This window comes from Musca domestica, unplaced genomic scaffold (genome assembly GCF_030504385.1).
Source record: "Musca domestica strain aabys unplaced genomic scaffold, Musca_domestica.polishedcontigs.V.1.1 32, whole genome shotgun sequence".
NCBI classification, from domain to species: Eukaryota; Metazoa; Arthropoda; class Insecta; order Diptera; family Muscidae; genus Musca; species Musca domestica.
Window position 1 is genome coordinate 7,724,930 of NW_026712311.1, and position 144,179 is coordinate 7,869,108.

The 144,179-nt window shown below is 37.8% G+C and overlaps 1 protein-coding gene and 1 long non-coding RNA gene across 2 annotated transcripts; one reads left to right on the plus strand and one right to left on the minus strand.

Annotated features, from left to right (window-relative positions):
* The first annotated feature begins 12,468 nt into the window (after positions 1-12,468).
* LOC109614540 (uncharacterized) lies at positions 12,469-111,693 on the plus strand. Its single transcript, XR_002195602.2, has 3 exons — positions 12,469-12,536; positions 29,245-29,282; positions 111,662-111,693. It is a non-coding gene; the product is annotated as an uncharacterized LOC109614540 (long non-coding RNA).
* Positions 55,306-81,819, minus strand: LOC101887937 (apolipophorins). The gene is made up of 18 exons (XM_005177378.4): positions 81,674-81,819; positions 78,743-78,916; positions 78,029-78,672; positions 77,803-77,962; positions 77,484-77,727; positions 74,521-77,415; positions 71,903-74,438; positions 70,286-71,835; positions 68,232-68,381; positions 67,551-68,169; positions 66,899-67,486; positions 59,313-60,993; positions 58,438-58,607; positions 58,246-58,335; positions 57,603-58,168; positions 57,335-57,535; positions 56,573-57,263; positions 55,306-55,450 (listed from the first exon to the last, which is right to left on the minus strand). The coding sequence occupies exons 2-18, from the start codon at positions 78,819-78,821 to the stop codon at positions 55,391-55,393; spliced, it is 12,924 nt and encodes a 4,307-aa protein (XP_005177435.1). The 5' UTR covers positions 78,822-78,916; positions 81,674-81,819; the 3' UTR covers positions 55,306-55,390.
* Positions 111,694-144,179: the final 32,486 nt, after the last annotated feature.

Consider the following 144,179-nt stretch of genomic DNA (forward strand, 5'->3'; position numbering starts at 1 on the left):
TCCTTGAGCATTCATGGATTTTTTTTTTAATGTTAAGGACTTTCTGGTAAAAAATTGACGTTTTATAAAAAAGAGGATCTCGTCTAGGAAATCAGGGATTTTAAAAGAAAAAAATTGAAATACATTCTTATGTAACGTATTTCTTGGATTTTCTGGATAAAAAAACTTAAGGAAATTATTTCAAGGAATTTTAGGATTTTAATTTTTTCAAGAAATCATACCAAAGAATTGAGGATTTGACAAAATCGTATTTAAGGATTTCTGAGAAAAGGGTTCAATGTTATATATAGACCAAAATATTTTAAGGAAAGTCTTAGATGTTTGAAGAATATTAATGCCTGCTGCAATTTCCTTTCATACTCATATGGCAAGTATAAATATACCTAAACAAATTGTCACATATATCTTATGGATGGAAGACCTTTTGAAGTCTGTAACATTTACAAGATCCCTCAGAGTTCTTTAATACCGCGGAGAACTTATGTTTCCCATTCCACTTGCTCTAATACTATTTTAATTATCAACAAATTAAAAATTTGTCAACAAATTGTTGACATTTCGATTGAAATTGGATTTGTCGTTTTTATTAATTAAAGAGTTCAGTGAACTTTTTTCGGTTTTTGTTTTGGGCAATAAACTTAATTTTTAACGGTCGAATTTCGTGTTAGAGAAACACAAAAGCAACACGACGCTGTATCGTTTTGAGCACAACATTTTAAATATGCATTTAGACTTCCATTTCATTGTTTTTTTTTTGAGGGGGAGTGACTTATCCCTCCCTGCCCTTAATTGCTGTTCAGTGTTTTTTTTTTCCTGTCTCCCACAAGGGGAGCATGAGTTATGGCGGCCACTATCTATTGATTGTATTAATTACTTTGTTAAATTCAAATAAAATTGCATTCATAATTCCATTTGTGTTGGTTCAATGGGAATTCAAGTCATTTTGCTTGATTTGCCCGCCTGTCTGCCTGGAGGAGATATGAATTAAACTAATTATTAATTTAAACATTGCATGACACGGAATGTTTACAAGCGTCGCCTCCAAAAAAAAAAGAAGAAAAAAAAGCATAATGTATTAGCATTCATTTTTTGTTGCTCTTTAATTTACAAACAATTCAATTCAATTTGCTAGGGAAAAAACATGACACAAAATCCAACAAACTCTTCCATAGATACACTCTCACACACACACATCCGTATCTCTGTTGTAAGCCCTTGTCAGTCTGTCATATGCTACGGAATACAATGACCTGGATTTTGAGAATTTCACACCTTTGGCTTTAAGTACCTCCCACATCCATTCGCCATAACCATATCTTTATCTATGTATAGACATCAATAGTGCGTGTTCTCCACCATATGCTGTAGTACTATAGTTAACAACAGCAACAACAACAACAGCAGTAGCAAAAACTTGCTTACACCAGACGCCGACACAATTACTTGTGACACCTCTTAATGAGCGTTGAGCCTGATTTCATCAGCAGCAGGCAGGCAGGCACCGCGAGTAGCAGCGGGAACAGCATAAAGCTTGGAACATTTAAAAATAGTTTATTACCGACTTATTTCCCCAGTTATGTGTCACATTTTTGCCAAGGGTCGTGGAAGGGGGAAGAGGGTTGAAGGGCAGGAAAAGTTTTTTCCCTTCTCTGCCATCACTTCTTATATCGTGTATCTCTTATTGTGCGTTACAGTAGAATCCGGATAAAATACTCTTTTATTGTAGAAAACCGCAAAAAAAATTTATAAAAAGTAGATGTGTAGTCGAATCATCCGGGTTCTGCTGTATTTACAATGTAAATGTACTATAACAACCATTCCGTTCAACTTGTAGTTACAATCTTTTGCACAGTGGTTGGACTGAGTTCGTATAATATATGATATTGGTATCTTCAGAGATTTCTGAGCTATCACGAAAATCTTTAGTTGCGGTTTCTAAACATTCCCTTAGATGATTTCTCAACATCAAAAGCGAAATCCTGGGTTTGATCTTTATATTCGATTCTTATTGGAAATAACGGAAAATAACTGTTATTTGTTTCTGTCATCCCTCCGTCATATGGTTTCAGAGGGTATATATAATTTGATACAGCCAAAACGTACATCATCGGCTTTAGACCCCAGACTTTGGACCAAATTCGTTTCAGGACATTTGGAGTCGATTTAGAGATGTCCGCCCGTCTGTCTGTCGGCTGCGCACTTGTTACATCGTAATATTATGGTCAAACTTAGATCGAGTTCGGAGATGGGCATTATCGGTCCACTCTTTCTGGTACCTCCCCCACAAAATGTCAAAATTTTTAAAGAAAATAATTTACCTATTTTGCCCCACCTCTGCGAATCCTTATATTTGCATCAGTACTAGGTCAGCTGCCAAAATGGACAATATCGGACCACCCGATCAAGTACCCTCCCCACAAAAGGGCATCATTTTCAAAGAAAATAATTTACCTCATAAAAAAAGAGACGATCATTCAATTTTGTGCAAATTTTGTAAATCCCAATATTTTTGCCAGTGCTAGGTCAGGTGCTAAAATATACAATATCGGTCCACTCCATCAAGTAATTCCCCACAAAGGGTCAAAATTTCGAATAATTATAAGACTTATAAAATGTGAAATAATAGTTCGATTGCCTTCAAATTTCACACATCCCAATATTTTTGTTAACAAAAGGCCAGGGTTGAAGATGGGTTATATCGACATACTCCTTCTGGTACCTCCCCCACAAAGGGTCAAAATTTTGAATAACCATGAAGCTTGTGAAACGCAAAATGAGTATACGATTCTCTTTTAATTGCTCACATCCCAATACTTTTACTTAAGGAAGATCTCGAGTGAAGATGGATGGTATATATCGGACCACTCCTTCTGCTACCTCACCCACAAAGGGTAATAATTTTGAATAAATATAAATATAACGTTTATAAAATTTGAACTAAGAGTCCGATTATATTCAAGTTTCGCACATTTCAATATTTCCACCAACACAAGATCTGGCATGACGAACGGACCACTCTTTCTAGTACTTCCCCACAAAGGGTAAAAATTTGGAATAAACATTAAGCACATAAAACTCGAAATGAGCTTCCGATTACTTTCAGACTCGGAACATCTGTATACTTCTAGCATCACACTTTTTCCTGAAATCTATTCAACTTGAAATCATAAAATTTGATACAGATGTCACTGTCGGTGTATGTGGGTAATGGGTGAAGGGACAGAGTTGGATTCCCGAAATGTAATATAGAGGTCTTTGTAGGTATTTGGGATTGAGATATGGAGATAGTTGTGGAAATGTGTGCTACAATTGTACGAAAAGTACTAAAAAATACTACATTTTTTATTTGGGTGAAGGGATAGAACTAAATCCTGACCGAGAGGTCTTTGTTGGTATCCGAGGTTAAGGTATGGGTATTGTTTTGAAATTGCGTACTATGAACCTACAAAAAGTGGAAAATGCCACGAAATATGGGTTTAGGTTTTAAATATTGAGGTGGCTAGTTGCCAATGAAAAGAAGTTGGAAAAGATTTGGCCAGAAAAAAATTTTGAGTTGGACTTTTCGTTGATGAAGTAACGGGTACTTGCCGGTTATTCTTAATTATAATTCGTTATTTTTTTCCATTTATCCTGAGGTTTCCCGAATTTTCCTCCATATACAAGAGATGATCTATGAAATTTTATATTGTCAGCTTGTCACCGTCACTAACTCCTATCTCGCTGTCCATATTTGGTTCAAAAAATTTATTATAACTCTTTAGCCAAACTGCGGCCTTGTATACTCACTGTAGTGCTGTCGGTCTTAGAGACTCGCGTATGACTCTGACCATTTGGAGTGTGTGCGTTGGCCCACACATATGGACGTACGCACGTTCACTTGTATTCCCAAAACAAATCATTCACTTCGTGTCTTGGCGACAATTCACGCACACGAACACACACATCCTCAATCTAGCGCTCATTGAGGCAGCACTTGACGTTGAACTATGGACAACGAGGGGGTTGTGTTAAGGTTAGGGAGAAATAGGACATTTTATGAAAGAGGAAATTTTCAATAAAAAATATATGTCGGAGGTGATTTAAAGCTGTAGAATTGTAATTGTATTTTTGAATTGCAATTTGCCCGTACCAATGGAAAACTTCGGTCGATTATATCTGGCACCTCACGCATATTTCAACATTTTTTAAAAATCATGGCATATCTCATATAAAGTGAAGGAAGTAGTCGATATAGTCTAAATCTGGCACGTCGCAACATTTATATCATATTTATTTAGGTCCTCTACGAAATGGAGAATATTGGCCAATTTCAACAATTCAACAATTTGAATAATCATAACAGAAATCAAGGTTAGGTTAGGTTAAAGGACGCACAGTTTCCGTTTGTTAACCGCTCCACTCGGAGGCCTACAGGTCCATTGTGTTCATCCTAGAAGGGATAGTAAGAAAAAAGGAAGAAATGGTTGATGGAAGAGGGTGAAGATAGAAGATAGAGTCATAGAGTGTAATCTACGGCTAAGGAATTTGCCGTATCGTCTTTAGCCAATTGAATCTTCTGGCTAATTGAAGAATTACTGTAGGGTCAGTGTTAGAAAAAGAAGACAGATCATGTGCCACTAGTTCCTCCACCAGCCTGTGTCTCACATTAATGAGTGCTGGGCAGTGGCAGAGCAAGGGTTCGACTGTCTCAATTTCTTCTTCATCTTGACAGATCCTACAGTAGACAATGTCATCGCTGTCCCATTTCGAGGTCATTGCTCTCACCTAACAGTGACCTGTGATGATACTCACCACAAGTTTTAAATCAAGTTTCGACAATGACAGTAGCGACTTTGTTCTCTTCTCCGAGAGTGTGGGCCAGATTCTTTTGGAGATGGTGTAACCCATTTCGTCCAGCCATTTTTGTTGGATTCTCTCAGTGCAGTGTCTGTGAATAATCTGTAGGAAGTGGCACAGTGGTGGTTTAACCGAGTTATCTACTTCAATGGTAGTTGATTCGGACCCTAGCCTGGCCAATTCGTCTGCAGTCTCGTTGCCTGGAAATGTTATAATGACCAGGAATCCAACAGAGCTTGATGGACAACCCAGTGTTTTCCAAGGCTCTTCTGCAGTTCAAAACAACTCTAGGCTTAATGGTATAGGAATTTAAGACCTTCAGTGCCGTCTCACTATCGACGTATATAGTCACCGGACCGCTAACCTTAGTATTCCTCGTGACCAGCAGGTCTGTGGCTTCTTTGACCGCAAAAATTTTTGCCTAGAATACGCTACAGTCGTTTCCAAGCTTGTAGGATTCACGAACATTAAGGGTATCACAGAAGACATCAGCTCCCGTTCCACAATCCATCTTTGAACCGTAGGTATAAACAGCTATGCCGCGGAAAGGTGGGTTGTTATGGGCCCAGGCGTCTCTGTTAGGTATGTGTATGTCTGGTGAGTCAAAGCTCAACCGTGGTGATATATAGTCACTTGTACCACCCTCACATTCCTTACACGTCTTAGAATCGCAGAGAATGACTGCGTCATTCGTTTAGTTCTCTGAGTCGAAGAGCACTCCTGAATGCCTGTTGCTCTACACGTATGCTCAGTGGACTTAAGCACAGTAGGGTGTCCAGTGCTGCTTGCGGTGTGCTCCTGAAGGCACCCGTTATTAGTCAACTAGAAGTCAAACTATATTTAAATAATCGAACATTGGCCGAGGTTATACGTCTGTCGGCAAAACCGACTGATCATTTTTAACTTGTTTAATCTGTATTAGATGATTTGAGATACTTCGGTCCGCTATTTATGGTACCTCCGCAATATATGGTACCATATCTCATAAAATGTGAAAGAAGTCCAAATCTGACACTATTTATATTAGACTTAGGTCAGACCGGTAATATTGGTCCCCTCCTTCGGAACTTCTCCCATAAAGTGTCAACAGTTTGAACAAGCATAGCGCTAGGCTGAGGGTATACATCTGTCGGCAAAATCGACTAATACTTTTTAACTTGTGTTTACAGAGTCCTATATCTTAAGCTAAAGGTATATCATCTCAAGAAGACCCCTTGAAGTTTCCCGAATTTAAATACCTCTTCCTTTTTCCATCAAATTGTCAATTGCTCGCCGTATGGCTCACATTAAATTACTCTGCACTTTCGGTTGTCTGTTATTTGTCAGATTTTGTTTCTAATTTATTTCATGTTTTTGTTGCTGCTGCTGTTGTTGTTATTTATGTTTGGGGTTATGCCATTCTCGTATAACTGACATCGTATGTACACCGCGGGTACATAAGTTTTCTGCTATGTTCCACGCAGAATGTCTGAGGCAGACAAATGAATTAATTCACCCAAAAAAAAATCAAAAAAAATGAAAGAAACATTTTTGTGAACAACTCAGATACACACACACACACATACAAAATGACTCAGAGCAAAAAAAAAAAAAAAAAATCAAGCACTACTTTAAAGGCAGTGATTAACCGCTTAATTGTTTCAATTACGTCATAATTGAATGTTGTCTTTCAATCTCGACAATAGAAGTTTTTAACTCTATATGGTGGTGACCGCAACGAGTACACGTTGTTTATGGTTGGGTAGGAGACTAAAATGGGGTTAAAGTGATTTGGAAAGAATTGAAAAATTATTGGATTGGAAACATTGGTATCCGATAGGATTAGAAATAATGGCCTTAGATCGGATTAAAAAAAAAAAAACTTTCTCATATCTACACCCTACAGCGCAAGGTTGTCAGGGTATTATGTCTTTTTTTTTTTGTGGCATAGTTCCATTTGATAATCTGCATAAAATCACATTCTAAGGCGATTTATGCATGTCCTTCCATTTCTTCGCCTGACCATGTATTTTTCTAGACAAAGTACAGGTCGCATTTATTGCCCGAACGAGATGAAATTTTGCACAAGTCAATTATTTGAGACAATAATTGAATATGGAGTATAATCCGATAAAATTTAGATATAGCTCCCATATTTGCCTTCGTCCGATTTCCCTTTTATTGTGCACCAAACGTGTAACATCAGCCCAATTTTTCACAACATTTCGAACATGGTATCTCACGAATAAATGGTCCAATGTTGTCTTTCAAAGCTTACATTAAAGCGGGCCAGTCGGTATAGACATCAGCCTTAGCTTAACCCTAGAGAAAGTAGTCTAAAGGCGTTAAATCGCACGATATATGCGGCCAATTTGCCGGTTCCGAACGTCAAATTAAATGCTCACAGAACTCACGCCTCTCTCGAATAAGTCCATTGCTACGCCTACTCTTTCAATTTGACCACAAAAGTTAGATAAAATCTCAAGGTAGCCCTCACCATTTCCAGTTACGTTGCGATTCGCAGCATTTTTATACCCTCCACCTTGGAAAGGAGGGTATATTAACTTTGTCATTCTGTTTGTAACATCCTCAAATATTCGTCTTAGACCCCATAAAGTGTATATATTCATAATCTGCATAAAATTCTAAGTAGATTTAACATTATCCGTCTGTCTGTCTATCCGTCTGTCTGTTGAAATCACGATACAGCCCACATTATTTGACGTAGAGCGCCAAAATTTTGCAGAGCTGTTTACATTGTGTCTAAGATGGTTGGTATTCGGTATTCGATATTCGGTATTTTGATGATTTATGCCACATTTTTTCACGGATTTGTCTGAAAACTGGTATTTGTAGGTCATAACGGGTCCCTGAGCCTGTGGCAAAACATTGCATGTATAGGTCCACGTTGTGGTATAGCCCCCATATAAAGGTACCTCCCGATATTCGGTATTTTAGTTTTTATGCCACATTTTTTCACGGATTTGTCTAAAAATTGGTATTTGTGGGTCATAATGGTAACCAGCTCCGGTGGCGAAACATTGCATGTATGGGTCCACGTTGTGGTATAGTCCCCATATAACGGTACCTCCCGATATTCGGTAATTTTATGATTTTTGCAACATTTTTTCACGGATTTGTCTGAAAATTGGTATTTGTTGTATAGCCCCCATATAACGGTACCTCCCGATATTCGGCATTTTGATAGTTTTTGCCACATTTTTTCACTGATTTGTCTAAAAATTGGTATTTGTGGGTCATAATGGGTCCTAGTTCGTGTGGCGAAACATTGTAATTATAGGTCCACGTTTTGGTGTAGCCCCCATATAACGGTACCTTCCGATATTCGGCATTTTAATGGTTTTTGCCACATTTCTTCTACTGTTTCTTTTACCCTAAGGTGGAGGGTATTAAAAGTTTGGCCCGGCCGAACTTAATGTTTTTTTTACTTGTTTAAAGAAGAACCGTCCCGCCATCGACTTAATCTCCGCACCAAACCTTGACTTTTTCTAGATGCATCGGTAGCTTATTTGTACCCTCCACCATACATAGTATGGAGGGTATATTAAGTTTGCATTCCGAAATAATAATATTAGATCCAACAAACAAGGTATATATATTCATCGTAGTGTGTCCGTCCGCCTGCTGTAAGCATGCTACAGTCAACACGAATTCAGATAGGAAGCTAAAATTTTGCACAAATCTGTCATTTGTGTGCAGGCAGGTCAAGTTCGAAGATGTGCCATATCGGTCCACGATACCCCATATAACGGTACCCCTCCATATTCGGTAATTTGATGATTATAGCCACATTTTTCAATGGAATTGTCTGAGATTCTACACAAGGATTTCTTTATGAGTACATTACCCATGTAACGGTACCCCCAGATATTCGGTATTTTCATAATTTTTGCGACATTATTCACAGGAATTGTTTCAAATTTCTTATATAAAGTTCGGAGTAGTTACTACAGCCTATGACACAAATTACTTATGCAGGACCACGTCTTCGTATAGCTCCCATATAACGGTTTTCATTTGAGCGGTATTTTCCGACGGAATTTTTTTTTGTTGAAAATTTTAAAGTTTCCTCCAAGTGGTGTGGAGGCCCGGCCGAACTTAACTGTTTTTTACTTGTTCTTCTTTTATTTTACTAAATTCTTAATAGGGATTTTATTGAATTACTGTCCTCTATCTTTATCCTATCCCCATAACTTAAACAAATAAATTCTAATCCAATACAAATAAGCCCTTTTCTAGAGTGCAATCGAACATCAGACGTTAATTTGTGCAAAATCTCTTATTTACAAACCGATTAACAACGTAACTCTGTTGTCGATTTACGTCACAAGCAAACTAGTAATTACGTGCAATGCTAGCAGATCCCCTTTACAATGTTGTAATTGCCGGGCCATTTCGTTTTATGTTGTTGACCAAAAATCCAAATGAATTGCGTCGTCAAAATTTTAACTTTGATAAATAACTTCCAACACAGGTGGACGGCTATACCCTCTACACTCTTGCATCTATTTCATTGTCTGAACACCACCAAAACAATTGATTCTTTAGAGCCCCCTAGGTTAACATCATTCCTGCAACACTCTCTGTGGATGCATTCAATGCTCATTTCGAATAGAATTCGCTTGAAACCACAAAATAAAACATTTGCACTCATTTTTGCAAAGATCCGTCGTGCAACCCCACCCTACCACCAATGCCCTCAATAAACGCTGTTAAAAGCGACAATAAATGTTAACTGTTTTACATATAGATTAGTATGGAAGGGGGGGGGGGGTGCTAACAGTTGTCGGTCAGTGAATGATGATGGGTACTTGGAATCTGGAAGATCTTATCGGTACAATCGGTCAGTGAATGAGGATGGGTATAAATATGTGTTTCAATCTGGAAGATCTTATCGGTACATGGATTATTTTATTTTTTATAGAAACTACGAAGTATATTGAGAATTACTTATATAGTCTGTAACGACTCAAGTCCCTCCGTTAGCAGAGGTTAGCTCTCGAGGCCAGAGTTCGTCACAGAAATTTATTATACCCTCAGCCATATGGCTAGAGGGGGTATACAGGGTGAGATAAAAAAAACTGCAACAAGTCAAACGCCATAATATTTACATTTTTTTGAATAAAAGCAAACAATGTCGGAAATAGCATCAAATTTTAGGATAAGTTTAGATTTATTAGAATTGGTCACCTTTCGGACGAATTATGGCCTCCAAACTGCCAATGAATCCGTCATCCAAAATACTCCAGACACAATAGTCCAAAGGATTGGTATCCGGAGATTTTGGTGACCATTGTGCTCTGGAAATGAAGCGAGGAACCTCATTTTGTAACCATTCTTGGGAGGCGCGTGCTGAGTGCAATGGTGCTGGGTCCTGTTGTAATGTCCAAGGTCTGCGGCCAACATTTTTGCGTGCCCAAGGCTAAAATACACCCTCCAGAATATTTTCGCGATAATATTTGGCATTTTTTCTGATGCTAAGGTCGATTAATACGAGCGGAGACCGACCATCGGCTGTTATGGCGGCCCACACCATCATCATGGCCGGCGCTTGAGTTCTGGTGCCCAACCGAAGGTGCACATTTTCAGCTGACCTCTTTGGCAAGTAAACACGATCATTTTGTTTGTTTACAAACTGCCAATGTTTTCTCATCGGAAAAAACAAAATTCGGCAGTTCACCACATTCGACCAAGCAAAACTACTTTTTAACTCTTTTTAGACTATTTTCTTTCCGTTGCGGTTTAAGTCCTTGCACTTTTTGGAATTTCAATGGCTTTACCCCGAGCTCATTTTTCAATATTTGCCTAATGAAATATTGCGATATGTTCAGCTCACGAGCAATGTTTCGGCCACTGCAACGCGGGTTTCGATCAAGTCGCTTCTTTACTTTTCGATCCATTTCTGCTGATGTTGTTGTTTTCTTCCGTCCACTACCTTGACGTCAGGCTACGCTACCAGTATCACGGTAACGTGCGATGGTACATTTAAATGCTGGAGTGCTCTAACGATAGCCAATTGTGGTTTTCAAGCCAAATATAAAGAAATCACACTATCACGCTTGAATTTCATCACGAATAACTTTTTTTCTGGAAAATTCTCCACAAAATGCTTTTGTATGCTTGTAAACAATATAATGAGCTGCCGGTGGAATAATTTTAACAGCTGCCGGACGAGTGGCTTAGAAATGGTAGCAGTCTGAAATTAGTTGCAGTTTTTTTATCTCAACCTGTATATCATTTGATGCGGCCAAAAGATGCTTCATCGAAATAATGGTATTAGGCCGTCTTTGAATTAAATCCGTTTCAGGATATTTAGAGTCGACCTGGAGATGTCCGTTCCTCCATCTGTCAGTTTGCCTGGCTGGGGCGCACGATAACTCTCGAAGGGAGTACCCGATTTGATTCATACTTGAAACTTGATACATATATTGTAAAACTTAGATCGACCTCGGAGATGGGCTATATAGGTTCACCCCTGGTACCTCCCCCCCACAAAATGTCAAAATTTCGAAAGAAAATAATTTTCTGCACATAGAGAGGATGTATAATCCGATATTTCTCAAACTGTGCAAATCCTAATATTTGCATGGGGTGTACAATATTGATCTACTCCATCAAGTCCCCAACCCACATAGGTCAAAATTTTGAATAATTATAACTTTTACAAAATGTGATGTAAGTGTCCGATTGTCTTCACACATCACAATATTTTTATTAACCTAAGGCCTGGTTTGAAAATTGAATATATCGGTCCACTTCTTCTGGTACCTCTCCCACAAAGGGTCAAAATTTTGAATATTCACGAAGCTCATAAAACGCGAAAATTTATATCTGATTCCATTCAGACTTGGCACATTTCAATTCTTCCATCAACACAAAATCTGTTATAAAGTTGGTAGAGATCGGACCATTCCTTCTGGTACCTCCCCCCAAAGGGTCAACGTTTTGAATTGATTATAAAATCATCCGGTTCCCTTCAAATTACACACAGCACAATATTTTTGATAGACAATGGTCTGGTGTGAAGATGGGATATATCGGTTCACTCCTTCTGGTACCTCCCCCATAAAGTGCCAAAATTTTGAGTATCCATGAAGCTCATAAAACGGAAAATTAACATTCGATTTTATTCAGACTTTGCACACCTCAATATTTTCATCAACACAGGATCTGTTATGAAGATGGCAGATATCGCACCATTTGTTCTGATACCTCCCCTACATAGGGTTCACGATTTTAAAAAACAAATCGTTCAAAGAAAGCGAAATAAGCATCCAATTCTCTTCAAATCTCACACATACAAACATGTTTGCTAACACAAGATCTGTTGTGAAGATGATGAGCCACAAAGGGTCACAATACTTTTATCTGTCACGTTTTAATATTTATATCATTATTAGGTCAGACTCGAATTGGTCAGATAAAATACTAATATTGGCCAACTGTTTCGGAACCTCACCCATAAAGAGTCAACAGTTTGAATAATGGTTAGGCAAGGCTGTATACATCTATTGGTAAATCCGACTGATAATATGTTACCTGTTTTTTTATTCTTCTCTTCCGAAATATTTTCTAGTTCTTTCCCTGTTTATGCTGAGTTCTATACCAGATATTTATTATTTCTTTTCAGAATTCGGCAAGAATTTTGGAGACCAACTTCGTATGAAAATCAACAGCCGGTGGAGTGTGAGGCCTTCAAGGTAAGTTGTTCCCCCTCAAAATATTCTTGTGACATTTAAAGACTATCCATTCCTACGTGTAAAAAATTCCATAACTTTTCCAAAACTATTTAAATTTTGCTCAAAATTATATTTTCCTTCGTTTCAAATCAATGACTGAATAACACCCTTTTCCATTCCGCATCTATGTGTGTGTGTGTGATTGTCTCTCTCTTTTTGGTATTTATTCAATACTAAATGCTGTGCAAATATTCGGATGCTACCATAACCAATGAATGACGTCAATAGCGGTTGGAAGCAACGGCAATTGCATTTCGCAACTATTCTCTGCACCAAAGAGGGGGCCCTGCTTATGCGGCATAGTTACATAGTGTGACTGCTTCTGCTTGCATTTCGAAGACGTCAACGCATCACCCCAAAATCGTGATTTTGTTGGTCATCATAAAACGCACTTTAAACACGTTTGAATAGTTGTTTTGATTTAAGGAGGGTGGCTTCTGGCCAGGTCAATGTAAAACGACTGCAGCACTAATATCACTTTTAGCACTTCATAATATCCGACAAATATTGCCGCCATTCTCATCATCATCATTGTCGTCGTCATCACTGGCGTTGCCACCACGAAAAACGTAAAGTACCATCATCAACAGCCATAACAGGTTAAAATACCAGCTATTCATTTGTTACGCCATTCCAGCTCCCCAACAACCCAGTAGCGAGGTTTTGTGTTTTAGGAATTTTTGTAGGCAGTGGAGTAAGTGAAACAACGAGTATCATCTAGTTAAGGTAGCACATTTTTAGGTTGGAAATGGGACGTTTTTTTAACATCCACCCCTCACCTCTCCTAGCATCATGTCGGTGTTCCCTTTCGGACCACCCGCCGGCCTAGAGTTGGATTTTACTTTCAGCCCATGTCTATTATGGCTGAATGTTTTTTGCTGTCTGCCTCAGTTGTGGTGGGATGGTTCATTTTGCGTCGCTTCGCCGCTGGAATCGGTAGGTGGTGGTGATGGTGGCAACACTGGTGTTATGTTCCAAGGTTATGTGTGTGTAATGAAAAAAATATTTGTTAAACGATTTCTGTAAATAAAAGCGAACACAAAAAGCTGCTGCTACTTCATAGAGTGAACAACAAAAACACAGAAAATAGCAACAGCAATGGCGTTCATGTGTGTTAATGGTGGTACTGGTGGTTGTTTGGATGGATGTATATATTTCAAGGATTGGAGGTGGCGGTACATCTCATGGACCATAATTTAAGGACTTTAGAAGGTGGTAAAAGGATGTAGTATTGAATGTCTATGGTATCAGATTTAGAACCTCTTTTTGGCTTATGGTTTTTGAAAACTCAGGGAGCAATGAATTTGCGGAATTAGTGTCCAAAATTGATTGAGAAAGAAGTCTAAAAATTTGCACTCATGTGTATTTTGCCAGTAGGCAGGGCATGTCTGTTCCCGTTTTCGCATAACACTCTTATAACAGTACCTCTCAATATTCGGTATTTTGATGATTTTAGCGACAAAATAAACCGGATTTGTTTCAAAATTTGTATTTGAAGTTCGTAAACAATACTTTAACCTATGAGAGAAAATTTCTCTCTTATTTTGGTACTTGAAGATATTTGCGACATTATTCAACGGAATTGTTTTAAATTTCGTAGTTCAAGATCCTATTGGGTACTATGACAGAAAATTGTGTATGCCAGCATATAACGGGTTTCATTCAAATATCATTTTACGGCGAGTTTTTGTTTAAGTTTTTAAAGTTCCTTCCAAATGGTGGAGGCTATTAAAAGTTCGGCCGAACATAGGTGCTTTTTACTTGTTACTAAAACTACATTCAGTCATCAATAACCCATGGTCTTCACAGAAGAAACTTGCTGGGGTATGCCCGTGTTACCAATCATCAGTTGTGATTGACTGGACTCGGGAAGTTAAGGTGGAACATATCGAAAAGCTCTCGACAATACGTAATTTAACGCATAAGGCAAATAATTCACATTAACTTGTTTTGGGTTACGATGAGACAGACTTGCTACTTCAGAGGGCTTGTCAAAGGGTAGTTAGTGAGTTTGTGAATAATTTCCTGTCCTCCGACCAACAGAATCGTTAGCTGGGAGTACATTTTGAACTGTCTTACCTTAAGTTGAGTGGCCGGTCTTTCATACAGGGTCTACGGCTCGTTGTTCTGCAGGAGCTTCAGCTCGTTGTCACACAGGCGTTTCGGCTCATTTTTCGCATGAGCTTCAGTTCATTATTCCGAATGAGCTTTGGCTCGTTGCACCAAATATAGCTCAAACATTGATAGTTAATTAGAGGTAGCCATAAACCTTGGTGCTAACTAGACTAGTTTCCTAGCCCTTGCGGACGACACAAACAGCTAAAAACGAACATACCCCCAATAAGCTCCCGGATAAGAATGAGTTTCGATCCATCTCAGAAGGTCTGAATATCTGTTCTCGAACATACCTACCATGAGTCGGTGAAACTTAATAACTTATGACGACCAGGATATCTTCCCCAAGTATCTCTGCAGTTACTTGCCGTCCCCGAACGATTATACCATCAGTCTCCAACCCGTCTCTGATAACCTGGACATCAAAATCTCAACCATCTACATCCTAAACCTCGATTATCTATACATCTAAGGTGACCTGGACCTCTGCTCTCGAACATACTCACAGTGAGCTGGCGAGCACTTAGAAGGCCTGGACAGCTGCTTCTGAACATACCTACCATGAGCTGTCGAAGCCGAAAAACCTAAGGCGACTTGGCGATCTTATTCTGAGTATCTCTACAGTGAATGCCGTCCCCGAACGATTATACCACGAGTCCCCAATCCGTCTCAGATGACCTGGACATCAACATCCCAATTACCTAAATTACCCTAAACCCTGATTATCTGACACCTGACACCGTTTGTCCTCAAGTCTTAACAACTCCCGAGCACCCTCGAAGACAAATCGCTATACTATGATTCATATTTACCTTCTCGTATTTGATTACGAGTAGATTCTAGTATTTAAATCATTAAAACATCAGCTTAATTCCCCCAGGAAAGGGAGAAGTTTCCTCTTCTTATTTCTTAAGATTGAGTGGGTCTTTATGGAGATCCTGGGAGCTGACCTTGCCTCTAACGACAAGAAAACAAAGTTACGCTAGGGTCGAAAACGAATTAAGACAGGAAGCTAAAATTGTGCACAGATCAGTCTATTCTCTGCTGGCAGGTCAAGTTCGAAGACGGGCTATATCGGTCCACGATATCGTATAACCCCCATATAACGGTACCCTCGATATTCGGTATTTTGATGTTTTTAGCAACATTTTTCAATGGATTTGTGTACAATTCTACACATGGAATTCTTTGTGAATATTTTAGCCACTCACAGAGAATTGTCTATATAGGTCCACGACGTCGTATAGCCCCCACACAACGGTACCCACCGATATTCGATGCTTTGATGATTGAAGCCATATTTTTCAATGGAATTGATTGAAATTCCACACAAGAAGTTGCTTCTAAGTACTTTGCCACCTGGAAGAGCATTGTCTATATAGGTTCAAGATATCGTGAACTCTCTTCTATTGTCCAAAGAAGAGATGGGGCCTTCTTTTATTGTGCTCTCTTCTATTATCCATAGAAGAGATGGTGCTCTCTTATATTATCTATAGATCAGTTGGTGCTCTCTTATATCGTCCATAAAACAGTCGGTGCTCTCTTATATCGTCCATAGAACAGTTGGTGCTCTCTTCAATTGTCCGTACAAGAGATAGCGTTCTCTTCTATGGTCCATAGAAGATATAGCGCTCTCTTCTATCGTCCATAGAAAAGATAGCGCTCTTTTCTATCGTCCATAGAAGAGATAGATCTCTCTATCGTCCAAAGGAGTGAGCTGGAGCTCTCTTCTATCGTCCATAGAAGATTGATGGGACCTCTCTTCTATCGTCCATAGGAGACAGGTGGAGCTTTCTTCCATCGTCTATAGAAGAAAGCTGGACCTCTATTCTATCGGCCATGGGATCGTTTATAGAAGACCAGGAGCTCTTCTATCGTCCACAGAAGACAAGAAGCTCTTCTATAGTCCATAGAAGACCAGGAGATCCAGGAGCTCTTTTTTCGTCTGTAGAGGACCAGGAGCTCTTCTTTTCTCCATAGAAGACCAGGATATCCAGAATATCCCATACAACTGTAACCCCTGATATTCGGTATTTTGATGACTTTAGCAACTTTTTCCAATGGAATTATCTCAAAATCCACACAAGGAGTTCCTGCCAAGTATTTTACCTCTTGAAAGATGAATGTCGTTATGGGTCCACATTATGTATAGCCCCCATAGAACAGTTTTCATTTTTGTGATATTTTTCGACGTTTTTTTTTTTTTTTAATTTCAAAATCCTTCAAAATTGTGGAGGGTATTAGTAGCTGCTTTTTTTTACTAGTTTTTTTTATAAAAATCGAAATTCAGTTATAATTTGGCTTAAATAACTCTTATCTCTCGGGAAACATAAATTTCATACATTTTTGTAGCTCATTGCCGATTCGCTAACCTCCCAAGTACCTTGTCTTTGTTACATCTACCCTTAAATGGCCTGTGAATTCCAAAGAACTCTATGGCCTACAAAATTCCATTGAATACACTTCGCGGTACAATGCAACCCATCCGTGTTCTTTTTTATTTACAAAAGCGAGGAACATTGCCACACATCATCATCATCAGCAGTAGCATCAGAGAGGCTGTGACAACGGCAATGTTGTGTTGTTGTTCGGTTGGTGGGGTAGCAATGACGTTCATGTTGCTTCTGCTCCTGCGAAGCCATAGAAAAAAGAATGACGACGTGGGCAATGATGATGATGTTGATGATGGTAATGTTGCTGGTGACGGCTTTACGAGTTAAGTTTAGTGCCTGACGACGATGAGTGTTATGGCACAAGTCGGACGGACGGGCGGGCATATGGTGATGGTGGAAGGGAAAAACAATAACGAATACTTGTTGTTGTTGTATTGCTCGCTAACAAAAATAGGCTTAATGGCCAACAATAACAAACAGTGTTAAGGCTTTGGGCAATATGTCGTCCAACGTGTTATACATAGTATTTTTTTCCTTTATATATATAACCTCCATTAGGCATTGCGTAGGGTATGTGGGGCTTGTCATGCGATTGGTGACACGGGGATAATCAATTGTGACAGAATACTATGGCAAAATAGGCTCGGATTAGCCATAGAATATCTCATAGGCAATTCTGTTGAAGAATGTTGAATGGTAGCAGTCCTTCTGTGGTCCATTGAGGGTTTTTATGGAAATTGTGGCCCAAAACAAAGCGTTGTAGGGTCTATAGAAGGTGGACCATTCCCACTTTGTTTCCACATAGATATACGGCCGTGTGTTGCTATTGCATTTCCAAAGTACCCGAAACTTTACATGAACTGCGTCCAAAGTATTTTTCTCAATGTCATGTCGTTTTTTTTTCTAACTTTTTACATTGTTTTTGCGGAATTTCTGTTGTGGAAGTGAACTTTTCACATTTTTTCCTTAGCCATTTTGTTTAAAGACAATGTAATGCTGTTGACTTTTCGTTGGAAGCACAATGCAAGAAGAAGCCTTTATCTCCCAAAAAACTTTGTGTTTTTTGTCACTCGGTTCTCGGACTTGGCATTTTTGGTTGGCTAACGCCACTTAAACCCACAGTCAAAACAAAACCAGAGTTGCTGTTTAGTTTTTGCATCGCCTTTTGTCTTTGTAAAGTATCCATCTCGTGGTCTCGCCTCCCCGGGACGGACGGACGGACACTATACTGCACATGAAGTACACGTGTATGTCACCACTTTTTTTCTTCTTCTATCTCGAGCAAAAAATACAACAACAAAAGTACTGTTTATTTTTAGGGAATATGAGAAGAACATTGAACGCCTTTTGTTTAGATGGACTTGTTTTTTGTTTTTTTTTTGTTGCACTTCTGTGCTCATATTTCACTTATTTTGTGCCATAGAGATGTGTTGTCGTTGACGCCTTAGGTGACCGGGTCAATAAAAGGACCTGCAAAATAGAACAGAAAAAAAAAACAAATATTGAAGTAGTTGTCCCCTCTGTATTGTCATAGACACACACACACACTCTCACCCATGTCTATGCCACCCAAATACCTCTCTCTCTCACCCTATAGGCCACTTGTCATGTGTTTTTCAAAGACTAAACATGGCAAAAAACAAACAAACGATTGTGTCAAAGTCCCAGCTTGTTGCATGCCAAAAGTTCAAAACGTATTTAAACTAAAGCAGATTTTTTAAGTATCGACTTTTGGCCGCACAAAATTATATTGGCAATTTATTTTTGTGTGTGCCTTATGGAGGTTTTCTTTGAATGGAAAAATTTTAGACAGATTTCTACATAAGTACAATATTTCCTCTTTTCTAATCTTATAGAAAATTTCAAGTCGGAAAATTGCAATAAAAAGTCTTTTGTGGATGTCTGGAAGGTCGGCAAAAAGACCTCCAGAAGGTTTATTCCTATATACTTCCTAGGCATTATTTTCTCAGTACCGAAGACCTCTAGGAGATATTTCTCCTATGACGAGGATATTTCTCCTATGACGAGAATATTTCTCCTATGTGCAGAATAATCCAAGATAAATACGCCTTTATGAAGTCTTGTTTACCGCCAACTTTCAAAGTTTGCAGGTAGTAGCTTATTCTTCTTGGATTTTATGAATAGCTCAATAAAAAATATTTTTAACAAATATTCGATTTAATGTAACAAAACAAGGAGGATATATACTTACCGATTTCGAGAGAGTTTAACTTTTTACTCGAATTTGATCGAGTTTTTTAGGAGGTCTGTTGTAAAAAAACCTTATGTTCTCAGAAGTACGTTGCCCGCATGAAAAGTAAGTAGGCAGATCTAAGTTAAATCAGTTGAAGGAAGGATGCCAGTTTAATATGGAATTCGGAAGTAAAAAGGGCAGAGTTTCGGATTGCTCGATACATACACTCCCTGCTCGAATTCAAGCGTTAGTACTCCTGAAACACACAAAGAATGGAGTATGCCACTGGAATAAGAGCGAGTATGATTTGCTTTTGAGTAATAAAAAAATCTATTTTCCTCTTGGCTTAGGATCTGACTTCCCCTTTCCCAAATCGTTCTTAGTACCACACAAACGTGCGCACATGGACACACATATCAGGACAAAAAATATATTTTTCCCTCGATTTCAATCTTAGAGTAAACTCTTACTCTATTTTGAGAATTTCGACTTCCACCCTAATATTTCTGACAGGAATGCTCCCAACATAAAGCACAAGAGTGAAAGCTCGGACTACACTCGATATGTGGACGGTCCTCGGCTCGCGATTATATTTTATAAATAATGAAATATATATTACCAAAGTTACATTGGAAGCTATACATTGGGAACTAATATTTCCGGAACGGTCCCTAGCTTTCAAAAGTCGACATAGTGAGATTCGTTTAATGAAAGGATAATCCCAGAACTCTTGGAAGCTAAAAGTTGTCTGGAGTTAAAAAATTCACGCTCAATGGAATGACGTAAATTATCGGACATAAACTTCGTTTCCGCGGGACTGCAAATGATGTGACATGGCAGACCACTTCGTTACAATAGTATCCATCAGGAGACCAACCAATTTCCTAAGATCAAAGTCATGAAAACCACGGCATCAGATAAATATACAACACATTTGATGTCCAGGTAAAATATAAGTGTTTTTAGGATATAATTTCTGCGGCTGCTTGCTTTAACATTTGCGGCTGGTCTAATAACTGGAATAAGACCAAATTTTCCAATAGAAGAGACGGATTGGAAAATGAAGATGGCAAGTATCGCAAAAAAACTTCAATGACCCCAGAGTTACAGAACTGATAATGGGCGACAATCAGCTACTTGGTGAGCATAAACTGAAGGAGTACCTAGAATATCTGAAGGTTTTCAGCATCATTACCGAATCAAGTAAATTATGAGTAACCGTTTAGAATCTTTCGAATTCTGAAAAGGAGGACAATCGGAGGATTGCCTCCTTTAACGGCGTACCGTTGAAAAATCAAAAAAGACAGGCACTATAGTGAAGCGAGGAATTTTATGCCGTGCACGAGATCTTCCAGACAAGATTTATTTTCGATATTACTGTTACTGTTACGGATCTAAACAATTAAGTTACTAGTGGATATGTTAAGTAACACCAAGCAAACTAAAAATAGAGATTTGTAGTAAAAAATAATGAGGGTATAAGGTATGATTTGATACAGCCAAAACGTGCCTCATCAAAAAACGGGTTTAGACCCTAGGTCTTTTTGGACCAAATCCGTTTCAGGACATTTAGAGTAAATTTAGCGATGTCCTCCGTCCGTCTGCCTGTATGTTGAGTACCTAATTTGGTACATCACAATATTATTACCAAACTTTGAACGAGTTCAGAGATGGACGATAAGGTCCACTCCTTCAGGTACCTTCCCCACAAATAGTCGACATTTCAAAAAAAAAAAAAAAAAAAAACAATAAATAAATAATAATAATAAATACAAATATATACAAATATATATAAATATATATAAATAATAATAAATAAATTAAAAAATCACAGAGCAGAAAGAGAAAGGATAATCCAATTTTATTCCAACTTTGCAAATCGTAGTATTTTCATCAGTGCTAAATGGAACGAAACTGGACAATATCGGTCCACTCCATCAAGTACTTCCCCTACAAAGGGTCAAAATTTTGAATATCAATGAAGCTCATAAAACGCGAAATTAACATTCGATTCCATTCAGACTTGGCACATCTAAATATTTCCATCAACACAAGGTGGCAAAGATAGGACCATTCCTTCTGGTACCTCCCCCACAAAGGGTCAAAGTTTTAAATAATCAAAACGATCATAGGTTGTAGTACCCATTAGGATCTTCCAGTACATAATTTGAAAGGATTCCGGTAAATAGTGTTGATGAAATCATCAAAATACTGAATATCGGGAGGTACCGTTTTATGGGGCTATACGAAGACATGAATCTGCATAAAAAATTTTCTGTCATGGATTGTACAGGGTTGCCCATATTCGACGGACCCATCTGGCAACGCCATAACATTTGACAGAGATGTCACATCGCTTAATGACATACCGCGTTTGAAGCGTCAGTCCAAGCAGATTTTTACCATGAACCAATACACGCCACGCAAGTGCTCTGAAATTTACATTCAACAGAAGAAGTCAATTGTGAAAACTCAACGTGCTTTTAAAACATTAAAAAATGTGAGAAGTGCACCTTCTAAGAACACCATTAAGCGTTTATACGAAAAATTTTCGACTGGTAAGGCTCTTTCTAATCCGAAGAGGCCATATAAAAGTCGACCAAGGCGATCGCCAGTGTTGAGAGGTCCCCAAGAACATCCTAAAAACGCCGTTCTCAGCAGTTGGGCATGGCTCCGTCCACTTTACAACGGATTATTCTCATTGATTTGCATTTGTTCCCGTACAAAATTCAATTGACGCAAAAAATGTTGCCTGCCGACAAGCCTCGTCGATTGGAATGGGCACAAAGGCCCCAAAGGTCCGTCGAATATGGGCAACCCTGTAGTACCCATTACGGACTTTAAATACAAAATTTAAAACAATTCCGTTGAATAATGTCGCTAAAATCATCATAAAAACGAACATCGGGAGGAATAGTTAAATGGGGGCTATACGAAAGTTTTTTGAGCCTGGCTTATTTCAGGGTGCTGCGATCACCTCAATTCACATTAGGACAAATCTTAAGTCTCGTAAATCGATCAGTAAATTCACGCCCAGGACTGTTCAATTTTGAGTAACAACAACAAATTTGAGTGCAAAGTTGTAGTTGTTCAGTTTTCCATAAAGAAGGAGGTCCAGTCGCTGGATTTCATGATTTTCCATTTCGCAAGGACTTGGCACACTCAATTTTTACCGAGAGAGGGAACATCTTTTTTGTAGTCCTGCCAAGTCCACTTACCTGACTTTTGACGTACTATACATGCAACTTTTTCTGCCTTCCTTCTGTCTAAATTTGGCTACGGAGGTGTCCGAACCTGATTACGGGAATAGTTATTTATCGGCAAACCTTATAGACACCAAAACAACAAAACAGAAATAAACTAAACCATTTTCCCCAACACCCAGCCAGGGAGTGATCAAATGGTATGGAATACCTCACCGAATTTCGCTTAGAAGACAACCTGCAGCAATTTTCCCATCAATACTAGAAAAATAATATTTTACGTAAATATAATTTTTGAATATTTGTTTCGTTTTGACGTCACCAAACGTAACACTTTTTCTTTTTCTCTAAAAATACCAACAAATTCATATTCATACGAACAGAAGGAGGAACATATGGCATGGATGTTTTTTGTGTATGTGTATTAGTTTTAAGAAAAATTCTTGGGCACCGATTTAAGTTTTCATTCATCCATTGAAATACGTCAGGTAAAAAGTACGTAGTTGATAATAGGTCAATGGATACCTTCAATTAAAGAAAAGAAAACAAAAACTGGGAGCAGTACGTCATAAATGTCGTGACTTGACAAGTTATCGTTTATTAATAGCTAATTCAAACACCTGTAGTTTAAAATGTAAATATTTTATTGACAAACTTAATTATAGGAGTTTATTTAAAGATTTGAAAGGGGGGAGATTCGTAGGGAGATACGTTGGTAGTTTTCGAGGTTAGCAATTAATTGTTGGTTGTGGAGAAATACACATGACATATATTTTTTGCTTGAGACTTTATGCAGATGTTAGTTTAGATTATTTCCCCAGTAGATGGCGTTTAAAAATAATTTTGAAATCCGCAATATAACTTAAAGGAAACAATATCCTAAAAGTTACACTCCTCCTACCTTAAATCTATGATAAATTTAAACGAGATTTTCCGTAATTTTAAAGATTGCCCTTTCAAACACCAACCTCCACCTCCTCACACTCTTTATTCACTAATACGATTAAGAATAGCTAAGGGTTTTCTGGTCATGACCCCTGGCCACAAGATCCTCTTCTTCTTCTACTTATTGCTCTTTAATTCAAGTGTAAATAGAATTAAAGAAAATCATGTCAATACGTAAATGTGCTGTTCTATGTAGCGTTGGCAAGACAATGAACTGGCAAGACACACCAATAGAACCCTGCAGAACCTCGCTCGCACAATTGTAAGAATACAAACACGCACACAGCCACACTTCATGATTTTGGAATAAGTCACATGGAAAGTTTTTCCTTTCGAATTTTCTTTCGTTTTTACTTAGATTTCTTTGCCACAAAAGATAGCCAAGGTAGAAAAATTGAAGGGTAGGGGTAGGAGAAGACATCATGAAGGGGTTGCTGCTGAGGCGACATGGCAACCGAATGAACGTGTCAATTGTCCTCGAAAGTTTATTTAAAGAAGAATTGTAGCAGCGCCAGCAGCAGCAGCTGAAGCTGAAACAGTCAACCGTTGCTGGCAATGTATGCTTTGGATATCGGCTGGCCTTCATTGTGGGTAACCACCCAAGCCATGAAAAATCCATTGTTTTTATACCGCCAAGGAGTGTCCTGTTTCAATGTTTATTGTCATAGTTGGAGGTGTTGTTGTTGTTGTTGCTGCTGTTATTACTATTAAGGAAAGGCAAATTAAATTATTATACACATTGAGAATGTAAACAAATGCAAGAAGAAAAAGGTTATAGAGTAAAAGGGGCGATCATATGGCACTTTGGGGATACTTCAGAAGCAAGCGGACCATATTGGCAAAATTTGTGGGCATTATGACTTATCGTGCGCTGAAATCGAAGTATAATTGGAAATCAAGAGGTGATGGGATTTTGCAAAATATATCCACTAAGGAAAATTGCGGACGTCCGACATGACTGTACAAAGTCTGAAGTTTTTTCCGAAGCGTCTGACAGACTTCCGTCAGAATTCTGTTCGTTTGTATGAAACTAATTCTTTTAATATTGAAGATTTTTATACCCTTAGCCATATGGTAGAGGGTTTATACATTTTGATACGGCCAAAACTTGCCTCATCGAAGTAACGGGTTTAGACTCTAAAATGTGATGTAAGGATCCGATTGTCTTCAAATTAAACATATCACAATAATTTTAGTAACCCAAGGTCTGATGTAAAGATGGAATATATCGGCCCATTCTTTCTGGTACCTCCCTCACCAAAATATCAACATTTTCAAAAAAAAAATAATTTACCGCAGAGAAAGAGAAACGATTATCCGATTTTGCTCCAACTTTGCAAATCCTATTATATGCGTCAGTGTCAACATTTTAAATAATTACAACTCTCATAAAATTTGATGTAAGAGTCCGATTGTCTTCAAATTTCACATATCAGAATACTTATATTAACCCAAAGTCTGGTGTTAAGATGGAATATATCGTCCCCACGTTCTTGTACCTCCCCCACAAAATATCAACATTTTCAAAGAAAATAAATTACTACACAGAAAGAGAAAGGATTTGGCTCCATCTTTGCAAAGCGTAATATTTGCATCAGTGCTAGGTCAGGTGAGAAAATAGACAATATCGGTCCACTCCATCACATACCTCCCCCACAAAGGGTCAAAGTTTTGAATAATTATAACTCTTATAAAATGTGATGTAAGAGTCCGATTGTGTTCAAATTACACACATCACAATAATTCTGTTAACACAAGACCTGGCATGAAGATGGGATATATCGGTCCACTCCTTCCGGTACCTCCCCCATAAAGGGTCAACATTTTGAATATTCATGAAGCTCATAAAACGCGAAATTAACATCCGATTCCATTCAGACTTGGCACATCTCAATATTTACAGTAGCACAAAATCTGCTATAAAGATCATAGAGATCGGACCCTCCTTCTGGTACCTCTCCCACAAAGGGTCAAAATTTTGAATATTCATGAACCTCATAAAACACAAAAATTACGTTCGATTCCATTCAGACTTGGCACATCTCAATATTTACATCGACCCAAGATCTGCTATAAAGATGCCACAGATCGGACCATTCCTTCTGTTACTTCCCCCACAAAGGGTCAACATTTTGAATAACAAAAACGAATATAAATTCTGAAACAAACATCCGGTTCTCTTCATATTTCACACATCCTGTTATTTCTACTAAAACAATATCTGCTGTGAAGTCCATCTTCATATATCGTTCCACACGCTGCCCGAATGTTGCTCATGTTTTGGCCCATTCCCGGCGAAACGCTTGCTTAATCTGATCGACCCTTTGGTATTTTTTAGTCCCAACCTTGCTTTCCAAAATACTCCAAACGCAATAGTCCAACGGATAGGAATCCGGAGATTTTGGTGGTCATTGTGCACTGGAAATGGAGCGAGGAACATCATTTTGTAACCATTCTTGGGTGGCGCATGCTGAGTGCGATGATGCAGGGTCCTGTTGGAATGTCCAAGGTCTGCGGTCAAAATGTTTGCTTGCCCAAGGCTTTAATACACCCTCCAGAATATTTCCGCTGTGATGGTCGTCATTTATTCTGATGCCACAGTCGATCAATACGAGCGGAGAGCGACCATCGGCTGTTATGACGGCCCACCCTATCACCATGGCCGGCGCTTGAGTTCCTGTGGCCAACCGAAGGTGCACATTTTCAGCTGACCTCTTTGACAAGTAAACACGATCATTTTGTTTGTTTACAAACAGCTGGACAAAGAGTGTTTTCTCATCGGAGAAAAGCAAATTCATCAGTTCACCACTTTCGGTCAACCGAAGCAACTCTTTAGCTCTTTTGAGTCTATTTTCTTCCCGTTGCGGTGTAAGTTCTTGAATTTTTTGGAATTTCAATGGCTTTACCGAGCCCATTTTTATATTTGCCGAATGGAATATTGCGATATGTTCAGCTCACGAGCCATTTTTCGGCCACTGCGAAGCGGGTTTCGATCAAGTCGCTTCTTTACTTTCCGAACCATTTCTGCTGATGTTGCTATTTTCTTTCGTCCACTTCCTTGACGTCGGGCTACTCTACCAGTATCACGGTAACGAGCGATGGTACGAGATACAAAACATTTATTCACATTTAAATGCTGGAGTGCTCTAACGTTAGCCACTTGTGGTTTTGAATTCCATCACGAATAACTTTTTTCTGGAAAATTCTCACCAAAATGCTTTTGTACGCTTGTAAACAATATAATGAGCTGTCACTGGAATAATTTTAACAGCTGTCGGACGAGTGGCTTAGAAATGACAGCAGTCTGAAGTTGGTTGCAGTTTTTTCATCTCACCCTGTACTTTCGACTTCGAACAATCCCGTTTAAATGGAGTTTTTACCCATTTTTTAAAAAAGGACCAAAAGGACCACTTTGTTGTCTTGTTTGAGGGTTAAAATTTTGGTCCAGAATAGTTCTCGTATTTTTATCTGCAATATTGCCGAAGACGCTACATACCTAAAATGAATAGGAATCGAATAATTAGACGAAAATTTCCAAAATATGTGTGAAAGAGGGGGACCTAGCCCCTCACTATTCAGGCTGTTTTGCGATGCAAACGCCGATACCCGTGTCTTCTTTTTTAGCTCTGCATATACTTACAATCTGCTGAATTTTTCCCGTATTTTTTTTTTTTTTGCTCAGTGTTACCATTTGAAGACTTTTATATTTTTACTCTTTCCGAAAGACATTTTGATTGAAATCTATGTGCAGATTCTAGATAACATCATCATCCTTGACCCTACATTTCGCTGGTCCACAAATTTTACTCATTTGTATTCAATATAAAACAATTGATATATAATAAAATAAATTCTCCACCGCATAATGTAGTGTACAGCAAACACAGAACCGACAACCCCAACATCATCTACACTAGACATTACAATCAATAAATTAAATTTATATAGTTGCAGGATGGCGGGTGGAGGAAAAGAGAACAAAACTTTTAATTCAATTTCAATTCAAACCGTCTCTTAATAATTCAAATACTTTATGTGCCAGTGTCGTCGTCGTCTGTTCATATCTTTGGAACGGCGGAACCCCAATGTTAGCTGCTGGGTAGCAGCCGTGTTGATTTACTTACCTGTCGTCTGGCTTGACGCCACACACACGTACACCTGAACACACACACATATCCACATATGCTGCCATATGTCAATTTTCTGGGTGTAGGAAGGAGAGGAGGAGGGGGAGTGATTTTAATGTAAATATAAATTTTGTTATGGCGTTTATTTTCATTTCAATTTCATTTCACAGTGACAGTGTGGCAGGTAGGTGGATTGTAGTGGGGGAAATGGTGGTGTAACATATAAGGATAATATTTAAAAATAGGTTTGAGTTCTCCGCCTCCCATCTAAGTGTATGGTGTTTACTTAACAAATTGTTTTAAAAATAATATTAGTTTGCATTTTTGTTATTGTTTTCTTACTGCTCTTGGGAGTATTTGATATTGGAGGAAAATAATGTTATTTAGAGAGGGATTATAATGACTAATATAAGACACTTTTGTGAAAATAAACCCCGATTTAAATACTCTATAATTTCTGGAAACTTAGTCTATAAAAGGATTTGGCGGTATATGGTATATAATATCAGGATATCCTTTTTAATTCTTTTTTTTTTAAATTTTCAATATAATTGTATTTGTAGTACCAAAATCTTGAATGAAGCCACTAGAGAAAGACTTTCAAGGAAAGCTTATCTTAAAAATCATTATACCCTCCACCATTCTATGGAGGGTATATTAGCTTTGTCATTCCGTTTGTAACTCTTCGCGATATTCATGATAGACCCTACAAAGTATATATATTCTGGATCAGCGTAAAATTCTAGGACGATTTAACGATATCCGTTTTGCGAATGTGTATATTTTGCCAGTAAATGGACCATGCCGGTCCACGTTTTCGTATAGTCCCCATATAACGGTTCCTACCCGTATTTCAATATATTGATGATTTCGGTGACATTATTCACGCAAATTGTTTAAAATTTGGTATTCGAAGTTTGTAATGGATACTACAGCGTATGCCTAAAAATTTCGTATGCAAGTTCACGTCTTCGTATAGCTCTCATGTAACGGTACCTCCCTATATTCGGTATTTTGATAATTTTAGCAACATTATTCACCCCAATTGTTAAAAATTTCGTAGTTGAAGTTCGTAATGGGTACTAAACCCAAAAAATAGCGTTTGTAAGTCCAGGTCTTCGTATAGGTCCAACATATCAGTACCGCCCGATATTCGGTATTTTAATGATTTTAGCGACTTAATTCACCCGAATCATTTTTATTTTAGTATTCGAAGATTGTAATGGGTACTACAGCCTATGCCTAAAAATTTTGTATGCAGGTCCACATCTTCGTATAGCCCCCATATGACGATACCTCCCAATATTCGGTATTTTGATGATTTAAGCTACATTATTCGCCGGAATTGTATCAAATTTCATATTTGAAGATCTAAATGGGTACTACAGCCTATGAAAAAAAAATTATGAAGCTACACGTCTTCGTGTATAAAGATATAACAATATTTTTCGCAATTTTTCAAGTTCCCTCCAAATGGTGGAGGGTATTAAAAGTTCGACCCGGTTTAACATGATCTGAAAAAATGTCACAGGGCATTTTTGAAGGACTTCTACCATTAGTTCTGTGAAATTGAACTTAAAGCTAAATGTTATTTTGATTACATACATTCGTTTATTCTGATGACAAAAATGTCCCCAGTTACCTGCCTTTTTTCCAATTTTTTTATTAAAATGTTTCTTTTTTCCTTTGCAGCTCGAATGGAAAAGGAGGGTGATATATAGACTTAAACGGTAAGTAAATTATTTTTTAACAAATTTTTTAGGCCTACGAAATAAAAAATAATTCCATGTTTGTCCTTTGAAAAACTTTCTTAAAATTGGACGTTTCTAACCTAGAAAGAAAGTTCTTAAAAACTAAATTCCGTATATAAAAAATATTCTTAAGAATCCTATTCGGTGTTTTAAAAATACTCTTGAAAAGCAACGTTTGGTCCTTGCAAAATTATCCTTAAAAAACAGCTTATGTCCCCGAAGGATATTCTTATAACTCCAGATTTTGTCCTCGAAAAAATACTCTTAATCAAGGTTGGTCCATTTAACATTACAACGAAAAATCCACGTTTGATACTTTAAGAAAAATTCTGAAAAATCCATGTTTTGTCCTTTAGATAATATATTGAAAAATCTATGTTTGGTCCTTTAAATAATATTTTGAAAAATCACGTTTATATATTCTGAAAATCCACTTTTAATCCTTGGAAGAAAATTCTTAAAAATCTACGTTTGGTCCTAGACAAAAATTTCCCATAAATCCATATTTGGTGCTTGAAAATCCATGTTTGTCGCTCCGATAGTCCTTAAACAATTATTGTTGATTTTAGTCGAAAAAATCTTACAATCCTTGAGAAATATTCACAAACAATCCTTGTTTGAAATACTTATAGCCCTTGACGAAAATTCTGAATAAATCCGAGTTTGTAGCTTTGATAGTCCTTGTTGAATATATAATTTAGAATCCACGTTTGAAGCTCTGCTAGTTCTTGAAAGTATTCCTTAAAAATCTAAGTTTATAGATCTAATGGACTTTGAAAAAATATTCAGAAAGTCTGTAGTCCCAAAGGTCCTTCGTAATATTAAAAAAATCCACATTTGCAGCTTTTATAGTTCTTGAAAATATCTTTAAAATCTCTATGTTTGAGCCTATGATGGCTCGGAAATTATTCTTAAAAAGTTTACGTTTCTAGGAAACTGTAATAAATATTTAAAAAAAAAAAACTTAGTTTCAGGCTCTGCAGGACTTGGAAATGATCCTAAAAAAACTTAGTTTCTAGCTCTGCAGGTCTTGGAAATGATCCTTGTTTGTATCTCTTAAAATAAACATTCTTGAAAGTATTCCTCAAAATCCAAATTTATAGATCTGATGGCCCTTGAAAAAATATTCAAAAAATCCACGTTTGTAGTACTAGAGGTCCTTCATAATATCTAAAAAATATCAAAGTTTTCTGCTTTTATAGTCCTTGAAAAAAATATACTTAAAAATCCATGCTTGAGCCTCTGATGGTCCTGAAAAAAACATTTTCTAAAAAGTGTACGTTTCTAAGGACCTCTAATGGAAATTTAAAACAAAAACTTAGTTTCTAGCTATGCAGGTCTTGGAAATGATCCTACTTTGTACCTCTCTTAAATCCAAATAATATATTTCAAAAAATCCAGATTTGCACCTCTATTGGTCCTGGACAAATTCTTTTAAGCAATCCACTTTTGGAGGTTTGAAGGTCCACGCTTGTAGCTTTCAAGATCAGTGAAAAATTAGTTTATAATGTCCCCTTTGTTGGTCTGATGGCAATACAAGAGAAATTGTAAAAATTCCACGTTTGTAGCTCCTAAGGTCCTTGGGAAAATATTTTCAAAATCCAAAATTTTTCAAATCTTTTCTTTATTTAAAAAAAAATTTTCCCAATTTTTTCTTCATTTAAAAAATAAAAAAACACCCATAAATAAGGTCCTTGACAAAATTACCTTCAGAAATCATATACTTGAAATTAAAATTAAGATATCCAGATTTGTGGTCCATTGGAAACACTAGCAAGTAAACTTCGTAAATATATCACATAGTCCAAATAAGAAATTGCATTACAACTCTTCGATACTTGAAAGAAATATTCCTCCCGATTTTAAGAAATGGGATTATGCAGCAGATCTTTGGATCATTTGATTAGTCAACAATAATTATTTTGAATTAAAAAAATTGCCCATGAAATGGTATGGAATTTCCCAGAATATTCCAAACATATCTGCCACCTGAGCATGTCCCCCTCCTCCACTACTGCCAGCTGTTGGGCTCGTAAAAAACAAAAGACATAAAGTTATTTGATAGACTTTTTTACGCCAGCAGGCGCAGACAAATCCATTCACAATTTTATTTTCAATCACGTTGCCAGTTTATCGATATGAGAATGTCCTGTGCCCTTATTTGACGGTGGCGGCGGTGGTATATTGGTAGAAATGTTGATACATTACTAGTGAGTGTGTGTGTATTCGCCAGGATATGCGATACTTGGCCTGGCCTGTAAAAAAACAACAAACTAGAACGTAAAAACAAAGAAACGGTTTTACTTACAGCCGACAGACACATAACAAAGTGCCAAAACCGTGTTACTGTCTGCCCGGGAGGAGGATGGGCACTGACGAACCGAAAATTTCACTTTCAATATTCGTTTAGTATTTTCGTGTTTTGTCGTTTCTCCAACATTTTCACAAATGTTTGTCCTTAGCTAACCTCCATTTCACCTACAAAAACAAAGACAAAAACGAGAAAGAATACCAAAAAAAAAAAAAAAAAAGTGAACGAAATTGAAAGCAACAGAACGAAGAAGGAAGAAGCAACTCCCCTTTAAACGCCTTTTAGCTTAGGAATGTTTGGAAGACCAAATATGTAATGCCGTGAGGTAAGGTAAGGGTGGTGAATAAATATCCACGAAAAAGAAGGAACACATAAAATCAATAAAAGCTCAATATAACTCAAAAGCAAAACGAAAAGAAAAAAATATTGAATAATACCAAATGGAGTAGGAATTTGTTACAAATAAATTGTATCGCCCACCCAACCCCCTCTACTTCAACTCCCAAGTTTTGGTATTTCCTTTTTGGTAAATCAGTATTATGGGTTTATGTAAGACAATTTCAAATTTGTTTATATCTCCCAGAAGTATCATAACAAGGACTTGTATTTTCCCGATAAAAATAATGGCTACAGTGAGGGGCATAACTTGGAAACTAGATTACTTAAATGAGAATTTATAGTCATTGAAAAATCAAATTTATGAAATGTGGAAGCAAATATTCAAGAGCATATTTTTATTGCTGTTGATATCTTTAATAAGGATCTGTTTGAGGTATGGATGTTCTAAATGAAATACGGTGTAATTATTTAGTCTTCGACAATTTTGGCACACTGGGAGCTAAAAATGCGTTTTTTGAAGAGACTATAAAAATGATTATTATTGTTTTTGGAAAGCATATTATTTAAAGATTCTAGGAGAGTCATCGTCTTCCAGAATTTGTTTCGACGCTTTACCCAAAGGATTTTTGGAGATATAATCGAAATTTTTCACAATATTTTGCAAGGAACAGTTAGCGAGGAAGGGAATATATCGAAATTGTCTCGATTCTAAATTTATTATTATTGTTCTCTATAAAGATAATTCACATAAATTTGATGCCGTCATTGACATTGGATCCTTTCTATTAAATCATTTTTTGGCAATTTTTTATTATCCCCTCTTTGTTGCTGTTGTTTTTTTTTGTTTTACAACACCACTTTGGTCAGGAGCATCAATATCCGCTGTCCAATTTGCGTTTCATGCTCCCCTCCCCCTATGGGATTTATTACCATAATGATGTGTGTGTTTATATCTGCTCTGCCCTGCCAACCAAAAATAATCCTTTTCGGATTGAAGGGATTGTAACCTTTTTTTCTTTCTCTCTCCTCCTCCACATAATGCAACCAAAAATAAGCTTATTTTCATTATTGAGTGGAGCGACGACGTGTTGCTACTTTCGAATACGAGCCAGAGGGCGAAGAGTTTCTCGAATATGTTTGAGTTTATTTATAAAATTGTGGATATCTTTTTATGTTGCTCTCTAAGAATGTTTATTTACCCCATTTAAAATTCGGGAGAAGTGGGTGTGGGAAGGGTTTAGAAAAAAAAAACGAGGCAGAGGCAAGGGATTTGGGAAAAGGCAAAGAATGTGGGAACCTCCATTATTTCGAGGAAAAGTTTCAGTTAGGACACTTATTCCTGAGAAGAGTCATTCAGGATAAATATTTGAACATTCGTGTTGTAAAGACCATTTTTTCGGCGATAATGAGTCAGAATTACTATCTTCATTTTTTTTCAATTATGGGCGAGAATAAATTTTCATGATTTTTCCTTGATATATTGGTTCTGACTGATTGACCTTTTCTCAAATACAATGGTCCTGATCGGCCCTTATCTCAAAGGTAATGGTACTGACTGGGGGTTATCTCAGAGATAAAGGTCCTGAAACACCTTTATCTCAGGGATAATGTCTCAAAGATAGGGCTCATCGGGTCTAATTTCAAAGATAATGCTCCTGCCTAGTCCTTATCTCAGGGATAATCATCCTGACTCACCCTTATCTCTGAGATAATCATACTGACTAGCCCTTAACTTGGAGAAAATAGTTCTAACTGACCCCTATCTCCGAGATAATGATCCTGACTAGTCCTTATCTCCGAGATAATGGTCCTGAATGGTCTTTGTCTGTTATATAATAGTCTTGACTGGTCCGAGGTAATGGTCATGATTGGCCCTCATCTCCGAGATAATGCCCCTGACTGATCCTTATCTCTGAGATAATGCCCCTGACTGGCACTTATCTCCGAGATAATGCCCCTGACTGATCCTTATATCCGAGATAATGCCACTGACTGGCCCTTATCTCCGAGATAATACCAATGACTGGCCCTTATCTCCGAGATAATGCCCCTGACTGGTCCTTATATCCGAGATAATGCCCCTGACTGGCCCTTATCTCCGAGATAATGCCACTGACTGGCCCTTATCTTTGAGATGATGGGGCTGAACGACCCCTATCTTCGAGATAATGGTCGTTAATGGCCCTTATTTCCGGGATAATGGTCCTGACTGGCCCTTTTCTCTGGGACATTTATCCTGGCCGGCCCTTAACTCCGAGATATTGATTCTGACTGACCCCTATTTTCGAGATAATAGTCCTGACTGGCCCTTATCTCCGATGTAATGCTTCTGAATGACCCGATATAATGACTCCGAGATAATGCCCCTGAATGACCCTTATCTCCCAGATAATGACCCTGACAGGCCCTTATCTCCGAGGTAATGCCCCTGACTGGCCTTTATCTCCTAGATAATGCCACTGACTGGCTCTCATATCCGAGATAATGCACCTGACTGGCCCTTATCTCCGAGATAATGCCACTGACTGGCCCTTATCTTTGAGCTGATAGTGCTGAATGACCCTTATCTCCGAAATAATGGTCGTGAATGGCCCTTGTCTCCGAGATAATGCTCCTGACTGACCCCTATCTTCGAGATAATAGTCCTGACTGGCCCTTATTTTCGAGGTAATGGACTTGATTAGTCTTTATCTCAGAGATAATGATCCTGTCTGACCTTAATTTCCGAGATAAGGGTTCTGACTGGCCCTTTTTTTGCTTTTCCTTTCTTTAGAAATAGGATTCTTCCTGACTCTTATGTAAGAGATAAAGCTCTCAACAAAGGTTTCACCCAACTGAATTTTATATTAGAATAATTTCCTCTGATTGTCTTTTTACTTTGAAAAAATAGTACTGACTGGTCCTTATCTTGGATAAACTTTACAAACATATCTCCTGACTGGTATTTATTCTTGATAAGATCCTCCAGCCTTACACTTATTTCTCTAATTCTCGTATGTCATAACTTTGTACAAAACTCCCATTTCCTCTCATTTTTACACCACCCCTCGTATCTTCAACTTAAAATTCCAAATATCAGTACATCCTTTAATCAGCTCATGACTGGCAATACACGTGCATGGGATATTCATCACTCGTAAGCCGTTGGGTAGTTGACTGGAAGTTATCATTAGTATGGAAGGATGAATTTTGCTGGCGTCGTTGTTGTTGCTGTTGATGGTGTTGTTTCCGAACATTCATGAAAGGGTTGCAGCAGCTAGTCATTAAAGTTTGTTTTCCTTTATTTCTTTGTTGTCGTTTGGTTTTGTCGTCGTTGTTGTTGTTGTTTTTGTATATATTTTTGGTAATTTTCATAACTTGTTTTCACTTCCACAAAACTGAGTTCTGCCAAGCTGAAGTGAAGGATGACAAACAGCAGCAGCAACATCATCAACAACATTCTTTGGATCCAAGGATGCTTGCCAATGAATCCATTTCGTGTTTGGAGAAATGGCATGGCAGCCAGTCAGTCATCCAGCCAGTTGAATGCCACGTTCGTTCGCCCATTGCCTATCCTAGTTCTGGGCTCTGGTATTAATTTAGATTATAAAAGTTATTTGGTGCGGAAATTGTTTGCTTGCCATTGCCTCATCCAAGTGGCGGAGCTGTATCTGTTTCTCTGTATCTTCTAAACATTGCGGTGTTTGTTTGGAAAATGCCAGATGTATGAAGGGAGAGGGGGACGGGGAACTCAGTGACAGTTGCTTGTAGCTGCCACTCAAAGTAGCACTCCACACCTGTTTGTCACCTGCGAGATTGGCAAACAGCAGATCAGCAGAATTTCTATTTTATTTCGGCATTGACAGGATATTCTATTTGTATCCGTTGATGATGAGGATGATGATGACGAGGGCCCGTTGTTTGTGACATTGGTCTGGCTGCTCCGGCTGACATGTGTCCTCCTCCAAGAACTGTTCGAGCTATAACATTTCTTTGTTGTTTAAAAATTCAGTCAGGTGTAAAGGAATATTGATTTATTTGCTAAAAATACAACATTTCACAAAAGGACACGTAACATTTAAAGAGAGAGGGAGACGGAGAATAAGAACATATCCAAGAAATTTGGTGTTTGATTAGTCAGCTGAAGTGAATACTTCAGTTTTCTTGGAATCATCCTTGTAAAGGGATGTGGGCAAAAGTTTAAATCCCTCAACTGAATCTTGAAATTGACTACCTTAATTGAAGCATTTTAAATCGGCTTCATGTGTGGCGAATTTTAAATTCATTTGTCGCCTTAAATTGTTTGAATATGCACAGCTGTAGAATTTTGCCATTCCTTGGCGTTGTGTATTTTGTCAGCATTTTGTGTCATTCCAACCTTGACATTCATCTCTGGCAAGAAACAATTTCTATTCATAAAGTATTACATCAAAATCATGAATAAGAAATGTGTTGACTTTGTTGCGGAACGCAAAAAATGGCACATTGTGTTTGAGGAGAAGACGGCCGTCAAGGACAGTTGTACCTAAATGTAACGGACCGAAAAAAACTGGTGACGATGACCAATATACGGAAATTTATGTTTCAATATGGAATTTTATAGGTGGGCTTGCCATGATTCTTAAAACGAAAGTAGGGGACAGTCAGGATTCTTGCTTAGAAATAAGTCCAATCGAGAAAAAAAAATACCAGTTACGACCTTTATCTCAAATATAGTGTAACGTAAGAGCTAATTAGGAACCTAACCCCAGAGATATAATCACTCAGAACTCTTGGTTCGATGTTAAGGATCTCAAAAGAAAAACTACTTCATTAATGATGGGCAACCAGTATTAGGATCAGTCAGGAACATTATCTCCGCTTCGAAGGCCAGTTGGAACAATTATATCCCAGATAAGGGCCAGTCAGGATCATTATCCCGGAAATAAGGGCCAGCCAAAACCATTTTTTTGGAGATAAGGGGCATTCACAACCATTATCTCGGAGATAAGGGATGTAATAAGAACTAGTCCGCTCTGTTCATTATGGAGTCAGTTGTAATCCTTTGTGAGTCAAAGGTAAGGTCCACTTGGGACCGATATTTCTGAGATGTCGCCTGTCATATCTAAAGTTAAGCCTGTGCCGTTGACTTTGATGTAAGGTTCAGCCAAGGCCATGATTTTGAAGATAACATCGATTCTTGGAGTAGTCAGATTCATCTTATCTCTAGGACAGGGGCTGCTAGGATTACGATCTCTCAGACAAGTTTATCTGAGATAATTATCTCTGATGCTAAGGCCAGTTATCGTTATTATCTCTAGGCTAAGGGTTAGTCTGGATCTTAATTGTTGTTGAAATATAAAGACCAGTCAGGGTCATTATATCTAAGGTTCAGATGGGAACTTAATCTCTGCTTAAATTTAGTCATATCTGAGAGAAGAGCCAGTAAGGGTCATAACCTCCGAGTTAGGATCCTTATCTCCGAGACAAAACCTAGTCAGGGCTATTATATCTAGGAAACATTTGTTTTGGAGATAATTTCAGACTGGGTTATTATCTCCATAATAAGGCCACGAATGCCTACTACCACTTGGAAAGTCTAGTCTGCAACTCTATCTTTGATATGAGTTTCAGTCAGGGCCATTATCACTGAGACAATATACAGTCAGTGTTATAATCTCAGATATAAGCAAGGAAATTATATCCGAGATAGGGGTGAATTAATGCCAATAGATAAAAGATGAGGGTCATTATCTCTGAGTTAAGGTAAATCAATGCCAAAAGATCCGAGATAAGGGTTATAATATGTGAGATTTGGGCCGGTATCTTCGAGATAGGCACCAGTTACTGTCAATATCTCTGAGATATGGTCAATTTCCGAGAGGGTCATTTTCAGTGAGATAATCACTAGTCAGGGTCATTTTTCCTATTAGGATCGGGGACGATAATTTTTCCCGAAAAAGACCCATTTGCTACTTTGAAATTTTCTACTCAGAACCTCTTCCTTCCTCTTATTGAGATTGGGACCAGTCTGAACCTTTATGGTGGCGTTTATCTTTGAGATAAGGTTCAGTAAGCCCGACATGGCCATTATATCCGAAATGAGGAACATTTTTCCTGCGATAAGGACCGATGAGGCCGGCTCAAAGTCTTCGTATATCTGAAAATGACCAATATGGACCTCTAACTCTTATAAAATTGACAGTCAGGGCATTACATTTTCCTCCAGGTCTGGAAGATTTGGGTTGGTTCGTTTCAGGGGTTCACATTAGTTTTTGATTCGGTTTTTTAAATTGTTTTCAGGCGGCTCAAACCGTGGTCTTGGTTCAGTTAAAATTTCAAAAAAAAAAAAAAAATCATAAAATTAGTCGCCATGGCTAGCCTCCATTAATTTTTATAGTAAAAATATATTAAGGTATAAATTCGGAGTTTGGTTCGGTTCAAGAGCTTATTTGAACAGTGTTCCGTTCATTTACATAAATAAGAGTTCGGTTTAAAACCAGTTTGCAGCACTTCTTTCTTTTCTAATCCAATCAGATCCATTATATCCGAGGTGAAAAGCATTATCTTGGGGTGAGGGTCCTTATTTCAATAATAAAAAAACGGCGAATCAAGAGCTATTCAAGGCTTTGTCTCAGAAATACGACCAATCAGGACCTCAATCTGTAAGAAAATGGCATCTCTTTGTAATTAAACTCAGTCTGGAACTTTACCCCAGAGATATGACACTTTCTTTAGAAGAAGATGCAGCAAGCTTCAATATTTGTTAAATAAATGGCGTGCCTTTAATTTGATTAAATTCATTTCTTTCAAATTTTATTTTTTTTAGTTGACCCTAAAAAATAAATTTCCAGCATCCCCTCGGCTATTTACCTAACATTGCTCCAACAACATTGAACAACAACAACAAGATTGACATCAACTACCAAACACCTGTAACACGTACTGCCATTTAAATAAGTAAATTAGAACAACATGTCAGAACACGTCAGTTCTGGCATTCGACCGACTCTCTTTGGGGATTGGCAGTGGATTGAGGATTACATGTCGTAAGTTAGTCAAAAGTAAGTGGTAAACATATAAACATTGCATTCACTTTGGAAAAACAGGCAGACAGACAGATATACCGCACATACGAAAGTTCAGCAGCAGCAGCAGCAGCTGGCTACTTTTAATAAAATGTCCATGGAAAGTAAAGCTGGTACAGCTTTAATTTACTTGATTTTGGGGGGAGGGTGGAAAGAATAGGAAAATTCACAGGACGGTAGGAAAAAACTATGTATCTTACTGTTGATACATGTTGCATGTTTCCTCTCTACGTCCCACTCCTTGGTATCTAGGACAAAGAGGAAAAACGTCAGCCTGGCAGATGTATTTGTTTGCTTACCTTTGCACAAAATGAGCCCAATGGCCGGGGGAACACAAGCATCCAGTATGTTCAGCTATATCTGCTCCTTGCCATTCGACTGTCGTTGTGCAGACGTGATAGATGTCATAAAAATCTCCAAAAAGCAGAAAAAAAAGCATAGAATGAAATGAAACCTTAGAAAACTTCAATTTGTTGCTATCGTTGTTTCCCTATTGTAGCGGAGGAAATAAAACAACAATAAAGTTGTTTCTTGGAATCGTCTAACAGATTTCTATCTTTCTCTCTGCTGATGATATGCTGTTCAATTCATGCTTCCCAAACCAGCCATCAAATAAATTGATTTCCAATTGTAATGGATGTTTTTTTTTGTTCTGTTTCTTTGCGATGGTGAGTGATATATTCTTATCATGAAATGATGCCCGTGAAGATAAATTGTAAAATATAAATGCAATGTGTTGGTGCGCAAGGGGTTAATTGAAAAATAGTTTTTTTTTAATATTAATGATTTTTACCATTTTTTTGGATAAATCAACGTATTTTTAAATTAATTTAAATTAAATTAACTAATTAAATTAATTCAACAGGAAAATGACACAATTTCCCGACGAGAACGAATAACCAGAGTGGCGGTTTCGGTAGGGAAACTGCATGGAAAATGCTGAATTGCACAAAAACTATGCTAGCTGCGTCATTGAGGCGGGTCTTAAATGAAAGGCCTCGAGGAGTACTTTCTGGCTATATATGCCTTATATTCCCAACTGATTTCAGATAATCGAATTTTTTCGATTTTCTAACCAAAGTGGCGGTTTCGGTAGGGAAACTGCATGGAAAAAGCTGAATTGCACAAAAACTATGCTAGCTGCGTCGTTGAGGCGGGTCTTAAATGAAAGGTCTCGAGGAGTACTTTCTGGCTATATATGACTTATATTCCCAACTGATTTCAGATAATCGAATTTTTTCGATTTTCTAACCAAAGTGGCGGTTTCGGTGGGGAAACTGCATGGAAAATGCTGAATTGCACAAAAACTATGCTAGCTGCGTCATTGAGGCGGGTCTTAAATGAAAGGCCTCGAGGAGTACTTTCTGGCTATATATGCCTTATATTCCCAACTGATTTCAGATAATCGAATTTTTTCGATTTTCTAACGAAAGTGGCGGTTTCGGTAGGGAAACTGGAAAATGCTGAATTGCACAAAAACTATGCTAGCTGCGTTATTGAGGCGGGTCTTAAATGAAAGGTCTCGAGGAGTACTTTCTGGCTATATATGCCTTATATTCCCAACTGATTTCAGATAATCGAATTTTTTCGATTTTCTAACCAAAAAGGCGGTTTCGGTAGGGAAACTGCATGGAAAATGCTGAATTGCACAAAAACTATGCTAGCTGCGTTATTGAGGCGGGTCTTAAATGAAAGGTCTCGAGGAGTACTTTCTGGCTATATATGCCTTATATTCCCAACTGATTTCAGATAATCGAATTTTTTCGATTTTCTAACCAAAAAGGCGGTTTCGGTAGGGAAACTGCATGGAAAATGCTGAATTGCACAAAAACTATGCTAGCTGCGTTATTGAGGCGGGTCTTAAATGAAAGGTCTCGAGGAGTACTTTCTGGCTATATATGCCTTATATTCCCAACTGATTTCAGATAATCGAATTTTTTCGATTTTCTAACCAAAAAGGCGGTTTCGGTAGGGAAACTGCATGGAAAATGCTGAATTGCACAAAAACTATGCTAGCTGCGTTATTGAGGCGGGTCTTAAATGAAAGGTCTCGAGGAGTACTTTCTGGCTATATATGCCTTATATTCCCAACTGATTTCAGATAATCGAATTTTTTCGATTTTCTAACCAAAAAGGCGGTTTCGGTAGGGAAACTGCATGGAAAATGCTGAATTGCACAAAAACTATGCTAGCTGCGTTATTGAGGCGGGTCTTAAATGAAAGGTCTCGAGGAGTACTTTCTGGCTATATATGCCTTATATTCCCAACTGATTTCAGATAATCGAATTTTTTCGATTTTCTAACCAAAAAGGCGGTTTCGGTAGGGAAACTGCATGGAAAATGCTGAATTGCACAAAAACTATGCTAGCTGCGTTATTGAGGCGGGTCTTAAATGAAAGGTCTCGAGGAGTACTTTCTGGCTATATATGCCTTATATTCCCAACTGATTTCAGATAATCGAATTTTTTCGATTTTCTAACCAAAAAGGCGGTTTCGGTAGGGAAACTGCATGGAAAATGCTGAATTGCACAAAAACTATGCTAGCTGCGTTATTGAGGCGGGTCTTAAATGAAAGGTCTCGAGGAGTACTTTCTGGCTATATACGCCTTATATTCCCAACTGATTTCAGATAATCGAATTTTTTCGATTTTCTAACCAAAAAGGCGGTTTCGGTAGGGAAACTGCATGGAAAATGCTGAATTGCACAAAAACTATGCTAGCTGCGTTATTGAGGCGGGTCTTAAATGAAAGGTCTCGAGGAGTACTTTCTGGCTATATATGCCTTATATTCCCAACTGATTTCAGATAATCGAATTTTTTCGATTTTCTAACCAAAAAGGCGGTTTCGGTAGGGAAACTGCATGGAAAATGCTGAATTGCACAAAAACTATGCTAGCTGCGTTATTGAGGCGGGTCTTAAATGAAAGGTCTCGAGGAGTACTTTCTGGCTATATACGCCTTATATTCCCAACTGATTTCAGATAATCGAATTTTTTCGATTTTCTAACCAAAAAGGCGGTTTCGGTAGGGAAACTGCATGGAAAATGCTGAATTGCACAAAAACTATGCTAGCTGCGTTATTGAGGCGGGTCTTAAATGAAAGGTCTCGAGGAGTACTTTCTGGCTATATATGCCTTATATTCCCAACTGATTTCAGATAATCGAATTTTTTCGATTTTCTAACCAAAAAGGCGGTTTCGGTAGGGAAACTGCATGGAAAATGCTGAATTGCACAAAAACTATGCTAGCTGCGTTATTGAGGCGGGTCTTAAATGAAAGGTCTCGAGGAGTACTTTCTGGCTATATACGCCTTATATTCCCAACTGATTTCAGATAATCGAATTTTTTCGATTTTCTAACCAAAAAGGCGGTTTCGGTAGGGAAACTGCATGGAAAATGCTGAATTGCACAAAAACTATGCTAGCTGCGTTATTGAGGCGGGTCTTAAATGAAAGGTCTCGAGGAGTACTTTCTGGCTATATATGCCTTATATTCCCAACTGATTTCAGATAATCGAATTTTTTCGATTTTCTAACCAAAGTGGCGGTTTCGGTGGGGAAACTGCATGGAAAATGCTGAATTGCACAAAAACTATGCTAGCTGCGTCATTGAGGCGGGTCTTAAATGAAAGGCCTCGAGGAGTACTTTCTGGCTATATATGCCTTATATTCCCAACTGATTTCAGATAATCGAATTTTTTCGATTTTCTAACCAAAAAGGCGGTTTCGGTAGGGAAACTGTATGGAAAATGCTGAATTGCACAAAAACTATGCTAGCTGCGTTATTGAGGCGGGTCTTAAATGAAAGGTCTCGAGGAGTACTTTCTGGCTATATATGCCTTATATTCCCAACTGATTTCAGATAATCGAATTTTTTCGATTTTCTAACCAAAAAGGCGGTTTCGGTAGGGAAACTGCATGGAAAATGCTGAATTGCACAAAAACTATGCTAGCTGCGTTATTGAGGCGGGTCTTAAATGAAAGGTCTCGAGGAGTACTTTCTGGCTATATATGCCTTATATTCCCAACTGATTTCAGATAATCGAATTTTTTCGATTTTCTAACCAAAAAGGCGGTTTCGGTAGGGAAACTGCATGGAAAATGCTGAATTGCACAAAAACTATGCTAGCTGCGTTATTGAGGCGGGTCTTAAATGAAAGGTCTCGAGGAGTACTTTCTGGCTATATACGCCTTATATTCCCAACTGATTTCAGATAATCGAATTTTTTCGATTTTCTAACCAAAAAGGCGGTTTCGGTAGGGAAACTGCATGGAAAATGCTGAATTGCACAAAAACTATGCTAGCTGCGTTATTGAGGCGGGTCTTAAATGAAAGGTCTCGAGGAGTACTTTCTGGCTATATATGCCTTATATTCCCAACTGATTTCAGATAATCGAATTTTTTCGATTTTCTAACCAAAGTGCAGTTTCCCTACCGAAACCGCCACTTTGGTTAGAAAATCGAAAAAAATCGATTAACTGAAATCAGTTGGGAATATAAGGCATATATAGCCAGAAAGTACTCCTCGAGACCTTTCATTTAAGACCCGCCTCAATGACGCAGCTAGCATAGTTTTTGTGCAATTCAGCATTTTCCATGCAGTTTCCCTACCGAAACCGCCACTTTGGTTAGAAAATCGAAAAAATTCGATTATCTGAAATCAGTTGGGAATATAAGTCATATATAGCCAGAAAGTACTCCTCGAGACCTTTCATTTAAGACCCGCCTCAATGACGCTGCTAGCATAGTTTTTGTGCAATTCAGCATTTTCCATGCAGTTTCCCTACCGAAACCGCCACTTTGGTTAGAAAATCGAAAAAATTCGATTATCTGAAATCAGTTGGGAATATAAGTCATATATAGCCAGAAAGTACTCCTCGAGACCTTTCATTTAAGACCCGCCTCAATGACGCAGCTAGCATAGTTTTTGTGCAATTCAGCATTTTCCAGTTTCCCTACCGAAACCGCCACTTTGGTTAGAAAATCGAAAAAATTCGATTATCTGAAATCAGTTGGGAATATAAGGCATATATAGCCAGAAAGTACTCCTCGAGGCCTTTCATTTAAGACCCGCCTCAATGACGCAGCTAGCATAGTTTTTGTGCAATTCAGCATTTTCCATGCAGTTTCCCTACCGCCAACACCACTCTGGTTATTCGTCCTCGTCGGGAAATTGTGTCATTTTCCTGTTGAATTAATTTAATTAGTTAATTTAATTTAAATTAATTTAAAAATACGTTGATTTATCCAAAAAAAATGGTAAAAATCATTAATATTAAAAAAAAACTATTTTTCAATTAACCCCTTGCGCACCAACACATTGCATTTATATTTTACAATTTATCTTCACGGGCATCATGAAATGAAATTCCTTATTTCTTGTACTGTACTCCTTAGGAATGTGATGAGCGAGGGGGGGGGGGGGTTTGTGAGAGGCATTAGGGGAGAAACTTTATCTAGGGGTCAAAAGAAGCATTATCTCTGGAAAAATTGCCGGTATGGGGTAATTATCTTTGGGGAAAAATTGACAATGACTTTAAATTTAAAATAATGACCGATAGGGTACATTGTGGCACAGATTTGCGTTTTATGGACAAATTGGGTACAAATCTGAGAAAATTGCCGGTAAGGGGCTTATTCTGTAAAATATTTAATCTGGAAATAGCTTGATTTGTTTTATGTCAGAAACTTCCATGTGACATATATTCAGAAGCGGAGCCTATCTAGTACTTTTGGCCTCCTATGGTCCCCTATTGATAAGGAACTTCAGATTTTCGGAGCAACGGTAATGTGCCGCAAGTGGCCAAAACCTACCCATGGTACTGGAAAAATGTCTCCGATCAGCCTTCGTAGATGTATTAACTATAAGCTGGATTCTACATAACCTGTATATCTTATGGTCCCCTATTGATAAGGAACTTCAGATTTTCGGAGCAACGGTAATGTTCCGCAAGTGGCCAAAACGTACCCATGGTACCGGAAAATTGTCTCCGGTCAGCCTTCGTAGATGTATTAACTATAAGCTGGATTCTACATAACCTGTATATCTTGTGCCATCGCCAACATAACTACGGCATGGACGGCTCACAGACACAACTGTCAGATAGAGATGACTTCGCTCGAATATTAACTCCTCTAAGTCAGTTCCCTTTACCTGCCATGAAGTAGTACCTCGGCTCTACATACAATATTCCCATACATGGGAATCTTTGCTGCCAGGAAGGCCAAAGAGCTACTGGCAAATAGAATCCATGAACTGGATGGACCGGTGACTATATATGTCGATAGTCAAGCGGCCCCGAAGGCTGTAAATTATTTTACAATCAAATCTATGGCGGTTCTGGTATGCTTTGGAGAAGGTTAAATCGTTTGTCAAATTCTGTTGGGTCCCTGGACATTGAAACATATCTGCGGATCTAAGTCAGTAGATCTAGAGATCGAGAGCTCAGTGAAGCCATCCCTATGCCACTTTTTCCAAGTACTTCATAAGCATTATCTTGGGAAATTTCAGCAAAACTGGCTAACTGGAAGGGGATATAATGTCTCCAATAAGATTTTACCGGTGAACTCTGAAAGGAGGTCAAGGTCACTTATATCCATGACGAAGCTCGACTTGAAGCTTGTGGTGGGCCTAATTACAGGACACTGCAACGTTAAGGCCATGACATCCAAATTGGGGGCGGGGGGTGATGATACTGAATACTGCAGGGATGAGGAAGAAACTGAGACGGTGGAGCACTTACTCTGCCACTGCCCAATTCTTATAGGAGCGAGACAGAGGCTACTGGGTAACCAAATTCGGAGGACAAGTCCGGCAGAATTCCGACACCGAGCCAGCAGTCATTCCTCAGTTAGCCAGAAGACTAAAATGGCTAAAGACGACATGTTAACACACCGTGGACACAAACCTACTAATTTCTCTATTCTCTATATAAATTCTTACTTCTTCACCTTTCGCTATTCTTTCCTTTTCTTCTCTTTGTTCTATTCTCGTATTTTCCTAATTAGGATGAACACAATGGACCAGAAGGTCTCCGAGTGGAGTTTTTCTTACAACCGCGCATCTTTTAATCTATCCTAACCTACATGGTAAATCCCTAATGTGTAATTGAGTCAGTTCAATATATACTTCAAATCCTCTGTTATTTTCCGCCCTTCATATATCAGTCTTTACAAACCTTTCTTAAGCAAAAAGCCGTCAATTGCTAACACACCGTCTGGGGGGTTTTCTGACGGAAATAAGTCGATCTTTTCATGACATAGCTATCCACAAACTACAAATAATAAACTCGTTAGCTTGCTATTCCATAATAAGGGGTCAAATATGCCTCTTAAATTCACAAATTATCCACCGATATATTTGGCATCTGATATGGCATCCGATGCATGGTTTATTCCTCGACATAACACTCCTTAAGCCTTGCCACCGCCTCTCTAGCCCCTTACAAGCACTAGTAGAAGACTTATGCAGCAATGCGGACGAGTATAACGAGCTTATTCAGCCGACGTAAGAACCACTTCGTTGTCGTCACGGGAAGACCAACTAAAGATGAACTCGTTTTATTTCGACATAACCTTCCGAAAATGGCTATACAGATCCTTCCAATCATCCCATTATAACTGATATGGGGATGGAGCCTCGACATAGTACTCTATAGGTTTCAAAATAATCTTGTGCACGTTTTCAAGTACTTGGAGACGACCCATGTAACGACGCGAGCAAGTATAACTCCCAAACCGATTCGACGACCTAAGAATCACTGCAAGTCAACACTAAAAATGCAACTAAAGATAGGCCGCGATATATTACATTATGGCTTTATACCGGGGATTGACAACCAATTATTGTGCAATAGATTGCACGCACACACGAATTTGAGAGTAACTCTCATGTAGCTCGAATTTGAGAGATAATCGTTGTAGAATTATTGCTGAAAATAGTAATCACAAAAACAGGCTGTTCTATTGCCTGTGTCTTCAACAGTTCGAGGGAGACTGAACTGTGGTTGGATTATCTGTTCTCCAGATAAGGGATGCGAAATGCTAGTTTCAATTTCTACTTCAATTGGAAGATAGGTGCCACGGAGAGTAAAAAAGAAAGCGAGTACACTATTGTTTTGTACCCTACTCGTATGAGAGAAAAAATGATTTGTTCATTTTCGAGTGGGATTAAAATCGCTCAAAATCGAGCAGATCCTACTCTCTTCGAGTACACTTTTATTGGTCTAACTTTCCTACAGTTGCAAATGAAATATAACCAAGCACTTTGAAGAGTATTGACATACGATAGTGTTGTTACTTTTGTTGACTTACATCCAAAATCCATTGGCTCATTGTTTGAGCTGTTTTTCTCTTCCTGGCTTTTGTACGCAATTCCTCCCCCGGGACACAGAGATATCAAAATGTGTTTGTTATTATACAAACACACGCACACAAATTAGCAAAGGAAAATATTTTTCCCGTTCTATTTCACTCTTAGAGTAAGCTCTTACTCTAAAACGAAAATTTCAACTCCCGCTATTATATTCAAACAGGAGTGCTTTGCGAGCGATCTCACATAAAACAAAAGAGTGGAGAAGAAACTCGTACTCTTCGAGCACTCCCTCTCTGGAGTAAAAACGAGAAATCCTGTACTATGAATAAGATCCATCGAGATTCTTCCTCCGATCCAGTGGATACTGTCTGACACTTCTGGCCGAACCAAGTTCTCAGTCAATTTTTCAACAGACCGGGAAAATATTTCTCGGAATCCTTTTTCCAATACTCTCTTACTTTCCCTCTCTCTCTATCTCTTTTTCTCTATCTTTTTTCTCTCTCTGTATCTCTCTATTGCTTTTTCTCTTTCATTTTCTCTATCTTTTACTCTCACCATTCCTTTTTTCTATTTCTTTCTCTAACTTTCTCTCTCTTTCCATCTTTCTCTCATTTTATTATCTCTTTCTGAACTGGAGAATACTACTTTTGGGCTTGGTCGTTGCTAGATCAATGTAATTTCTTCTTCACTAGGAGCTTTATTTAAGAGATAGTGGAGAGTCTCTAATTTTATATCAGCATAGCACAGTATCTTAAATTAATGGCCAGTGCAAAATTCTACAACGATTTAGCCCTTTTCGTTCGTCCGTCTGTTGTAATCTAGACAGGAAGCTAAAAACTTGCACAGACCAGTCTTTGTCTGCAGGAAGGTCAAATTCTAAGATGGGCTATATCGGTCCACGATATCGTATTGCCTCCATATAACGGTACCCCCCGATATTCGGTATTTTGAAGATTTTACCCACATTTTTTCAATGGAATTGTCTGAAGTTCCACACAAGGAGTTTCTTGTGATATATCGTATGGTCCCATATAACGGTACCTCCCAATATCCGGTATTTTGATGATTTTAGCGACATTTTGACCCAAATTGTTTTAAATCTCGTATTTAAAGTTGGAAGCTCGTAATGACTACTTCAACCTATGGCGGAAATATGTCTATGTATGTCCACGTCTTCGTATAGCCCACATATGACGGTACCTCCCTTTATTCGGTATTTTGATGACATTAGCAACATTATTCACCGGAATTGTTTCAAATTTCATATTTCAGGTTCAGAATCGGTATTACAGCCTATGACAGAAAAAAAGAAATCATGCAGGTTCACGTATTCGTATAGCCCCCATTTAACGGTTTTCATTTAAGTGCTAATTTTCCATTGACTTTTTTTTAAATTGTTCAAGATCCTTCAAAATGGTGGAGGGTATTAAAAGTTCGGGTTTGCCGAACTTAGCTGCCTTTTTATTTGTTTTAATACATTCATATACCCTAAAACTAGAACAGATTTTAAGCAAATCTAGGATAAAATAATCTTCATAGGCCGATAATTTTTGATAGTTTTCCGTTCCCGCACTTTTGTGGCCTAAGTTGTTCTTGCGATTTTAATATTAAAATCTTTTCTCAATTTTCCATTGAGAAAACTACAGAAAATAGCCATTGTACCCGAAAATGTGCTTAGCAGGAAATATTATTGTCAGATAGGGAATTTTGCACGTGAAAGAGGTTAAGTGTTTAAAGAATTTTATGCTTATGTATTGGTGTTGACAAAATAATTCAGTTTATCTTTGAGTGTTCGGACTTGGATTCGTTTAAATAAACTATAGAATCCGGACTTTGGTGTGTACGCGCTCTCTACGTTATAGGGAGGTTGCCCCCTCGGTCGGCAGGGGCGGGTGTGAGAGGCGTGGGACCGAACGATAACAGAATCCAAAACAATGAAAACCAAACTGACATCGATCATACTTTACACAACTTTTTGCCCTACATGGGGCACCCACTATTAACAGCAAGACCGACATAACCAACACGACCCCTCCATGCTCGCCAACATCCCCACTGCCACCATCACCACCATCGTCCTCACCGTCATCATAATCATCATCGCCGCCTTTATTGGTGATGACAAGCGAGTAGTCATTATCCAACACCTTCAACAACTTCTTTGAAGCAATGCGCTCGGTGTTAAAGGCATCATTTTTAGTGTCAAGCTTTCTTCCGTTTCCTGTTATGGCGTTAAGTTGTTTTGTTTTGGCTTCCAGTTGGAAAAAGCCATGCTCCCTCTTAGGCCAGTAGAAGCAGCAGCAGCAGTTTGGGTTTTTTCCACTGTTGTAGTTTACTCTTCATTAAACTTAAAAGGGTTGTAAATATTGTAAGTGGCTGACGCCAGGCCATGTCGGTTGGCACACGTCTTCTTAAATGATGACATGTTGAGATGAGTGTTTTCGATTGCCACGCAGGCGAGCGGGGAGGCAAAGGGTATAATGGACTGAATGGCGGAGGAAAAATCGGAAGGTGGCGGTCGGAGGGTGTAATAAGATGATGACGTTGATGGTTATGGCTGCGGCTAAGAGTTGGCCTCTTTAGATAGATAGTCTTTTTTCGCTCACACAAAAAAAGGGGGGGGGGGGCAACGAAGAAGAAGGGGCAAGGGAGAAATGTGTCTTTTTTGAGGCTGCTGTTGTTATATTTTTGTTCAATAACCAGAATCTATTGGTAACTGATGAGGACGAGGAGGATGTTGATGATGATGATGAGGAGGATGCCGGCGATGATGATGTGTTTGGTGGTGGTGGCCAAGTGGCGGGTAAGATTTTGTGACAGTTGTAGGAATAGCTGACACATTTATTTTTATAGAAACAAAAGAAAAACAATAAACATTTCAGATCCAAATAGACCATTGGATCCGGCCATATACGCTCATGCAGATACGCACACAGACAAAGCCACTCAGCTCCGTATCTATTTAGATGACAGGGCATGTGGGCGTTTTGTTGTTGCCAATGTCTTTAATGTGTAATAATTTCTTTTTTGTTTGTCTTTCAAATACAAATTATTTACTTTTGTATAGAACACGGAGAAAAATTGGGCCGGAGGAAATTTTTTGCCAATAGAAAAAGCCTAATAATGAATGAGTTTCGAATTTAAAAAAAACAGTATTTTTTTCTTCTAGCAATTAGTTTTAAGTTAATATCGAACTACCGTCTTTACCAAGGTGGGAGGACGAGACCCCTAGTTTAAATATACGTAAGTTAGGACCATTATTTCCCAGATAAGGTTTAGTCAGATCAATATCTCGACGTTAATGGGTAAGTGATGCCATTATCTTTGAGATAAATGCCAAACATCACGTAAATATTGGCGATGTTCGGTCAGAGAAAAGGGCTAATCAAGATCAATATCAGGGACATTTGGGCCAGAGTTAAGGGCAAGCCAAGATCATTATCAGGAAAATGACACCATTATTGTGTCGGCGTCAATAAAATCTTTATCTTCAGAAAAATCTTTATCTTTATCTTCAGAAAGTACAATTATCGTGGAGATAAGGTTAGATATAATCCAAATTTCAGGAAAGCGTCAGACAATTCGTTCTCTCTTAGATAAGTATTACTGTCTTAGAAGCACGTCCAATCTAGACCACTCCCTCGAATGTAAATGCTTGATAGTATCATTATCTTTGAGGGGATAAGGACCACACTGAACCATTAACTCGAGGATAAATCAGGACGATTATGCTCAGGTCAGCACAATTTTCAGAGAAGAACCAGTGTCTTTTACATGGGAGTAAGACAATATCTCAAAGATAAGGGGCAGACAGAAACCTTTTTTTCTGAGATAAACATAGGCCAGGACTATTGTCTCAAAGTCATTGTCCATAATAACAGGAAATGGTTTAGCCATGATCCAAATCTCATAAAAGGCCTCAAAAGGACGATCATCTTTCAAATAAGTATTATTGTCTTGGATGCAGGCCCAGGCAAGACCATTCTCTCGGATATAAATGCTTGATAGTATTATTATCTCTGAGAGGATAAGTCCCACACTGAACCATTAATTAGAGGATAAGGCAGGACCATTAGGACTAGGTCAACACCATTATCAGAGAAGACCCAATATCTTTTAGTGTAGTAAGACAGCATCTCATAGATAAAGGACAGCCAAAAACCTTTTTTCTGAGATAAACGTAGGACAGGACTATTGTCTCAAAGCTAAGGGCAAGACATGCCCATAATCTTAGGGATACGGGCCAGTAGAACAAAGGTCTCAGTCGTAAGGAACGTCTCAAAGATAAGGCCGGTCAATGGCAAAAATTGGGAAACATGAACCTTTAATAAAATATATGGTTTAGCCTGGACGATTGTCTCGAAAATAAAGTCCAGATAGGGCCAACATTTCGAAAAAGGGTTATTGTCAGCACCATTCTCACAGTGATAAGGGCCAGTCAGGTCTATTATCTCAGAGATAATGGCAAGGGTAGGATACATTTCTCTCTTCTAGCCAAACTGAGTGACTCGGAGATAAAACAGATATGATCATTATTTTCGAGATAGAGGTCTGTTGCGATATTAACATCGGAATGTCTCCGAATCATTATTCTGATATAAAGTTCTGTAAGCATCATTATCTATGATAAATGGGCCAGTCAGGAAGTTTCTCCAAGATTAGGGCCAATCAGGACACTCTTCGCTTATTTGTAGGCTAAAAATAAAATCATCTAAAAATTCGGGATCACTATTTCAAAAATAGTGTTCTGTCAAAACTTTTTTTTAGAAAATGAAAATCGGGACTCTTCAGCGATAAGGTCCAGGCCATTATCCTAGAAATAAGCTTCAGGCCCAAGCTATAAGAATTTTTATTATCTCTGAAATAAGCGCTACATATACTCAAGATCCCTATCTCTGAGATAAGAGTTACACAGGACTATTATCTTGAAGATAAAAGTCAGATAGGACCTTTTTGGACATAAGTGTTGGACAGTAGCATTATCTCGAAGATAGGGACAAGTTATCCCAGAAGTAACGGTCAGCCATTACCGAGGAAGTTACACCAGGAAGGATAATTAATTCGACACCATTATCATGGAGATATGGGTCCGGGAGGATCATTAATTCGAAGATATAAGTTTTAGAGGATCAATGTTATATGTGAGAAAAATATCTATCAGGGTAATCAGGGTCGTCTTTATCCCAGGGATAAACTTATCTATGGGGTAGTGATCCTTCCTAACCCATATCTCCGTGACACTGATGTCGGCACCCTCCAGACTATTTTCGCGATAATATTCGGCATCTATTCTAATACCACGGTCGATTAATACGAGCGGAGAACGGCCATCGGCTGTTATGGCTGCACACATTATCACCATGGCCGGCGCTTGAGTTCTGGGAGCCAACCGAAAGTGCACATTTTCAGCTGACCTCTTTGGTAAGTAAACACGATCATTTTGTTTGTTTATAAACTGCTGGACAACGAATGTTTTCTCATCAGAGAAAACCAAATTAATCAGTTCACCACTTTCGGCCAAGCGAAGCAACTCTTTAGCTTTTTTGAGTATATTTTCTTTCTGTTGCGGTGTAAGTGCTCGCACTTCTTGGAATTTCAATGGTTTTACCCCGAGCTCATTTTCCAATATTTGCCGAATGGAAAATTACGATATGTTCAGCTCACGAGCCATTTATTCGGCCACTGCGACGCGGGTTTCGATCAATTTACTTTTCGAAACATTTCCGCTGATGTTGCTCTTTTTTCCGTCCTTGACGTGTGGCTACCAATGTCATGGTAACGAGCGATGGTACGAGACACAAAATATGGTTTTACAGCCAAATATAGAGAAATCACACTATCACGCTTGAATTCCATCACGAATAACCTTTTTTCCGGAAAATTCTCACCTAAATGCTTTTGTACGCTTGTAAACAATATAATGAGCTGTCACTGGAATAATTTTAACAGCAGTCGGAGTAGTAGCTTAGAAATGGCAGCAGTCTGAAGGTGGTTGCAGTTTTTTCATCACACACTCTGTATATTCCGAAAGTACTCTCCGAGACCATCCGATTAAATGCGGGGAGGTTCCATTTTTTCTATATATTTTGTAATTATTCTGCGCTTTTTAAACAATTTTTATATATCTTTTTGTGATATATTTTAGATCATCTTTAAGTTTCTTCCTCTCTATCTCTCTCATTCTATATTGACCCTTTTCTGAGCTCGGTATCTGTCTTTGCTGGTTACATTTAAAACAATGTTGGCATTTTACCAGAGGGTAAGGCTGGGTATATATCTTTCCGAAACCATAGAAGCATTACCATTTTTCTCCCCTAATAAATAAACGTTGTTTTTATAAAACAAAGGACATTAGGGTTTAAGGGATAATGAGTTCAATTTAAATTTTTATCACGGACCTCAGACAGACCTATTATATTTGACATTATATCGGATTATATTCCAACTTTCCCATTTTGAAATAGTATTTCTTCGAAGAGCCTTTCAATATTTTTCTCAGTTTAGTTTTTTTTTTTTTTTTTTTGCTTTGTCGAAGAACCCCAAGAACGATGACATCAGTGACAATAGCAACAGCAGCATTATTTGAGCTGTTGCAGAATTTGCCTTGGCACAAGATTCTACATATTTTTCTTGTGCTGGTGGTGGTGATGTTGTTGTGGTTAACAAATCATTGAACAATAATTAATCGGCTATTAATAATTATCTATGCGACGACGACGAAGGGGGGGTTAAAATATGCAACATCAGAAAAACAAGCCAAGGCAGAGTTAAAATTAGAATATTGTGAATGCCCTAAAAAAATAGTGGAGGAGGGTGGATGAGGGAGGGTGCAGACTATGTTGGAAAAATAGACAACCCATACTAAGCAAATGGTTGCGAGGATTTTCCGCACATCATTCCAGACTAAGATTTAAGGAGCAATATATTCCTTGGAAAGGGATTTTAAACGCCTTGGTCATATTTTGGAAATTTATTGGGTCTGAGGAGCTATTTAAGGAAGACAGGTGGAAAGTTAATTTTCTAGGTATTAAAATCCATTTTCTTTTCCTTTGCTCGGCCCTTTTCCAATTTTCAATATATTGGTATACCCTGGAAAAATGTATGTGGTTAGAGTTAACATATTTAAAATTCCACACATCCTGATGACCCATTTAACATTTTTGGTAAACTAGAGCAAATAGTGTCGATACTCCACAAAATGCGACCTTAAATATCTGCAAGTATGTCATTCATCTCCCGCCTGCCAAAGCAGCATTGTGGACCACTTCACATGTTGATTGTGCTACTTATTTCAAAAAACGTAGAAACTTCCTTTGGATTACTTTGCCATAACATTATTTTCTGTTGAAAACAACCCGCCGGAGGCTTCGTAGAAACAATTTCAAAACTCATAACACAAACGACGAATGGTTAGATGGCATTTTATGGATACTCAAAAGGAAACGACATTCACTGACAATCACCAAAGAAATGTGTGCTGCTCAAAGTTTAACGAACTTATTTCAATTAGAATACAGACACACACATACACACATATATATACACATACTTGACCCAACACACACACACACGCATACACACAACACAACCATGGCAAGCAATGACAAACATACATAAGCGGAAAATGTTGAAGCATAGCTACATAGCTCGGCAGGCTGGCAACAGATAACGACCCCTCCACTGTGATGGAGGTAACAGAACCACTTGTCATGAAAATGGTAACAACTTGTCAAAAGCTTTTCATGTAAAAGCTTTTCCTTACCTTCGGTTTGTGTCTTTGCCATAGAATTCATTTCTCCTCTTAACTGTTATATTTTATTCTCGATTTTATTACTGTTATAATATTGCTTATTTTGTATAACAAATAAAATTTGTGTTATATAAAAAATGGTACTAAAAAAACATACAAAATATCTTAACCTATTATATATCTATGTATTTGTGTATATTATTTATGTAGTTGTAGTAGTCTAATATTTGTTTTTTTAAAAGAAATGGGGGCCTCTTCTTGAATATATTTTGGAAATGGAGGCGGAAAGGTGGGTCTTTCTGTAGTTTTTTTTTTTCAAACATCACATTATTGATCCATTTCGTTCATATCCTCTTCGTCCCATTCCCAGTCGCTGAATTCGTTGTCCTAAAAAATGGAAGAACAAAGAAATTAATTAAAAAATATAGAATTTGAGGATTTTTTTTTCTGTGGAAAAAAGTCTCCTCTGTGCGAGAGAATTTTTTTATGGAAAAAGTCTCCTCAGTTGCTGAGGAAATTTTTATCTATGGAAAAAAGTCTCAGTTGCTGAGGAAATTTTTTCAATGGAAAAAAGTCTCATCAGTTCCTGAGGAAATTGTTTTCTATGGAAAAAACTGTCCTCAGTTCCTGAGGAAAGTGTTTTCTATGGAAAAAACTGTCCTCAGTTCCTGAGGAAATTCTTTTCTATGGAAAAACTGTCCTCAGTTGCTGAGGAAATTTTTTCTATGGAAAAAACTGTCCTCAGTTGCTGAGGAAATTTTTTTCTATGGAAAAAAGTCTCCTCTATGCCAGAGGAAATTTTTTTCTATAGAAAAAAGTCTCCTCTGTGCCAGAGGAAATTTTTTTCTATAGAAAAAAGTCTGCTCTGTGCCAGAGGAAATTTTTTCTATAGAAAAAAGTCTGCTCTGGAAATTTTTTTCTATAGAAAAAAGTCTCCTCTATGCCAGAGGAAATTTTTTTCTATAGAAAAAAGTCTCCTCTGTGCCAGAGGAAATTTTTTTCTATAGAAAAAAGTCTGCTCTGTGCCAGAGGAAATTTTTTCTATAGAAAAAAGTCTGCTCTGTGCCAGAGGAAATTTTTTTCTATAGAATAAAGTCTCCTCTGTGCCAGAGGAAATTTTTTTCTATAGAATAAAGTCTCCTCTGTGCCAGAGGAAATTTTTTTCTATAGAAAAAAGTCTCCTCTATGCCAGAGAAAATTTTTTTTCTATAGAAAAAAGTCTCCTCAGTTCCTAAGGAAATTTTTTTCTATAGAAAAAAAGTCTCCTCAGTTTCTGAGGAAATTTTTTCTATCAAAAAATGTCTCCTCAATACCTAAGGATTTTTTTTCTATCGGAAAAGTCTCTTCAGTTCCTGAGGACATTTTTTTCTATCGAAAAAGTCTCCTCAGTTCCCGACGAAATTTTTTTCTATCGAAAAAGTCTCCTCAGTTTCTGACGAAATTTTTTCTATCGATAAAAGTCTCCTCTGTGGCTGAGGAAATATTAGTCTGTGGAAAAAATATACTCACATAATCATCCAAACCCGACGATTCCACTGGATATGAGCTTGGCGTACAAGCCATATACGCCACACCGCTATTATGACCCGAACATTCACAGGTGTAATTATCAGACGGTACCGCACTCTTGGCCACACGCTTGGCAAATATTGTTGCCAGTCGCTTGATGGGATATTTACGCTCGGGCATCAGCTTACGGGCACTGAATATCGAACCATTGGTCTCCATGGCTAATGGCGTACAGATGCCCAAGTTACTCTTTGGAATGGTTAGGGCATGACGTGTCTCCGCATCACCCTCTGGGAAACGTTTCGAATAGACCATTTCACGATCCATGCCAAAGAAGTGACGTAATTTTCGAGTCTTTTCGAAATCGAATTCGGTATCGGCCAAAATGTGGAGATTGACACCTTCCTCCTGCATAAATTGCAGAATGGAACTATAGTCGAATAGCATATTGCCAGCGGCACAGTTGCTGCAGGACAAAAGGATAAAGGTCTTCGATACGCCTGGGCGGAAGTCGAGACGAGAGGCAACGGAGATTGCCTGCAAAATGTCGCTGTTGGTGCCGTTGTTGGCATTGATGTGATCGAAGTACTGTTCCAGCTTCTGATGGTCGTGGGTGAAGACGGAGTTTTCGTAATAAATGCTGCGTGGGGTGTCGAAGGGAGCCACACCGCCAAAGGTTACCACGGCATAGCTGGAAGAGAAAAAAAAATGAAATACGAAGTTAGTTCTCTCCTAAAAGGTTTTCAAATTTTAGAAACATACCGATTATTGGTTATACCATTGGCCCGCAGTTGCTCCTCGATGGTGTCCACCACTGTCATTATGTTTTTGTTTTCTTTGAGATTGACATTACAAGGTTTAGCCTCTACAATGAAGACCACATCACTGCTGCGTGGTATCTCGGGGGCAGCTAGCTCCACAAAGGTACCCTCCGGTACATATGAGCCATTGGTCAGTTGACAGCTGTGGGGGATATTTTTAAATTTTAATTGGATATTAAACATTTATGTGGGGGGTTCTTTGAACTTACAAAATACATTTATCGGGCACCCTCATGGGAATCTTGGAACTGGCACAGGCCTCAATGTAGGCCAGGGCCGCTGTACAGGCTCCCTTATTGGCCGGATGGCCCTGTTTCACTTCATTCGAATTGCTGCCCAAATCCAAGCAAATCTCATAGAATGGCTTGGGATCCACGGTGTCGGCACAGGCCGATAGCATACCCGATTTGAAATAGTAATCACATACCGCGCTAACTTCCTGGGGCACAACCACTTGCACTGTGGCCGGCTTCATTTTTTGCTTGCAACCCTTTACGCTCCAGGAATCGGTGAATTCACTCAAATCTGTGGTAATATTATTATACGAAGTGGTATACTCATCGAAGGGTTCGTTGTTCATGGTACCCAACAGACCAGCCGTTTGTCCAAAGTACCAACCGCTAACCTCAAACCAGCACAAGTCGAATTGGACATTACAACTCAAACTGAATTCGGTGTCCGAGGTGATGGTGAGAATATCCAATTCCCGAGTTATGGTAACTCCACCCAATTTCAGAGGTAGGAGATAGGTTGGATCGCCATTAATGGTTATGCTCTGAAAGAAGATAATGTTTTTAAATTAAACTCAAAATCCTCAGTTTCTCACTCTCTCCCTCTCTCTTTAACACTTACATCAGTACCCAAATCGATTTCAATCAGCTGATCATTGGCAATGAAACTCAATTTTCGTGTGGACACCACATCACGGCTGCTAACATTCACCTTTGGGAAAAATGCAATAAAATTTATGTTAAGGTCAAAGGTCAAAGAAAATAAAATGGCATGCATTTTTGAAAATTTCCCCAAAATCAGGCGATAACTTACCGATGGTTCCAACAACAGCGTGAAATTGCCCTGGAAGAAATCGTGGCTCAACAAATACGAACACTGCATGTTGCGGTGATTGTCGGTCATCTCCTCGAAACGCAGATTTAGGCCAACAAAACGCTGATCGAAGGTCATGTAGTGGCGCGAGTCAATTAGCAGGGCTCGGGCTGGAAATTTTGAATTCGAAATAGTTGTTTTTAATTAATTTTAAAAATAATTTATAATTAATAAGAATGAATATCGAAGGACCCTGAGAACCTGAGGAATGGCTTCAAGGTCCTCATAATCACAAATATTGAATTCTAAGCAACCGAACCAAAAATCGTTAATTTTCTAAAGAAAACGACCTTTTAACCAAAATTAAATATATTTTTCCTAAGGGCCTTGTGGATTTTTATGATTTTTTTAAGAATTGTTGGATTTTCAGGAATATCTTTTGAGGAATCTCGTAGATTATTGAACTTATTTTTCGAGGTCCTAGTGTTTTTTTTTTAATTTTTTTCAAGGTCCTCGTGTTTTTTTCTAGTCATTTTTTCGAGAAACCGGTTGATTATTTAAGAAATGTTTTTGGAGGATCTCACATTTTTTTTTTACAACAATTGAGATCTTTGTATATTTTTTAGAATCTCTTTTCCAGGACTTGTAAACGTTTTAGAAAGCACCTTCAGGATTTTTTAAAAAAATATGTTTTTGCGAATTTTTTTCGATTTTTTGGGGGTCTCTTGGTTTTTTTTTTCATGGACCTCGCGGATTTTTTCTAATACAAAAAAATCTTTAATTTAGATGTCCTCCGATTTTTTCCATGAAAAAAGTTCTCAGGTCTCAAAATTCTTAGATTTTTTTTTGAAAAACTTAAAAATTTCGATACTCACAATAATATGGTGGCAACCAGGTCTTGGGGTCCAGATGCGATTTCAAATTATAGATGTATCGGATCACCGATGAATTCGTGGTGGTGAGGACATTTTGAATTTTCGCCAGAACCCTTAGCTCGGGTATTTCCTCATAGCGTGGTGTCTCATTAAAGGCATGCCATGACATTGGCAACTTCTGTTCCAGATCCATAACGCCAGCCTCAGGGTCGAAAACGAACTTCGTCTTGGGCACACGATACTTGTCGGCTGTTTCCAGTGCATTATTGGCATAATTATTCAATTTGTTGAGCAGCAGGGCATACAGCTTGTGCAGGCGTGTCTCCAACTCCAATTCCTTGGCAACCCATTCCAATTTCTCCACAATTTCTTTGTATTTCTGAATCACAAAGTTCACCTGTTCGATCTTTTGCAGCTCCTTGATTTCCTCCCAAATTTCGGTCAACACTTCGTTCAACTCCGTGCCGAATGGTACCAACTTGAAATATTTCTCCTTGAGGAAATTCCAAATAATCACCGAATATTTGCGGATATTTGTTATGGCATCATTGGATTTGATATCGCGATACAGGCGATCCACATCTTGGGTGAAACTCGATACCTTATTGAAATATGGGGATTCGGCCAATTCATTGGTTCTCTTGTAAATGAAATCGAACAGCTCCTTGCTCAAATCCCAGAGGGCCGACTCAACTTGACTTATGAACTTAAAGACATGGGGCTCAATGCGTTTGAACACACCCTTCCAGTAATTGGTCAAGTTGGCCCAGGCCTTGGCCCACAGATTCTCCACATATTTGATAAATGAAATATGGAGGTCCTTGACAAAGCGATCATATTTGTGTACACCCTGTTCCAAAAGCTCGGAAACATATTGCAAACCCTCACCGCGGAAGAAACGTCCGACATGTATGAGGAACTCATTGTAGGATTTCTTGATGTTCTCAATCAACCATTTTATAGACTCTCTCAAAGCTTGACCCGAATCACCCATCGATTGCCATATTTCCGAGAAAATCTTGGGCAATGACTCAATGTGATCCTTTATGGCCAATTCATCGAGTATGGCCAAAAGGAAATTAATAACATCCTTGATATAGAAATCATTGGCCTCATATGACTCATTAATGAAATTCCTTAATTCCGTAATATCATCTTCCAATTCCGATAGTTCTCGCAAATCATCAAAGAAGGCGCTATTATACCGCTTGGCTGTATCCCACATAATATCCATAGATTCCACAGCTTCGCTATAAATGGCCTTAATCCAAAAGTCCAGGCCATCCGAGAAGGAGCTATAAATACCCGAACTAACGGTAAATATTTTCTCTTTCAGCTCCTCCTTCATTTGTGGACGCCAATGGAAGCGACCCGTCACCAAACGCGAATGATTCATTTTCAAATACGATGTCACATCGATAATTCGTATTTCTTCATAGTTCCGCCAAATATCCAAATAGGCACTGCGCGTATCGGGAATTGTGCCAATCATTTGCAAATTTTGACTATCGTCTTCTGTCAAATTCACTTCGGCTCGTATGAATTTGTTCAGCAGATCAATGTAAATGTAGCCGGTATTATTTGTTTCCGGTGTATCCCAGACGGAGGCATTGAAGCCGTAAATGGGATGCTGAATGTATGGCTTGCCATATAAACGGACACAACGACTGGGAGTGGTACGCTAGAAGAAAATTTGAAAATATTGGCAAAATTAAAATAAAATAAAAAAATAATAAAAAAGGGATGTAAAATTAAAAATAAAGTAAAAAATTATGGTTCCCAGTGATTGAATCTCTTTTATTGCTAACGGTAATACATTACAGAAGTAATTCCTTTAGGGGTGCCTCTAATGAAAATTCTAGTTCGTTCAGTTGGATCAAATGTTGACCTTAAAATTGTTGTCCAGAGAATTAGATTTGATAAATAGAATTTCCTATGATCGCATCTCATTCATTAGTTTGGTAGCACATTACAGAAACACATCTTTCAAAGGGAAAATTTGCATGAATGACACCATTTGATGGTGTTGTTAAGTGAACATGTTCGTCGTTTATAGCCCATGGAAAATTTCGAAAGTCTGAGAACTTCTTGAAGCTAGTTTGTAATCCATATATAAACATTTGGTATAATAACTCATTAGCCACCTCAACATCTCTTGGCATTACGAGGTAATGGCTACATAAACATCCTTCTAATTACTGGAGACAGTATAGCGTGAAACATGGTAGAATGTGGGCTTATGATTGAGTATGTCGCCAGGACTTGTGACTACATAGTTGCCCCTCTATTTAGCCTAACCTAATATAACTTCTAAGCACCAGCATCAGTAAAATTAAACAGTCATATTAATCGGATATTTCTACATAATATAATCTGCTTAGCATTTTGCAGCCTGTTTACAGGTGAACGCTTAATATCGGGTAGAGAGTGAGGAGTACCCGCAAGCGTCCCTCACAAAACAGAAGAGTTGAGAGTAAACTTCATACTCGTAAGCGAGTATTTCTCACTCACAAGTAAAATTGAGGAAATGTGAACTCAACATTAAAATTGGGTATAGTAACAAGTTGAAAGGACTACAACCATTAGTCACAAATATTTTGTCTGCCCAAGTTCTGGAATTTTTTCCTTTTTTTGTGTTACATGTAATTGGTACTCCAAATAGGGACTTTCAAATCTCAAGAAGAATTTGAAGCTAAGGAATCGTAAAATTGCTTTATGTGTAATTCACGCTTGGTCGCTAATTTTTGTCTGAATTACTCCTTAGAAGGCTATGTAAACCTGTTTACTCATTACCAAGTAATGAGTAAACGTGGCACAGTGGATGCCTTACTGACTAAATATCTTGGGCCTATGAATTTCTCGGTCTACGAAAAAGAAACAAAAATGATTTGCCACATGAGCCAACTAACTCCCTACTTATCATACCTACGAGTATGTTCATCATAATAGGGGTCCTTCAACCATATTTCCATGTAGTTTTCAGAAATTTGTCTACCATCCCTCATCTTATTTTCACATTACAGAGCAATAACCAAAATCTATGGTTTCTAATATAAAAAGGGAAAGAAAAACTCATAAAATTTATTGGTTTCAAAAATTTTCAAATCGGTCGACTTTAAGAACGTTTTTTTTTTTTTTATACCAACAAGAGTACCAAGGAATATCAACATGGACCTTTTAAATAATATTTTGAATGACCAACAAGGTCATATTATCATATATGAATTTGTTAAGAATAATCAAATTGAATTTTTAAAATAAATTCAGAATCATCTTTTGGGACTGGATTATACATTCCCTAAATAAAAGTTTTTATTGGAAATTTATTTGATGTAGATCATACCAATTGTGAACCTTTTTTGAATGCGTATTATGGCTTTAGAGGAGTTATAATTTGGAAACAGAAGGGACCAATGATGGGAGGTATATCCAACTCTGAAGCGGCTTCAACAAAATTTGTCGGGGCATTTGTACCTATCGTACCAATTAACATTGCTATAGAGTGTTTTATATGATTTCGGGAAGGGTTATATCAAAAATATATATTGTAGCTATAGATATATGGAAACCGAGTTCCACAAATTTTAAAAATTCAGTTGAATGTACAAAAATCCATCCAGTTTATAGGGGGTATATCCAAATTCAAATATCGATACATTTAGCAGAGGTATTTCTCAGCACATTACAAGTGTCAGGGACTTCAACACCAAATCCCTAAGTACATAGATATGTGAGCTATAGATAATCTGAACCGATATTCACCAAATTGAAACACTTGAAATCGGATGAAAGCTTATATGGGGGGCATATATATACATTTGGATCGATTTTAACCAGTTTAAATAAGGTTCACTTTTACACATGTTTACAAAAATACATGGACAGACGGACTGACATACGAGGGGCATGCATAAGAGATGAAATGGATTTTTTTAGATCTTTTGTTCTATTGTTTATGAATCGCCAAATAGACTTAAAAAAATAAAAATCATCTATATTTTTTCAATTTCTTAGTCCAAATATATGCAACACTCTCAATCAAGAAGGGCTTATTCTATTGATTCAAAAATAGATTTTGACATTTCATAACGACATCTCCACATTTTAAGTATTTTCAACCTCAATCAATACTTATTTCTTTGGGAAAAAGAGACAAGTTTTCCGAAGTTTCTGAGCTTCCATAACGAATTTGCAAAAGAAGCGATATATGTTTTCCTTGGTCGCACCTAAATTTCTTAAAGATTCAAGCAAATTGGAAGCTGTGTAGTGATTACAAGCTTTTGTGTTTACATAGCCAGATTAAATTAGATACTTAATTTGGTATAAATAAAAATATCACAATCTGTTACCAAATGTGGATTCAAAACCAAGTAATAATACCCTCTCCATGTATTGGAGTAGGTCATAGGCAAGGGTAAAGAATCTAGGTGAATAAAGAAATATTATAACCATATTCCGGGTAATTGAAAATAAAATGGCTAAAGACGTTCAAAAAGGCTTGATTTTTGGTGAAATATAATTTAGGCCTGTATTTCAATTCCCATTAAAATTGCCTAGTCATTGGATTTTCGTATTCTCAATGTCTATAAGAATATACCTAATCGGTATAGAATGGATCTTCAGAGATATAATATATATTTAGTGAGTAAATACAATTACGACAGATTTTACTTGTACTTGGATTGAAAACTTTCGAGGTTTTGTGGCATGAGGCCACAGAATCATACTTCAATATTTTGGTCCGAATTTCGCTTTTCAGAAATATAATATGCCCCTCTAACCTCACAATTTTTCGCCTTCAGATGAAATGACAGGTGGTCAGACCTCAATTGCTCAAAAAGTGCAATTCGAAGACACTTATGAAAATGAAAATATAAAATGCTTTAAGTTCGATCGTAATGAAAGCCTTCAAAATAAATTAATCGCGATGGAATATTGGACCCACCTAAAAATGATCGAAATCTATATATTCTTTTACATAGACTCTATATAGCGGTATATCCAGAGTATAGCCTTATGAGTTATATAAGAAATAATGAGCCTTTTCAGGTAGGCTACCGAACTTTAAACAATTCCGTTAGAAAATGTGACTAAATTCCTAAAACACAGAATATCGGGTACCACAGGAGAAGATTTCGTTACAAGCTCTAAGTACCGAATTAAAAAAAATGATAGAAAATGTGACGTAAATCGTCAAAATATCGAATATCGGGAGGTGGATATGCGAAAACGAGGACCGTCATGGTCCATTTACGAACTTAACCTGCTTACTGACAAAATATACATGTGTGCAAAATTTTAGCCTTCTATTTGAATTAGTTTGAAAGATAGCGTGATTACAACAGAAAGACAGACAGACAGATAGATTGACGGACATCGCCAATTCGACTTAAAATGGGTCTATCATGAAGATTTCGAGAAGTTACAAACGAATTGAAAAAGTTGGTATACCTTCCATAGTAGGGTGGAGGGTATAAAATTAACTCTAGCTATGCCCCCCATTTTTAGCATGACACAAAAGAAAATCAGCTAGATATAATACCCTAGATTAGGTACAGTATACGAATATAACCTACATTACAAACTTTCATATTAAAATTTCAAATTGTTTTAATAAATTAAAGGCATAAAGCAATTTAACCTGAATTCACTTTTTGATGTTACAGAGGGAAATTGTTTTATATGGAATGACTGTCGAGAGGCCTAATTATGACATATACTAAGAGTTGCGATTGTCGGGGGGTTTACGGTCTGATTTCTATAGTCTCTAACATTCGAGTTGATTTTTTTTTTTTTTTTTTGAAATGAAGTGTGCCGAAAAGTAAATGAAGGATATGCTTTCAATTTTTTTTTTTAATTTACAAAAATTTTAACAACAAATAATTAAATAAAACAATAAAAAATTAAAAATTCAAAAATAAAACTCAACACCCCCCGTTTTTGCTTTTTCTCAGTTCTCCAAGATGTATTCACCCTAAAAAAAGTAAAACAAATTATTCGGTTTATTTTGTTTTTTAATTTATTTTTTATTGTATTTTTTCTCAATATTTAATAAGAAAAAAGAAATCTGTTTAAAAAAAAGATGAAATTGGTATCCTTATCATTAGTGGGTATTTTTGAATTTTCGTTGAGTTCAGCGGCATAATCCAGAATTTATTTATATTCATATTTTTTTATTACAATTATGTTATTTGTCTTGGTTTTCCAGTTTGTCTGTCTGGATTTGAACCTGGATAATCAGTTTGATTTTTTTGTTTCTCATTAAGGCATTGCATTTGCAGGTTTAATGGACCGCCGTTAATAAAAAAATATGTTGTTGCTTTCAAGAAAAAAAAAATTGACCCGGTTGTTTACATTTCAGATTAGATTTTCTGTTTTGTGGTGTCAGCGTTTTTTTCTTTTCTTTGGCCGTTTTGATAACCCTGAAATCTGAAGGGCTTTGCTGCTTAAGTTCAAGGTTTCCACACACACACACATATATATATGACAGAGGAATGCAATCCAGACTGGCAAACTGATAAGCTTGGGCTATAAAAGTACTGGGTTTCTTCCGAATTTTAATTAGTTGCGATGAATGCCTCTCGGAGGATGTATGTCGGATTTTGAGACAATCCGGGGAGTGATTATTTCCAGGTGGCAGTATTTTACTTCCAGTTGCAGTTCATATTCTTCGACGTCGACGAATGGAAGAATACTTTTAATTGTTTTATGAAGAGTCTTAGCATGGGTTGGCGTTCTCTTTGCCTAGATTTCTCTCTCTTGTTTGACTGAGAGCGAGTGATGTATTTGAAAATGCATTTTTAGGGATAGCAATTTTACTTTTTCAATACTTTTATTTTAAAATTTTAGTTTTTTTATAAATTTAAAAAAAAAAAAAAAATATTTCGATTTTGAATATTTAAAAAAATATTCAATTTTTTGAAAATAATTTTAGTATTTTTTTAGTCGTCAAAAAATTAATTTCTCCCTTGATTTGCTCAATTTTTCTTAATTTAAAAAAAAAATATTTTTTTGTCAAAAATCCATTTTCAAAGACATCAACTCTTTGCGGCCTTTTTTTTCGCTTCCATGCCTCACTCCAAAATCCATTTTCTGCTATTTTCCATAATCTGCTGCTGGGCTAAGGGAAAAAATCATTTCAAACCTAAACCTATTCCTCTTTTGTCTGTTTTATTTTCCAGAGTGATTTCATTTTTGAGATTGAGAAATATTTCAATTTTTTTTGTGTTTTTTCGGGGGATGTTGGCTATGCTAATTATAATTAAATATTCTTAAAAATTGTTTTATATTTTTTTTGTAATTTTTTTTTTTCGTTTTATTATTAAAAAATAAATGTATATTAATTAATTTGTATAGTTATATTCAAATTTTTCTCTTGTCATACGTTTTTCAAAACAATTTGTAATTTAATTTCGTTTTTTGGCAAAAATTTTGTTACGATCTCTTCATTTTGTTTTCGCTCGTTATTTCGTTTTTTTGTTTTTGTTAATTATTTGTTTTGTTTTTGTTTCTTTACAACACTTCAGACTTCAAAACTCGAACGTTTTACTATATTTAAAGTTGCGTATTCTAGCTAAGATACTTACAATATACTCAAATTGTTTTTCATCGAGATTGAGAAGAGCCAACAACTGTCCACTCTTTTCGGTGAAATATTGTTTCTTGTACGAGGCCGAGGCTTCGGTCTTGTATTCGGATGGCTTGGCAGCCATTGAGCCATTGAACTGGAGATCGATGTCGGAGGCTTCGTGATTGGCATAGACCTTGACGGTGTAGTTGGCATGGCCCAACTCCTTTTGCAAGTCCTTGATGAGGGCACCCATTTTGATGGCATGGGTCTCATCATTGGCATAGTCAATGACCAGATTGGTATTCAACAGCTCCACAACACCGCGATAATATTTACCCTTGATGCTGACATCCTTTTCCAGGTAGGGATGGCCAATGGTGAAGACAACGGTTTGATGGTCCAAATCAACACCCTCGGTCAGGGGTTGTTTCTTCCAATCCAAACCGGTGCGCACGGATTTCATGTCATCATCCAAATAAGTGTTCCACTTGAAGACGGCATTGGAAACGATATGGTCATCGGTAACACTGTAGCTACCTTCGGCACCCAAGTTACGCTTGGGATAGGAGAGACCCACAACATAGTCATGGGAAACAACACCATCCTGCAACCGAAAAAAAACAAACAATTATTCCAACTCCTTACAAATCCATCATCACCCAACTTACCCTAGTCTTATTGGTCAATTCCAAATTGTAAGCCAACCAGGCATCCTCGGACAATTCCAAACGGCTGCTGCCCTTGATCTTATTGGGTGCCACATTATCATAGCTGCTGGTCCAAACCACAGTGCGATTAGGATGGCTGGCCACCAATTTCACCTCATGGCCACTGGGCTTGGCAACATGGGTCAGCTCACCGGACAGCTTAAAGTTGCCGGCATTCTTCAATTCATAGACTTCCAAACGCTTGACATCCACCAATTCCTGGGGTTTGCTCTTGTCCTGTTTGTTCACATACTTAATACCCAAAGGTTTCATTTCATTTTCCAAAGTAATGTCACGGGTCACAGTGGTCACGGCACCCTTGGTATCCTTAACCGATTTGTAGACACCGTTCAGCACCTGTTTGTCATTGTATTTGGCTTTGATGACACCATTGTCATTGCCATTCTTTTCACGCAAATTGTATTCGATTTCGGCACGATGACGGCTTAGCAGGGGTACTTCAATTTCAATGTTACCCTTGGCCTCAGATTGGCCAGCCTTTTCGTTGAAGGTGCTCTGTGACTTGAAGAAGGCCTTGTCGCTGGGCCAGCTGGCCTGGGCATGGCGTATGGTTTTGGGTCTAAAAATTCGAAGGAGAAATAAAAAAAATGCTACTCCAAAAGGAGTTTATTTAGAACTTACCCCTTGGTATTGAAATCAAATTCAGTCTTCAGCCATGACATTGTGGGCAGTGGGGTGGAGGCATTGAAATAACCATGCATATTGCTCAAATCCTTGAAGGCCAAATTCAAATCAGCCAATTGATTGGAGGCAGGGCTGGCCATGGAGGCACTGAAATGGGAAGAAAATCAAAACCGAATTAAATTATTTTGGGGTTATAAGAAAAAGTTCGCAACCTGCCGATCATTTTTACAAAAAATAATAATAAAATAAATAAATAAAATAATAATAATAAAATAAATAATAAAAAAATACAAAATTAAAAAAAAAAATCCTTTTAAAGAAAATTGAGAAAAACTCTCTTGGGCACCAGAGCCTAAGGACTTTATTCTTCTCCAAAAAAAGCTCTCTCTAAAATTTTTCTTAATCCTTGAACGTGAGAAATTTTCGTTATGGGAAAAATACCTTCCCTTAAAAACTGGATTTTAAAGAATAGCTTCGAGGAAGAAATATTTTTTCTTAAAATATTAGAGCAAAGCTCCTTTAGAATATCTTCTAGGACGAAATATTTTTAAAGAGAAGTCCACTCAAGGACTGAATATTAATTCCTATGGGGAAAATGTCTCCTCGGGATGAGATATTGAGGATATTTTCTTTAAAACTGAGGATATTTTTAAGGGGCATTGGAGATCTCTATAATGAAGGTATTCTTGGGCTTACGGATTTTTATCGACTTGAAATAGCTCAAAAACAGAAAATTCTGAAACAGTGATTGAGAATTATTTACTATAGAAAAAAAAATCCTTCTCAAGACTCAAAATTGTGTTCCATGACCGGAAATTAAAATGTCTTTTCAATTATATCCTCAGGACCTAAAGTGGGCATTTTTCATTTTGTAGAAAGCACTATGTCCTAAAGGGCATTAAAAATTTTGTGATTGGAAAAAAAATCCTTTAGACCTCAGGAGTTTTTACAGGAATTTCCAAAGGAAAATAGTCTCATTTCTGTGAAGGAAAATTATTTCCCACGGGGAAGATATTTCCTCCGAACTTAGCTTCTGTATTTGGGGATATTGTCTCTAGAAACATTTTTTTCCTGAAGCCTTCAAGTCTATCCTCAGAGCCTGAAGTCGCAAATTTAAAATAAAATCCTAGGACAACGATATATCATCCGGACTCAACTTTGTGTTCTATAGCCCAAAATATATCCTCTCTATTTGAGGATATTTTCTCTACAAACAAAATTCTCCTGAAGCCTTCAAGTCTATCATCAGGGCCTGAAGTCCTTAGGGGCATTGGAAATTGAAAATAAAATCTACTTTTTTCAGAGAAATAGTTTATTCTCTGGGATCAAGACTTTTTCGTTGTAAGGGAAATTCATTATCAGGTCTTCCCTGGAACCAAGGATATATTCTCTAGAAATAAATAACTCCTCAAAGCTTCAAAAAATCTGAGAAGGGAAGGTGTGAATGTAAGGATTTTTTACAAAGGGATGATAATTATTTCATATGGGAAAAATTCATCCTCAGGACTTTTCAGGAATCAAGGCTATTTTTTCTAGAAACAAATCTCTCTCCAAACCTACAAAAAAACCTCAGAAAATAGGCTGTGAGTGCAAGGATAAACGGAAAGGATCAACACTCAGGGACTGGGAATTATTTCATAGGGAAAAAGTTTATCCTCAGAATTCAATGTTGTATTCTGTAGCCGAAAATATGTCCTCTTGAATTGAAGATATTTTCTCTAGAAAACATCCCAGTTCCATAGTGACAAGAATCTCAGGCTCTGGAGTGCTCATTTATAAAAAAAATGTCCCTGGACCTGGATTTGCTATAGAGGAAAAATCTGAAGGAAGTTATTTTCAGGGGTTAAACATTTTTTGCTATAGGATAAATTCATCCTCAGGACCTACCGAAGACGTAATCTCCGGATATAAAGAATTTTTTCTAAGAAAAAATCCGGACTCAATCCTTCCTTGAAGGGCGCCCAGGTATTCTTTACTAAAAAATCCATCCTCCAAAAATCTATCCTATGGAAATTATTACTATTTTATATAAAAAAATCCATTCTACTTACACAACATTATGGAATTTATCAGCCACATCGTAGCTACCCTTGACCAAGAAGGTATCCTCATCCTTGTACTTGGGTGTCACCAATTTCGTGTAGAATTCACGACGCAGCTTGTTCTTTCTCAACATATGGAAGTCACCTTCGACAACGGAAACATCCTTCTTTTCGCCCCATTCCAAATGGGCCAAAGCTTGCAAATCGGTGGCATTCTTGTACGAGACACGACCCAGGCAATTCTTTTGGGCATCCTTGGACTTGTATTTGCCTTCGATGAAGAATTCAGGTTTCACACCCTTCTTGGCAATCAAATTGCCACGATAACGGAAGTTCAAATTGTGGGTATCACCGACAGGCTTGGGCAACAAAGTAACCAAGGCAGCTTGGATATCATCCTGCGATTTGTAGTTCAGAGTACCGTTAGCTTCCAATTTCCATTGCGAGTCAACATCCATTTTCACGGCGGTCGAAAGTTTTTGGAAGTTCTTGTTGGGATTCATGTACTTGGCACTGGCAAGGACATTGCGGGGCTTGGTGTTGGGGCGTTGCAAATGCGATTCCAAAGCCAATTGCATGTTTTCAGCCAAAATCCAGGTCCAGGCACAGCTGCCACGGCCGACATTCTCACCAATGCGATATTCACCGGCCACCTTACCGCCATCCTTCTTCAGGTTCAAATCAGAGTGCAGTTTGACATTTTCAATACCCAATTCCTTCCAGGGTGTTTCCAAGGAGACATCACCAACGGTGTGACCCTTGCCGCGTGGACGGAATTGACCATTGAAGTTGATGCGTTTAAGTTCGGGCACGGAAGACTCTACCAACATGGAGAAGTCAGCACCAGTCTCTTCGCTGGCCGAGTAGCCACCGGAAATCTGGCACATTTTACCCTCTTGGATGGCACTGAATTGGAAGTTGTGACCCTTGCCATTGCCTTGGGGTTCGGAGATGCTAAACTCAATGACACCATCAGGACCGCCAGCAGAAGGTTGGACACGCAAACGGGTGTCGGCAGGATAGCCATTGACCATCTTGACAATACCGTTGAGGCCATAGGTATGGGTGTTGCGGTACAATTTACCACTGATGCTGTACTCATTGGGATCCTTGGGCGATTGGGTCAAAGAACCGTGCATGGAGATGTTGCGGAAGTCCTCAATGGGGGTCCAGACTTCGACATCGATGGCATCGTTCTTGTTGCTGGCACGGGTGCCATAGTCAACACGTTCGCCATTGCGGCCCACAACAGTCAAGTCGAAGCTCAATTCAGGATGGGGTTTGGTGAGGACCTTCAAGGAGGTCTCAGCCAATTTCAAAGGCAACATGGTGGTGGAAATGTGGCCATTGGCATTGACCAAATGTGAGGGATCCTTGTGCCAGGCAGTACCAACCTTGATTTCATTGACGACATCATTGTCGGTGACCGACAACTGGAAGTCGACGGTGTTGTCCTTGTCATTGAAGTCGTTCTTGAAGTAGGCACGGCAAGCATAGTAGGGCACAACATCGGTGTTCAGGACAAAGTCCACGGAAGATTCGGTGAAGCTCTCTTCAATCTGAGAAGAAAAACAAAAACGGAAAGTTACACAAAATTCAACCCAAATGTCCGTTCCTTCAACTTACCTCCAAAGCAGCAGCCAATGTCACAAAAGTACTGGGTGTGTGCGATGTCAGGTTACCGCGATAGACATTCTCCTCCAATTGCAATTTACCCGAAACACTCATCTCGGACAGCATCATCAGAGGGGTCTTGACCACAATTTGGACAGTGTGTTCATTGGGTTTAACGGAATCCACCAATTTCTTGTATTCCACTTGCACCGAGGTCACCTTGGGTTCGGATGAGCTATCGCGCAATACGAATTTCACATTCTCGGAGAAGGTGAATTGGTTCAAGTCAAAGCTGTATTGGACAATGGATTTGAATTCACGCACCGCATCGAAGGGTGTGTTCAAGGTGAAGACATTGAGGGCATTCACGTAGTCGGGATAGTAGAGGCGGTCCTTGAAATCAATTCTGCCCTCAGGCCATTGGACATGACCGACAACCAAATAGAAGTCCAAGACCTCTTGGATGTCGACACCACCATGGAGGCTGTCGAAGACAACGGGATCGACTTCAAAGTTAACGGTGTAGGACATGAACTCATTGTAGTCCACTTGGCTGGGGTCGTAATCTCTGGGGTCCACACCCGAGGGGCGGAAATCATCATCGTACAATACCTCCAATTGGACCTTGTTGCCGCCCAATTGTTTCAACAACTTGGACTTGGGATGGCCGTTGATCTTGACACCACCCTTGTGTTGCGCCAGACGACCGTGCAATTCCAAAACGAATTGGTCCTTGGCCACGAATTTGGCAACAAAGCCGCTCTCTTCGAAACCGGCCAAAGGAGTGTAGACGGTGTAGGAGTACTCGAAGTCGGTAATGTTGTCCATGCGCCAGACACCGGTGAAGCCGAGAGTGGCATTGTTGTAGGTACCACGGACATCCACAGTGGTGGGCTTGACCTTGGCAACGACGGCAGCCTGCTTGAAGTTCTCAATGGGTGTGGCAACGCTCAATTTCACATCGAAGTCCATGATGGACACGAAGTCAGCCAAAACCTCAACACCCAAAGCACCATCGGGGGAACGGACCTCAGCAACGACGTGACGTTGTTTCTCATTCAAACCGAAACGGGCTTCCAAATTGCGGTATTTCTCCAGGGGCGTGGTAATGTAAATGGTCAACTTGCTGTCGGCCAATTTGCGAATGTAACCGTCGACGTTAAAGGTGAATTGGCGATTATCAAAGTCCAAGGTGGCGGCACCCTTGATGTCGTGTTTGTCGCTCAAGCTCAGTTGGGCAGCCAGACCACCCTTGCGATAGCCCTCGAAGGGTGTGACAATGAAGACGGTACCGGAAATGTTGTCGTTGGGACCCTTCTTGGTCACCTCCCAGGTAGATTTCACGCTGTACTCGTTGAGTTCCACGGGACCGGAGTGGATGAGCGACACCAATGTATCGTACTTCTTCTTGTCCTGGTAATGGCTCAATTTAATGCTGGCCTCAGGGATACCCTTGACGGTGCTGTTGACACCCACCAAGAAGTCCACGCTGAGAACGGGTCCTTGCATTTTGTGATCGGATTTGAAGGTCAGGTCCAATTCTTGATTGTCGGCCCACAGCAGGGTGGAGTTGGCCAACCACAAGTTGTCGCTGCTGTAGAGACCAGCCTTGAAGCTATTGTGACGCCAGCCTTGGAAGGGAGTGTTGAGTTCGGCATGGACCCAGTTGTTGATTTCCTTGCCGGGCATCAGACCCACGTTGTAGCTGAAGGTGATCAAGTCATTGGTGCTCCAGCTGAGACGGGCCGAGCCATGGTACTGGGGACCACCGGTGAAGGCTTCGAAACCGGCGCTGATGGTGCGATCGGGGTAGGTGATCATGACATTGCCATCGTAACGATCATTGCCGGGGTTGTTGAATTCAACCAACAAAGCGAGACGTTGGGCAGGATCACGATTGGCATCCCATTTCAGTTCAAAGTTCAGTTCCTTGCGTTTGTCCAAGTCCACCACATTGGCCTTGATGTGGATGTCACGCAATTTGTCCAAATGGATTTCCACCTGCAGAGATTTGGGTTGTTCCGACAGCTTGGCAATGGCCCAGTATTCCTTATCCTTAAGCTTCAAGCGCACCTCACCATTGCTGTTCTTGTTGGCGGCATTCTCGTTGTATTGCACAGTCAGGGCATAGGGATCCTTGTCGTATTTCGATTGGACATCGAAGGTGAAGAGCTGTTGATTGCGGCGATAGACCACATTGATGGTGGTTGGCTTGAAGGAAGGACTCTCCACAATGATTTTGGCGTTGTGCAAGGCCTGGACACGTGAGCTCTTGTCCTTGTAGTTACCCTTGACGGAGACGGAGTGGCCAGTGAACCAGGAGCCACTCAAGTTGACCTGGTAGTTCTTGGCAGGGGCTTCGGTCAACTTGACGCGGGCAGTGCAGGAATCGAATTCGGGTACGGTAATGTTGAAGTAGGCATCAACGGCGAATAGATTGCGTCTGGGCAAATGGATTGAGAACAGACCAGTGGCTTCCTTTTCGGGGGCGTAACGCAGGCCCAGGACAACGTTGTGTTCGGTACCGTTCTTGGTGCGTTCCTCGTGTCTGTAAAGGGAAGAAGAAATAATGGAAGTTATTTGAAATTCCTCTCTCTTCCTCTCTCTCTATCTCTCTCACTGATACTCACTTGAATGAAACCTTGTAGTCCATCTTGGATTTGGGCACCTTAATTTCAAAACTGGCCCGGGTGTTGGAACCCTCAGCGGCCTGGTCTTCATTGTAGTTGCGTGCGAAAATCAAACGCATTGTGCTGGCCTGTTTGGCATCCAAGAATTTGGGTCCGGTGTTGAAGGTCAGCTTGCCCTCGGTGTGTCCTTGCAGACTGAGCCAGGTGGCATCACCGATAAAGTTCAATTTGGGATAAGCCGATGAGGTCAACTTGGCATTACCTTGGTATTCCGTCTTGGACTTATCTCCGGTATTTTGCAATTTAGCTTCGAAGTTGATGGTCTCAACCTTGTTCGATTGGAAGCGGTAGTTGATGGACAAATTGGTGGAGGTGGTGACCTCATTTTGGACAAATTCTCCCTTGACCACAGCCTGCAATTTCTTCGTTTCGAAGGACAATTCAAAACCATTTTGGGAAATGCCGTTCTTTTCATTGACACGGATGCTGCCGATCAGACCGGTGACATTGACGCCATTGATGGCCAACAACATCTTGGGCTTGTACATCAAGGTAGTGCGATCTTGCCAGCGCACCAGTTGGACGTTGAGGTCAAAGTTTCTTTTGCCATTGGTGTCCATGTACACATCCAGACGACGATCATTGGGGTGGTTGTAGTAATTGCAGCCGGCTGCAACTTCCGAACGACCGCTCACCATTGACAGGGTAGCCTTGAAGTTGTCACGCTGACTCACAACCTTGGTAAGGGCTTCACGTTTAATCGACGAGCCAGGGGTGTGGAACATCAGAGACCAGACAGAGTCTTCCTTGCCCTTCTTTTCGAATTTGTAGTCGAACACATATTTGTGAGCCGAGGGATCCGATTTCTTCAGTTTGACATTGAAGTCCATGGGACCGCTGAGCAGAAGGCCAGGATAGACCTTGTCTTCACCGCCGGCAGTGACATCGGGAACACTGAAGTCGGAGCACAATTGCAAACCGATGGCCTTCTCCAATACTGGCCAGGTGCAGCTGCTGTTGGAGCGACGGTGTTCAATACCCTTCTGGGGAACTTCCTTGTCCTTGTAGAGCACCAAGAGTTCGGAACGGGCACTGAAGATTTCATTGGTTTCTTGGGGCAAATCGAAGGTGAACGAAACATCGTCCTTGCCACGGATTTTCAGGCTGGCCTCAATTTCAGAGTTGGAGTAGACATTGGACTTGACCTTGATACCCGTGCCGGCATAGAAGAAGTCGGACTGCATGGAGGTAATGACATCGACGGACACGGAAGGCTTGAATTTGCCATTGACGTCGTAGTTCAACTCCTCTTCGGCACCCAATTTCTCGAAATTGCCGAACATGCGCATGTCAATGGAGGAGGCACCATAGGCGTGGATGGCCAAAGGCAAACCAACAGCCAAGGGCACGTTGTAGGAGGTATCGAGGAATACACGGCTCTTGCTGAAAGTGACCTCTTGGCCGCTCAACAACTTGGAGATGTGGTCGATGGGATCGAAATCCTTGAAGCGATCGAACAATTCCATGGCCTCTTCCATGGAATAGTAGCGGACATCATTGCCGAAGATTCTCAAGCCGATTTGGGCACTTTGCTTGCCATGGTTGTTGCCGTTTTGATAGCCAATATCCTTGACCTGGGTGCGGACCTGTTGCTTACGGTTGCGGGCAGGTGGGGCAGCACGGCGAGGTCTGTACAATTCTTCCTCAAAGTTGTAGTTGTCCTCTTCAACTTCTTCCACCACATTATCTGGGGAAACGGGGACATCACGTTTGAAACGGAAGTTGTCCAAGTTCAGGTAGTTGTTAAGGGCACCAGCACCCTCGGGATTCTCGGGATTAACCATGTTGGTGAGGAAAGCCAATTTCTCGCCAAAGAATTCGCTGTTGAATGGACCCTGGGCGCCGAACAAACCAGAAATGGCCTGCTCAAAACCTTCAGCACGGGCGGAGATTTCAAAGAAGTTCACAGACTGGCCAAACAGCTCGGTGGTGAAGTTCCAGTTGGCCATGCGTGGCAAATAGGAATCGGTACCGAAGATGACATTCAGGTCGGTGGTGGCACCAACATTGTACTCATCGAAGAACACGGAGAAGTCGTAGTTGCGGGAGAATTTGCGAATGTCCAGCTTGAATTTCTCGGGGAGATCATCGGCTTGCAGGAGTCCTTGGACTTCAAGGCGGGTGGGTGAGGATGACTTGGCCAAGTTCTTGAGGTGGGAGTAAACAAAGGAGCCAACCTGATTGACTTCTTCACGTTGCAAGGTTTGCTTGATGCGACCCACAGACTGGTAGTCGGGGCAACGCATGGCCTGCAAGTAGGCCAAGCTACGGACCTCAGAGTTCAAATTGAATTTGCCATAGGTGTCCAAGAAGAATGGGCGGTACTTCATGCAGTCGACACGTCTGAAGGCCAACACGGATTCCAAACGCAATTCCAAGTTGTTCGATTCATTGCTGATGATATCCTGGAGCTGGGCAGCGAAAGTATCCGACACGACACCAATGTTACCCAAACCCTTTAAGATGACCACCATGCGTTCGCGATTGCGTCTCTCGCCCTTGAACATGTTGAACAAGCTCAAGAACTCGGTCTCCAACAGATTGACAATGCGCTTGATCTTATTGTTCTGGCCACAGTTTTCATGGTGTTTGCAGTAGTTGTGAACAACGGCGGAGGCACCCAAGGTGTACTCAGCATTAGCCTTCTTGCGGGAGAATTCCAAAATGGTGAAGAATGTGTCCAGGGTGGTCTCATCGGGCCTTTGGATGAACGACATGGAAGTCATCCAGCTGCGAGCAATTTTCTCATCGAACTTATCGTCAACGATTTGATCACGCATCACCTGGTAGGAGGCGGTGCTGCCAATATAGGGCAGGGATTCCAAGACATGGTTTCTGGTGGAAGATAAAAAAGGGAACGACGATTAGCTACAAATTCAAATTCCAGATCAACACCAACTTACCTTCCATTCTCACAGATGCTGCCGGAACGCTGCAACAATTGGTTCAAGGCCTTGTAGTCCAGATGTTTGGTGGTCTGCAGGAACTTGGTGAAGACATCGATGAACTCACGTTGGATCTTAGGTGAGCCGGCGGCACACATTTGCTTCAACAATTCGCGAGATGCCTTGATTTCGCCATGGGTGGGCTTAACGGAGGGAGTGTGGTCGAAGGTGAGGGGGGAACGTTTCTTGATGTCCTTGGCATCTAGAAGGCAGAAAGAGAGAAATAAATATATTGTTCCTGTTTCTCTTCAGGGAGGTTGGGTTGTTGGTTACTTACTTTGATCCAAGAATTCTCCGGGGCTGTAGTTTTGCTCTCCCTTGAATTCCAAACCATAGTGGACGGTGGTAACGGCTCCAGATTGTTTCTTCGAGAAGGGAATCAATTGATGGCGTTCAAAACAGCTGATCTCACGGTAGATGTGGTTGTCAATGGTTAGCTGAAAGGAAATTGGATGGCGTTTGATAAGGACCCCCTTCAAATAACAGTTTTATCTTCTACTCACATTACAATAACTTTCGGTATCCAAAACAGGGAAGACACTGTTGTCACCGCCACTGAAGGCATAGGGCACCGTCTGCAAGAACGAGTGGGTGGAGAAACGGCTGTGACAGCTGCGAATATCCTTCTCCTTGCGAATGGTCACAAAGGCATTGGCTGTCGAAGCCAAGGTATATTGGACACCACAGGTACCCGACACATCAGTTTCGGTGGTATTGAAATCAACATCGAAACGCACCATGGTATTTTGGAAGGCCGACAGGATACCCTTCTTGAAGTTCAAAACCCAAGCGGCTTCCGATTGATCGGGGCACACCTCGTTGATGAGACCATCGTGGAAATCGAAACGCAACACGTTCTTGGTTAGGTCCTGTTGCAGAGCTTGAGTCTTGGCATGTTGACCGGCACCGTTCTTGTCATCCGACAACTGGGCGGAGGTAATGCGCAAGAAACCCTCACAGGGCTTGGGGAACAAAAGCTCAACTTCAGCCTTCACCGACAAGTCGGAGGTGTCATCACCGGTGCCGGCAAATTCGGTGGTCACTTGAGCATTGTATTCGTATTTGTAGATACTGTCGCTGTAACCGAATTTATTGTTTTGATTATCACACTGAGGGCGACCGCAGACCTTGGGGTTCTTGAGAGGATCTGGAAGTGAACATAACATAGATTATAGTTTGTCTCTGTGTTTTGAGATATCCTTGCATGCGGAACTTACTTTGTCTGGCAGCCGAGGCTGTTGAGATTACTAAGACTAACAATAGGAAGCTGGCGCTTCGTAGCGCTTGAAGCTTCATGTTGCTAAATTGAATTTTAACTCCTTTACTTTCTTCTTGGGTTTACAATTCCAAAAACTGTAATTCCATTAGATGAGGGTGGTTAAAAGATGCAGCTGAAAGTGGAGAATAAGAAATGGGGAAATTAGATTTGAAAATAATTTGTAGGTTTGGGTGATTTGAAACAGGCAAGAAAATTTGGAAATAGTGGATGCACCTAAATGTTACTTATCATTCAGTGGATGACCCCACATAGAGTAGATGACGTCAGAGGGCATTTACGATAGGGTAGATGACGTCAGAGGTCATCTACGATAGAGTAGATGATGTCAGAGGACATATACGATAGAGTGGATGAAGTCAAAGGTCATCTACGATAGAGTAGATGACGCCAGAGGACACCTACGATAGAACAGATTACGCCAGAGGTCATCTACGATAGAGTAGATGATGACAGATTTTATCTACGGTAGAGTAGATGATGACAGATTTCATCTGCGATAAAGTATATGACGTCGGAGGACATCTACGATGTGATATATGACGTCAGAGGTCATCTACGATAGAGTAGATGCCGTCGGAGGACATCTACGATAGAGTAGACGACGTCAGAGGACATCTACGATGGAGTAGATGACGTCAGGGGACAACTACGATAGAGTATATGACGTCAGAGGAAATCTACGATAGAGTAGATGACGTCAGAGGTCATCTACGATAGAGTAGATGACGTCACAGGACATCTACGATAGAGTGGATGACGTCAGAGGTTATCTACGATAGAGTAGGTGACGTCAGAGGTCATATACGATAGAGTAGATGATGCCAGAGGACATATACGATGGAGTAGATGATGCCAGAGGACATCTACGATAGAGTGGATGAAGTCAGAGGTCATCTACAATAGAGCAGATGACGTCAAAGGACATCTACGATGTAGTTGATTACGCCAGAGGTCATCTACGATAGAGTAGATTATGCCAGAGGACATATACGATAGAGTAGATAACGTCAGATGTTATATACGATAGAGTAGATGACGTCAGAGGTCATCTACGATAGAGTAGATGATGCCAGAGGACATCTAAGATAGATTAGATGACGTCAGAGGTCATCTACGATAGAGTAGATGACGTCACGGGACATGTACGATAGGGAGGATGACGTCAGAGATCATCTACGATAGAGTAGGTGACTTCAGAGGTCATATACGATAGAGTAGGTGACGTCAGAGGTCATATACGATAGAATAGATGATGTCAGAGGATATCTACGATAGAGTAGATGACGTCAGAGGTGATCTACAAAAAAATAGATGCCTTCTGATGTCATCTACTGTAGAGTAGATGTACATTAGATATCTGTAGAGTATATGACCTGCTAAAGAACACATGAAGCCAGATTTTGCGGCCTCAGATGTCGTTCACTATAGAGTGAATGACTTAGATTTCATTTGATATGGGGCAGGTGACCTCTGATAAGGTGGCCTGAAATATTGTCTACTTCATAGTGTTATCTCTGTGTTTGGAAGATTTTTAGTGGCTGTGCATGTGTTCTGTACGACAGCGATAACCTCCATGTATTTCTGACGTGGCAGACAAATTAGAACTAAACACTCCATAAATTTTCAGAATTTAATAGGACTCAATATCGATCAGTAAAATGCAAGATTTAATGGACTAAAAATATATATTTTCTATTTCTTGTCCACTTTCCCCCACTGTGCCATAAATATTCCCATTTAGTGGTTGATGTTGCCAAATGCCAAAATCAGAATCGGTAATGCATTTTCGGGTAATGCATTTGCTTTATTTTTCTGGTTTTGACACAGCAGCAATAAAAAAAGGAAAATATATTTTTAATTCATTCTCTAAAACAATTCAAATACAAATATCCTGTCATCCGCAAACACACACACAAACACAATCATCCACATAGCATAAACACTTAAGCTTCTTTGTGTGAGTGTGAATTTTATCCTGTGGATAATACTTTAATTTTTTTCCTATGTTCCGGCAAAGATTTTAATTGAATTTTTTTGGGGGGTTTGTTTGTCGGGTTGCAATTTTGCCAGGGGTAGAGAGGGGTGGGGGAGAATTTTTGGGGTTTCTGGCCATATTGTTTTTTGTAATTGCCTTTGATTAACATTTGTGTGTGGCTGGCTGGGTTTTGTTTTGGGCAAACGATTTCATTTTGCACATTCACTGAATCACTTTTTAATGCCTTTTGATCTTTTTACAACGTTAACAACAACTACAACAACAGGGGCGGCAGTGGCAGTGGCAGAAGTGGAATTCAGTGGCTCAGTCAGTCACTCACTCGCTCGCTCATCGAATACTCTACTTAGTGGGTTTAATGTTTTCAGTTTCAGTTGAGTTCTATGGGCGTTCGGTTTTTTGTTTCTGTTTCGTTTGTAACACAGAGATTTAGTACAAGGACACTCGTCCTTTGGATCCTTTAAACACACATACACTCGCACACACTCTTCTCCACTCATTCACCCGGTGTCAACGCGCTTTGTGTTTGTTATGGGCCGTTGTTTTGTTGCTTTTGTGGGAAATTGGAAAAAAGCGGATTTCTCTTGAACACAAATGTTGAATTCATTAGTAGGTGAGTACTCAAGTCCTTTTTCACACACTCTCTCTTCACTTTAGTGATTACTCTTGAAAATTCTTGCACTTTGTTTTTCCAGTTCATATTAAAAATTTCCATTTGATTTGAATTTGATTTTATTTCATTTTTTTGTTTTTGTTCGTGCTTGAGAAAATTTTTATTAAATTTCCATTTGAGTTCATTTTCAAAGGACCAAAAAGCCATATCCTGTTTCAAATGCATTTCACACACACACAGACTCGCTCGCTCGCTATACATACTCGCTGACTAGGGATAGTCCTTTCACTTTTTTTTTGAAATTTATTTTTTTCTTTTGCTATTGCTCCAAATCCAAACGAAATTGTCCTGCCTAGAGTACGGACCTTTCACGGACCTTGGCTTTTAGCAACTGAACCTCTAGACTTTCTATTTGAGCTATTTAATAGCCAAAGACTTTGCCGTGGAATCGAGCTGATAATGGGCCAAGTGAAAACGGCAACAAAAACAACCATGAGAAATGTTTAATCGGAACTTGGAGATTATGTCCTCTGTCTGTGATTGTCTTCAAATAGAATAATCTCACATATTACTTTCACACACGCACACACACGGACACCCATATACCTTCATGTGTGTCTCACTTTCACAGAGACAGACGACGGGAGGTTAAACAATTTGTCCATTAAGCAAAAACAGAGGCAAAAAACAACTCAACTCAACAAACATTGAAAGTAAAGCAAATACACAGAAGCAGAAGTAGAAGAAGAAGAGCAGAAGTAAAGTCCCTGATTAGCCCTGTCAGCTATATTCCATTTCATTTCAGCAGTGTGCTCGGCATGAAATTGAAAATCTCAGTGTGTTATCAGTGACTTTATATGCAGTCACCGTTTCTTATCTTTCGGGTGAAAGCAGGCAGCCTGACCGTGTGTGTGTGTGTGTTTGTTTGTCCAGCAAAATTTCCAAACAGCAACAGCTCAACATTCAAACCGAAATAAAGAGTATCCCCCCCTTAAAAGCGTTAACGTTGCTGTGTTTCGGTCTTTAACATTTGAGCAGAGATTATGAAATGGACGTTACTTGATTTTGGTTTATTTAGGAGTGGATTTAAGGGAAGGAGTTATTAGATAACTGTTGCACATATCTCTCACACACACTTGCAAAAGGGACACTCACACACATACTTGCCATAGAGAAAGAGATCATTCTTTGCGATAATCGTCAACGAAATTGAAATAATCCCCCCAGTTTTATTTGTTTGGGATTGATTGAAGAAGTTCTGTTGTCTTACAAAACAAAAGGGTTTGGGAATCACAAATATTTACTTAATTTGCGACTTCGTTTTTTATTTTGTTTTTCAATCAGTGATTAGATAGTTTTCAAGAAACTTTGAAATTGATTGATTAATATTTGTATTTTGATCATATTGTACATAAGTATAGGAAAAAAAGGTCTAAGTCAAGGTACACGACCTTTTGACAAACTCTGTTCGTATTCTAAACGATAACGTTTTTAGATTCTATGGGAAGAATTATTCTATTTAGAAATTGAATTATCTTTCATTTGCAGAATACCTAAAACCTAAAAAAAGGTGCGGTATATTGTGCTGTTCTGGAGAGCCTTTGCTATCTTTATAGTCGATAAAGACCAAAAAAAGAGTCTTTAAACCAAAGATTTTCCTGCAAAAGACCCAATTAAAATATCTTGAAGCCAGAGGAAACCTCTGAAATAACTTTAAATCAAAACAAGACCTCCGAAAGACTTTCGAAGGAAAGCTTTTGATTTATTGTTATTCATAGGTAGCTGTAGAAAGTTTTCTAAAATTTATTTTTGCTCTTCTAATTGCCTGTCATAGAAATTGTAAAAGAAGACTTTAAGACCATGACAACGTCTAAAAATTCGTCTATTCATCTTACTGTGAAACATTGTTAAAAAAGATCTTTGAAAATTTCAAATTGAAAGCGTACTTCAAGGGCATTAAGAATGTCTTCTTGATCATAGGAGAGCTTTAACAGTTCATCCAGCCATAGGAGAGCTGCAACTGGTTTTCTTGCCATAGAAGAAATATAACGTGTCTTACTGTCAATGCAGAGTTGTAACAGATCATTTTGTCATAGTGATTAGTGATCATGAAATAACAGGCCATCATGCCATAGAATAGCTGCAACAGGTCTTGTTGCCATAGTATAACTGTAACAGGTCTTTCCTACATAGAAGAGCTGAAACAGGTCTTCCCTACATAGAAGAGCTGAAACAGGTCTTCCTGACACAGAAGAACTGAAACAAGTCTTCCTGACATAAAAGAGCTGAAATAGGTCTTCCAGTCATATAAGAGCTGAAACAGGTCTTCCAGCCATAGAAGAGCTGAAACAGGTCTTCCAGCCATATGAGAGCTGAAACAGGTCTCCCAGCCATATGAGAGCTGTAATAGGTCTTCCAGCCATATGGATCTGTAATAGGCCTTCCCGACATAGAAGAGCTGAAACGGGTCTTCCCGACATAGAAGAGCTGAAACAGGTCTCCCTGACATAGAAGAGCTGTAATAGGCCTTCCAGCCATATAAGAGCTGTAATAGGTCTTCTAGCCATAGTAGCGCTTTACTATGCCTCTAGGTATGAAATAACTGTAATACATATTCTAGATCAATTCTATCAGTTATTAGAAAGCTTTTGCCTTAGAATAGCTTGGAATTTCCAAATTTTTACTATAAATAATATCTCTCATGTAGTCTACCTGCCTTTTGAAAGTCGTCTTCATTTATACGGCAGCCTTCCTTATAACCTTAAAGTCAGAAATTTTTCTTGTCTTCTAAGATAATGCTCTTCTGTAAAAATAACTAGGAGAACTCCTAGACTTCTCTGAAAATCTTGGTCTTCTGAAAGACCTTCCAGCCTTCTATAAGAAGAAGAAGAGGTCATCTTCTAGGAGAGGTCTGTCGGTTCTCCTACAAGAAGACTTTGAGGTCTCATGTGAGAAGACTTCAAGGTTTTATATATTGTGGTCTTTTATGAAAAGACATTCTGGTCATCTATGGGAAAACCATCTGTGAGAATAGCTTCCGCTTTTCTATGGGAAGACCTTCATATTGTCTTCTCTGAGCAGACTTTCTTTGGTCTTCCGTGTGAGGAGCTTTTGTGGTTTTCTATGGTGGAATATCTTCCCTTGTCTTCTATAAGAAGGCCTTCTCCAGGTCTTCTATGAGAAGACCCTCTCCTGGCCTTCTATGAAGAGACCGTCACTTGTCTTCTATCTGAAGGCCTTCTCTGGTCTTCTATGAGAATATCTTCTGTGGTTTTTCATGGACGACCTTCTCTGGTCTTCTATTGGAAGTCTTTCTTCTGTTCTTCTATGAAAATACCTTCGTCTGGACTTCTTTGAAAATACCTTCTTCCGGTCTTCTATAAAAAATATCCTTCTGCGATTTTCTTAGCAGCCATTCCTCTTGTCTTCTATGTAAATTGAATATAGTTTCTAGGCAAAAAAACACTTCTTTGAGAAAAACATATAGTCTTCTTTGACAGCCCTTCTAATCTTCTTTTAAAGATATCCAGACGTCTTTTAGAAGGTCTTGTTTTCATTATGAGAAGATCATCTTCTGGTCTACTATGAAAGATCTTCTTCTGATCATCTACAGGGGACCAGAGGAAGGCCTATTGGAAGACCTTCCTCTGGTCTTCTGTGAGGAAAATTTCTGGTCTTCTGAAGAAAAAATTTCATCTCTAAACGAAGACCTTCAGGTCTCCCAAGAAAAGGTCATTCTAGTTTTGTAAACGAAGACTCTCTGGTCTTCTTCGAGAAAAACATTTGGTCTTTTTTGAGAGGATTTTCTTCAAGAAGACCTCCAGTTATTCTGTGAAAAGAAATTCTGCACTTCTATTGAACGAATTCCTAATCATATATGGAGAGACCCAACGTCTTCCACGAGAACACACCCAATATTTTTTTTAAAAACCTCCTGTTAAGAATATCTCCGGTTCTTCTTGTGAAAAGGTTTCAGAGTCTTGTACAAAAATCCCTCTTATCTTCCAAGAGAAAAACTTATAGGCTTTTATAATACATTCTTATAAGGGTAAATCTTCTGGACTGTCATGAGTGAACCTACTGTTGTTCATTAAAAGCTCATTTTGTGAGAGGTTGCCATGGTCCTTCTTTAGGAAAAACATTTTATTTCCTACTTAAGGGCTATCTGTCTTTTCCAAGGTAAAATTCTGTCCTATTATAAAAAAGTTCTTCTATTGGCGGAATTCCTAATGCATTGGTAGGAGAAAAAAATATGATTTAATCTTCTCTAAAAATTCCATTTTTTAGAAAGTATTTTTTTGGAAAAACCACATTTTCCTTTACGAGATTACCTTGTCATTTTCCCTTTATATCTTCTAGCTTGGAATGGGAGAAATTCTGATCTTTTAGAAGTAGATCTTTTTTCTGACGTTTCAAGCGAAAAAAATTGGATTTCTATATGAAATGCTTTATTAGGTAATAATTTTATGTGAACACTTTTTTCTAGGAAAATACCTCCTGAGCACTCTTTCTGGTCTGCTGAAGAAGCCCTTCTGTTGGAACAGTTCTTATCTTCAAGGAAATAACTTTCTAACTTGCCTTTAAAAGCCTTACTGGCCTTTCGTGGGAATTGGTGATTCCTACTTCGTCTTAATGAGAAGAGTTTCCGGTCATTTATGAGAGGTACCTTTGTTTTTCTAAGGAAGAACTCATTGCCTTCTATTAAGAACTGTGGGAACAGTTCTTACCTTCAAGGAAATAACTTTCTGACTTGCGTTTAAAAGCCTCACTGGCCTTTCGTGGGAATTGATGATTCCTTCTTCGTCTTAATGAGAAGAGTTTCCGGTCCTTTATGAAAAGTCCCTTTGTTTTTCTAAGGAAGAACTCCTTGGCTTCCATGAAAAAAATCTTAAAGTGTTGATGCACTTCCAATATACACAAAATCGTGAGGTCTATAAGAAAATCTTTAAGTTTGTTATGAAAATTATTTTTAATAACATTGTTGGCAGGAGGCCTTCTGGTCCTTTTGTTTTAGGGAGGGAAGACATCATTTTAGGATATTTTTGTCTTTTGGAAGAATATTTTCCGGTTTGCTGTTTAAGAAGTCCATCTTGTTTCACCTAAGGAAGCCTACTAGTGATTTCAATTTTTTAATTTATAATGAAAACTTTATAAAAAAAAAAACTCTTCTAGAGGTTCGATTTTCGATTTTGGTTTTCTATTTCTTGTAGTAGGTTTTCTCCGCCCAAAATTTCAATCATCAAATTCTCCGTTTTAGAAAAAACAATCGCTCAAATCATCTAATCAGTTCGTGTCCATTCTGACCTGGTACGTGTTTGCACCCGAGATGTAAATTTCAGTAGAATTTTCATGATTCAGCTTTATATAAATATTTTTTCAATAGAACTTACAGTGAGCGATAATGGTATTGGAAAAATTATTGAATGAAAATCTGCATTTTGTCTAAGTCTATGACCCCTAGGGGATGATGATGCTGTTGCCTACCGTTCGTGCTGTCAGAGAATTGCATTAACGGTCATCCAAATACGATTGTGTTTTCGTTACTCAGCAAGATTCCCAATACAGTGGAGATTTTTAATCGTTATGAGTTTATTGGCATTTTAATGCCAGCTTGTTGTCACCAACAATATGTGGCACCAGGACATGATTGAATTTAAAAAATAGCACAAAAAGCAATGTTATGTTAAATTTAAATTTGGATTAAAAAAAATAACAGCTTCATGATTCCGTTTGGCTATCAACAAATGTTATTTTCAAATTTTATGGTCATTGGTTTGGAATATTTCGATTTTTTTATTTTGATTAGTCGTAATTGACAAGCCAGCGAACAAATGCCAATTTTTTCAATTTTAATTAAATACCTTGTTGATGATTTCAATCATTACATGTTGGCATAAATAAATGCTCAAAAGAAAGTTTTAATTGAAATTTGCTTGTGTTGGTGAAATTAAAACGGAACTGCTGTAAAGTTGTTGGCTGTATAATGGCAAAAGGCGTTTTCTTTTTAATGGCCCGGAGGGCATGGGTTTTTTTTTTCTTTTACCTCCCACACGTGGTAATATTATTCTGGGGATTGAGAATTGTCCCCGTCCTTTACTGCCTTTGAGTGGCTTACAGTGTGTAGATATTTGTCCTTTGCATTGCAGATGATTTTTATTGAATAACCAATGAAAAGAAAATAAAGTCTCTCGGTCTCTCTATGGATTTTATCTTAAAATCACATAACAAATAAATAAATACTTTGTTAACAATATATTTTTCCTTTTAAGCTACTCTAATCTACTATTATCTTTAATCTCATCTATTTTTCGACGAAAAAGCAGAGAAGAAGAAAAAAAAAAAAGCACAGCATTTACGTAAACATGTTGTGTCCTGGCACCCACCTCTCCTTTGCTGGCAGGGTATCCCCTTTGATGGATAATGTTTCCTTTGGCTTATCATCTGTTTCCATTTTGTTCTTGTATTTTGTTATTACAGTTCTACTTCAACAATCTGGGAGGGATTTATTTATTTTTATTTCTATTTTTCCAACGAAGAAATTGAAACTCGTATAACTGACATTTAAGTAGTTTAAAGATGGCATCAAGATGTTTCTCCGCATTTGTGCTAGTCCTTGGATGGAATTCTGTTTAAAAAATCTTAAGATGGGGGGGATAGAAGCATACAGAAGCTTTAAACTATGAAGGAGGATACTTAAGTCTAACATGATGGATTCCTTGGAGGACACCCATCCATCCATTTGTTCTGTTCTTTGCATCCAGCCATCCATCTATCTATCCCAGCATCTTGGTATTTATTCCCGGATCTAGCTTAAGTATGTACCTTAATCCATCAAAACATTGACAGACACACACACATGCACATACTCCCATATTTTATTTATATGAAATATATCGAAGAACATAACCACCATTATAAACATCTTCGATATGTAATTGTTTATGTAGGTGGTTGGGTTTTCCGAAGGACAGTAAGGGCTGTATAATGCGATCCAAGCATGTGCAAACTGTGGCAACAGTGAGTGGAAAGAAAGAGTAACCTTCTTCTATGAGGACCCTTTGCTCTTTTATGAGAGAGGACCATTTGCACTTCTATGAGAGAAGACCCTTTGCTCTTCTAGGAGACGACTCTTTGCTCATCTAGAAGACGACCCTTTGCTCTTCTGGGATACGACCCTTTGGTCATCTATGAGAAGACCCTTTGATCTTCTATGAGAGAAGACCCTTTGCTCTTCTATTAGAGAAGACCCTGTGGTCTTCTATGAGCGAAGACCCTTTGCTCTTCTAGGAGATGACCCTTTGCTCTTCTAGGATACGACCCTTTGGTCATCTATGAGAAGACCCTTTGGTCTTCTATGAGAGAATACCCTTCTGTCTTCCACGAAGAGACCGTTTGGTCTTCTGTGAAAAGTCCCTTCAATGTCTTGGTCTTCCAGGAGTAGGCCCTTTGCTCTTCTAGGGGACGACCCTTTGATCATCTATGAGAAGACCATTTGCTCTTCTATGAGAGAAGACTCTTTGGTCTTCTATGAGCAGACCCTTTGCTCTTCTAGGAGATGACTCTTTGATCATCTATGAGAAGACCATTTGCTCTTCTATGAGAAAAGACCCTTTGCTCTTCTATGAGAGAAGATCCTGTGGTCTTCTATGAGCGAAGACCCTTTGCTCTTCTAGTAGACGACCCTTTGCTCTTCTAGGAAAAGAACCTTTGGTCTTCTAGGAGAAGACCCTTTGGTATTTTATGAGAAGACCTTTTGTCGTCTACGACTAAACCTCGTATTTCATGAGAAGACCCTTTGGCCTTTTGTTAGAGGAGACCCTCGTCTCCTGTAAGAGAAGACCCTTTGGTCTTCTATGAGAAGATCCTTTGGCCTTCTATGAGAATACCCTTCGGTCTTCCACGAAAAGACCCTTTGGTCTTCTGTGAGAAGACCCTCCAATGTCTTGGTCTTCCAGGAGTAGACCCTTTGGTCTTCTGTGAGTATACCCTTTAGTCTTCTATAAGAAGGCCCTTTGGTCTTCTGTGAGAGAAGACTCTTTGATCTTCTATGAGCAGACCCTTTTGTCTTATACGAGGAGACCCTTTGGTCTTATACGAGGAGACCCTTTGACCTTCTATGAGAAGACACTTTAGTGTTTTGGGTCTTGGTCTTCTATGAGTAGACCCTTTGGTATTCTATGAGAAGACCCTTTGGTATTCTATGAGAAGACCCTTTGATCTTCTATGACCTTTGGGCTTCTGTGAGAAGACTATTTGATCTTTTGTGGGAAGACTTTTTGTTCTTCTTTGAGAAGACCCTGTGGTCTTCAGTGAAAGAAGCCACTTTGGTCCTCTGTGTGGGGGTCTTCTATGATGTCCTACCTGTCTTCTAAAAGAATGCCCTTTAGACTTCATTAAGAATAACCTTTAGTCTTCTATGAGGAGACCATCTGGTCTTCTAGGAGGCGACCCTTAGGTCTTCTAGGAGACGACCCTTAGGTCTTCTAGGAAACGACACTTAGGCCTTCTATGAGAAGACCAATTGGTCTTCAATGAGAAGACCCATTGGTCTTCTATGGGAAGACCCTTTGACATTTCTTCGACATTACTTTTGGTCTTCTCATTTTAGACTCTTCTATGAGAAGACCCTTTGGTCTTCTATGAGAAGACATTCGATCTCCTATGAGAAGATCTTCCAGTCTTCTATGAGAAGACCTTCCAGTCTTTCATGAGAAAACCAGTTGGTCTTTAATGAAAATATTCTCTGAGAAGACCTTCCTTCCGTGAGATTACTTTCTGCTCTCTATGAGAATATATGGGGTTTTTTCTGAGAATACGTTGATCTCTTGTCGTAGGAGACCTGCAGCTCTTTCTGAGCCTGTGGTTTCTTTATGAGGGCCTTCCGGTCTTCTGAGAAAAGGTTTTCTCGTCTTTTATTATTGGATTTTCCATCTTTCAGGAAAATTTGGCCTTTTGGCCTTCTATGACGATCACGTTTCTATGGAGATCATGCTTTCTATGGTGACCTACCTGCTCTCCTCTTAGAAGATCTTCTGCTCCTCTCTGAGATTACTTTCTGCTCTTCTATGAGAAGATATAGCGTTTTTCCTGAGGAAACATAGATCTCTTGTCTTAGAAAACCTGCAGCTCCTATCTGAGATTGTCTTTGATTTCTTTATGAGAGCCTTCCGGTCTTCTGAGAAAAGGTCTTCTAGTCTTTTATTAGATGATTTTTCCCGCCTTTCAGGCAAATAGCTCTTTGGTCTTGTATTACGATCACATTTTAATGAAAATCATGCTTTCTTCTATGGTGACCTACCGGTCTTTTATATGTACATTTTCTGCTCTTCTCTGAGAAGATCTTCTGCTTCGCTCTGAGAAGAACTTCTGCTCTTCTCTTTGAATACCTTTTTCCTAATTTGAGCAACTACTCGCTGTCAGAGGAGACTTTCATCTTCTCTCAGCTATCTTCAGGAAGATCTTCTAAAATACCTTTATACCTTTAAAGAGAGTTTCTCTACGATATTCTTTAATTGAATTCAATTAAAATGCTTATATTTCCTTGAAGCTGGTTTTACATAGTACCCACTGCCCTTAAACCACCATCGACATGAGCTCCTGATGGCTTCAAGATAGATGATAAAAGATGATTGTTGATACAATTTCGCTTAGGCAAATTTAACCCAACTAAAGTATCAGAAGACAAGCAAGCAGCAGACACACAGACAGACAGAATGTCTGACAAACAAACAAGCAACTAACTAACCAGTCTAACAGCCAGCCAACCAGCCATCCATCCATCCATCCAGGCAGCTACACTCGCTCAGTCATTCAGCAAAGCCACTGGCATGAAAACATAACGACGTCAAAGCATACTTCTTGGCATCTTTGTGGATGTGGTTGTGAGAATGTTTTTATGAAATATTGCTTTTTCACTCAAAGGACTCATTTGGCATTGCCAGGAATTACAATTGCGAGACAAGTGCTGGGAACAGAGCTGGAGAAGAGCATTGAATGTTTTGTCCCAGGATGCCGATACTTTGAGTCAAAAATTCATTAAAAAAAGGAGAAATTGTTAATTTGATGCTGCTAAATGTTGGTGAAAACTTCCAGCTAACAATTGATCTCAAGGGAGAGAGGAACTTTCTTTAAATTTATTTTTTATATGAAATCATTTTTTTCGACTTCTTACTAAATCCCATCTCATTTTGCATTTGAATTTGAAATTTCAATATTTTATTTTTAATTTTTCATATTCATGAAATTCTGCAGGCCTTAATGTCTTATCGCCTTCTCGTCGATGACCCTTCAGGCTTGTGAGGTTAATCCGATTACTGATAATGTATTGCTTTGCCATTATCTCATTTAGTTTTTATTTTATGTTTTTTTTTTTTTTTTGCTATTATTTTCTTTTTGTGAGCAAAAAATATGATTCCACTATCAACTAAATGTGGAAATGATGATGTGGTGAATTGCTGGTTTGCGGATTATGTTCAAGTATTTATTATTTTGTTTCTTTTTTTTTTCAAAGCTGTTGCAAAAGAAAATTATCTTTGCAAAATATTTATGATGTGCTTCGAAGAGGAAATAAGAGCTAAAAATGACTGCAATTAGAAGGAAATTTAAATAAGATGGCTTTAGGAAAATTTCTGTTAGAAGAGACTTAATTTGGGAGAAGAATTCGAGTTGAATTTATTGGCTGGCTGTTTCAAGAAACATAACTACAATTCTGTCTGCCTGTCTGGTCATTTTAAGGAGTAATTCTGATTTAATATATTAGGCAATTTAAATATTGCGAACGGACAATTTATGGATGATTTGTTGGTATTTAATATTAATTTTTTTATATTAGTCCTCAGAATGAAGTTTCTTTCGGTTTGAAGTAGAGAAACTTTATTGTGAGGATCTGAAAAGTATTTGATGGTCTAGGGGCAGATAGATATATTTTAGATATATTTTAAAGTCTCCCGGAACAATTCTGTAACCTTAATAGAGGGGGGCATTTTCCCCACCTTTCTTACCCACTTTTGCACTTTGGACATTTTCGGAATCCGTCCATATTAGGTAAAGGCAATATTAGCTAAAAATACGACAACTATTTTGATTGAAATTTGGTTTAACCTTTAGGCGAGTTAGTAAACGGTTCTTTTTTATTTAAAAAATTTGCTTAAAAACTCCCTTTAACCGAGATCATAGGGCCTAGAAGACATCAAGAATCTAAAACTTGGCTTAATGCCATTTTTGTAAATTTCTGCAAAAATCTCCACCGAAGAAGAATTTTAGAAGGAAAGTGGCTATAAGTCACCAAGGAAAAAATGATATTTCTATTGTATATAAAAATATTTGCATCAATGTTCAGAACAAAATGCTCAGAAATACTTCTTAATTTTTTCGATCAACTTTTTCTCGGACTTTTTTCGAGTTGACGCCTAAAAGTAACATAAAATATTGTTTTAGGTGAAATGTGCCGAAGGAAGCAATATTCTACATAAAATTTCACTATAAATCTCAGAATAAACCATATATCTAGGTAGAAGCGTTTTTATGAAAATTATATTCGAAATTTATCTACAGCAAATGCAAATTATGTGTTACATTTTTTACTGTTATTTTAGCACGCTTCCAACTCGAGTTAAAATCTCCCTTTATACTTCATTTTTTGGGAAACAAATCAAAGGAAGAATTATTCTAGATCAAATTTCATTTTGAGTCTCTGAACAAAAGAAATTTGTGAACGCAATATTTACCATAAAAAATTGGCATCAGTTTTTGTTAATCTTTTTCCCAATTCCCTGTAAATTTTCATATATTTTCGCGGTATAATAGCCAGTCTGGTTGTGGAAATTTCCCAAGGAGACTTGTCTTCTCGCGGACCAAAGTTCTGCATTTTTAAATATATTCTTTAAAGTCTTCCCGGACAAAATCGTGGATCTTCCGCAAAAAAATCAATGTCTTATCGACCAAGAACCTTGAATTGTTTGTTTTTTTTTTTAAATTTTCCCGACAATTTCGTGATTTTTTTCGAACAAAAACCGTGAATTTTCTAATTTTTGATCAATTTATATCAGATCTTGTGCTAATCAAAATTTTGGAATGTGCCAAGTTTTAAAAAAAAATCGAATATCATTTTGCATTTTATGGGGGTTAAGGTTATTCAGAAATCCTTCAGATCCTTTGTGGTGGAGGTACCAAAGTGGACCTTTATTGTTTATTTGACACCTAACTTAGAAATCATCAAAATATTAGGACTTGCAAAATTTGAACATAATCTGATGATACTTTCTTCTTCTATGAGATAAGTAATTTTCTATGAAAATGTTGAACTTTTTGTGGGGAAGGTACCAGCAGGACTAGACTCTTCCATCCGTTCTACTTATCTTAGTATAAATATTGAGGTGTGGGAAATTTTAAGGGAATCGGATGCTTGCTTTACTTTTTGTAAGAATTAGATTTATACGAAATTTTGACCCATGGGGTGATGTGCTTGATGGAGTGTTCCGATATTGTCCATTTAAGCACCTGATCTAGCGCTGATACAAATATTATGATTCAAAAATTTAGATTGAAATTAGATGATCCGTTCTTGTTCTATAAAATAAATTAGTTTGGGTAAACATTTTGACTTTTTGTGGGGAGTGGACGGATATTGAATATCTCCGAGCTTCATCTAAGTTTGATAATAATATGACGATGAAAAAAGTTTTGTTCAAATCAGAAACTCCCTTCGAGAGTTATGATGCGCATCACCCAGACATACGGACGGACGCAGGGACACCATTAGATCGACTCCAAATGTCCTGAAACGGAGTTCGTCCAAAGAAACCTAGAGTCCATAACCGTTATTTCGATGAGACACGTTTTTGGCTGTATCAAATGATATATACTCTCGGTGGCCATATGGCAGAGGGTATAAAATCCACTGCAATCACACTACAGATGGGGTACTCGACAAGGCAGGAGCATAATATAGTCTCATTAAAAAACGAACATAAAATACCGCCCCTCATTCGAGTGGCGAAGGAAAATAGAGTAAACTCGATTTGTTTTGATACTCTCTGGAGTTCTATCGCTCGAAATCGAGTGAAGAGTGGAACTTCGACGCTCTGGTTAATATAAATATCCTGGAGGTATGCATATCTTAATAATCAGACAGATACTATACTTCCACTCTGAGCGTATCAGCCTGATTATTGAGAGTTATTTGCCGCCAGCATATGTATATTAACCAGAGAGCCGAATATCCACTCTCTGCTCGATTTCGAGCAATAGCACTCCTGCGAGTAACGAAACAAATCAAGTATACTCTATATCCCTCTGCCACTCGAATAAAAGGGGGTAGGCTTTGTTCGTTATCGAGTGGGAATGTTATACGGCATCTGCTTATTATACCCTCCACCATTGTATGGAGGGTATATTAACTTTGTTATTCCGTTTGTACCTCTTCGAAATATTCATAATAGACCCTACAAATTCTAAGACGATCACCAGACAGATAGACGGACAGTCTGTCTGTTGTAATCACGCTATATTTCGAACGAATTAAGATAGAAGGCTAAAATTTTGCATACATGCATAGTTTTCCAGTTTAAGCTGGTAAATGGGCTATGTTGGTCCACGTGTTCATATAGCCTCCATACAACGGTACCTCCCGATATTCGACATTATTTACCGGAATTTTTCAAAATTTTGTATTTGAAGTTCGTAATGGCTGTACTATAGCCTTAGACAAAAATGTTTGTATGCATGTCGAAGTATTCGTATAGCCCCCATATAACGGTACCTCCCGATATTCGGTATTTGGCTGATTTCAGCAACATTATTCACTGGAATCGTTTCAAATTTCATACTGGAAGATACCAATGGGTACTACAGCCTATGGAAAAAAATTTTGTATGCTGTTTCAGATCTTCGTATAGCCTCCATATAACGGTCCCTTCCGATATTCGGTATTTTCATGATTTTAGCGACACCGCAATTGTAACAAATTTCGTATTTGAAATTCGCAATGGGCACTACAGCCTATGAAAAAAAAAATCGTATTCATGTTCACGTCTTCGTATAGCCCCCATATAACGGTTTTCTTTTAAGTGGTAGTTTTCGGATTTTTTTTTTTAATTTTTCAATTTCCTTCGAAATGGTGGAGGATATTAAAAGCACGGCCCGGCCGAACTTAGATGCTTTTTTACTTGTTATATATATTGGGGAGGACAAATCTCTCGACAATCGGACTTATATTTTCAACATTGTTTGCTCTATTCTATTGAAAGAAAACCTTTTGCCTTTTTTGTTTAAAAACGAATATTAAATAGTTTCCAATCATTTGATATTATTCGCCGAACAGAGAGATGGGGAATTTATATATGATGTCTGAAACCATTGCATAGCATATCTGATTATTGGCACAAAACTTTCATTATATTGAGAAGAGAGGGAGAGTGAGAGAAAAAATTGAGATCAATACATTTTTCTGGACAATTATATTTATGGGAGCATTGCCTTGTTAAGGATAGCTGATTGATGGCTTTGGACGTTGAGACGACAACTTTTAGTTGGCCGACACGAAGGTCCGCAGCTCAAATTCCAGCCAGGCTTATGTGGATATTTTAATTTTTGAGTTTTGCGATCTCTACAAAGTTTTGTGGTGAAAAGGAGCTGCTAGCGGAACTTGAGTGGAACTTGGATTGTTTTGACGTTTAATTCGAATATGCAATGGCAAAAACTTTAAAATAAATACTACTTTCCAATGAACGGCCCGATGAGCCGTTTAACGAATGGGGAAACGCGTCGCATACTCGCGAGTGTGTGATAGTGTCTCTCTGGCTTTCCTTTTCTCTGCAAATTCCAAAATATTAAGTTCGTCTCAAAAAAAAAAAAAAAAAAAAAAATCAATATACAAAATATATTATTCCTTGGATCTCCTTGGCTTTAAAGATTTGAAAACTAATTTCTAAAGACTTTTCATCCATGGAAACCCTGTAAAAAATTCTATCCCTCAGATATCAAATATTTTCTAATAAAATAATTTTTTTTTTAATTATAAGGACAAATATTAGACTAATTTATTTTCAATATGCCATTTTTAGAATGCCATCTCTTCTCAATTTTATTTTAAATTCAACTAAAATCCCCGATTGCCCACAACATGTTCTCGAACATTTACAGGTTAGTAGTGGGGAGTGTGTTTGTTTGGTCGCTCCGGCTTATCTCCATCTCCCATTAATGTGTGCAAATATTTAGAACTTTTAAATAATATTCAAACTAGAAAGGTCAATAGCAATGCCGTTATTGATAATGAATTTAGATTGATAAGAAACGGAGATAGATATTTGTATGCCTGTCTATTCTCTTTTCGAACTCAGAAACATAATTGCAAATATTTATTCTTGAAAAAGAAAAATAACAACTTAATTGTTAGAAGAAAAAAATTGAAATCTTTTATGGCCCACACAAGTCTCTTTCAAACGGCGGATGCTTATTTGCAACTGAATATTTGTTTGTTCGATGATAGGAATCAAATGGAATATGAACCTTTCAATTTATTTTTGGATTAAAAAAAGAAATCTGATTTTGTTATGTTTTTTTTCTCCCTTTTTTTGGAAAAAAAAATATCTGTGTGTTATCAGTTTTTGACTGACGTTCCAAATTTTCCCAGTACATGTAGCACATAAAATTGTGAACTTTAAGCTGGTCCGTCCTTATCGTGTTTAGTTCCAGGAAATATCAGAAACTTGATGTTTGTTTTGGCAAAACAAAAATTCACCAATGCCAGGGTCAGAGGCATTGCAATCAATTGGATTTGAGTTATGTTTTTAAAAGTAGCTTTATTTATTTTTAGTTCCTGAATGGCTGAAGCATCTCAGGATCAAAAGCTTTATAGGTCACAATAAGTAATTGAAGACTTCGAATTTTCTAAAAAAAATGTATTGGGTCTTTAAAATTATTTTTATACCCTCCAACAGTATAGAGGGTATATTAAGTTCGTCATACCGTTTACAACTCATCAATTATAATTTTAGACAAAACCAACTTTATATATTCTTGATCAGCGTAAAATTCTAAGGCGATTTAGTCCTGTTCCGTCCGCTTGTCCGTCTTTTGTAATCATGCTAGAGTCAAAATGAATAAAGATCGAAAGCTAAAATGTTGCCCAGATCAGTCTTTTGCCTGCAGGCAGGTCAGGTTCCAATATGAGCTAAATCGGTTCACGATTTCGTATAGCCCACATTTAAGGGTGCCCCCCGATATTCGGAATTTTGATGATTGTAACCAAATTTTTCATTTACAATTATCTGAAAAAGGAGTTCCTTCTGAAAACTTTAGTCCTTGGAAGAGATATGTTTCTATAGGTCGTAAAGCCCACTTACAACGGTACCCCCGATATTCGATATTTTGACGATTTTTGGGAAATTATTCACCGGAGTTGTTTCCCATTTCGTATTTAGGGTTATTAATGGGAACTACAGTCTATGCCAGCAAATTGTCTATGCGGGTTCTGGTCTTCGTAAAGATTTAAAGATTTTAAAGATTTTTTTTTTTTTAATTTTATTGAAAAAAAGAAAAAAAAATGTCGGAAATAGCATCAAATTCTAGAATAACTTTAGATTTGTTCGAATTGATCACTTTTGGCACGAATTATGGCCTTCAAAGGGCCAATGAAACCGTCACACGCTGGCCGAATGTTGTTCTGCGGTATTTTGTCCCATTCCCAGCGAAGCACTTGCTTAAGTTGATCGACACTTTGGTATTTTTTAGTGCTAACTTTGTTTTCCAAAATACTCCCGACACAATAGTCCAACGGATTGGTATCCGGAGATTTTGGTGGCCATTGTGCGCTGGAAATGTAACGAGGATCCTCATTTTGTAACAATTCTTGGGTGGCGCGTGCTGAGTCCTGTTGGAATGTCCAAGGTCTGCGGCCAAAGTGTTTGCCTGCCCAGGCTTTAATACATCCTCCAGAATATTTTCGCCATAATATTCGGCATTTATTCTTATACCACGGTCGGAGTGTGAGCGGAGAGTGACCATGTTATGGCGGCCCACACCATCACCATGGCCGGCGCTTGAGTTCTGGTGGCCAACCGAAGGTGCACATATTCAGCTGACCTCTTTAGCTCTTTTGAATCTATTTTCTTTCTGTTGCGGTGTAAGTTCTTGCAATTTTGGAATTTCTATGGCTTGACCCCGAGCTCATTTTTCAATATTTGCCGAATGGAATATTGAGATATATTAAGCTCACGAGCCATTTTTCGGCCACTGCGACGCGCGTTTCGATCAAGTCGCTTCTTTACTTTTCGAACCATTTCTGCTGATGTTTTTTTTTTTTACCAAGATTTTAGATTTTTTTTTTTTTTTTTTTTGAAAAAAAAAATCGCCCACCAGCCAAAGAATGGCAAATGTTACCAAAACGAGAAAAAACAAAACATCGTTTGTTCCCTTTATGCCAATCAAACATGTACAACAGATCCCTTTGATGCCATCCATTGTATTTGCCAATCTGTGAAGAATTTCTGCCTTAACGAAACAACGAATTTGAAATTCCAGGCATGGTAAGCTCACCTTCCCACCCGCCGTCCTCTCTGCCTACGACAATTAAACAGCTAAGCCTTACAATGTAATGGCCCGACATCATGTCTAGGCCGGAAACAATCATGCTTCTACTGCTAGCTGGACGTGGCCTATAAATGCTGTAAGGAAATGCCTCATTGGAGCTGCATTTAACCACAGAATCTCGCCTAAACACTCCAGCACATGTGCCAGGGACATTTACGAAATTAGGGAACAAATCACAGGCTTTCCATAAAACACACACACACAACGCACACAGAGACAGCCGACCATTAAACCCCTTTTACCAGGACCTTTGGCTTCAAGGATGTGTACATTGGTACTGAACAATTTGTTGGCCAACAATTACCCACAAATTCTGGGAAGAGGGCGGACGGAAGACAGCTGGGTCTTACTTTAAAAAGGAAACAATCATGTACACTCAATCCCGAAATGCGGGAGGAAAAGCTCGATTACCCATGCTAAGCCGCAAAATGTTCAACATTCTATTCTATGGGCCGTTTTTGGTAAAGAGTTTTTTTTTTTTTGTATTTATCCATTGGTTTGGTTTCTTTCATTTGTGATTGTCTTTGGACTTGGCCTGCCAGCCGTGTTCTTTTTTTTGTAATGGAAAATAGCAAATTTAAGCATCATTTTCGTATCATACGGTAACTTTTGCGGAGGAGGGGTTCAATTGCTTTTTTTGCAATTGTGAACATTTGTTCAAGATCTCATAATGTGAAAAGATTTGAAGATGTCTTCCGGGCAAAATAATGGAGTTGTTGTACTTACAAGAAGGGGACAATTTGCTCCTTTTGAAAATTGCAAATATTTTGTGTTCTGATTACTACATTGCTAATTACAATTATTATGTGTTCAAGTGAAATATTCAAGCAAATTCTACAAAAACAAAAAAAAAAAAAACATTTTGGCTCATTTCGCCTCTGAATGTTACAGGGTTGTAATGACTAAACTTGGGTGTATCGAATAGGTTTGAAACATTCTCGTAAATTCAGAATCGACATAGTTTTCGGAGGCTAACTTTGATCATAATTGAACAAGAATTGAGGTCTCAACTTTAAAAATGTCCCTTTGAATGCAGTGCATGGGTCGTATGTTTCAACAACATTGAGAGCAGGTAATACTCTCCACTGTATTCGACCAAATTCTATTGAAACTTCTCGTCGTTAATTTTCAAAAGGTATCGCAAAAATAGCTCTGAAATTGCGGGATACACTATCGCCATCTATATGTCAATTACAAGGTTGGTCACATTTTTCCTTCTTTCCTTGGAAGACACTTTCATTTAACCTTTTTCATATTAAACATATTTTCAAAATGGGGGGCTAGTTAGCTGGACCATTAACACTTTTTTCAAATTTGGCAAAAAATGTCTGTACTAAATCGAGAGGAGGATCTTACTACTAATGGGACTTTTGATAATTGACTTAATTCCATTTAAACTTCACCACTCAAAGCTCAGATATTTATTCTTGTGGGGAGGCGATACTGGTTTATTTCAGTCCAGTCTGTGTGGCATGTTGAAACTAACTTCAAAATTGAAAGAAATCACAGATACCCTACCGTCATCTATACATGAATTCTAAAGTTTATCCATTTTGAAGTTTTAATCACTTCGTCTCCATAGCCTTGACAATATTTGGGAAAACCGTATAAACATCCAAAATTTTGCTAATTTTATGATATTGGCGAATTTTTCAACTGTTTTAGCCTTTTAAATATTTCAAATATTAAATCCTTCCTTAAATTTTTTAAATGGACTATTAAGAGTCTCTGGAAAAAACAATTATTATAAACCCGAGGCTTAATATCAATTTTTATGTCAAAAATGACACTTATTTCTTTTAGACCATTTTGAGAGGCCCTATAAAAATTAGCAATTGAATCACCAAATACACACTCGCCATCTATACTTCAAATACATACATCATGAATTCTGTACGTTTCTTGTGTCCCACAAAAACTTTCAAAATAAGATATTACGAATACTTCTTTCTTGTTTTCATTGTGATGATACTTCTTAGAATCGTTTGAGACTTGCGAAGCTGTGAAATGTCGCCATCTGTACTTCAATTTTAAATTATTTCTCTTAGCCCATGTTTAGTGATATTTTGATATGAGCCCTAAAACTACTAGGTATCCCCTCACCATCAATATTTCATGTATAAACATCATAAATTATAAAATCCTGCGCATATTCTTGTGATCTATAAGGGATAGGGATTAATCCTTTTTCCAAACGATATAATGTGACATCTTGGAATCACCGGGTACAAGTAATGAATTACCGGAAGCAAGTAATGAATTTTCGCCATCTATACTTCAAAGATTATGGAATTTTTCGCTTAATTTTATGCCCTTCAAAAACTTTGATAATGGGCTATAATTTATACTCCTTTCTTTTAGTCTTTGCAGCCTTTAACATTTGGGAATTACTATATTCCTGAATTGTAAGTAGAGTCAGCTATTGCCATCTATACTTTAATTATAACTTGGGTGATTATTCTTTTCATGCATATTTTTAGGCTCTACAACAAATTTAAAGGTGAACGGAAGTCACCATTTTCGGCAGTTTGTGGGAAAGATACCAGAAGGAGTGGATTGATGTGGGACATGATATAATTTTTATAAAATATATAAGATATGAAAAATCCAACATTTCTATCATCCCTAGGGAGAAAGTATATAGATATGACATTACATTTCAAAAATAGATGGTGTCACATTATAAAGAGACCGGTGCATAGCTAAAAATTATTTCTTAAAGAAATGTAGAAGACAAAAATTGGAAAAGGAGCTGAAAGTAGTCCTCATCTACTGAATGTATATTTGTGTAGTCTATTTCAATGAAAAACAAGAAGCAGGTCCAATTTGCGAGGCCTAAAAGTCCGATGACTCTGTAAATTCCGGAAAAAATTGAAGAAAGGCGACACGTTTTATCCATATTTTAGCCAGCGATCAAAAGGTTGGGTATGAAAAAAGAAAAGAGGACAGATACCACCATTTATGAATCATTAAGTCGTTCTTGAAGCCTTCAAGTTTAAAAATCTTAAAATTATAGTTTGTTCAAATGGGAACATATTTTTTTTTTACTTGCTTTGTTGTGAAGTGATTAAAAATGGGGCCGATTTTTAAACACCTTGAAAAGGAGGGTACTTTGTATTTCCGCTTGTAACATCCCTAAATATCCGTCGAAGACCCCTTAAAGTATATATATATATTCTTGTTCAGCATACAATTCTAAGACGATTCAGCGATGTCCAGTCAGTCTGTTGAAATCACGATACAGCGCACATTATTTGACATAGAGCTTCAAATTTTGGCAAAACAATTTGTATTGTGTTTAGGCTTGTTGGTATTGAAAATGAGATATATCGATTCACGTTTTGGTATAGCCGCCATATAATGACACCTCCCGATATTCGGTATTTTGATAATTTTCGCCAGATTTTTCCACTGATTTGTCTACAAATTGGTATTTGTAGGTCATGATGGGTTCTAGTTCCGGTGGCGGAACATAGTCTATATAGGTCTACGTTTTGGTACACCCCCCATATAACCATACCTACCGGTATTCGGTGTTTTGATAATTTTTGCCACGTTTTTCATCGGATTTGTCTATAAATTGGTATTTGTAATTTAAAATTTTCCTATAGCGCACATATAACGATACCCATCGATATTCGGTATTTTGATAATCCTAATCACATTTATTTACGAAATTGTTTCATATTTGGTATTATTTGGAAAATACTTGAAGTATAAAATTGTCTATAGAGGCCCCCATATAACGGCTTCATCCATATTTTTACCATATACCATAGCACTTATGTATAGGAATTTATTACTAGTGAGATTTTAAGTTTTACAAAAATTTCAAAAGGTGTTGGTATGTCTATTAGGCACATAAATAACCTTATCACTATATAGTCGAGGTTCAGATTGTGGCCAAATTTCCAAATTGTTGAAACATCTGAATTAGAATATGCTATAAATAAATATGAAGTGTAGTCATTATATTTCTATCACTCCTGTGAAAGAAAACTTATTTACAAATATTATTCTTGAAAGATAGATGGCGTCCCTAAGAGATTTTTGTGTGGGAAGTTTCTTATAAGGAACGGAATGAATTCAACATTTTCAATAAAAATTTGCAGAGAAACTGATGCGTCTTACTCATGGGATGCCTAAGAGTCCAAAATATAGTCATAATTATATGATCGGCTTTGAAGACTTATTCAATGTCCGAAGGTAGACCAAAGGATTCGGAATTTGAAAAATGTTTATGATTTTTTCTCTTGAAAGTAATATCAGATATCACTCTCTTTATCTCCCGGGAAAAGGAAGTAAATTGAAGTCATGTCATGTTTTTACTGGCACGCATAGAAAGATCTGCCAAATACTAATTTCGAAAGACCTAGTAGACAAAAATATTTTTCTTTCATTTATATTTGCAAAAAAAATCCTCCTTTTCACTACATAACCTCTCTAATACCCCACGCCCCTCACATACCATATAACCATAAGTTTCGGTATTATTCTTTTACCATTTCGTAAACGAATACTAAAACTACCAAAATATGAGGCCAGAGTTTATTGCAAAATAGGGAGCACTTGAACAAACAACAACAAATAGACTTCGGAAGAAGTGAAACTAAACATGAACCTGTGCCGTGCTGAGCTGAGCTGGGTTCACATGACAACATGGAGTGCCAAAAGAGGCAAGCAAGCAAAGCATTCGACAGGAGCAAAAAAGAAGGTAAAAACGACAACTTCAGTGTGTTATAACATTTTTCGTTTATTAGATTTGCATGCTTGTAAGTAGAGAAAGAACAACAACAGCCACCACCTTCACCACCAACAACAACATCGTCATCGTCAGGAGCACTGCAATAATAATAATAATAATCATAGGGAGGAAGGAGGGGAATGCACACAGAAAAACACCAAAGCACGTTGCCTACCTTCAAAGCTTTTATGCCTTAAAGCCTCCTTCATGAGGACTACAAGTCCTTACATTTGCTCGCTATTATCCTCCCTCTCCCCCAAAAATATAAAACATACGCGAAACTTAGAACCTAGCAAATGTTGTTCTTCGACGTTATGTTGTTAAGGTAACTTCCAAAGCATTTTCAAGTAGCAGTTAAGGCTGGATGGAAGGGAATGGAATCGCTTTGCCGTGTGGCTACGGTAGGAATGGTATACGTACGGGGAGGCCGGGGCAGTGGCAATAAGCAGTTGCCAGTCAGTTGTTGCTAGCGTAATTGCATTTACAGAATTTATGTTTTTTACATTTGCCATGGTTCGCTTTTTTTATGCCATTCCAAAGCGAAAAAAGGGAAAAATAAGAAAAAAAAAATACAAACAGCAGAAGGAAAACATGTTCACTTTCCTTCTCCATATACTGCTACTGCTGAACGTTCTGGCATTACATCCAGCGGGAATTAGGTTCAGGCAGGTTGCGTTTTTTTTTCTCTCGCTCTCCATATTTTACAAGTACCAATTTTTGTAGCTGTGTTATTGTCATTTTTACTTTGTTCGCCATTTCTGAGCGAAAAATATGAAGGTGTTACAACGATTTTGGGCATTGGGCAGAATACGAAGTACTGAAATGGCATGGTACCTAATGTGATTACAAACCAACCTGCCTACGTACAGCCATACGTACATACATATGTACATTTAGTCTGTGGCAGTGAAGAGATCCCTGTACATAAGTCTATGAATATGGGTAGCAGAGCACATGCATGAAAATGAAAAATGAAATTTCCTTCATTTCTTTTGCTTGGCTGGATGGCTGGCTGTGAGGAGGCCTGCCTTGGTGTGTGTCCCAGTTACTACACCTGTACCACCACAGGATATAAGCCAATGAAAGTCATACGTCCGCTGGTAATTCAGCAGCACCAGGCAGGCAGGCAGGCAGCCAGGCACATGTGTCACACCAGATGATGATGTTGCTGCTGCTGACGCTGATGATGACGACGTGTGATGAAGAAAACAATCATAAATGGTGCGTGCCCAGGAAACTTTTGCTGTGTTCCAAGAAAAGTCTTGGCCCATTCCCCCTCCCAGCCTTCCCTGGGAATTGGAATTATCATGGTGCACTTGTAATTGCCAGCCAGAAGTACAATTTTGCCACAGCTTTAAATAGAGATTCGTTTTGTTGAAGACCTATCTCACACGTGCCTCTTGTAGGCTGGAGATATGAATGATTGACAGTGGATTTGGTCGTCAGGTATTCAAATGTGTCTGTGTGGGGATTTACTTTGTTGTCATATGGCAAAGAGGAGAGGTCTGATTGCCACAACGAATGATCTTTGGATATGACTTACCGAAAAAATTTCCCTATAAAATCGATGGATTTTTGACATAGGGTGTTGTGGAGATGTTATGGAACTTACCCTGAAAAAAATAATAAAGAAATATAGATAATTAGAATTGAATTGAAATTGCGTTCAAATTTTTAATCATGATTTTAAGGTTTTAGAAATTTATAAAATTAATTGATCCTTGCATATTTCCTGGATATCGACCGAAAATCGTTGATGACAAAATCGAAAGCTAAAAAACAAAGATCGGCTTTGCATTTCGATTAATGGAATGTTGAACAGACATCCGAAATATTTCCTCAAATTCGAGTAGAAAATAAAAATCGCAGAATGAGAATGAAAAATCGATCATAAGACTCCTGAGGATAGAAAAAAGTTATCGAACCCACTTTATTTCTCCATATCGCTCGAAAAGAGCGAGCATGAATTTCTCGTTTTAGAGTGGGATCCAAATTTACTCGAAATTGAGCAGATAGATTAGTCGCCTAGAGTAGGTTCTACTCAATTTCGAGTGAATTTGTCTCACAATCAACAAGTATTGGTTTTAGAAATTTATAAAATTTCGTTTAATGGAATGTTGAATAAGGTATCACATATACAAACAAAGAAGTCTTCTAAAAAGACATCCGAAATACTCGAATCAATTCGAGTAGAAAATGAAACTCGCTAAAAGATATTAAAATTGGAGCATAACACTCCTGAGAGTAGAAAAAGTCGAGGCGACTTCTCTCGATATCGCTCGTATAAGAGCGAGCATAAATTGTTCGTTTTAGAGTGGGAGACAAATTCGCTCGAAATAGATAACTCACCTAGAGTACGATCTACTCCATTTCAAGCGAATTTGTCTCCCAATAAACAAATAAAAAAGCAGCTAAGTTCGGCCGGGTCGAACTTTTTATACCCTCCATCATTCGAAGGAATCTGACAAATTAAAAAAAAAATCCGTCGAAAAATACTACTCGAATAAAAACCTTTATATGGGGGCTATACGAAAACGTGGTGCTGGATAACTCATTTTCTGTCGTAGGCTGTAGTAACGATTCCGAACATCAAATACGAAATACCAAACAATTCCGGTGAATAATGTAGCTAATATCATCAAAATACCGAATAAAGGGAGGGATCGTTGTATGAGTGCTATACTAAGACGTGGACCTGCATAGACCATTTTTCGTCAAATATTGCAGTACCCATTACGAACTTCAAATACGAAATTTGACGTAATTCCGGTGATTAATGTCGCCTATATCCTGGATCCTATAGGTGTTATACTAAAACTTACACCTATGTAGACAATTCTCTTCCATGGCGTAAAGTTCTTAGTGGGAACTCATTGTGTGGATTTTCAGACTATTCCATTGAAAAATGTGGCTAAAATCATCAAAATACCGAATATTGAGGGGTACCATTGTATGGGGGGTATACCTATAAAGAAAATTCTCTTTAAAGGGGTACAGTACTGACAGAGAACTGCTTGTGTAGAATTTCAGAAAATTCCATTCAAAAATTTGGCTACAATCATCAAAATCCGTATATCGGGTGGTACTGTTATATGGGGTCCATTCGGTATTTGACTCTAGCATGATTACAAGACGGACGGACGGAAGGACGGAAGGACGATGATTATTTTTTATAAAAATTATCATTAGAATATAGTTTTGCAACATTCACCAATAGGGGGCGTTCTTGGTCATGAATAGAAATTTGTTGTCTAGAGTTGTGTTTTAAATACTGCCTGTGGAAGCATGTTTTTTTCGGAAACATCGTCGTTAACCCACAATTAGTTCTCATATTGTTGTTTCCGAAAAAATATTTCTATATTTCGGTAGACAACTCCAATTCCTTGCGATTGGTGCAGTTTAATTAATAATTTTTTAACTATCATAGAAACTGATTAGCTATGTGTCTATTCGTAGCTTTGAAAATAGATTAAAAATCTTATCAATAATTGCAGATGCGTCAGCATTCCCTGGACCCTGTACCCAGAAGTTCATTGATTTAAACCTTGGAAATAGTGTTATCAGATTTCCACGTGCGGTTGATGTTACTACGCTATTATCGGCGCGCTTATTGTGATTCTTCCATTTTAAAATTAAAAATAATATGTGTTTAAAATTGCATTTTGGCGATTCTGCAACATTTGTTAAAAAAAAATATTTAAATTTTTTCGATGCAGTAGCTCTAAACTTCTTTAACTTTAGTCGACTGCTTGAATTTGTAAAACTAACCTATTCGTAGCTTTGCAAATAGATTAAAAATCTAATCAACGATTGCAGATGCGTCAGCATTCCTGGACCCTGTACCCAGAAGTTCATTGATTTAAACCTTGGAAATAGTGTTATCAGATTTCCACGTGCGGTTGATGTTACTACGCTATTATCGGCGCGCTTATTGTGATTCTTCCATTTTAAAATTAAAAATAATATGTGTTTAAAATTGCATTTTGGCGATTCTGCAACATTTGTTAAAAAAAATTATTTAAATTTTTTCGATGCAGTAGCTCTAAACTTCTTTAACTTTAGTCGACTGCTTGAATTTGTAAAACTAACCATTTAATTACATTATTGGAAATTGGTCCCAGACAAAGCTTGGGTGTGGGCTGCCATCTGTAGTTCGATAAAATTAAACATCAATTTTATCCCTAAATCTGTCATGCATCCGAAGCAAATTATTTTTTTACCTGACAAATATGACCGAGTCAAAAGAAGTATATGATTCTTGATGATATGGATTTTGAATAATTGCCATCTAGTTTTTATATTTGTTGATCATGTAGCCGTTCTCTCTCAAATTGAGCTTTTGCCATTGAAAAGAAAAAAAATACGTTTTATTGAAAATTAAGTCACATCATAAATATTTATCACAGAACAGAAAGAAATAACTGCAATGCTGCCATCTGTACACAATGTAGCTTTAGTTTATCATTTTCTAAAATTTATTGACTTTGGGAATTTAAATGGAACTTTTTTGGAATGAATTATTCCAACGTACAGGGTGAGATAAAAAAACTGCAACCAACTTCTAACTGCTGTCATTTCTAAGCCATTCGTCCGACATCTGTTACAATTATTCCAGTGACAGCTCAGTATATAGTTTACAAGCGTACACAAGCATTTTGGTGAGAATTCTCCAGAAAAAAAGTTATTCGTGATGGAATTCAAGCGTGATAGTGTGATTTCTTTATGTTTGGCTGGAAAACCAGAAGTGGCTATCGTTAGAGCAGTACAGCATTTTAATGTGAATAATCAGCAGAAATGGTTCGAAAAGTAATGAAGCGCTTTGATCGAGAACCCCGCGTCGCAGTGGCCGAAAAATGGCTCGTGAGCTGAACATATCAAAATGAGCTCGGGGTAAAGCCATTGAAATTCCAAAAAGTGCAAGAACTTACACCGCAACAAATAGAAAATAGACTCAAAAGAGCTAAAGAGTTGCTTCGCTTGACCGAAAGTGGTGAACTGCCGAATTTTGTTTTTCTCCGATGAGAAAACATTCGTTGTCCAGCAGTTTGTAAAAAAACAAAATGATCGTGATTACTTTCCATAGAGGTCAGCTGAAAAGGTGCACACCTTCGGTTGGCCACCAGAACTCAAGCGCCGGTGTGGGCCGCCATAACAGCCGATGGTCGCTCGTATTATCGTATCGCGAAATTATTCTAGACCTTGGACATTCCAACAGGATTCAATACCATCGCACTCAGCACGCGCCACCCAAGAATGGTTACAAAATGAGGTTCCTCGCTTCATTTCCAGCGCAATATGGCCAACAAAATCTCCGGATACCAATCCGTTGGATTATTGTGTCTGGAGTATTTTGGAAAGTAAGGTTGGCACTAAAAAATACCAAAGTGTCGATCACCTCAAGCAAGCACTTCGTCGGGAATGGGCCAAAATACCGCAGAGCAACATTCCGTCATCGTGTAACGGTTTCATTGGCCGTTTGAAGGCCATAATTCGTGCCATGGGTGACCAATTCGAACAAATCTAAACTTATTCTAAAATTTGATGCTTTGGCGTTTGACATTGTTGTAGTTTTTTTATCTTGCGCTGTATTTCGGATTTTATGATCGTTTGAAACTTTGATTCTTTGGGGGGAGATACCAGAAGAAATGGACTAATCTCTATCATCCTTAAAACAGTTCGAGTGTTAATAGATATATTGAGATGTGCCAGATCTAAATGGAACTAAATGTTAAATTTTTCAAATGATGTATACCCTCTGTAGGTATAATTTTTTACTAGAAATCCGGCCCTTTAACCTAAGAACTAATAAGAATTTTAATAAATTTAAGAGAAGACAGTGTAATATGGCGGAGAATGACATTTTTCCTTTTGAAAAAAAATTTTTAGGGAGATTTGATTGATTAATAAACAATACGAAAGAAATAGGGCGAATTTCCAATTGTACTTTTTAAAAGTTTTGCCATTGAAAGGAAAAAAGTACACGTTTTATTAATAAATCTAGTTACATAATATGTATTTGTATCAGGACAGACAATCTATATAGCTCTATTTTGTCATTTAATTTTTCAAAATTTGTCATTTAATTTTTGACTGAGAATTTTAATGGAACTTATATATGAATTATTTTAACGTAGTATCTTTTGTATATTCGTGATAAGGACTTCTTAATATTGCCTATGCAGACATTGTTGGGATGCCATCTATTAGGTGTTGGACTTTGCTAAAGTTGTTACCTTCATATAGATGTTGTTTCATTTAGTTCATCAACTACCCGACTAGCTGTGTTCCGTAAGACTTTTATAGCACTACCATCATCTAGTATTACATGTTTCAGTATTAAAAGATTAGTAGTTTTCAGAAAAAGAAAACATGGAAAAACTACAATGTTTGTGGTGCCATCTATACTTCAACTAAAATGAATCCTCAAAGTGGTGTTAATTTTCCCGTTTCATATAATTTTAGAATTGGGTGAAATCTAATGGCACTTTTAATTGGATTATATTATCTTTGTATGCTTATCTTATTTATATCATGACTCCTTCATTTTCTCTATGCAATCATGCCATCTACACTTCGATTATATTTATGACTCAATGTTAGCTATGAGCAGTCTCGAACGAAAAAGTATAAACAAACCACTCGTATTCTCTCCCAATTTTCATTAGTCAAGGTGAGAGAGTCTCTTACCACTACTAATGCGTATATTGTGAGCACCATTGCTCAATATACTTTAAATTTGGCTATAGACTTTGCTAACATTGTTATCTACGGCTAGATGTCGTTTCGAATTAATCATTAATTTGAGAATTTGAGCAGGACTTCTAAATGGGTTATATTTATTATTATTTTATGTTTATCACTTTCCATGCCAAAATTTTGAAGTAGTCCTTGTTTTTCATCTATGCAAACATTTTGCAAATTATTGTTTTCTTTTGTTATCATGCTTGATTAAGATAACAAATTAATTTCATTTTGGAAAGGATACAAAATCAAATTTCCAGTTATTTGTTGTTGTGCTATTTGTTTTTGTGAATAAATTTTCAACTTTCAATTTTATCTGTTTTCGGAATTTTAAATGACCCGTATCATTATAACGACATTCATACAATTTCGTTTTCTCGTTTTTTGGGTGAAATATTGATTTTGTGATTGCTTCACAACTCAATTATCCTCTGATGCCACACAGAGATAAACAAATGCAAGTGAAGGAGGGGAGAGGAGAGTAAAACAGAACAGAAGAAGCTTTTGGAGGACTTTTTATGGTTCTCGTATCAAATCAAAGAACATGAACTTCTTGTTGTATAACTGTGTTAAGGTTATAACAAAGCAGACAAATCCGAAAATAGCAAACTAAACCGGCATTATGTGCGACTACCACAAACACGATTTGCTTGCCATGCCAGGAGAAGAGTATCATATCCATTTCTAGCAATGCGCCATAAATCAAAATATTTTATGACTGTAGATTGTTTTCATTGATTTCCATTCCGAATATTTTTTGCTGGGGTCCTTGAGGAAAATAGAAAATCCATTTTGATTGAGTGGAAGGGAGAAATTAATGGCATTTTGTTTGGCTTTTGATGACTTTAAATGTAAACAATTACATTTGAATCAATTTCGGTAAGGAATTGAAGGAGAAGAGGTAGAGAGAGGGAGGAGAAGTAAGGGTGGCATATATTATCTTTGCATAAAAAGTGTTTTGCGCAGTTCCAGATAAACTCCTTGGTAATGGCATTTATAAAAATTCCTTTGCCTTCTTCATTATTCTCCCCTCCCTGCCTGCCTTTCTTTTATGCCAACTGGCAATTTCCGTTCTTTTTTGCAATTGAGAAGAACTCCTCACATATTTAATATTATTTCTAAATCACATGATAATTTTCTTTTTCCCTCGTCTTTTTTTTTTTTTTTTTGTTTCCAGGAGGAGCAATTCCGCCAGCAATCCAAGCCAAGGTAAGTTTAGTTTCATTTAAGCATATTCGTTTATATGTCGCCGCTTTTTTCGGTGAACTCGAAAAGCAAATCCATGAGAGAAACAACAAACTGTGAAAACTACATAAGGACATTTAAGAAATGAAACGAGAGAAACAAACTCCCACATCGACGATATGCAACAGCCCAGCACGGCAACCAACTAAAGCCAGTTGTAGTTATGAATCTCTATGGTGCCACCCAGTTCAAATAATATTATTATTTTTTTTTTTTCGTTGGTTGATGATGTCTCCACTTCACTCCATATAACGCCACACATAATAAACTTAAGAGGCAAACACAAAACGCACACGTACTCAAAATACCCCAAACACTTATTCAGATGACAGGGATGGGAAGGTAGCAATGGAATTGGGACTTTTTGTCGATTTTTTTTAGGAATTATTGGCTGTGAGACCTCAAAATGAAGAAAATGGCTCCCAATTAAGAAACATCGTACAATTATGGGAATCCTAAAACCAGAACTCATTTCTGCTCGATTTTACTCACGAGTAAAAAATACTCTATATTTACTCATAACTTTAATTTGCCTCATCCTAATCTTATCAGAAAATTCGCACAAAATTCGAAATGATGTGTCGAACGATCTCTTTAATATTATGGATCTTAGTTTGATAGGTTTCAAGCTCTCTATAAATAATTTAGGTGTTCAAACTTCGAACAATAGATGGAGCTGTATGATCATGAAATTGGGACTTTTTGTCGATTCTTTGTTGTAGCTGCAAGCCCTCAGCCAATGAGTTTTAGATCCAATGAAAAAAATTACTACAATTTCGGAGACCCATAAATTGTTAGATACCTATCAACGATCCTCAAACCCGAGCTCCGATTTGCTCGACTGTACTCGCGAGTAAAAAAATACTCTATTCACACCAGACTTCAATTTGCCACATACTACTTAAATTAGATCTCTTTAATATTATGGATCTTGGTTTTATATGTAGATGGCCCCCATGAGGTTGGATGAGATTTTAAGGCCATGATAAATAATTTAGCTTTGCAATTTTCGAACGATAGATGGCGCTGTGTGGCTATAAAATTGGTACTTTTTGTCGATTCTTTGTGGAAGGATTGTTTGTAAGCCCCCTGCCAACGAGTTTTAAATCCAATGAAGAAAGTTAGTACAATTTCGGAGTCCTATATATTGTTAGATACCTATCTTAGATCCTGAAAAAACGAGCTCCAATTGGGTCGATTTTATTTGTGGCTTAAAAATACTTTGTATTCAGTCATTACTTTAATTTACTACATCGTACCCTTATCAGGTTTCGAAACGATATGTCTAACAGTTTTTTAAGAATTAAGGATTTCAGTTTGAAATGTAGGTGGCTTCCATGAGGCTTCAAAATGGTTTGAGTCATCGATAAATAATTTAGTTTTACAAATTCCGAACAGTAGATGGCGCTGTGTGGTTATGAAATTGGGACTTTTTGTCGATTCTTTGTGGAAAGATTGGTTTTGAGTCCTCAACGTCAACTACATGGCGCTCAATTAATTTTAGGTTCTTTGAAGAAGATTGTTACAACTTCGGGGTCTCATAAATTGTTAGATACGATCCCAAAACTCGAGCTCAGATTTGGTTGAATTTACTTGCGGGTTAAAAATACTTAGTATTCAGTCATTACATTAATTTACCACATTGTACTCTTATCAGAATTCGAAGAAATGTGTAGACGGATTTTAAGAATTTTGGTTTGAATTGTAGGTGGCTTCAATGAGGATTTAAAAGGGTTTGAGTCATCGATAAGTAATTTATTTTTGCAAGTATCGAACAATAGATGGAGCTGGTGGGTATTAAATCAGGACTTTTTGTCGATTTTTTCTGGATAGATTGGCTGTGAGCCCTCAACCTGAACTACATGGCGCCCAATTAATTTTAGATTCTATAAAGAAAGCTAATTTAACTTCGGGGTCTTATAAATTGTTACATACGATCCTGAAACCCGAGCTCAGATTTGGTTGAATTTACTTGAGGGTTAAAAATACTTAGTATTCAGTCATTACTTTAATTTACCACATCGTACTCTTATCAGAATTCAAAGCGATGTGGAGAAGGATTTTGGTTTGAAATGTAGATGGCCTCCATGAGGCTTTAATAGGGTTTGAGCCCTCGATGAATTTATTTATTTTTGCAAGTATCAAACAATAGATTGCACTGGGTGGTTATTAAATCTGGGCTTTCTGTCGATATTTTGTGGAAAGATTGCAACTTCGGGGTCTCATAAATTGTTTGATACGACCCTCAAACCCGTGCTCAGATTTGGTTGAATTTACTTTCGGGTTAAAAATACTTTGTATTCAGTCATTACTTTAATTTACTACATCATACTCTTATCAGAATTCGAAACGATAAGTAGAAGGATTTAAGGATTTCTGTTTGAAATGTAGATGGCCTCCTTGAGGCTTTAAAAGGGTTTGAGTCGTTGATAAATAATTTATTTTATTATTTTTTTAGTTTAATAATTACGGGGAAATTTCAGCAGAAGGGCTAAACAAAGAAAACACCTGCATCGGCGTTTTGAAAGTTTACATGGCAAAGTAACGTAAATCGTGCGGAGGGGGGGGGGGGGGGGGGGGGGGAGAGGTGCATGTTCCCCCTCTTCCATACTTTTGGAAATTTTCGGATTAAGATTCCTCGGAATCCGTGTATTATAGAGGTCAAGATTCTGAAAGTAATTTTTTTTCTGATATTCCGTTCTTTTTACGATTTTCTAGAATCTATCTATGAGAACAGGTGTCAATCTCGCTTCAATTAGGGAAAATAATTCTGTTCTAAATATTTTCAAAACTACATCAGTTTTATAGGTAATTTCTTATACTTGTTGGTTAAGGATGTACGGAGAAAAAATTGTGACAATAGTACTTAATTTCCCATACCTGTCACAAACATCAAAATCTCCTTAAAAGGACAAAAAAAGGAAGAAAAGAAACTCAAATCAACTCCAATTCCACCCCCACATCGTCAACATAATAATCATTGCTGCTGCCATTGTCGTTTCTTAGTCATGATTATCCTGACCCCACAGCCACACACACAGTGGCAGGAGTTCCGTTTTTTTTTGGGGACCATAACAAAGCAAGCCCTTTATAACATAATACTCACACTGCTGGCACACAATTACAGTTACAGCTTGACATTTATACGTGTGTCTATTTCGTTTTGGTCTGGTACTTGCCAGAAGAATCGAATTGGGAAAAATAACTGCAGTGTCACGTAGAAAAAGAAAAAAAGGAGCAGAAAAAAATTTTCAAAAACCAAGAACATAAAAAGCTTTGGCTGATCACCTTGTGTGCCAGAAAAGGAATATACAAATTGTTTGAACCAGGGAGTCTCAGAGTCATACATGGCTCCTTGAAAACACGCACGCACACACACAGACACATAGTAAAACACTTATATTGACTTACATCTGAATATCACATATACATATCTTTTAGAGAGGTTGGATGGGGGGCAAAGGCCAAATGTGTCAGGATCAAAGGCAGCAGCAGCTTATTTCTGTTATTTTAAGTCCCCTTAGTTTTGACATGATTTCGTTTTTAGCGGAGGGGGAGTACGCTTGCAAAGGAAATCAATGATTATGAAAAATAATATAAAAATACCATTTGATTTTGGGGAGGCGAGGAGGATATTGATTTAGAGAGAATTTCCTCAACAAATACCATTAACAATAATAAAATGTTGACAGTTACTTCGTTAACCGACCGAACCCCCTACCTTTACTCCTCACTTGACGTTGCGATGTCAACCCCAAACGATGGAGACACGACGACACTCATAATTGGTTCTTGATGAATGTTCTGTTCAAGATTTCGGCCAAGTGTGCAGATAGAAGATAAAAATTGTGTCTTAAAAGAAAATATCCCTCCAAATGAAAACAGAACCAAAAAAAAAAAAATAAAAACAACAAAACAGAAAACTGTCATCAGGTTTCAACAGCTACAAGCAATCAAGTGGAAAAGATTAATTGTTTTGTTAACCAAGGAGGCAGAATGATGTTAGATGGGGTTGAATCAACATTTGTATCCTGGGGGATCGGGAAAAAATCAAATAGGAGAAAGATATGAAAACATCCTAATTTGAAAGCATATTCAAAGAAATTTTCAAGGCTCTTTTAAAACGAATTATTATTATTATTTTTTTTTTTAATTTATCAAATTTCATTCCTTGAGGTAATTTAGGATTTCTAAAACTCCTTTAAATCAAATTCTGGATCTTCCAAATGAAAAAATATAAATCGTCAGATTTAAAAAATATATCGCGGAGTTTTTAACAGACTTTCAATACGCCTGTCTCGAATTAAATCAAAGATTTTCTAAGGTTTTTATCAGGATCGCTTTCGTTGAAAAATCCTGGAGAAAATCTCGCTTGAGCCATTGCAGTTCGTTAGGTAAAATCCTTGAGAATATCCGAAACAGGGACAATTAATGGTTCAATTTTCCTTGCTTCGGATGTCAAGTGTCAATTTTCAATGGATTGTTTTGGATTTCGAGCCTCCTTCTGTTATCTCTTGTATTCGTCAAACCTTTTTGTATAGTATTTCCCAATCCTTCTTCACTGAATACAGTCGTGAATTTTTTCGGGCCCCTTTCTGAACTCAAGTCTTAGATTTTCCAATGAATTTTTCAAGTCACATTATTTAAATTGAAACGAGGAATTTCCAAGGCGTTTTTCATGAGACAGCCCTTCAATAACACCATGGATTTTCTAAGGATTTTTAAAGCTTATCCTGCTTTCTTGAATTAAATAACTTTTTTCAAGATTTTTATGTCTCTTAGTCTAAATTGGGATTTTCTCAAGAAATTTTAATACCTCCTGGATTAAATCATGGATTTCTTAGTAACCTTTCGAATCTAATTCAGTAAGGCAATCATGGATTTTCAGGCTCCTTTACGGAAAAATCGTTGATTTTCTAAAGAAATTTTCAAGACTTCATCATTAAAGTAAATCATTAATTTTTAAATACCCTTTCAAGCCTCTACTTTGAGTGGAATCTTGGATTTCCTATCAGGCCTCTTCCTTTGTGTCGAATGTAAATTTTTTCAGGATCCCTTCCTTCAATAAAACCATGAATTTCTAAAGATTTTTCAAGTCTCCTTCTCTAAATAGAATCTCGGATTTTTCTCAAGATTTTTTTACCTTTATCATGTTTTGGATTTTGTCCAGAATTTTACGCCACTTACATTGACTTAAATTGCACATATTCTTCATTTTTTAATCTTTCGAGGATACCGAATAAATCAAATCGTTTGTTTTTTAAGTACTTCTCCAAGCCTCTACTGTGAGCCGAATCGTGGATTTTTTATGAATTTGTCAAGCCTCTTCCCTTGAATCGAATGTAGACTTTTTCAGGACCCCCTCCTTCAATAAAATCATAAATTTCTAAGGATTAAATCCCTGAATTATATCTCCAGTTTCTTCATTTTTCGATCTTTCAAGGATGCGAAATTAAATCAAATCGTTAGTTTTTTAAAGACTTTTTCAGGCGTCTACTGTGAGTCGAATGGTGGATTTTTTTTATGAATTTGTCAAGCCTCTTCCCTTGAATCATTTCATAAAATCATGTATTTCTAAAGATTTTTCAAGTATCTTTCCCCAAATTAAATCTCGGATTTTTCAAGAATTTTTAAGTTTTTTTACCTTGATCAAATCTTGGATTTTGTCCAGAATAAAAGTCTTCTTGTATTGACTCAAAGTGCGTATTTTCGAATTTTTTCGATTTTCTATTTGTAAAAAAATCTAGGATTTTCTAAAGAAATTTCCATGAATCCAGAAGTAAATCAAATTTTTAGTTTTTTTTTTTAAAGACTTTTTCAAGCGTTTTCCCCTTAAACCGAATCGTGGATATTCTCAATAATTTGTCGAGTTTCCCTCTTTGGAATGAAACAATATTTTTCTAAGGATTTTCAGGACCTCTTGACTTTTTACCTTAAACTACTTAAAATAAATGTTGTATTCTTTAAGCCCCTTTACTCTTAATTAATCCACAGATTTTTTGAGAATTTTTCAAACCTCTTTCAATCTCGGATTTTCTCAAGATTTTCTTTGTGAAATCTGGGTTTTTTCAAGATTCTTTCTAGTACCCTCATCATTGAGCTTATCGAAACATGTCCCAAGAATTAAAATATATTGAACTGTTGAAATTTGAAAATTTTAAAGACTTTCAAATATTTTTTTAATGGAATCGTGTATTTTCTTCTTTGAATAAAAACGAGAGGTGTCTAAGAATTTTTTCCGGACCCCTCCTACCAACAAAATCATGGATTTTCTAAGGATTTTCAATTTCAGATTATTTTTTAAACTATTATTTCAAGTCTCCTATATCGGCCCAAAAATTGAATATCGTACAAAATTTTTTTAATCCTCTTTTAAAAAATTCTTTGCCTCCTTCCTTGAATAAAATTGTGTATTTTATGAAAAATTTTCAAGCTTCTTTCTCATGTCTTTTCCTTTGGCTGCAGTCGTATATTTTGGACAAATTTTTTCAAGCTACTTCTCTTGAATAAAATTATGGATTTTTTCAGGACTCAATCCCTTATTCAAACAAATCAAACTTTTTACGGATTTTTAAGTCTCCTTTAACTTTTAAGCCTATTATAATTACTTGGATTCTTTAAGCCCTACCGTGGTCAAATCTAGCTTTTTCTCAAAAATTTTGTAGGCTTTCTACATTGGCTTTTCTTAGGAAATTTTCAAGCCTCCATTCAAAAATCAATTCCTAAATTTTCTGAATAAAGTTTGAGGACTCTCTCTCTTTTAACAAATTTTGATTTTTCGAAAGAAAAAAAAAACGATCTGCTTATGTTTATTTCCCAAGCCTGTTATATTTGCTTAAATCATGGCTTTGTAATGTTTTCACACCTACTTCGATGACAAAAATATTGGATTAAGAAGACATTTTAAGAATGGCAGACTGTCTTCCTTTGACAAATCATACATTCTCCAAAGAATTTTTTAAGACCTCCGTACTGAGTGAAATCGTGGATTTTTTCCAAATGTTTTCTTCTTTCTTAATAATTGTTCAAGGCTTCGTTCGTAAGTAAAATCATGAATTATCTGAAAAAAATGTATGGACTTTAAGCGATGTTTTATTTTCTAAAGAATTTTTGATGCTTTCTTTTTCGACCCATAGTCTGGATTTTCTAGAAAATGAAAATCCACTCAAATCGCGAATTTTCAAATCATTTTTAAAGACTCCTACTGTGATTCATATCGCGGATTTTCGAAATAATTAAAACTTCTTCGATGTTGAAATTGAATTTATCCAAGCGTCCCTCCTTTATTGGCTCAAATCGTGGATTTTCCAACGAATTTTCTAACTGCAGTGAATTTTCTAAAATTTTCTAGAGAATTGGTTAGTTCTCCTTCGGTGTGAAAATATACATTTTCTTAAGAGTTTTCCAAGACTTCCTCATCTATCGGCTTAATGGATTGGATTTTCTTAGATTTTTACTACATGTTTTAAAGATTTTCCTAAGTCTTCTTATGTAAGGAAGTCGTCAATTTTCTAAAGAACTCCCCTAATTCAAATAACAGATTTTCTTAAAAAAGTCAAGCTTTCTACAGCGTCGATTATTAATAGATCTTCTCTATGTATTTTTCTAAATAATTTTTCCACACTCTTTTGAAGAATTAAAAATTGTCCACCTTTCTTAAAATTAATTAAATTTATTTTTTTGAAGAATATTTCAAGGTTTTTCTAAAGTTTTTTCATTTTTAATCCTTCTTCTTTTAACTAAGTTAACGGCTTTCTAAAGAACGTTTCCAATTTCATCTTTAATGAAATTCTCCATCCTCCATCGTTTTCAACATTTTGGATTTTCCAAGATTTTTTTCAAGCGTTCTTCATTGAATCGCTTTCGTCATACAAAATGAGGCCATTAAACCCTTTTTAAATGAAATTGTATATTTTCAAAAAATAATAAATAGAGTTTCTCTATGTTGGATATAATCGGGGATTTGAAACGAAGGTCCTTCAACGACTGAAATAGGTGATTTTCTAAAGAAGAAATATTGAAATTTCGAGATATTTTTAAAATATTTCCAAGTCTCCTTCAAAGAACTTCTATGGATTTTAAAAAAAAAAACATTTTTATTTTAGATGTACTTAGCAAGGTCCTTGTTTGTCTTTTTTATATCGACATATTCTCCCCACAAATCGTTGCTTTCCTGAACTATTTGTTAACTCAATTTTCTTGTAATAAATCGTGAATTTGAAGAAGTATTTTGCACTGCCAGAACAAGTGGATTTATAACAGAATCTTCAAGCTCTCATCCATGTACCAAAATATTTTTAAGTCTCCTCTGGATTTTCTAAAAACTTTTTGGAATTTTTTATATTTGCTGATAGTATATGCAGGTCCCAACCCTTTAAGGTATCACCCTCTTCATCGTATTTAAAACCCATAGTAAATAGGACCACCCAAATGATACCCCACAAACCAATCGACGATGATGACCCAAATCTCCGTAATCATCCTCCCTCAACTCAAACTCAAACATGTGTAACTGACAACATTCAAATTATTATTTAAATAGATATTTGTGGGGGAAAATGACAACAAAAGCAACAACAACATCATATCAGCCATTCCCTGCCTTTCTAACAGCTCATGGCTGAATTGGTTTACTTTCAAGGTTATGGAAGACGGATGATAAAAGAAGAAGACGATCTACTTTAGCTCATCACTCTCCAGCTGGTTGGTAGCTGGTAGTAACAAATGAAACTCATTTCATTGTTCGTTGTTGTTGTTGCTTTTCGAAAATGTTTGCAATCCCAATCTAGGAACCAACCGCCTGCTAAGCTGAGCATGTTCTATTTTCATAAGAAAATGAAGAAAATATAAATGACATGTAAAATGCCAGCAAACAATTTGTAAAAATTTCCAAAAAAATACAAAAATCTGTTGTTGTATTGTCAAGTGGAGAATCCTTCTCTCCGCCACTCCTCACATTTCTGCTCTTGATTAATACTATTCATGTTGATACTTTACACATGTATCAAATTTCTTTTTGTGATTTTCTTTGTCCCTCGCTCCCCCTCTCTGCATCTTTGATTGCACTGAGTTTTTCATAGAAAATCACTTAACCTCACTTGTCATTATGTTAAGAAGTCTTTGCATGTGGTCGATTCCAATTCCGTTTTATGCTCCATCCCCTGACAACATTTGTAAGGAGCCTAGATGTGTGTGTGGAGTGTAACATGTGAAGGATACCATTAGAAACTCTAATGATTCAAATGAAAGTCGAGAAATCACTGATGTTTGTCAGTCACACTTCTTTGTTGTTATTTCGCCAGCCTTCCTGCCAGCCTGCCTGGCTGTCCGTCTTCCTGGGTGACACAATGTTTTGTCAAAGTGTTGCTTCTCCGTTTGATTAAAATGCTGTGACTTGGTTGTTAATGAATGAATGAATTGTTGATGTATGGCATGCTTTTCATTTGCCAATGAATATGTAGCGAAGGATTCAAAGGATGTGTATGCATGTGTGTATGTGTGTGTCAGTGTACATGAAAGTGTGAAAATGTATTAGAGTGCAATGATAAGGGTTGTGGGTAGGTAACACACGGCTAATGAACAATAATGGAAATAATTTGTATTATTTTCTTTGGAAAATTTAATTTTAGGCATTGGAGGAGTTAGTCATTAGTCGTAATGTTCCCTTTGTGGCATGAAATTTATTTGGTGAAATACAAAAAGGGCCCATTATTGGAAACAACATTATTTTTAATGGAAGACTCAAAAGGTCGTCTTACAAAAAATTTCGGAGGCTGAAGGTCTTCTCATAGAAGAGCGCGAGGTCTTCTCCAAGAAGAGCTGAAGGTCTTCTCATAGAAGCTGAAGGTCTTCTCACAGAAGAGCTGAAGGTCTTCTCAGAAAAGAACTGTAGGTTTCTCACAGAAGAGCTGTAGGTCTTCTCATAGAAGAGCTGTAGGTCTTCTCATAGAAGAGCTGTAGGTCTTCTCATAGAAGAGCTGTAGGTCTTCTCATAGAAGAGCTGTAGGTCTTCTCATAGAAGAGCTGTAGGTATTCTCATAGAAGAGCTGTAGGTCTTCTCATAGAAGAGCTGTAGGTCTTCTCATAGAAGAGCTGTAGGTCTTCTCATAGAATAGCTGTAGGTCTTCTCATAGAAGAGCTGTAGGTCTTCTCATAGAAGAGCTGTAAGTTTTCTCGGAGAAGAGTTGTAAGTTTTCTCAGAGAACAGCTGTAGATGTTCTCATAGCAGAGCTATAGGTCTTCTTATAGAAGAGCTGAAGGTCTTCTCATAGAAGAGCTGAAGGTCTTCTCATAGAAGAGCTGAAGGTCTTCTCATAGAAGAGCTGAAGGTCTTCTCATAGAAGAGCTGAAGGTCTTCTCATAGAAGAGCATCATGTCTCCTCATAGAAAAACATCAGGTTTTCTCAGAGAAGAGCATCATGTCTCCTCATAGAAAAACATCAGGACTTTTCAGAGAAGAGCATCAGGTTTTCTCAGAGAAGAGCACCAGAATTTCTCAGAGAAAAGCATCAGGTATCCCTAGAGAAGGCAATAAATTCTTCTTTCTATTTCTTATTTATTTATCTTCTCCCATATTTTTCACCGTTGACTTGCTGATGGTTTTCGTGGAAATTATTATTATCCACCCCCCCCGAGGAGGACTCCTTTCCACTCCACTTCGGCAAATAATTTAAATTTATTTAATTTTAATTTCAACGAAGCCTTTGGGCGGCATTACACTTTCTGTTTTTGTTGTTCTTGTTGTTGGCATTACACTTTCTGTTTTTGTTGTTCTTGTTGTTGTCTATTTTAGGTTCCAAGTATTTGCTAATGAGACTACGTAGGTGGCTTCCTCGCATCGAGACTTTTGTTATGCTTCTTAGCTACACTGAATGCCTTGGAGGATGTAAACTGTTGCCCCAGGCAGGCAGGCAGGCGGCAGTTAGTCAGGAGAGTGAACTGAGGTAGGGAGGGTGATACGCAAACATCTGTTCAAGTTAATGCCTCTTTACGAGCTGTAGTTTACAACGCCAAAGAAGGACTTACAAAAGTCTAAGGGTATGAACAAATTACGTACGACGACGACGTACTCACTTCTGGCGAAGGGCTGGGTGGCGGAGTGTGTGAGTGAGCGAGTAAGTGTTAACATGTGTTTACTTTAAATAGGCAACCAAGAAGAACAACAACAGCAACCATTCACAGGACACCCACATGTCTTGTTGTTTATGCATACAATAATGCCGCAACACAACATCCTCCAGCGACAGCAACGACAACATCAACAACAAATTTGTTAAGGACTTTGCCATGGCGTTCGCGGGTCCTTAGCGAAAATTGTTCATTGTGATCTGTGTCACTATGCCGTTGTGTTGCAATTTATTTCTCACCAGCACCACCACAACCCTCGCGCCCACTCATCCAACTGAACCAGATGGCAATGAAATAATAGCTTACAATCGAACAAAAGAGGCCCAGCAGTGGTATGGGGTATAGAGGACGACAACCACATAGACACACGCATACCGCCATGGCACAGAGGCACGGCATTACAAAGATCCTTAACTTTATGCAAAAGTTGATGCTTATTCCCCAACATATGACCTGCTTCCTGCTTCTGCTGGAAAAGCAGAAGAAGAAGCTTCTTTCTGTTGCATACTTTTAGCCTAGAATTTCTATGGAATTGTGAATTGCTATGCGGCAACTCATCCGCCGCCGTCACCTCCACCGCCAACTTTTATGACAACGCGCTGACAACATTTGTATTGTCATGTCATGTTGCATTTTTGATGATGACTTTTACGTTAAAAACACTTTTGGCTCTGATGCCGGCTGGAGTTCGAAATAAATGCGAATTTATGTAAAACAATCCCAAGACGCGAAAAATGTCGGCATTGCAGTGGCAAACAAACGAGGCAAGCAACAAATCATGCAAAATTCAAATGCGGAACATAAGGAGGGTTGGGGTGGTGATGGGAGTAATGTGTAAGGAGTGTTCCAAATAGGTATAGATCTGAGGGCCTTTAGAAGTCTATGCAGATTACAGCTTATGTTTTTAAAGACCTGAAAAAGACCTGAGCAAAACCTAAACAAGGACATCATAGAGGGTCTAAAGACAATCTTCTATCAAGAGAAGAAGACATGAAAAATTTTAGCCCCTGAGAAGTATTTCCCTTCTTAGAATAGATAAGAGTGGTATGTCTTTTCGTAGAAGAGCACGAGGTCTTCTCTTAGAAGAGAACGAGGTCTTCTCATAGAAGAGCACGAGGTCTTCTCATAGAAGAGCACGAGGTCTTCTCATAGAAGAGCACGAGGTCTTCTCATAGAAGAGCACGAGGTCTTCTCATAGAAGAGCTGAAGGTCTTCTCACATAGAAGAGCTGAAGGTCTTCTCACATAGAAGAGCTGAAGGTCTTCTCACATAGAAGAGCTGAAGGTCTTCTCACATAGAAGAGCTGAAGGTCTTCTCACATAGAAGAGCTGAAGGTCTTCTCACATAGAAGAGCTGAAGGTCTTCTCACATAGAAGAGCTGAAGGTCTTTTCACATAGAAGAGCTGAAGGTATTTTCACATAGAAGAGCTGAAGGTCTTCTCACATAGAAGAGCTGAAGGTTTTCTCACATAGAAGAGCTGAAGGTCTTCTCACATAGAAGAGCTGAAGGTCTTCTCACATAGAAGAGCTGAAGGTCTTCTCACATAGAAGAGCTGAAGGTCTTCTCACATAGAAGAGCTGAAGGTCTTCTCACATAGAAGAGCTGAAGGTCTTCTCACATAGAAGAGCTGAAGGTCTTCTCACATAGAAGAGCTGAAGGTCTTCTCACATAGAATAGCTGAAGGTCGTCTTCTCATAGAATAGCTGAAGTTCGTCTTCTCATAGAAGAGCTGAAGTTCGTCTTCTCATAGAAGAGCTGAAGTTCGTCTTCTCATAGAAGAGCTGAAGTTCGTCTTCTCATAGAAGAGCTGAATAGTTCTTCTCATAGAAGAGCTGAATAGATCTACTCATAGAAGACCTGAATAGATCTTCTCATAGAAGAGCTGAATAGATCTTCTCATAGAAGAGCTGAATAGATCTTCTCATAGAAGATCTGAATAGATCTTCTCATAGAAGATCTGAATAGATCTTCTCATAGAAGAGCTGAATAGATCTTCTCATAGAAGAGCTGAAGATATTCACTTAGAAGAAGAGCCGAAGGTCTTCACTTAGAAGAAGAGCTGAAGATATTTACTTAGAAGAAGAGCTGAAGATATTTACTTAGAAGAAGAGCTGAAGGTCTTCTCGTAGAAGAGCTGAACGGGTATTATGCTAGAAGAGCTGAACCGATCTTCTCCTAGATGAGCTTAGCAGAAAACAACAGCAGGCACTCTCAGGGAAGAGTGTCTGGTATTCTCAGAGAGGAGCAGCAGGTCTTCTTTTATAAAAGCGGCAGGAGATCGGAAGAATGACTTCTGTGTAGAAGTTTTCCTTTGAAATGTCGACTCGACTTCTTGATCAAGGCCGCCTTTGAAAGTAGGTCCTTTGAGCTCCTCCATCCAGTATGTTTATGGGTGTATGTTCATTTAAGTATGTCTACGTGTATATGGAATACATATGGTTGCAAATGTGGAATATTTGTACCATTTTGACAGACCGACAGACATTCGCACAAACAACATGTCAACACACACTCACTTTGCATGAGCACGAGCGTGTGAGCGTTGTTGCATTCACTTAGCGTCATGGTACAAATTGTGTTCTCGAGATATCAGGATACAGTACACGTAGAAATTTAAGTTAATATAAAAACAAACACACAGAAACAACGACGACGTAGGAGAGGAGGAAGAAGGATAAAAAAATAAAAGAAACATCGCGCAGAATGTTTTCACAACAATATATGATGGGCGATGCGTGCTGCGTTATTTATTTTTCAATTTTTTTTTTTTTTAAAGTTTAACAATACTCCCTATTTTCAGGAATGCATAACATCATCCGCAGGATCTATTCATACTTGTCAGCTACGCGTTCTCTCGCTCTCTTCGCCCTCTTGGGGCCTCTACGGAGACGTCACGGTGCATGAAGTTTGCTCTGTGTAGTATGTGTACAAAATGCGTATGTGTGACGAATACAAAGTTGTCGATTTAAGTTGACAAAATGCTTTGGCGCTAGAGCACGCCACACACACACACCTACATACATATGCCTCTCACATGTACGCGTACACACGTCCATGAGCAATTGAATATCCTTTGTGTGTATTTATTTACCTACAAACACTTAACAATTGCCATACAAAAATGGTTTTATTGTCAGATGCAAGAAATATGTCGTCGTCGTCTTCGTCTTCAAAGCTGCCTCCTTGGTATGGGTAGCGGGGTGGCTGTTGCAATGCCCTCCCTCTCCATTTTTTGACATTCCATTCATTGACAGTTTGTCAAAACAAAATAGAACAGAAGAAAAAAAACAATATGCAAAGAAGACAATATTTTCCCTAGGAATACAAAAGGAGCCAAGAACAACAAACTTTGCTGTAAAGCCAACAAGGAATGCATTTGATTTGCAGTTGTTGTTCGAAGAAAAGAAGCAGGACTACAAGGACGAGGTAACGGCAACAATTATTTGTGGGTGTGTGTGAGAAAAAATACAAATATGCAAGGTTCTAACAACACATATCTCCCCACCATTCCTCTTCTTTCGACTGCTTTCAATTGACTTACAGATGCACTCACACACACAAACACACATGCACGCATACGCTCTCTTGAGAATAAAACGCGATAAATCTAAACATGAACAAATTTACACATTGGCGTAACTCTTGTTGAATTCGTAAACACTAATATGGACGCACACACACACTCACACAAACTTTCATATACAAATACAATATTAAGTAAAAATGTCCTTACAATGAGAATATTAGGGTGGTTATTAATAATAGGAGAGTGATTAAATCAAAGAAAATTATTTTAAAATTTTCATGTAGAACCTGGAACAACCCTTTACTCATCAACTCAAAATCCACTTCAAAAAAATTTTTTTGTAAATACTGTAGAGGAGGCACAGAAGAAGTGATCCGCTCCATCCTATCTTCATACCAGATATAGAGTTGGTAAAAATATTAGGAGTGAGATGTGAGGATGATACTAGAGGAAGAAGAGGAAATGTAAGGGATTTACTAGAAGGAGAAGAAGGGATGTGAGGGATGTACTAGAAGGAGGGGCCCGATTCGCTTCCGACCATTTACGCACCTGCCCTATTCCGATAAACAGACGATCTAGAGTATACAACTTCGAATGATTACTTCTTTTTTGATGAGGCAAAGTATTTCCATTTCCAATTTTTAGTTTTTGTTGAAAGAGGTACCAGAAGGAGTCTATCTCCGGACTCGACCTTAATTTGATGATAATGATATTACGAAGTACTAAGTTTGGACAAAATATGATTTTTTTTTCGAAAACCACGGAACGGACGGGCAGATAAACGGACATCGCTAAATCTACTCTAAATATCCTGAAACAAATTTATTCCAAAGAAACCTAGGGTGTTCAGCCCCAATTTCGATAGGGCACTTTTTGGCGCCACAAATGATGATACACCCCTTTGTCATAAGGCTAAGGGGAGACAAATAATTAATTTATGAAAGGCCTTATGATACGCCTTCAGTTTAGAATACGCTTTCTATTTAAAGACTGGTTGTTCCGAACCACTCGAATAAACCTCTACATTAACTACATACTAAGTCACTTTGTTACAAATAGGTATAAAAAACATACACTTAAGAATGTCGTTGGAATGTTTTACACGACTATCTACACTTCGGAGCAATCGAAAAGGTTGAGGAGACAGTAAGATCTTAAATAAATAAAAAAAGGCTTTAAATTCGGCCGGGACGAAATTTTTATACCCTCTACCGCCATGTTTTTCAAAGTCAAATGAAATAATGAAAAGAGTAAAATGTTAACTCAGAGTATTAATCCGTTTGGTTGGAAATTGTGGCAGAAACCTGGAGGTGTCGTTATATGGGCACTATACCAATTAGAGGAACTGAATGGAACATTTTTCCGCAAGGAGAGAATAGACCTACTGAGTACCTCAATTGTCAAGTTTTATCTAATTTGGTTGGGTATTACAAAATAAACCTTCAAAATGCCGAAATTTGGAGTTACCATTATATGGGGGCTATACCAATTGGTGGGCCTGAATCGAACATATTTTCGCAAGGAGAAAACAGATCTACCGAGAACTCCAATTGTCAAGTTTCAGCTAATTTGGTTGGAAATTGTGGCCGAAACTTCCAAAATACCGAAAATCGGGAGCTACCGTTATATGGGAGCTCTACCAATTAGTGGACCTTAATTAAACTTTTTTGCTAGGAGAAAACAGATTTGGTTAGGTAGTTGGCGTTGGAGGTCACTACAGTTGGGTAGGTTGGGTAGCTCGGGTTGGAGGTCACTCCTGTAGGGGTAGCTTACCTCAGAGTTAGCTGCCGCAAGATACCACAACTATCTTCTCTTTCTAAAGCACTCACTGACACTGCAATCAAGTCGCTACTCTAACAATGGCCCCGAACATCACCTATCGTTCAAACGATAAAATCCTGGGATTCCTCTTTTACCCACAGGATGACATGATTAGAAATCCCTTTCCGCAAGAACACGATGTTCAGCAGACTATTCTAGATCAACAACCACCGCCGACTTTTGCCGATCTTGCCTTCTGCGGCAGCCTACTGTCAAATAGAGATCACCCGGGTCTGGGAGAATCTCCATTTTCTGGCTGCTTTGTCTAGAGGCCTATAGTCAGTGATTGTGATTGTCGTTTGACCCTGTGGCGTTAGTGGTGTTTTCTCCCTTCTTGGCATCAGCCTTCTGAATGGTGTTAATTTGATCAGAAGTGATTTTAGAATTCTGATTCAAAGTGGGCCTCATAGACTCTTGGTGCAGTTCACTTTGAAGGACTTTCCCTTTTCATAGTGGACTTTTATTTAGGTGGTCCAGTGATTTTTGACTTCACAGAGACGAATGACACCGTATAACCAGATTTCTTTCCTTGTGTTTCCTACGTTCCTTTTCAAAAATTAATACTTTCTTAGGAGTTCAGCCGCTGCTGAGTTTTTTTTTCAACCTCCGCTGACAGTGGTTTCTCGTTTGAAGTGTGTCTCAAAGTGTTTCTTCTTTTCGAGACCATCTGCTGGGAAAAGGGGATTAAAAAATCATCCCGAAATTTTGGTTTTCCAAATCTGCCATTGAGTTCATATTGTTTACGATTTTCTCCCTCTCCGCAAGAATTGGAGCATCCTGGTCGATAATTATTCTTGATTTTACCGATTTTACACTTTTACTTTTTGCCTAAAACACCGAGTGCTCTTTCGCTGCAGGATGTACTTGTCGTCTTAGTTCAATGTACGACCCCCAAAGCGTCTGAAAGCCAAAGAGAGTACTTTCAGTAACCTGTCCCGAAGAAGTTGGGATGACAGTCGCATCTTATTCTTCAAATCTAATAATTCTTCCTCTGAGAGAGGTGAACACCGCGATGTTAACGACGTACTCTCTTGGTTTAACACCGGAGCACTTTTTTTCCAGCAGGGCACTCAATTTTTGCTTTTGTCGCTTAATAATTTCTTTCAGCGTCTATAGGTCAGCTTTTTATGTGTCGTCCCGACACAAAAATGCACATTCTTTTTAAAACCCCAAGAAAATGGTTTGTTATTGTTAATAACACAAACACGCATTAGCAAATACTCTTCTATGTCGAAAATCTCCATGGGGTTTTCCCGAGAATTGCTTTAGGGTATTTTAACAAAAAAAACTCCATTTGATCCCTTGAACCTTCTCTTTACATAGAGGATCTTCTAAAGACATTTTATTGTTTATAATGAAGACAAGACACAATATTATTTCCGCAGTAGATCTCCTGAAAACCTTTTTCACATGAATGCCTTAAGGTGAGAGTACATAAACAGCTTGAAGTCTTCGCATGGCATATTTTGTGACATAAGGGATGCCAGAGCCGCACTTAAGACCTCCTGAAGGCTCTATTTATAATGATGACATTCTGAGAGCCATTCCGACATAGAACCCCTTCTGAAGGTCTTTTCTACGGGCAAGATTACCTAAAGGTTCCTTATTTTCAGGGCCATATTTTCATATTCCATTTCACGGTGATAAGCTGTCATTAGAGAGTGCTAGTCCAACATAGATATTGCTCGATTTAGGGTACTCTATTAGGGCACTCGATGCTCTCCTAGTGAATCCGCTGTGCTGTCACGACTGCTTATTTTTTATAGATGCTGCTCTAAAGGACCCTCATTGTCCAAATGCAATCAACATCCACTGTCTTCACACACCAACACACACCCACACATTAGCAAATAGTCCTCTATGTTTATTAAGTTTCTTTCAAATGTAAATGCAGTCCCGCTCACACATACCAACACATAATTAAATACACATGTATATCCATGTTAGGGTATTGTTGCTGTGCTGTTCGGGTTTTTTCTTTCTTCCTTTCGAAATGTCATTGTACATGTGTAATTTATGTTGTTATTGTATTTGTTGTACAAATCCTTTTATAAGTCACCAGTTTTGAATTGCAAAACAACACAACAGCAACGACAACAAGTTTTTCCATTTTTGAAGCTGCTGCTCTGCTAGCTTTCAGAACCAAGGCATTCCTTGGAGATTTTCTTGTTTTGTTTTCCACAGTTGTTTTTTTTTTTTTTTTTCTTTGTTCCTCCTCTGTCCCTATTTTCTCTCCCACTGTCTTTAATTTTTATTATGACAACAAATCCCAAAGGACTTATTACTGAATATGCATGTTAATGTCTCTGTGTGTGTGTGTGTGTGCAGACTAACACACATGCGAAGAGGCACAATGATGGTCGTCCTTTCATATGGTCTTAGTTGGGATTTCTAGTTATTCTTGTGCCAGTGACTTGTTGGCTGGCTGACTAGCTGACTGCCTTCCTTAATGGCTTATAAAGATTTTTTTAAAGTAATTATTATTGTTATGATTTTTTTGTTTTTGTTGTGTTTTATTCTCTCCTTTGTTTATCCATTATAATGCAATAATGCCAGGCAGGGGGTGGATACATGTCATGCCAGCAAGGAATGTGGTTATAGTTTAAATTAATATTTTTCTAACAAAATTTCCATGTGAATACCCAAGGATAAATGCCACCTGGAGCTTTGGTAGGCCTATGAAATATTTTCCTTTCTCTTTGATATCTCATAGCCATTGAATGAAATGTGAGCTGCGAATTTTATGAAAATCCCTTTTATCAAAGAATTCCGTTTCGATAAGCCATTACCATCCTGCTTGTATTTCTAAAGCTTTAACTTTCATTTTTCGATAATAAAATGCCTAAGGATTCAAAATCCATGCAAGACATTGTTATTTGCCTGTCTTAAATACTGCCGGACATAAAAAGTGTATCTGACTTTTTTTGTCCACCTCCTCCATGCTGGAGTCATTAATAATTTCCTTTGGAGGAAATCAACAGCTATTTTTCTTGGGGCAATTTTCCCAAAAGGAAATCACTCACAGAGAGTGTGTGGAAAAATCAATTTTATGCTTCGAATTAAAGCAACCGACGCCTGGCCCATATCATGTTTGCCTGTTCCCGCTCCAGCCAAAACTCTCCCAAACAAATGACAAGCAATTTTGTTGATTACTACTCTGTTTCGGAGTTTTTTTTTTTTCATTCGGTTCCAGCAAAAAGCTAAATTGGAAAGGGTAATGCGACTAGGTGACAAAGGACTTTTTTGTTGTGGGACAATGGGAAAGGAGGATGTTGGTGGGGGTTAGAGGGGATGCATATGGAAAATGTGTTAGATGTTTCCTTTAGGACTCATTTTCAAATAATTGTCAAGCGGGTGGGTGGGTGTTTGGTGTGAATTACAACAAAAAAGTTTCTAAAATGTTTCGAGACAATGATGCTGTTGAAAAGCGATACTAGAGGAAGGTGGGAAAAAAGAAAAATAAAAGTCGGAGATAAAAATAATGAAAGATGAAACTAAGGATGGGACATTTTTGCTCCCATTTTTTTACGGGGCTATCATTCTTAAGTGGCTTCAAAAAAATTCCCTTGAAGGTCTTTTCGGTATAGAAGACATCCACAAGTTTCCTGACTCAGAAGGCCTCCAATAGAGAATTAACATACTTAGGAGGCCTCGAGAAAATACCTCTTATCGTTATAGAAAGCCTCCTGAAGGCTATGTCGATAATAGAAGACATTCTGAGAGCTAATCCGATATAGAAGACCTTCTGAAGTTTGATGGTCTTATAAGGATTAATTTTTTTAACCTAAAAGTCCGCGTGAAGATCTTCTACAATAGAAAACCTCCTCTTCTACACATAGAAAAACTCCTTCCTTCCAGAAGGTTTTTAAAAAAAAGACCTCCACGAGTTTTCTGTAGACAATGTCGATAATATATGACATTCTGAGAGCTATTCCGACATAGAAGACATTTTGAATATTAGATTTTATAGAAGACCTCTTGTAGACCTTCTTTACCAAAAAAACCTCTTGAAGGTGTTCTTTGTTCAGAAGATCTCCTAAAGACCTTCTTGGCATTCTAGGGGCCATTCCGACATTAAAGGCTTTAGATTTAGTTTTTACCTTCGTTACCTATATAACTCTTGATGACCTTCTTTACCTAAAATTGTCATGCAGGTTCTCTCTATGCGTAAGTCATTCTTTAACCTCCTAGACATGGAAGGTTTACAAGATCTTCAGGAGCCTTTATGGACATAGACGGGATCCTTTAAATCACCATTATTTCACAGATCTCCGGCAGAACATACTGACTAAAGGTTTTTAAAAAATAAAGACCTTCGTATTATACTTTCTTAGAAGACATCCTGGAGACCCTCTCGACATCGACATCTAAGGGCCACTCCGGCATAGAAGATCTCCTAAAGATTTATTTATCTGGGAAGACCCCTTGGAGGCCTTTTTCAGCTAGAAGATATTCGAAAGTTTTTCTTTACATACAAAACCACTCGTTCTCCTGCGGTCTCCTGGACATGGAAGACTTCTAAAGGTCTTCTCGTCAGAGAGTACCTTCAAAAGCCTGCCTGGGCATAGAAGACCTCCTGAAGATCTTCTTGACAAAGATGATGCCATGAAGTCTCATCGACATTGAAGACCTCCTTAAGGTTTCTGGACAAAGAAGTTCTTATTAAGGCCTTCCGGGCATAGAAAACCTCCTGAAAGTATACTTTGCATATATGATCTCATGCCGATCTTCTTTACACACAGACCTCTAAATGACTGTTAGAAAACCTTCTTATGTTATCGAAGACCTCCCGAAGATCTTCTCTACATGGAAGCTCTCCTGTGGTCTCCTGGATTTGCATAAACTCCTGAGGACTTCTCGGGATAGAAGACCTTCCAAAGCCTTTCTCGACTTTAAAACCGTACCCCTCGACGTAGAAGACACCCTAAAAGTACACTTTACATAGAAGAACTCCTTAAGGTATACTTCACATGTAAGAACTTATGAAGGTTTTCTTTTCATACAGAACCATTACAAGAGTGTTTTACAAAAAAAAAAAAAAATAAAAAAATAAAAAAAAATAAAAAAAAATAAAAAAATATTCTTAACATGGAAGCAGTTACCTAGGGGTCTATACACAGGAAACCTCCAGAAAGTATACCTCACATGCAATAACTCCTGAAGGCTTACTATACAAAGAATTTTTCTTGTTTATATACGAGGTCTTTCGAAGTACTTTTTACATCCTAAAAGATGTTTCACTTACAAAAGTCTACTCGACATAGAAGGCATCCTGACGGAATTCTGGGTTATAGACCAGGACAGATATATTCACATAGAAGACCTCCCCGAAGCCTCCCAAATATGTTCCCTACATCAAATTTCTCAACGTTATTTTTTAAATATGAGACCTTCTGAAGGCCTTCTTCAATTAGAAGATCTCCAGAAAGTTTCCCTAATATGCAAGCCCATCAAGGATTTATCTGAAGAGAAGAAATCTTAATGATCTCCCTATTATATCCAAAGAAGGTTTTCTCTGCGGACAATATGATTTGCAGTTCTTTATCAAAGCCATCTATTCATAGGAATCCTCTTGAAAGTTTATTTGCCTTTTCTTTCACTGAAAGACCTCCAAAAAGCATTTTTTTTATTTAAGACTTCTAGAAGAGACCCTCTCAGCGCCTTCTTGAATAGTAGACATCCTGAAAGTCAGAATGCATAGGACATTTATTTTTGACAAAAAGATCTCTAAATGTTATTTTTCATAAAAGACTCTTTAACTTCTTCTTTACATGGAAGACATTTTGAAGGTCAGCTATTCATAGGACTTCCCTTTGGTCCTACCTCTTACTTCTACTTTTCATTTATTTTGTAATCTTCTATATGATAAGACCCCCTCCCTATCTTCCACACCACTCTAACCGCTACCTTTAGGGACTCATAATTGCTTTATGACACCTTCTCCCTCCGAGCATGGCATTTTGTTATTCTATCCTCTGTGAAATAACAAACTTTAATCCTTTTGTTATTAATCCTTGGCATCAAAACTAATTTCAAATTAAGGAGGACACCCTTCATAAAATTTCACTACTTAAAAACCAACAAACAAAGGTACTCAAATTAAAATTTACACCAAAAACCCAACACTCATCTACGCATCCTTTAACCCTTATAAATAATGGATTTTATATAGAGAAAGGATGTAGGCATAATTTTGGTAACAATTTTCTTTTTCATAATAAGCCTTTGCCTAGTTTGGTGATTAACCAAAAAAAGAAAAAAAAAACAAATTCAAATTAAATCCTTTGCGCCACTATGAAAAGGGGAAGAAGTAGAAAAAAACAGGCTCAAGGACATCGAAACATACAGGCGAAAAAAAGTAGGAGCAACAGCAACGTCATCCTCTGCCACAAGCCCTTTTAAATGATTTTCTTATTTACATTGAATTGATTCAAAGAGGGATTACACCCATGTCCTTGTTTCTCTTCACCCCTCCCCCACTCGTCTTCAGTTGGGGTAGGACAACGAAAATCCTTTTTCTTTTAAGATGTTTACAAAACACGTTACGACTTTAAGAGCCTTAAAGAGTGGTACACACACAGTCGCTCACCCATATACACCCACACACACACATAAAACTAATATCCCAACTAAATACATTTAAATGCCCTCAAGGAGATACTGGGATTAGTTTACCGAAAACAAGACAAAATAAAGCCAACATCTGCAGAGCAGGATATTAGCCGTAGGGGGTGATATTATTTTTAATTTAAAATAAGAATTTTGACATTTTTCTGCCGAACAAAGAAAGCATCGTTAAGTTTATTAAAAGTCATTTCTTTTTAAGGCGATTCTTTTATTGAAACTCTCTACAGAGGTATTCTTATCGTACAAGACCCCAAAAGTGCTTGGATTTCTTAAATATCTGCCCAGAGAAAAAATGTCGAAAAATTGTTTTTTTTTTTAACTATTTTTGAAAGTGGATGCTCTTTTGCGGTTTAGAAAATCTTCAGAAATCTTTATCGACATGGAAAAACCATCTGCAGATTACATCGATATCTCTTTGAGATTCTCATTTCTATAGAATACCACCGGAAGAACTTCTCCAAATAAAATGCCTGTCAATGGTTTTGTAAAAATTGGAGAGAAGGTCTAAGAGACAATGTCAAAAGCCATTCCGACATGGATTTCCTCTGAAAGATTTAGTTTTCATAGAGGACCTCTTGTAGGTCTCCTTCTGAACTTCTTCTTAACATGAAAAGAACGTTCGAAGGTCTTCTCTTCATAGTAATCATACAACGGTCTCCCGGACCTGATGACCTTATGAGGTCTTATCGAATAGAATTCTTCCTGAGGATCTCCCCAAAAGAAAAGAGTAAAAATGAGATTTTCTCTAAATTAAAAAAAAAACTCCTAACGATATTCTCGAAATAAAAACCTCTTGAAAGTGTTATTTATTTTGAAGAACTTTTTATAGGTAGATAATCTCCTGAAGGTCATGTCAACATACAGACCTCTTAAAGGACTGTTTTAAAGAGAAGGTATTTTCGGTATAGAAGACCTCTTAAAGGGATTGCGGATATAATGGATGACCTTCTCAGGTTTTATGGGCTTAGAAGCAAGAATTCCTGAAGATCTCCTTGCCAGAAAAAAGACCTCTTCAAGGACGGCTTTAAATAGAAGTTCTAGTCAGCGTGAAAGACCCCTTTTATACATGAAACTGGTCTTCTACGCTGAACAAGCCTTCCTGAACAACATAAAACCTCCTGGAAATCTTCACCTCGAAACACTTTTGAAGTTTTCCTCGACAAAGAAATCCTTCTGATGAGGTCTATACACAAAAGAGCCCTTGGAAGAACGCTGCACTTAAAAAGCCTCTTAAAGGCTTACTATACATAAAAGGCCTCTTTTTTATTTACCCAGTAAAAATATACATGACAAATCAGGTGACCTACCCATTTTTACAAGGGTATGTCGCTAAAAAAATTAGTTATTTTCTGGCCACTGGGTAGAAGACCTCTTGAAGGAGTTTTTACCTCATAAAAGCGTCTGCACCTTGAGTAAGGTCTTCTTTACATAGAAGCTTTCCTAAAGGTGATTTGATATAGGAGGCATCCTCACGGTCTCCAAAAGGGGTCTATACACAGAATCCCCCTTTGAAAATCTAGTTCACAGGGATGGCCTCCTACATATTCTCCCTGCATTGAACTTTCCGACGACATTTTTTCGTAGGAGATCTTCTAAAGGCCTTAACATAGAAGTCCTCCTGATGGACTCCTACAGGTTCTCCGTGTATACAACTTTCCGCCGAGTTTTTTTCGTGGGAGATCTTCTCAAGGCCTTTACATACATGAAGAGAAGACTTCTTGATTGCAACCAGTGTAGGTCTTCTCTGCGGATAAGTTGATTAGTTGGTCTTTATCATATCAGCTCCTGAAGCTCATCAATTCAAAGAAGGCCTTCTGAAAGCTTTCTCTACAGATAATAGTCGTTTTTATATTGGAATTCTAAAGAGATCCTCTTAACGCCTTCTTTATACTGCAGACATTCTGAAAGTCAGTATGCATAGGTAGATCTCCGAAAAACTCGGCCGAATTGGTCCAAAGTGTTAAGCTCACTCGAATCGTCCAACGAGTGAAACTTACTCGAATTTGCGCCTGTGCGCGCCTAAAAGCAGAAAAAATCGAGCAAACTCAATTTTTCGATGTCGCTCAAATATGAGTGAGCCTATTTTCCTAGTTTTTGAATGAGAGCACAACTCGCTCAAAATCGAGTAGATTTTACTCTTGCCGAGCACTCTTTCAGTTTCTGTTATACCGTTCTTGAATTTCTATGTTAGTGTATTTTTCTGTACAAGATCCCTCCCTCACCTGTTCCCTCCCTCACCTGTTCCCCCCTCTATTTCTCTATTTCAACATCCACATCCACTGGATTATCAAAAATTAGGACTTCAAATTAAAATTAATTTTTTAAGAACTTGCATGGATTTTTGGTTTTGGATTTTTTTTTATAGAAAACCCCTATATGAACGGTCATGGGCTCATATTATATTTATGTTGGCAAACCATCTTAAACTTTCCAACTTTTTCGAAACCCATATAAAAGTCCTGCACAATCCCCCCAACGTAACAAATCACGACAAAAAATCAAAATCCAAATAATTGACAATTGTCAAAATGTTGTTTGCCTGTCGCCGTCGTCATACCGCCTCCCGCCCGCCCGGCTTACAAAAAGTTTTCTTCAATAGAAATGTAATCATAAATAAGTAAACTTCCCCCATAAAAAGAGAAACTTTTAATGTTGGCGACAACATTTTCGACAACAACAAAAATAACAACAGCAGAAACATCACCAACAACTTTTGCATTAACAATAATCCTTCTATTAAATGTTGAAAAAGCCACCCGAAACTTTTAAATTGAATTTATACACCTCTCGAACGACGAAACATTGTCCATTTCCTCAATTTCTCTCGCAACATCGCATTTTTTGCGGCACCTTGTTTCCATGGGGGGAAGGGCTTTATTTTTGTTATTGTGTTGTAGCTGTTGTTGTTTGTTTTGTATGTTTTGCGTTTTCCTCTTTACAAATCACCCAAAATGATCACTTTATGTTTTCAATTATAATGTAATTAAAATCATTTGACTTGATTATGTTTTTCGAAAACAAAAAAAAAACAACAATTTTATAGTTTCTTGTTTTGTGCGGGATTTAACGAAGGGGGATGGATGAGGGTAGGGGTGGCGGTCAGGCAATAGTTTGTGATAGTGCGTTTTGCTTTGACTTTCATTAAGCAAACTTTAACATTTCTATGTTATCTCTCTCTTTTGTGTTACAGTGTAAAACTTTAGAGACCACATCAGGGGTTGCCATATTTTTTGGTTTTTAGGGAAATTGCTCGATTTTTTTTTTTTTTCAATTTACTATTCCCGATTAGAATTAATGTAAATATACACAAAAAAAGCCTAGATTATCTATTTTGGAATGGCATGAGTTGTCGCTAGAAATGTGTGGTAAGGCAGTGTTTAAAGCAATTGAGAACGTGGTTTAGCTCGATCGCTTTAATTAATGATATTTTTTTAAGCTTCATGTTAAGTATATAAATTTCTGTTGTTCAGAGACTCATGATGAAATTCGATGTAGAATATTTCTTCCTTTGACACTTGATCCAAAAAATGAAGTATAAAGCGAGACTTGGACTTGAAATGGAAACATTAAAAAAGAAACACATAATTGCCACTTGTAATATTCCATTTCGAATCTAATTTTCTTAAAAACCATTAATCCTGGACATATAATTTATTCTGAGATTTAGAGTAAAATTTAGTGAAGAATATTTCTTCTTTTGACATATTTTGGCTAAAACGAAATTTTATGTTACTTTTAGGCGAAAATTTGAAAAAAGACCCAGAAAAATTTAAAAAAAATGGAATATATTTATTTATTTATTTATTTTTTTTTTGGAACAATTATGCAAATATTTTCTTGATATATAATCTTAATGGAGATTTCTTTTATTTGATGACTCATAGCAAAATTTGATGAGGAATATTTTTGACTTTCACATTATCATTTTTAAACAGTGTGTTGTAGGAGATTTTGGCATAAACTCACATAAAGTAAGGCTCTAAACCTAAAATATGTTTTTAATATTTATTTCTGCCATTTTGATGTCTTGTAGGGCCTACTAGTAGAATTTAATGGCAAAGAATTTTGTTAAATATTTTGACTTGCTATCCAATTTAAAGGGATTTTAAACCATATTAAAAAAACGCTAAAAAGACCCTCAGACGCTTAGGGGTTAAAAATTCTTACCAAAAAATCCTTGTTATACCCTCAGCCATATGGCTACAGAGGGTATATCATTTTATCAGAAATTAAGCCAAAGACACTATACAGAGTGAGAAGAAAAAACTACAATCAACTTCAGACTGCTGTCATTTCTAAGCTGCTCGTCCGATAGCTGTTAAAATTATTCCAGTGACAGCTCATTATATTGTTTAGAAGCGTACAAAAGCATTTTGGTGAGAACTTTCAGGAAAAAAAATTATTCGTGATGGAATTCAAGCGGGATAGTGTGATTTCTTTATATTTGGCTGGAAAACCACAAGTGGCTATCGTTAGAGCACTCCAAAATTTAAATGTGAATAAATATATTGGGTCTCGTACCATCGCTCATTACCGTGATACAGGCAGCGTAGCCCGACGTCAATTTAGTGGACGGAAGAAAACAGCAACATCAGCAAAATGGTTCAAAAAGTAAAGAAGCGACTTGATCGAAACCGGCGTCGCAGTGGCCGAAAAATGGCTCGAGAGCTGATCAGCAAATATTTAAAAATGAGCTTGGGGTAAAAGCTATTGAAATTGCAAAAAGTGCAAGAACTTACACCGCAACAGAAATAAACTAGACTCAAAAGATCTAAAGAGTTACTTCGCTTGGCCGACAGTGGTGATTGGCCGAATTTGGTTTTCTCCAATGAGAAAACATTCGTTGTCCAGCAACAAACAAAATGACCGTGTTTACTTGCCCAAGAGGTCACTTGAAAATGTGCACCTTCGGTTGGCCAAGAGAACTCAAGCGCCGGCCATGGTAATGGTGTGAGCCGCCATAACAGCCTATGGTCGTTCTCCACTCGTATTAATCGACCGTGGCATCAGAATAAATATCGAATATTATAGCCAAAATATTCTGGAGAGTGTATAAAAACCTTGGGAACGCAAATATTTTGGCTGCAAACCTTGGGCATTCCAACAGGACTCAGCCCCATCGCACTCAGCACGCCCCACCCAAGAATGGTTACAAATGAGGTTCCTCGCTTCATTTCCAGCGCACAATGGCCACCAAAATCTCCGGATACCAATCCGTTAGGCTATGGGGTCTGGAGTATTTTGGAAAGCGAGGTTGACATTATAAAATACCAAAGTGTCGATTACCTCAAGCAAGCGCTTTGCCGGGAATGGGCCAAAATACCGCAGAGCATAATTCGTAGCAAATGTGACCAATTCGAACAAATCTAAACTTATTTTAAAATTTGATGGTATTTCCGACATTTTTGCTTTCATTCAATAAAATAAAAAAAAAATGTAAAAATTATGGGTTTTCACTTTGTTGAATTTTTTTTATCTCGCCCTTTCAGAACGTCTATAACTATCGTGCCCCTATTTTATGTGTCTTTATTTTTAGCGCTAATTTCATAATCTGCTGGATTTTTCCTGAAATTATTATCTGACATGGCTCTTAGAAAAAAGGAGCAGAAATCGAGCATACGTCGTTCAGACGCGACAGGCAAAACTTCAGACTTTCATATGACTCTTCACACGACGTCAGCCACTCTATAAAACTTTCGATCAGAAGTCGGACCTAATACACATGCGAAATTGAATGTTTCATCCGATTTTTGGTTCGAAGGCGGATCGAACTCGGACAGGGTAGGTCCTTGAACATTACCGAGTTTTTTTCCAATTAATTTTTTTAATTTCTTAATAGTTATCTTCTTTTTTCGCGGACTACAAACTTTGGTTGGAAAAGTAAAATCTCCCATTGGCAACCCTTTCCTCATTCACAATTCCAAAAATGCGCCACACAACATGTTGTTTCCTCTTCCTCTCTCTCCCTCCCCCCTCCCCTTCTCTCTATCCTGTCCCACTAACTAAAGTTAAATCGTATGAGAAAGTTTTTCACACACAAACACCGAACAGAGCAGAGCAGAACAGAGCATTTTTGAAATAAAACTTTGTAATGTTTGTGGTAAATAAATAAAAATGCGTTTATTTATGAAAATTAACTTGACTGAGAATATTGTATTTCAAGATGAAATCTATGGAACACTCAATTAATAGTTTATTTAAAAAAAGGAATTCTGTTTTGTTGCAAACTTTGGTTGGATTTGAAATTTGAATAGAAAATTTGAAGATATCAGCAATTAGGAGATATTTAAATACCATCAGCAACAAACATCTATTGTGGAATGGTAGGATTCAATGTTTTAAAAGACTTACCTAGAAGTATAAAAGATTAGTATTAGGGGCTGGGGAAACGCGCATAATACTGTACGACAAAAGGTTATTTATTAGAGCTAAAAGTATAAGTAACGTATACTAGCGTTTTGAAATTTCATATTGCAAAGTAACACAAAAAGAGAGAGAGAGTTCCCCAATCTTCCACATTTTTTTTTAATCAGTGGATTATTATTTCTTGGATTTTATGAATTTTGTGAGTATTATGTCTTCGGCAATATTGCTGATAATAATAGGAGGCTTATTATTATTGAACATTTTAAGCAATATTATACTTTATGTAATTTTTTGGTTAAAAGCGTCCTTAAAACGCGATCATTGCAAGTCAAAATATTCCTCAAAATTATTTTTCATAAAATTCTGCTGTAGGTTTCAGAAGACAAAAAATTTTACCTAAACTCCATTAATTCATATATATTGAAACATTTTAGGGTTAAGTCGTAATTCATATGATTTTATGTAAAATTCTATAACTTCCTTGATTTTAAAGCATGACATTGAAGAAAAAAAAATACTCTTCATTAAATTTCACTATCAGTCACCGAAGAAAAGGAATCTCTATTACCATTATATTCCCAAAAATATATACTTATTTTAAATTTGTCAACGCGAAAACAATTCCTAGTTTTTTGGCATTTTTCGAGTAAATGATTGAATGTAACATAAAATTTCGTTCTAGGCAGAAAATATCAAAAGAAGAAGAATTCTAAACAAACCTAGGTTTAATATTTTTTAAGAAAATTATATTCGAAATATAGATATAAAAAAGAGGAAGTTATATGTTTACCTTTAGCTCCAATTTGCTACATTTCCATTCTGAGTCAAAATCTCCCAGATTGAAACGCTAAAAACCCCAATATCAACATTTTGAACAAAATAAGCAAAGGCTATCTTCGTCAGGGGCCACCAATGTCATACCCTACAAAACTATAATTTTCGGTAAAACATCTATAAAATTTTCGAAATATATCCAAATTTAAATTCTACATCACTTTTGCCGTTTTCATCAGCCAGTCGGTTTATTTATTCAAATCACGACAGAACTTCCATTTTAAGGATATATAGAATTTTGATTTTGAGATGTTTAGCATAAAGAAAGGATCATTTCGATCCACGATTATCTACAGCTCCAGTAACGTTAACTCCTGATTTTGGGTCTTTTGATGATTTCGGCCTCGATTTCCCACCAAAGCTGGTATAATTTGAAGTTTTGGTTTCTCAGTTGATGATTCAGTTTTTCGAAAGCAAATATTCAATGTAGGTTCCTTTTATTGCCCCCCTCCCCCCTATCTCTCTCCTCCTACCTCTCCTGAATTTCAGCATTTCTAACAAAATAAGCTGTATTTTAATATTTAGAATTCTCAGGGAGTAGAATAACTTCTCGCAAAAATATTCAATACATGTCCAATCCCCACATAACGATACGTTCTGATCTTTGGTATTTCTAACTTAATCAACTATAATTTGACATTTCAGGTTCTCAACGTTCAATTAAAACGCCTCAAAATCATATTTTGGCATTTTGAACGTTACGGCTCAATTTCCAACCCAAGCAGCTGTAATTTGATATGTCTGTCCTGTCTCCTTTAAACCAATATTCAATTTGAAGTTAGCCTAACGTCGTCTATCAATGTTTTGACCACGAATTTATTGATTTTTTTGTATCCTCCACCAAAGTATAAAACAGACATTACGTTCGTCATTCCGTTTGTAACCTCGAAATATACATTTTGACCCCACAAATTACATTCTTGATCAGCATATAATTCTATGTCGAATTAGTAATGTCCGTGCCGTTGTCTATCTGTCTGTCTGTGGAAATAACTCTAGCTCTTCGGAACAAAGTGAGGTAGGTTTTAGGTCTGGACTTTTGGTTTTGAAAATGTTCACGTTTTGGTATAGGCCCCATAGAACTGTACCAAGAGATGTAAGGTATTTTGGTTGTCTAAAACACATATTAAACAGAATTTACTGTAAATTGGCAATTTATGTTCCCTCTATTTAGGAAATACCTATATAATTATATCTCTAGATATTCGATTTGTTTATGATATTTTTCATATTTTGATGATTTTACACGAATTATTTCAAATTTGGAATTTCAAATTTGCAATAGGTGACACTATTTATTACAGAAAATTGCCTTACAGATTCACGTCTTCGTAAAGTCTCTATAAAATGGTACTTCCCTATAATATGATATGCTGTTTATGTTAGCTACATTTGTTAACGGAGTTATCTTAAATGGGGTTTGAAAAAGGCGGCACCATCTCTGACAAATAATTGGCTATAGAAGTAAATTTTTTCCATAGCCTCATATAACGAGAACTTTCTGATATTTGTAATTTCAATACCAATATTGGCATTTTTCAGCGTTTTGTTTTTATTTTTCGCAAGTCCCTTCCAAGTAGCGGAAGGTATTAAAAGCTCGGCCCTGTCGACATTAGCTGTTTTTTTATTTGCTACAGGTTAAAAATTGGAGATAGGCTGATGTAAGAATTCATAGATTGCTTCAATAAGCCAAGGTATTAGCATAATATCAATCCCATAAAACATCTATGTCAATATGCCTCTAGGACAGGTAAGCAGGTTTGGTTAGAGGTCTTCGAAATTGATTTATATATGCAGCAATCTAATGTCATTCCAAAGCATCAATACTGTTTAGTATTTATTATTTACAAACAAGTTTCTGTCCAACTACCCTTTACAACAATAATAACGCATAATTCATATCTTAAAGTTTGGAAATCCATGAATTATGACATGGACCCACTTTACTAAAGATTAATTCATTAGCTCGTGCCGATTTCAAAAATCTAAAAAAGAAAATCCAAGTTTAAGTTTATTTAAGTCCGCCACTAACATAGTTTACGAAACAGCCTTTCCAATCTGCAGCTGAAACTGCTAGAATCTCAAAATTGTCCTACCTCACGAAAAATCTCAATATTGACATTTAATAATTAATTTTCCACATTTTAA

What these genes read in the sequence shown, in the direction of transcription:
- LOC101887937 (XM_005177378.4), bottom strand. Translation starts at nt 78,821, where the DNA reads ATGAAGCTTCAAGCGCTACGAAGCGCCAGCTTCCTATTGTTAGTCTTA. An exon ending in ATACCGAAAGTTATTGTAAT is followed by an intron (nt 77,963 to 78,028) that starts GTGAGTAGAAGA and finishes ATTTCCTTTCAG; the next exon opens with CTAACCATTGACAACCACAT. An exon ending in GTGCCCGATAAATGTATTTT is followed by an intron (nt 57,536 to 57,602) that starts GTAAGTTCAAAG and finishes TATCCCCCACAG; the next exon opens with CTGTCAACTGACCAATGGCT.